Here is a 144,179-nt window from a genome sequence, read left to right as displayed (position 1 = left end):
CATGCTCAGTGGACGGTGAAAACTAGTAGGGCCAGATGTTTAAAAATGCACTATTTGAGTCATTTGTTTTGTCTAAGACTTTCTGAGTTTTTAGTTACCATCCCCTTCCCCCAACCCCCAAAGGATATTTAAAACCTGCATTTAGAATTGAACCAGGAAGGGGCATAAGCAAGCCTTTGTTTGGTTGGCCTTCTGTTCTCAGTCTTCAGAACATAACGAATCATCTGTGGAGCTTTAGGAATTGAAGCTCTCTGGGCTCCATCAGGACTTCAGGGGTGTAAGTTGTCAAAGCTGCATGGGTGATGTGATGCCCTGAGAACAACTAGCATAGACCCACATTACCCCCAGACCACTTAGTACTTCTGCAACATAAAAAGCATTGCTTATTCATATGACACTTCCCAGTTTCTGGGGTTTCTTATGGTGTGTCCCCAAGGTGGTTTCCATGTCCCACATGCCCTCTTTCCAGGGTAGAGAGCAGCAGGGCCCTTATGTCATCCACAAAGAGCGGCATGACCATTTGCTTTTGCTGTTTGGGGGTAAGTTATACTGCTGAAAACAGCACAGGAATGCTCTGATGGAGGTGGCAGAAAAGGCGGAAAGGAAGAGCATAGGGCTTTGGCCAGAGGGGCTGCCTAGGATAAGGCACACGTGGCAGTTCTCGGAGTGTCAGATGCACTGTATTCCAGAATGAGTGTATTCATTAACTAATGTGTGCTTCTTTCATTCATTGGTTGCTTACTGAATGCCTATTATGTATTAGGCACGGCAGACACCATAGTGTATGGGACAGCCAGGTCTTTGCCTCATGGAACTGATAGTCCAGAGTGAGGTAGGATGAAGAGATAGAGATAATAGGCAAATCAACACAAAGATAGGATTTGTACAGATATGGTAAGATTGACAGTCAATAGAAAAAGCCTCAAACTTCATTTCACACTGTTTTGACCCCAACCACTCCTTATACTGAGTCAGCGGACGTTAGCTAGTTAAGTCTCGTTCCTGCATAGGAACCCCCTGCCACAGGGTCTCCATCCTCCTCTTCTCTGTTACTTTCTCTGTATAATTTACATTTTAACATTTAGTAATGCCAAGTATTGTACAGATGAGGCAGCCCAAGTCTGAAGAGTTGAACTGACCTGTTCTATAGTGCACAGCCAATGATTGGGGGCAGTTGGACTGCCTGCAGGCTCTGAACCCAGCCTTGATCTTCTCCCCTAAGACTCTACCTACTCTGGCCATGCTTCAGCCTCTGGAGCAGGTTGCCTCAGTTTCCACTCTTTCTATTTTCCTTCATTAGAGTCAAGACTTCAGGTAACTTTTCTCTGCAGAATGACCGTATAAGGCAAAAGTTTGTGTGGGATCCAATAAAACATCAGATGATATTGAGCATACGTCAGGCAAAGCCTGCAGCCCAATAAGTTATTATGTGTAAATGTTACAACTTTATTTTGAGGAGAATACATGTGTACTATCAAGCTGTTTTATGGATACGCAGTGTGATTGATTACGGCATGCGGATCTGTCGCAACAAGATAAACTCCGATAGAATAATCTGTGGATATTTAGGCCTCGGCAATTTGTTATCCAAAGACGACTCCAGAAATGATAATTCTTCTCATTCCAGCGATTTCTCTATTCCACTTCCCGATAAAAAAGCCCGTATCCAGAGAGCTGACTTCTGATGCCAGGGTCCTCTTCTTGCTCGTGTCCCCTTTCAGTTGCTCAACAGTGAGCAATGGAAGGGTGTGTTTGCCATCAAAGCCATACCCACAGTGGGACTGCGCCCAGAGTAAACAGGTGTTAGGGGTTGACTGCCAGGGCTGTTACCCTAGAATAGCCTCTGCTTCTAAGCTAACAAATAAGCAAACGTGAAAATATAGCCATGATTTTTCATCGCATAGAGCTGTTTGGGTAAAAGTGGGTTGCATCAAGAAGGGGAATATTTTGTAGATCAGTCCCAAGCAACTTGTTGCTACAGAATAACTAGGTAGAATTCATCAGCAACTTTCTGAATAGCCATTTGTGAAACAAAGTTGCTTAAATGGATTAAATTAAACTCAAGTTCCCCCCTCTTCCTTGAGGCCATTGCTGGACTAACTGGGGGTACTTTGACTCTCTCTTGGCCCCATTAGGGTCTTGGACCACTCTCTTGATAACGAGTTACTAACGTACATTCCCTTGGAGCTCTGACCAGAGTTGTGAGTTCTATTTAATAGTTACACAACTTTCCATGTTTATAAAGAGGAGACATGGCTCAGTAGAAGGGAATTCTAGATTTGGATGGCAAAGCCTTGTGTCTTCTTGGCTCTGCCTCCCACTGGTTCCATGATGTTGGGCAAGGCACTTCCTTTGAGATATAATTCCATCACCTGAAAAGTAGGCACAATGACATTTATCTTACCTATTTTGCAAGGTCTTTGTGGAAAGCAAATAAGCGAGTAAAAATATTTGAAAATACTCTATAAACTGTGGAGTTCTATTTAAGAAATATTTATGAAACTGCTAAGACCATTTCACTTGCTTTAGGTGTAAATATGGTCACACTCTTTTTATTTTCCTAATCAATCACTTAAGACCTCAATTGCTCTTACAATCAGGAAGTCCAGTTTCTCATTTCTTACCCCCCACCATGCACATTTCTCCCATAAGCAGGGAGAAAGACAATTTAAAGCTTCGTCTGTCCAAGGCACTGATGCTTGAAGGGGAGGGGTGGTACTTAACTGCATTCTGGTCCACAGGGCCTGTATTGTTTGTGGGACCCTGCCGGGTAGCCTACTAATGCCTTTGTGGGTCCAGACCTGCACCCAAAGACATTTCTGGGGTTTCCTATACTTGGGTCCTCACTCTCACAGGCTGAGCTACAGTTTTCCCAAAGTGTTTCTCCAGTGTTACTGGCCCCTGTTTGCATTGTGGTCTGTGTCAGAACCACTCTGTCCCCATGATACCCACAGGCCCTAGGACCAATCCTAGGTGACCAGTTTGCATACTCCCTTTCCTTTTGGAAGATCCCAAGCATTCTTTCTTGCTATTTTGCCAGAGGACTTGGCAGAAAGCATCCCGAATATGAGCAAGGACTCTGGAGGTCACCCCGCCTTAGGTCAAATTCTGGTTTCTCCACTTCCTAGCAGTGTGACTTTGGGAGAATTACTTAGCATCTCTGTACCTCATTGTTCTCATCTGTAAAATGGGAATAAAATGGAAAATAAAATCTCATAGGCTTGCTTTGAAAATTAAATGAGATAATAGATGTAAAGCCCTTAGAAATGACTGGGAGGGAGTAAGCACTATAGAAGTATTATTAGCTGTTGTATGTTTTGACTGATCATGGTCACAGTGATTCATATATACCAGCTTACCCTAATCTGAAGCTTTTGCTATAGGGATAGGATATGGACTGTGTTTCTCTCAAAAGGCTCCTGGACTCCTAAGACTTTACCTCCATGACCCTTGCCAACAGTTCGGCCTGCTGAGTTTAACAAAAAGAGACAGAAGGGAAGTTGTGTCAGTTAGCTTTTGCTGCATAACAAATGAGCACAAAAATGCCATGGTTTAAAATGACAGCCATTCATTTAGTTCATGGTTTGTCTTTTCTGGGCTGGTTCAGCTGATGTCTGCTGGATTTTCTCACGTATCCCTGGTTACCTGCTAGGTTGGCTGGTGGCTTGATGAGATGGGATGGTTTCATTCACACGTGCAGAAGTTGGCAAGTTATTGGCCAGGTATTGGCTGACTGTTGGCTGTGGTGCCTTGCTGCCTCTCCATGGGGCTCTCAGCTTCCAGCAGGCTAGCTTGGGCTTATCCACAGGGCTGTCTCAGGGTTCCAAAGATGGCAAGAAAAGACACTACAAGACCTCCTGAGGCCTAGGGTTGGAAGACACATTCCATTGGTCAAATCCACCTCTTGACCGAAATGGTTTGTTACTCAGAATTTGTGATTATTTGCTGTTAATCACAGAAGTAAACCCTTTGCTTAGAGCATTGGTCTCCTTCTTAGTTTCCATTTGCATTATAAGAGGAATGTGATTTCACCTTTGCTAGGGTGTTTCTCTTTCTCTTTTGAATTTTTTTTTTTTTACAAATAGTTTATTGTCAAATTAGTTTCCACATAACACCCAGTGCTCATCCCCACAAGTGCCCTCCTCCATGCCCATCCCCCCTCCCCCCCACATCCATCAGTCCTCAGTTTTTGTCAGCATTCAAGAGTCTCTCATGGTTTGCCTCTCTCCCTCTCCCCCACTATTTCCCCCCTTCTTCTCCCCCTTGTTCCTCAGTTAAGTTCCTCCTAATCCTCCTATACGTGCAAACATATGATATTTGTCCTTCTCTGCCTGACTTATTTTGCTCAGCATAACACCCTCAAGGTCCATCCATGTTGCTACACATGGCCAGATTTCATTGTTTCTCATTGCCATGTAGTATTCCATGGTATAGATAAACCACATCTTCTTGATCCATTCATCTGTTGATGGACACTTAGGCTCTTTCCATGTTTTAGCTATTGTGGAGAGTGCTGCTATGAACATTGGGGTACATGTGCTCCTATGCCTCAGCATTTCTGTATCCCTTGGGTAAATTCCTAGCAGTGCTATTGCTGGGTCATAGGGGAGTTCTATTGTTAGTTTCCTGAGGAACCTCCACACTGTTTTCCAGAGGGGCTGTACCAGTTTACATTCCCACCAACAGTGTAGGAGGGTGCCCGTTTCTCCACATCCTCGCCAGCATCTAGAGTTCTCTGATTTGCTCATTTTAGCCACTCTGACTGGCGTGAGGTGGTATCTCAGTGTGGTTTTGATTTGTATTTCCCTGATGAGGAGGGATGCTGAGCATCGTTTCATGTGTCTGTTGGCCATCTGGATGTCCTCTTTGGAGAAGTGTCTGTTCATATCTTCTGCCCATTTCTTCACTGGGTTGTTTGTTTTTCGGGTGTGGAGTTTGGTGAGTTCCTTATAGATTCTGGATATTAACCCTTTATCTGATATGTCATTTGCAACTATCTTTTCCCATTCCGTTGGTTGTCTGTTAGTTTTGTGAGTTGTTTCCTTTGCTGTGCAGAAGCTTTTAATCTTGATGAGGTCTCTTTTAAATTTTAATTTATTGCATACCTCCCCTGGGCACGGCACCCTGGACTATAAGAAGATATGGTGGTCACAGAGTACTCAGGGAGAAGGGGAAGACAGGCCAGAAGTACCTGTGCTGTATTGGTGTCTGGCAAGGCCCTTTAGTATGGTTTAGGGAAAATAGGAAGACCTCTTTGAGAAAATCAAGTTAAGCCTAAAGCTTAAATTATGTCAGGAGATAGCCATATTTGGGGGTAAAGGGGAGTAGAATGGAAGGATAAATTGGAAATTAGAGAAAAAGGTCACCTGATCCTGCTCCCTTATCTACAAATGAGAACAATGAAACCTGAAGCTCTCCCAGTAGTACCCACATTAGTGGAAAAGAAGGAATCTAGGCCTCCTGACTTCCCTGTCTTGACTTGTACTCAGTATTAGTTCCCCAAATAGATACATCACAGTTAAGGCCACTGTTTTCAGTTAAAGTCTACTCACAGACTTAATCATATTTCCTCTCAGATCTCTGATTGTACCTTTCTTTATGAGAGGCTCCAAACCCCTTTCACCCCTGGCTCCCATAGTCCTGATATCTGTAAAAGTAAAGTCTACTCTATGATTGGCTGGTGAGTAACCCAAACAAATGTCTCTGCTCGGTAACAGCTGTATGGCCTTGTAGACCTGTATGGGCAGTGAGGCATCTCCATTCAGTGGGCTGTGCTGAGCAACCAACTCCAACATCCATGCTGCGTGCAACATGTCAGAAGATAAAACTGTGCAGTTTCACTGGGTATTGTTTTGTTGCAAAAAGGTACAAGAGACTATAAATTGATTGTTATACTTCTGGAACACTTGGCCCTTGGGCCTTGCCTTAATTAGAAATGCATTTTGCTGCAGAGTATCAGCTCTACTTCTGGCCATTACTCCTAGTTGAGAACCTTGGCTGTCCCCAACCAGACAGAGTCAACCATGAACTCCACTACTGGCCATTGCACAGTGTTTTGCTTTATAGGCTTCAAAGCATTCTCAAGTTTATCATTTCTTGGAGTTCTCATAAAACTCTACCAGAGAGGCAGATAGAAAAGTCCTCAGTTAGTGGATTAAGACATAGAGGCTCAGAGGAGTTAAGAAACTTGCTCAGGGGTGCCTGGGTGGCTCAGTTGGTTAAACATCTGACTTCCGCTCAGGTCATGATCTCGTGGTTTGTGAGTTTGAGCCCTGTATTGGGCTCTATGCTGACAGTTCAGAGCCTGGAGCCTGCTTCAGAGTCTGTGTCTCCCCCTCTCTCTCTCTGCCCCTCCCCTACGTGTGCTCTGTCTCTCTAAAATGAATAAATGTTAAAAATATTTTTGTGAAAGCTGTCATCCTCAAGACAGTATGGTATTGGCACAAAAACAGACCCATAGACCAATGGAACAGAATTGAGAACTCAGAAGTGGACCCAAAAGTATACAGCCAACTGATCTTTGACAAAGCAGGAAAGAATATCCAATGGAAAAAAGACAGCCTTTTTAACAGATGGTGTTGGGAGAACTGGACAGCAACATGCAGAAGAATGAAACTAGATCATTTTCTCACACCATGCACAAAAATCAACTCAAAATGGATAAAGGACCTGAACGTGAGACAGGAAACTATCAACACCCTAGAGGAGAAAGCAGGAAACAACCTCCTTGACCTCCACCGCAGCAACTTCTTACTTGACACATCCCCAAAAGCAAGGGAATCGAGAGCAAAAATAAACTGTTGGGACCTCATCAAGATTAAAAGCTTCTGCACAGCCAAGGAAACAACCCAGAAAATTAATAGGCAACCAACGGAATGGGAAAAGATAGTTGCAAATGACATATCAGATAAAGGGTTAATATCCAGAATCTATAAGGAACTCACCAAACTCCACGCCCGAAAAACAAACAACCCAGTGAAGAAATGGGCAGAAGACATGAACAGACACTTCTCCAAAGAGGACATCCAGATGGCCAACAGACACATGAAACGATGCTCAGCATCCCTCCTCATCAGGGAAATACAAATCAAAACCACACTGAGATACCACCTCACGCCAGTCAGAGTGGCTAAAATGAGCAAATCAGAGAACTCTAGATGCTGGCGAGGATGTGGAGAAACGGGCACCCTCCTGCACTGTTGGTGGGAATGTAAACTGGTACAGCCCCTCTGGAAAACAGTGTGGAGGTTCCTCAGGAAACTAACAATAGAACTCCCTTATGACCCAGCAATAGCACTGCTAGGAATTTACCCAAGGGATACAGAAATGCTGAGGCATAGGAGCACATGTACCCCAATGTTCATAGCAGCACTCTCCACAATAGCTAAAACATGGAAAGAGCCTAAGTGTCCATCAACAGACGAATGGATCAAGAAGATGTGGTTTATCTATACCATGGAATACTACATGGCAATGAGAAACAATGAAATCTGGCCATGTGTAGCAACATGGATGGACCTTGAGGGTGTTATGCTGAGCGAAATAAGTCAGGCAGAGAAGGACAAATACCATATGTTTGCACGTATAGGAGGATTAGGAGGAACTTGACGGAGGACCAAGGGGGAGAAGAAGGGCGGAAATGGTGGGGGAAAGGGAGAGAGGCAAACCATGAGAGACTCTTGAATGCTGACAAAAACTGAGGACTGATGGATGTGGGGGGGAGGGGGGGATGGGCATGAAGGAGGGCACTTTGGGGATGAGCACTGAGTGTTATGTAGAAACTAATTTGACAATAAACTATTTGTAAAAAAAAAAATAAATAAAATATACAAGATAGTACTTTAAAAAAAAAAAATATTTTTGTGAAAACGTGCTCAGAGCCTCAAATTAGTGAGGGGTTGATCCAGTACAGAAGGCTATGTCTTGGGCCGTTAAGAGCAAAACTTTCATGGAGAAATACAGAGCAAAGAGCTTCTGGCTTAGCATCAGACCACACCCTCAGAGTTTCTTGCACCCTGGTACATATTTTGCCCAAACCAACCAGGCCAGGTGTCAATACCTTCCCGAGCAATTCCTTGCACATGGCCTAGTGCCTGACTATAACACTCATGTGATGCTTCTAGTCCCACACGGTGGTCTGTGTGCCAGAGGGCTTTGTCAGTGGGGAGCAGAGGAAAAAAAGGCTGTTATTGCATGTCATAGACACTCTACAGTTTGTAGCGTACATTCTCTGGTGGGCACGCAAAGAATCCTGAAGCCACACCTTATTTAACCAGATTGTGTACACACACTGCCCAGCTGTTAGACGTGGTGGAAGGACCATGGGAGCTCTAGGGGAGAGAGGAGGCCTGGCTTAGGCTATTTGACAAGGAGATGGTGATTAGACTCTCTTTGTGTTGTTGAGAGCAGAACTAGGGCAAACCGCAGAGAATGTCAAGAAGAAAATTTTAATCCACCACCAGGAAGAACTTTCTACCCCTTTAGAGCTGTCCAGAAGGAGAAGATTTTGTCTCAAGTGATCGCTTATCTGTCATTCATGGGAGTTACCAGTCCCATTGCTGAAGAGCAAGAACTGACAGAAGAGGCTTTTTCAGTCAAACTAAAGCCCATCAATTTTTCTTTATTAGGCCCAACCATTGGTCCTAATTTTAGATTCTGGAGTGGCATCAGATAAAGCTAATCACTCTTGCACATTTTACAAGAGGGGCTTGTAAATGAGTTTCTAATTGGTGGAATTTCAGGCATGATTATAAAGTGAAATGAAGAATTTCAGGCCAGTAGGGAGATATTTTGGGGCAGTGTGGTTTTTCAGAGCCTTTAAATCATGCCACAAAGCTGACCAGCTACCATCCTGGCTTGGATGAATGTGTGAGAAATTCATTTAACTTTCAATTGCTGAAGATCCTTTTGGTGGGAACCAAGTGGCATTAGTAGGACTTTAGAAGTTTTCTCAGAGTCTTTGGTAAATGTCCCTTGCCCTTTAGACTCGGATTATGAAGTTGAGGTTTCTGATTTAGAAAATGGCTCGGCTGATGGGGCCGGGCCAGGAGGGGGGCTGCAGATGAGCCCTACACCTTGTTGCCCACTTGGTTGGAGATCTCTATGGAAAGAATGCAAACTGTTAGCATAAGCAGAACTGAGCCCGAGAAGAGTTCCAGCCATTCATCACATCTCTAGTATTGGACATGTGTCATTACCGAGGCAGCTGGCTTCTTGCTTAGTGGCCACAGATAACAGAGAAACATCCAGTGGCACACAAGAGGCATCTGAGCTTCTTGCTGGAAGTCACAAGTAGAGACAGGTGCCACTGCCAGCAAGGTGTGCCTTCAGAGCCTCTGCCTCCCTTTTTCATATCACTTCCCTCCTTTCTACCCTCATCTGTGTGTGCACAGTATTTGGACCATCTTGGGTCCCTAGCATTGTAGAAGCAATAATATAGGATTTTAGCTCCCACTCAGGTGTTAGGGGCTTCCTCTGTGCCACCAGCGTGTCTAGCCCAGGATGGCAGAATCTATTTTCCTGTATGTTTCCTGCTCTCTCAGTCTTTGTTTATTTAACCAATGAGTGGTCCTCTTGCTTTTAGGCGTACACGAATTCGTGCATGCATGTAGTTATTTGACAGACTTTTACTGGGCTTCGACATAGAGTCAGACACTGTGCTAGGGACTAGGGACACACTTAGGGGAAAATACATGACTAGCTGAGAGATTGGCCTGAAAATACACACATCTAGTACGGTATAGTGAGACCATTGTTGCGATGGCGTTTTCATAAAGGCAGGAGGACTCAGGACAGGCCTGCCGCCTGGGGGAGTCAAGGAAGGTGTGTGACAGAAGCCTTGATGACTGAGTCAGCATTTTCCACATAGACGAATGGTCCGGGAGAGCTGCGTGCAAGATCCTGAGGTAGGAGACAGCATGCCTTGTTTAAAGGGAAGCTGCAAGAGGGCAGGGACTTCATCTACTTTTGCTCCCCATTGTAGGTCTGTTCATAGTGAACTGTTGTCCTCTCTAGAATATACAGCTATGCATATGTCGTTAAGCTTATACACCTGCATTCAAGTCTTTACTATCAAACTACAACATGTACAAGATAACGGAATTCAAATTTATGACAAGACCTACGTTTCCTTACTTCTGAGTCTTCCTCCATGGAAACACCATTTCAACTTTTTAAGCTCTTGTCGCTAGCATTTTACCTTCCTATTTCTAAATAATATATTTATACTGCCATATCCCAGGATAGTTTTATTTATTTTTTTTAACTTTCATCTGTAGAAGGATAGACTTCCTCTCTTTGAGCTAACGCATCAGCCCTTCTCTTTCTTCCATCCTACCAATGTAGCTATAATGCACTTTTCTGTTAAGTTTATTTTTAGGATTTTCAAATTTTTATCTATGAAAATATTCATAAAGGGATACAGATATGATAATTCCCCTTTATACACAACCTTTTGTTTTCCAAAGAGCTAAAGATTGTCAAAATTAATTGTTTACCTAGTTTTCTATGTACCTACCATTGAATTCTTCCCCAAACTCTCTACAGAGCTACCATGATCTCCTAGACACAGTCTAACCCTCTGGCTGACTGAACAGTGTCGCTTGTTTCTTGAAACCTCTCCCTCTGGGGTCCCCAACCTCCAGCTCTGTATGATTTGGACTGGCTCCCTCCTGCCCTGCTGCACCCCTCCTGTCTCAACTTTCCTCTGTACTCGTCTCCCCTGCTGAGCGCCTTTCTTTAATCTTTTGTCTTCTTTGTTTTACTCTATTACTTTGGCGAAGATACTCATCTAGAAGTTTCTCATGAGAACCCACATGGGTACAGTGTTAGAGCACTTGCATATTTGAATATGTCTTTATTCTCTCTTCACATTTGAGTTAACCGTTTGTCTGGATATAGAATTCTGTGATGGAAATACATTGCTCCAGTGTATTCTAGGTGCTAGTGTTACTATCGAAAAGTCTGATGCTTTACTGATTTCTGCCTGTGTGTGTGATCCTTTTTTACCCTTTTCTGAAAGTGTTTATTCCCTCCTCTTTATCTTGGTGTTTTGAAATTTCAGGATGATACATCTAGATGTGCATCTTTTTTTTCATTCATTGTGTTTGACCTTTTGAAAATTCCGTTATATCTGGAGTTTCACACTCTTGTTCTGGAAATCCTCTGGGGATTTATTATTTGTACTTGTCTCTCTTGTTCTTTCTGAGCTCTCTTATTGAAATTTCTGTGAGACTATTGGATCCTCTTGATGAATGCTTTAATTTTCCTGTTATTTCTTTCCATTTCATCCCACTGTGTTTTGTCTACTTCCTAAGAGGTTTCTTATATTTATTTTCTAGAAGTCTATTTAATTTACTATAGTTATTCCACATTGAATATCCATTTACTCTTTTTTTTCCTAACTTTTCTTTTACAATAACCTTCTGTTCTTGTTGCATGGCTACCTATCTTATTTTTTCTGAAGTTATTAACAGTAGTTTTTTTAAAAGAATTCTTTAGTTTCCTGTGAGTCCCTTATGTCCAATTTCTGTTTTGTTTTGATTTTCGTTAGAGTCATAATTAAATATCTGCTGATCTTTGGCTATGTGTTCATACTTCAGAGTGAGGAATCATGTTGCTAACTGTAATTCTGTGGTTATGGGTGGGCTTTGTTGACTGATGGACTTCAGTGTGAGGTGATTGGATCCTGGAAGTTTTGTTAGCCAAATGTCAGATGATTTAAAGACAAGCCCTCTAGCTTTCCATTTGTCAGTCTTCCTGGAGCCTATCGAGTTAAGGAAGGAGAGTATTTCACCATCCAGTCTTTAGACTTCACTGTATGTAGGCTCCTGTTCTGAAGGAGACAGGCCTGAGGCCTGACCCTTAGACACCCACATTTAGGGAAGAGGAGGGAGGTGAAGTCAATGAAGAGGACAGAAGACTGGTCTCCATGTCAGAAAGAGAACCAAGAAACTATTTAGAGTTGCTAAATAGCATTGACTATAGCCCAAATGTCAAATCATTTGACTTCAGGCAGCAATTATGTCTTCACTGTGGCTGTGGAGGTGAAATTCAGCTTGTGGGAAAAAGGAAGGAGATGGAGGAAGGGAAGCTACATGACCCTATAGAGACTGAGCTGTCTGTCTCACTTGACTCTTGTCCTTCTGCGGCCACTGCTGGCTCCAGTTCATGTTCCATCCATAGGTTCTGAGTATATTCTGGGGAAATAGGTGATGTATGCACATCAGCCGTCAGAAGTGATTGACAGGAGATGAGAGGAATTCTTAAATGTATGAAAGTAAAACAAACACTTTATTTAAGGAAAAGGCAACTTGGAAAAAAAAGCCTAATAAATAACTCAGTACAGCTGGCTTAAGCACTTTAAAGCCAGTGTCTGTGATAAGCAATGAAAACATTAATATAAAATGCTTCACCATAAATGAGTACAATTCAGGCTGATGTATTGCAGCTGAGCCGGCTGTCGGATGGCATGCTTTTAAAGTGATGTTTACAATCAGTATTTTTTCCTTTGGTAACTAGAAGACAGCAGAAATGGCTGGAAGCCCTTCCAGGGTGCGGCTCTGAGCCTCAGGAGGGCGGGAGCCCTGCCAGGCGGCTGGCCTTCCTCTACATCCCTGCTCCCAGCCAGCTTGTGATAAGGCAGTTACAAAAGTATGATGCAGGGCCGAGCACAGAGCGTGGAGCCTGGGTTCAACTGGTGGGCAGCTATGAAGTCTGAAGACAGTGAGTTGGTATTTCTGAGCTCTTTATCTCCCCAGCTAGTCCTGGAGGTCACAGAGGGTGTCTCCCAAGTTCTGTGAGACCAGGGCCCTTATGTTCCTCATGACATTTCCTCCTCCTCTGCTTTGGAGCCTCTTGGCAGTGTTGCCCATTGGGCTGCTCACCTCTGAAGTCCACTAAAAACAAGCATATGTTTCACTTTGACATTTTACAATTTACTAAATGGAGGAGAGAATGTCACCTGCCCTATCATGTCAGTGTGGTTATGGAAGAATCAGATAAAATAGTCATGCAAAAGAATACAAGAATGTTAAGTCTGGATGAGGGGGGGGGGGCACAGGGAGAGAGAGAATCCCAAGCAGGCTCCACATCCAGCATGGATCTCATGACCCTGGGATCATGACCTGAGCTGAAATCCAGAGTGAGATGCTCAACTGACTGAGCCACCCAGGTACCCCAGGCCTTCTTTTTAACATATGGGTAGTCTGATAATCATCCTCAAAAGGGCATTCCTTCTTATGCAATAATAATAAGCAACTCATGTTTACTGAGTGCCATCTTCATGCCAGGCTGGAGTGGTCCCTCATGAGGACGCACCCATTGGATCCTGGCTCCATGCCTGTGTGGACAGCCTTCTCAAACCCTTCAAAAGCCCTTTCTTTCTCCCTGTCTCAACTCCATCAGGATTCTGCTTCTCCCTTCTGCCAACACTTGTTTCTCTATCTCCGGTTTCTGACAGCCCTGTTGGCTGACCAAGAAATGGGAGCTGTTTTGTTTTGGTTTCTTTATCACTGTTGTCCATGAAACACATTACAAGTGTGTTTTCCTTAAAGTGTTTTGCTGTCAATCACTGCCAAGAGAATAAACAAAACAGCATAGATGGTGAAGAGGTCAAAGAGAACGTTGGTGGTTGTCATTGGCTAGTAGCTCCTGAATTCTTTCTTAAACAATGGCTCCAAAGTTTCCCAAAAGGGGACTGAGAGCGTCTCTGGCTGTGTCTAGGGTCTCACTGACAGTCCCTGATGACTTGAGTGAAGTCAGCCTGTTCAGACTCTCCCCTATAACCGTGGCTGGCTGCACCCCGCAGGGACTGGAGGCCACCTTCCTCCTCTAAGCCCCTCATTAGGTTAAGAGTTAGGCTGCTTCTTTGGACCCTACAGAGTTTCTGTTGTTTCCTTTGCATATCCTATGGCTTCTGTCACAAATAACCACACAGTTAGTGGCTTCAAATGACAAAAAATGTATTATCTTACAATTCTGGAAGTCAGAGATCAGGTCTCAATGGGCTAAAATCACAGTGTTGGGAGGACTGTATTCATTCTGGAATCTTTTGAAATGAACCTGTCATCTTTTTGCCTTTTCCCATTTCTTGAGCCTTCCCACATTCCTTGGCTCATGGCCCCTTTTCATCTTCAAAGGCAACAATGGGTGGTTGTGTCCTCATGTACCCTCACTCTGATGCTGACACTCTTGCCTCTTCCATCTTTTCAGGACCCTTGTGATCCCACTGGGCCCACTTGAATAATCCTGGATAGTCTCTATCCCTCTCTCTCTATTGTGTGTGTGTGTGTGTGTGTGTGTGTGTGTGTGTATAAAATTATATATAACGTATATATACATATATATAACATATATATAATTATATATATATATAATTGAAAATGTTTTTACTTATTTTTGAGAGAGAGAGAGACAGAGAGAGAGAGACAGAGAGAGACAGAGCTTGAGCAGGGGAGGGGCAGAGAGAGAGAGAGAGGGAGGCAGAGAATCTGAAGCAGATTCCCGGCTCCAGGTTCCGAGCTGTCAGCACAGGGCCTGATGTGGGGCTTGAATCTACAAACCACGAGATCGTGACCTGAGCTGACATTGGACACTTGACCGACTGAGCCACCCAGACACCCCTTGTCTCCCTATTTAAGTCCAGCTGTTTAGCAAACTTATTTCATCAGAAACTTTAATTCTCTGTTGCCATGTAAGGGAACATATCCACAGGTTCTGGGGATTAGGACATTTACATCTTTGGGGAGGGGGATTGGCATTATCCCTACCACAAATATCTATAATTGACTTCTCCTTGAAATACTCCCCTTTTTCTTGACATAAGATGAGCTGCAAAGACTGCTTCCACTTTAAGGTATAACTTGCCTTGTTGCCCTGGGTCCTCAGGTTGACAAACTCACTCTAGTTTTTCATGAGTCCCTGGTGGGAGGCAGGTGCCAGCTTTCCAGGAGACTCCATTGCCAGCAACCAGAAGCCTCGTTAAGGACTACAAAGACACTCTGTGTCTATTAGGCTTCGTTCTCAACTCACACTTTTGGTCTGAGGGAGTCTTGTTCACAGCTTGGTAGTGTAGCCAAGAGGCCACGTGCCCTGAGCACCACAAAGTGTCCTGCTGCCACTCTAGTCACCTGCAGGAGTTTTATAATAGTACATTCTAGTATTCTATACTCGGGAATGGCCAAGAATGATCAATGGTCATCTAAGATAGTTTGAACAATCAGAAACATATATACAGATCTACCTCAAATATGATGGGGTTATAGCCCCATCATAAACTGAAAATATTGTAAGTTGCAAATGCATTTAATACACCTAACCAACTGAACATCATAGCCTAGCCTACCTCAGATGTGCTCATAATACTTATATTAGCCTACAATTGGGCAAAATAATCTAATACAAAGCCTATTTTATAATAGTAATTTATTGAATACTATACTGAATGTGAAAAGCAGAATGGCTGTATGGTACAGAATGTTTGTCAGTGTATTGGTTGTTTGCCTTCATGATCACATGGCTGACTGGTGCCTGGCAGTACAAGAGAGGATTGTAGGGCATATCACTTGGCTAAGAAAAGATCAGAATTCAAAGTATGGTTTCTACTGAATACATATTGCTTTCCCATTATCATAACATTGAAAAATTGTAAGTCAAACCATCATAAGCCAGGGACTGTCTGTATATAATTTCTATGCTGGAAGGAGAAGGATAATTTTGCCAAATTCCTATTATAAGGAAGGCCAGGTGCTCCCTCAGACGTGATCATGCTGCCAGTACCATCCGGTACAGTTAGACAGCTCTAGGACTCTGGTCTGGATCTACCACTGTGTCACCTTGGGCAAGTTATTTCATCTCTTAGGGCTTTGGTTTTCTTTTTCCTCAAATGGGAAGGCTTAATTTGAAGAATGAGTCAAAATGTACCAGATATATTCTTCTCTACTGCTTTCTTCCACTATTTGCCCCCCTTCTACCTCAGTTATCCACACTTGGCTCTCATTGTTCTAATCATGCTTCATGTATTTCTAAATACATTAAGGGGGATGAGATGTGCTAGTTAGGCACCCTTCCCCCATCCCTGACATGCATGTGAATGTGCCTGCACACATGAATACACACATGCACACATACACTGGATAGAGATGTGGAGATGGTATGGAGATGCCTCAGACTTTCTGCATCAAGCCTGCCTCACAAATGGAGAGGAGCTAACCCCACAGGAAGAAAGGACACAATGGGGAAGGCTCAGGCAGAGGGAACTGTGAGTGGAAGAGGGTCTAGAATCATCTAAATTAATCACCTACACAGTTTTTGATTTGAGAAGCCATTCCCCCGGCCCAGCACTGTTGTTCCCTAAACTTTCTCTTCTTCCATGGGTGCTGGTGAACAGCATCATAGGGTGGGAGGGTGGGGAGAGGGATTTATCACCAGCTGAACCAGCAATGGTTTCTAGACCAAATCATCCCAAACCACTCCCCTCTATACCAGGAAGACTACACACAAAGGGCCAAACTCAGCCCTTCACCGCTCCCAGAGTGCTACTGTGCTTCTTTCCAGACTGCAATTATAAATTTGAACTGAACAGATGTATTATATGGAAATGCTTTAAAACATTATTAGGAACAGCTTTTGTATTAGTGGTAATAAATCCATACCTGCAGTCACTTCTCATTTCTGTCTAACTCTCTGATATCTTGAAAAATGTAAATTCTCTTCCACTGTAAATTTGGGTAAGTGGATTGGTGCCCTCCTTTCTTCACTATTCTGTTCTTCTCCCTCCCAATCCACTTGTCCCACTCCCCAAGGCCTGCCTGTAGCTCCATTCAGAGGGGAGAGCTCAAACCTTCAAGCATTGACTCCACTGCATGATCTTGAAGGACTTAGGTACACTTCATGCCCCTGGTTATAGGCTGCTTCTCAAGTGGCTCTCAATGATCCCTGCTTCCTGGCGTTCATGCCTTGTGTGTGGGAATGACCTAGTGACTTGTATCTAATGACTAGAATACCATGAAAGTGATGGAAACATCACTCTTGAGGTTAGGTTATAAAAGGCTCTGACGTTCATTTTGCTGGCACTCCTTGTCTTGCCTTTTTGGCTTGCTGGCTTTGATGAAGTGAGCCACCATGGTGGTGGGACCCACATGGCAAGGACCTGAGGGTAGCCTCTGGTTAACAGCCAGGGAGGAACCGAGATCTTCAATCTGATGGCCCTCAAAGAAGCGAATCCTGCCACCGCTGGGGCATGAGCTTGGAAGCAGGTCCTGCTTCGTTGGAAGACTGTGGCTCCAGCTGGCACCTGGACTGCAGCCTGTAAGAGGTCCTGAAGCTGACCCAGCTAAGTTGTACCCAGGTTCCATATCCATAGAAAATGGAAAATAATAGAAATAATGATAAATAATAAACATGTGTTATTTGAAACCATCAAGTTTTGAGAATTTGTTACACACCAATAGATAACTAACACACCTTTTATGTCACTGATCTGTAAAATGGAAACTTTCCTGCCAGTCCCCCTAAGTATAGCAGGAAGAATAAGATTTTAAAACACATTTCAATAGTGAAGCCTCATTTTGGTTGCATCAGTAGTAGTCAGCCATTGATTTATTCCATAAATACCTACTGAGCACCAATTATGGTCAGATACTGTGCTGCGAATGTAGACTACAGAAATGAATGTGATATCCCTGTTTCCTTCGATGAGGTCATGGTCTTTGTGAGAAAGTGATATACAGTTTGGAGACAGAGTGAAACACAGTTATATTAAATGTTCTGAAATATCCTCAAAATGATTTGAGGAGGCCCAGGTGCCCAATGCAACCTCACATGACAAAATTGCCCACCAAAGTAGCAAGGATTCTTGGAAATCTCTAGGGATTTCCTCTTTTTCCTTTCCCACTGAGTATATCAACCAGAAAAAATGCTCTTAAGTAGGACAGAAGGCTTAGAATTGGATAAGACCCTAAAGTGTGTACATGATGCACTCATGTCTTGAACCCAAGTCCTAGGACATACTTTCAACAGGGACCCCCTTCAGCGTCACCTTTGCAGACACTTGGCTCTGGCCCCATGATGTGCTCTGTCTGCAGCGGGCCCTGTCTTTTAACACTATTCCTAATCTTTCCAGTGTTTTCTGTGATTTCTCCCTCTCACCTGATCTCCCAAGAGCCCCTGGAATCTGGGCCACATATTCTAGCATCAGATACTCTTTTGCTTCATAAATATTGTTTGTTCACTCATTCATTCTTTCAACAAAAAGGAAACAGAGGCTCCAGTCCTACCCAGCAGGGGAGAGGAAGTACTCGGCTTCAGAAAGCGTGGACTAAAAAGAGGATTTGTTGAAAGTCTGTTTGAGAAGTTGTTAGTCCCCTAGAGCCACTCCAGTACCCAACTTCACACCATGACAGGAGATGGGAAGTTTAGTCTCTGTATAAATTGAACCCTAGCGGCCCAAACTGCATCATTGGCCACAACAGAGGGTGGGGGTGTGGTACCTTAAGGAAAACAGTGATTAAATGAAGAACATATATAGTCTATATCATAGCTTCATCTCTTCCATGTGATGAGACTTGAATTGGTTACCTGAATCCCTGACCTTTTCCATATTCAGCAGTAGCTGCCTGCAGAACATCTCTGCTCAGAAATTCCAGAATTTCTGCAGTCACACCATACAAACCCACACATGTTCCCTTAGCAACCTTTGGTCCCCAGACATCCAAGCATAAAGTGTATCAGGGCCTTTGCACTGCTGTTCTCTCTGCCAGGAGTGCTCTCTCATTGTGCCAGAAATGGCCTACTCACTTTTCCACTTCAAGCCTTCAGTCAGATTTCACCTTCATAATGAGTCCCTCTTTTATCATCGTATTTAAAATTACAAACCTACCCCTCCCCCAGCCTTGAACAGCACTTGACATGTAATTGTCCCTTAGTACATGTTTTTAGAATGAAGTGGAGTGTTTCAGCAGAAGCTGGAAACTCATATATTTGTGTGTGTGTGTGTGTGTGTGTGTGTGTGTGTGTGTGTGGTTATATCTATCATAAAGTTTGCCATTTAAACAATTTTTAAATGTATAGTTCAGTGGTATTAAATACATTCAGAATGTTGTGCAGTCATCACCACTAAATTTCTGGAACTTTGTTCATTATCTCAAACTGAAACTCTGGACACATTAAGCAATAATTCCCTGAAGATGTTTGCAGTGGTGTATCAGACAAGAGACTAATATATAAAGTATATGAAGAACTCATACAACTCAACACCAAAAAGCCAAAAAATCCAATTAAAAAATGGGCAGAGGACCTGAATAGACATTTTTCCAAAGAAGACATATAGCCAACAGATATATGAAAAGATGCTCAACATCACTAATCATCAGAGAAATGCAAATCAAAACCACAATGAAATGTCACTTCACACCACTTGGAATGCCTAATATCAAAGATAAGAAATAACAAGTGTTGGTGAGCATATGGAGAAAACAGAACCCTTGTGCACTGTTGGTAGAAATGTAAACTGGTGCAGCCACTATAGAAAACAGTATAGAGGTTCCTCAAAAAATTAAAAATAGGAATACCATATAGTTCCAATAATTGTTGAGTATTTACCCAAAGAAAACAAAACACTAGTTTAAAAAGGTTTACACACCCCTGTATTTAGTGCAGCAATATTTACAGTGGCCCAGATATGGAAGCAACTTAAGTATTTAACAATAGATGAATGGATAAAGAAGATGTATATACACACAATGGAATATCATTCAGCCATCGAGAAAAGAATGAGATCTTGCCATTTGCAATAACATGGATTGTCATGGAGGGTATTATACTAAATGAAATAAATCAGACAGAGAAAGAAATACCATACATGTGAAATCTAAAAAACAAAACAAAGAACAAACAGGAATGGAAACAGACTCATAAATGGAGAACAAACTGGTGGTTGCCAGAAGGAAAGGGGTAAGAGGATGGGTGAAACAGGTAAAGGGGATTAAATCATGAGGATGAAAAGCATAGCATAAAAATACTGTCAACAATATTGTAGTAACTTTGTATGGTGATGGATGGTAATCACAGTTATCATGGTGAGCATTGCATAATGTATACAGTTGTCAAATCACTATGTTGTACACCTGAAACTAATATAATATTGTCTGTCAACTATACTTCAATTAAAAAAAAAGAAAAAGAAGAAACAAGAGCTCTTGATTTACTCCCTCCCCTTGGCTCCTGGAACCACGATTCTACTTTCTGTCTCTGTGAGTTTGACTACCCTAGCTACCTCATGTAAATGGAATCATACAATATTTGTTCTTTTGTATCTGGCTTATTTCACTTAGCACAATGTTTTTAAGGTTAATCCATGTTATGGTATGTGTCAGAATTTCCTTCCTTTGGGATGCCTAGGTGGCTCAGTCAGTTAAGCAGTGGACTCTTGATTTTGGCTGAGGTCATGATCTAATGCTGTCAGTCCAGAGCCTGCTTGGGATTCTCTCTCTCTGTTCCTCCCCTGCTTGTGTTCTCTCCCTCTCAAAATAAGTAAACAAACAAACAAAATAATTTCCTAACTTTTTAAAGTTGAATGTTATTCCATTGTGCTTATATATCACATTTTGTTTATCCATTCATCTATTGATGATGGAAACCTCTGTTTTTTCAGAGATGATGCCCAAAGGACTATAGTGTGGGGTGACAGGTGGTTCTTGTCACCCCTTGTGTTCCTTCTGATGAGTAAGAGCCACAGAGTTTTTTCTCCTATGGATTTGTGGTGATTGCTCACTAAGGGAGAGGCATTTCTGGACAATTATAGGAAGCCCCCAAATTTTGGGTATGAAGTTACTTTTCTTTCTCCAGCACTATAGTAGAAGCTGGAGATAGAATTTATTGAAAGCTACGAGGATGAGTTATCTACTTTATGGTTCATAAATAATGAAAAAATGGACTCCATGTCTCTAAATATTATTTATATTAATTCTTCATTGAATAGGTGACTTCAGGCTAAGTGCTAAAACCAAAAAAACAAAACCTGAGATTAAAAACAACCATAGCTGAGAACAACTGAGTAATCACCTTACTAGAGATCCCAAGGGGGTTACACTTGGTTCTGTTCTGTGGTGCCCAAGCTGCTGTGGGAGTGGGGCAGCTAGGCACTGTTTGGTGCCCCTGAGAGTGCACTCCATTCACTCTGGCATGGTACTCCTTCACCTTCTCTTATCCCACCTCGTTTTGCTTCGTTTGTTCTGGTTTTCACTTAATTATGTACCTAGGGGTGATTATAATTTTAAAGAAACATACATCAGTTTTTCTTCTATGTTGACATTGAACCCCCAAGTATAATTTGTTCATTCTTGGATGTGTTTGATGCAGTTCTGGGCACTAAGGGTGCTCCTTAAGACAATGAAGTGAGTCCTAAGCAACCCTCCTGTCTACTTTCTTGTGGCCTTTCTAGCTCTTTCTATGAGCTACCAAAGCCTGATAGAGAATATAGGGATAGCCACCTACCTTCCTCCCAGGTTAAGGCCTTTCCATAAAGCTCTCCCTCCCTGAAGGCAGGATAACCTGGTGAGAGTCTGGTTGCACTGATGTGTCATGAGAAAAAACATCATTTGACTCTTAATGGACAAGATATAGGAAAAAAAGGAGGAAACTTATATTATTCCAGAGAGGGTGTTTGGAATTTCAGATGCAGGATCCATCTCTATGAGAACTTGGGGAGATCCCTGACCACCCCCACAACCATGGAATTTGGAGGGAAGAAGGAACCCCTAGTTAGGACGCCAGATGTGCTCTCCCACAGAAACATGTTGGGGTCTAGGGTCCTATTAGGACAGGATTGCACTCCAGTTACATAGGGTTTCAACAGGCTTTCGTGGGCTGCCTGGGACTCTAACCACCACGCACAACATGGTTTCTATGGAAAAATGCATTTTGAGTACCAGAAAACTGACATATACTGAAACTTTTGGAGCGGATCCTGCTCTTAAGTTGGAGACTGCTGAATACCACATTCACAGCTGAATTATATACATAGGCCTATTTTTAAGACATATGCCTATTTCAGCTTACGTAACAATGGGAATTGGAAGAAAGAATTGATAAAAGTAGAAATCGTGTTCTTGGTGGGAAAGGGGGAAGATGTGAACATTCACTATGTAGAACACATTCAGTTCTGCATGAAAGGAGAGTGGAAAACACAGAGAGAATGCCTAAAATAGTCTCTGGGTTTGTGTGGTTCACCCATGTGGGTTTTCTTTTAAGCAGTTCCACACACATACAGTTCTTAATTTTAAGACCAGCAGTTGAATTCTACAGTAACAAAGAATATTGAATTAAATTAAGAGGTCAAGGTATGACCACAGCCTGCATTTTATAGGCTATGCGTAAATTATGAAGAGCCATTAGTCTTCTGTCTCTCCTTGGTCTGTGGGGTTCTAGAATGATGGATAATAAACTCCTTGGTGCCAGACCTAGAGTCCCTTGTCCCAAATGGGCCTAACCTGCAGGGCCCAACAATAGCTTTACATACGACCATGCCTTGGTATCGTAACTCAAGGTCAACACAGCACATCCATTGGTCACCAATCTAGTGTCTAAAACAGTGGTTACTTTCCCTCTAAAAATGAACTAACTTAAATTCACCTCATTTTACCTAACTTCAAATAACCTCATCGAACCCAGTAATTCATGAAGTTAAAGTAATTTATTTCAATTTAACTACTGTAAATCAACAACTCAAATAATCTCAGGTGAGAACTGAATTCAATACCCCAAACATTGATCAAACCATTCTAGTTGGCTGGTACTATGTTCTTAACTCTGGAAAATCACGAAGATGGTTCAGTTGGCCTTTGGGTTGGTAGAGAGCTGTGGGATGAATATTCTCCTCCTCTCCAACTGTGTGTATTTTATTCATAGACTGCCCTTGTATTCTAGACAAAAATAACTAATATAAATGCTGTGAATTTAAGGAACAGTTTTAGTTCTGATTCATACTTCGTGTTTGGAATAGCGTAGTTGGTGTCTCATAACAAAAAGAAAGATATGGAGAAAAAGAGGGCAGGACTGGTATCAGAATTCTTGGGGAATTCTTGGGGAAAGCTGGCTCTTCTCCATGGTGTGTGCACTGTGTCACCCACACCCATTCCCTGTGCTCAGTGAGGAGGTGGCTTCCCTACCCAGGGAGGAAAGACTCCTGCAGTGTGTGTAGCTTCTCCATGCCTGGCCTTTTCATTAGCACAAGACTGTTTCCCATGGGAATAGCTGCCCAAGTCTAGAAGGATAGATCTGTGAGACACCCCTATCTGTGAGAAGGGGAAGTGAGGAAAGGAGGGAGTTAGGTGTGGATGCTTTCTTATACCCTGATCATCATAATGATGAAGGAACTCCAGCAGAATGGTAAGAACACTAGGTTCTGGGTTAGGAGGCCTCCGGTCTGGTTCTTGTTCTGTTAAAAACCTGCTGGGTGATCTTGTGCAAATCACTTGCCTTTTATAGCAAGCTGATTGGTAATGTGTATTTTAACTCTATAATCGGAGTCAATGGTGGTAACTGTGGGAGGAGAGATAAGCTGCTTGTGTTCCTGGGTATAGCTTCTGCTGGCTCCAGCAATGGACAGCAGGAGCTGGTATAGTCTTTAGCCTATAGCAGTTCAGTTTCTGGACCAATCCCAAATCAGCAGGTTAGCTTTTAGGCACTTGGCCCCATGAGCCAGTTGAATCCGAAATTGATAATGTGGTTGTGCCCCTAGATGTCACTGTTAAAATTTTTTCTTCAACACCAGCAGGCTCTGCCAGTCAGAGTCATCATCATACTAGAAATATGTACCAGGCTCTGTACTCACCATTTCCCATTCATTACTTCTTTCAGTCCTCATAGCCCTTCTTTAGGGAGGCACTCTCCCCACCTTTCAAGTGAAGAACAGGCTGGACTCCAGCTGATATCCATTTGATTTTGAAACTCATTCCTTTAAGTCCTAATGATACAGTCCTCAAGATGGGTTTTCTGTTGCCGTTTTCTACCTTGTCATCCAGTTCTTTGGAAGGAACACAATGCTATCCTGAAGCCCAGACCCACCTGGGTTTGTCTTTGACTCTCTGGCAACTTTTTTCCTAGACTCTGTGAGTCTGGACCCTGTTCCTTGATTCTCAAAATAGTGAGAGCCAGTTTCTGGCTCTATGCGAACCACATTCTCATGCCAGGATGCTGCCCTCACCTGAATTTGATAACACCTGCCATCTGGCTCATCCTGCTCACCTTCTCCATCTTCTGAACTGTAGTCCTGGGGATATCAGGGCCCTGTGGAGCTAAGGCTGACTTTCTCACAACTCTTTGGGGCTCTTCATCACTGGTTTGAGGCTGGCCCTATAGTTCTCAAAATGTCCTAACCCTTCTCTGGGATCTTCCCTTTTGCCACCTGCCCACTGCTGAGAACTCACACAATTCCACCAGAGTTCACTTGACTTAGGGTATCTGGGGCCTGAGGGAAAGGACACAGGGAAATGTGGTGATCCAGGCCTAGACTGGAAGGTGACACTAGGGGTCAAGCCAGCAGTGGGTTGTTACAATGTAGGGCTTGCTCAACAGAGTTCCAGAAATAGACCTCTTGTTTTTTCCACATGTTCCTTTCTACTATCACTTATTTCTTTGCTTGTGGAGAGCTCTTGAGCATGGAGCCACAGGGGAGAGAGGCCTTTTCACTGAGGCAGCCCAGTCTTGTTCTGCCTGTGCTCTTTGCAGAATTTGGTTGTTTTCCATCTTAATTATGCTCCTTGCATCAGTGGCTGGCGGGCACACAACCTTTAAAGGAGTTTATCTTAAAAACCACTCTCTCCTGAGAGAAACCATTCTATGGGGGAAATGTGAGACTTCCAGGGATTGTGTGTGTGTGTGTGTGTGTGTGTAGACTCTAGTGGGGGTGGTGGTAGTTGCTGTCTTGCTTACCATTGTTTTGGGGAAGTCAGAGCTGGGTCCCTGGGGATACTTAGATGCCTCGAGTCTCATCAAACATGCACAGGCTTCTTGTGATACTATGATTGGATCATCTGGGGACAGTAATGACATTGTGAAGGGGAATGGGTTAAATGAGAGACAGCATTATGAGTGTAGATTACGTTTATTTTAATATAGTGACTGATTGTAACATACTTCTTTGGATTGGGACTTTGAAGACCCCTGGATGAATAGAGATGCCATCTTGCAGAAATAACGGTTTATAATTATCATCCATTCACATTTTAGTGTAAATCAACACACAACTCAATTACCAATAGTGTGGTCTTCCCAAATCTAGGAGAAATATTATATAATCCATTCATTTATATTTTGATTTGCTCACTTGATAACTTTTTAAAAATAAATCTCTAACTGTGTATTCTGTCCTATACAGGAAGACCAAGCAAAGAAAAATAACTGATCCCTTGAGGAAGTAGTTGGGGACCTAGCATTACCTACAGAAAACAACAGAGCATGACAAGGATAAATTATAGTTAGGAGCTAGACCAGGTGTTACAAACATAGCTACACGTTGATGATGAATGAAGCAGGCTTCAGTGGGGCTGAGATTACCTCTGAGGAGGAGCTAAGATCTGCACTGGGTTTTTACTCTTGGAGTTGCCCAGATGAGGTTGATATTATTAAAGTCAGGATTAATAGTATAGAGTAAATAAGGAGAAAGTGGGTGGACCACAGGAACTGGAGAAACTAGAAGGCTTGTGTTTCATGTAAGGAAACACCTGCTGAATCTGTGATGGTGATATCAAGAGAAGTCCTTACTCTTCTTTCCCAACATAATTGCCTAATTCATTCTTCCAAAAAAATTTTAATACTTATTCATTTTTGAGAGGGAGAGAGAGAGAGGGAGTGGGAGAAGGGCAGAGAGTGGGAGACACAGAGTCCAAAACAGGCTCCAAGCTGTCAGCACAGAGCCCAATGCAGGGCTCAAACCCACAAACTGAGCTCATGACCTGAACTGAAGTTGGACACTTAACCAACTGCGCCACCTAGGCGCCCCCTGATTCATTCTTTCTTAAGCAGTGTCCATCTCTGGTTTGAAATTTCTAGCTTCCAGGCTAGCAGGTCTGATGCTCTGTGTTCAACTAGTAGGTGCTCAACTAATGTATTCAATCAATGAAAAGGATGAGTCATAAATAGATAGTCTTGAGCATATCTACTAAGCTGAACTACTTTGATTCTTCTGGACTAAAGTTCATTTATCCCAAACCTGAAACTGGAAAAGAGGGATGATCTAACAACAAATGCCACATTTTAATCCCTGGTCGCACTCCTATTCTCTCTCTGTTTCTTGTGAGCATTCACGTGGCCTCAGTGAGAATCATTCAGACACAGCTTATTTTGCCATTCATGTGCTTGGATGTTGTGGAATTGCCAAGCCAAAAGGATACCACCCTTGCTCCAAAGGAATTAAAATTGGTTGTTAATTATATATGGTGGGCAATGAGGAATTTCCCTGGGAAAAAAAGATCTACTCTATAATAAAATGTCACCCAAAAATGCATACAACTCTGATTTCTTTACTAATGCTTTGATCCCTCACTAGATTATATCTTTGAGAAGGTGAACCACCTGAGAAAGAGCATTAGAGATACCTGACCTGTGTGATACTCTCTCTGGCCATGAATCCATTCACCCAGCTGAGGATGGACTCCCCAATACAGCATAAGCACCAGGGTCTCCTGGTGGAATGCAGTGACTCATTGTCCCATCGGAATTCTATGGGGCCAAATTTGTCACCAATTCCTGAAACTTCTAGATGTGACCATATATGGTCTTGTAGCTTCTACAAAGCTTATTTATGGGGCCTCAGCCTCCAGAGGACATTTTCCTATTCTAGAGACATGCCTAGCATCCAGCCATGCCCTGGATCAGGAGACCTACCTGCCCCTCAGCTCAGTTCCCAGCCCTCCATGAAGAATCTGGAATTGAAACCAATACTAAGATGTTTTCATAATCTCTTATTCTCTCTTACTGTTTCCCTCTAACCAGGAGGGCAGAATATTTAGACTTCCACCAAATTCCCAAGAAGCTGATCTTCGAATCTGCACTGTCATTGCTCAAGTCTTTTCCCACCCACCCAATGGCCATGCCAGAGGGTGGACTGGCTGTCACCACAGTGCCCAAGAGGGTGAAAGACTGCTTCCTTTGTGCCAGGATGCTGACAGCAACCATGCCAGTCCTCCAGTCTCTCTAGCTGGGTGATGATAATGCAGATAACACTGAACGTGGGATGGCTTTATAATTCAGTAAATGTTGAGCTGAACAGAATCAGTGGCATTAAAGCTCAAGTTGGAGAAACAGTGGACAAAATCAGACCGAGCCCAAGAGGTGAGGTCACACTCATGTTGGACAAAGATACTCAGGTCGAGTGGGACAATTTCTAGGAACAGAACTGCATGGAACCAAGACTGAGAGAGTCAGAGAAAAAGGGCAGCTGGACATAATTGTAATGGTTGAAATCTTGCCAGTGAGCCCTTCCCAGCCATGCTATGGGACTGATATAATGTAGGGACATTTTATTGAATCCCACTGTTGGAGCAAGAAAGCTCTCTTCTGGGCTGCACCCTATCCTCCCCTTCCTTAGAGAGAGCAGTGGTTGAAGCAGGGATAGTATGCGGGCTTAGGACCAGGACTGGGTATATTTCCTGTCCCTGGTTAGGCCTCATCTCTCTTCCAGTAAGCCCCACCCACCTGTTGCAGCTTGCCCCTCTGCCTCTGCCTAGTCCTTTCTGTATCCCCAACTCTACCCCCCTCCCCCCAATCTGGGGCAGCATCACAAGGGTTTAGGTTAATTGCTGATTATTCTGTAGGTAACTTTGGTTTCTTCATTATGCTAGTATTTGTCTCCTTTTGTATTCTTTTGAGATGGAGATCTCAGGACTGTCCACAGTAGGATCATCTGTCATGTTTGTTGATTGCTGGTTTGGTATTTCCTCCTCTTCCCACACCAATCACACACTTCTCCCCAGCCCACTAGTTTCTCTATACACTTGGTGGAGTGGGGCTAAATTTACATGTTTTCTCCTCTCCATTAAAAGTCTGCTTGGATGTTGATTTTCCAAGTTGCTTGTTTTTTGGCTAGCCTGAACTGACTCCAGTGTATCAAAAATGCCAATAGTACCTTGACCCTCCTGGGTATAGAATTGGTTTATCTGTGTATCATGTTTGTAATTTCTGTTGGGGCATTTTTCTCTTAGTAACATGAAGATCTAGCCAGGCACCGGCTGGGAACATTCAGATGAAGAAGATCTAGTGCATATAAGATCCAAAACAGCCGATGGAGAGAATGAGAACAGAGGACTGGAGGGATGGACTTACTTACCCCATGGAAAGTTCCAGAAGGAGATTCAGGCCTGTGAGTAAAATGCAGTGCCCCACTGGTACAATAATCATAGGCCACATTTGATTAATCTGGGCTAAAGCAGAACTGGGATACTGGGACAGATAACACTTAACGAATACAGATGGAGAGTGTATCTCAGGACACAGTAACAGTTAGTAGCTTGAGACCCCCTTTGGTATCTAGCAGGGGAATTCCAAGAGTCAAGAAGCATCCCATCCTAGGATGGAGTGGGCTGGCTTTATTTGTCCCTTCCTCCTTTACTTCATCAAATAATTAACAAACACTCAGTAGCTCTGCTGGGTCCTGGGGCAATCTGATTAACAAACAGACAAGACTCTTTGGAGCTCAGAGGGGAGCAGACTAAAACTAACAAACAAATGCATGAAATAACTACAAACTGTAAAAATATCTATGAAGGAAACAAATAGTGCTAAGAGAGCAAATGATGGTGGGAGGTGGTTGGAGCACAAAGTTGAGTGCGTGAGCAAGTTAAGCCAAGACTTGGGGTGTCTGGGTGGCTCATTCAGTTGAGCATCCAACTTTGGTTCAGGTCATGATCTCATGGTTTGTGAGTTAGAGCTCTGTGTTGGCTCTGAGCTGTCAGCACAGAGCCTGGAGCCTGCTTTGGATTCTGTGTCTCCTTCTTTCTCTGCCCCATCCCTGCTTGCTCTCTGTCTCTCTCAAAAATGAATAAATGTGAAAGAAAGGAAGGAAGGAAGGAAGGAAGGAAGGAAGGAAGGAAGGAAGGAAGAAAAGAAAGAAAAAGAAAGAAAGAAAGAAAGAAAGAAAGAAAGAAAGAAAGCAAGCAAGCAAGCCAGCCAGCCAAAGCTCAAAGGATGAGATGGAGCTGGCCAGGTTCAGAACATAGAAGAGAGAACTCAAAGTAAAGGAAATAGCATACAAACAGGTCCTAAGTTAGAAAATCCTTGACTTGTGGAAGGAACTAAACAGGGATCAGGATGGTGAGAGAATGGGCAAGAGGGAGAAGAACAGCTGAAGCAGACAGAGCCATGGAACTGTTATTTGTTAGCTTTTGCAAACAAATAACTTTCACATTATGTGACAAAAAAACATAATGAGATATTATTTTTGTGATTCTGTGGAGTTACTCTGGTTGGGGCATGTGGCTGGACCTGGAAGGCCTAGAATGGTCTTACTTGCATGTCTAGGGTCTCAGCTGAGATGGCAGGGATGGTGGTGGCTGGGCCTCTTTCTCCAAAGGGTCTCTTATCTTTTTACAGGAAGCCCAGGCTTCTTCACATGGTAGTTGCAGGATTCCTAGCAGCAAGAGAGGGCAAGCTCCATGGAGCAAGAACTTTCTAAGCCTCTTCTGGAGTCACAGTTGCTAATGCTCCATTGGCCAGAGCAATTCATGTAGCCAAGACCTGATTAAAAGGCCAGAAAAATAAACCTCTAAAGGGTAGGAATTAAACAATACGGCAGTTTTTCAATTTAGTCTTAGGAATGAAAGTAGAAGTTTTGTTTGTTAATTGGGTATCTGGTCTGGGCTGGGCTTCATTCAAGTATTCCTTCCTTCCTTTCTTCCCTCATTTCTTCCTTCCTTTAAAAAATTATCTACTGTGTGTCAGGTACTGTCTTAGATCTGATGTTGAGTAAATTGGACCTTATGGTCAGGTAGTTCATATTATAGTGGGGGATATACACAAACAGCCACAGGCAATTCGGGGTGTCCTGCACTGTAGCAGGGGTGGGCCCGGGTATAACGATGAAAGACAGAAGAGGGTACTTAACCTCAACAGGGTGGTGAAGGAAGGAGGGTTTCCATGCTTGAGCTGAATCATACAGAATAAGGAAGTGAAGATAAGCATTCAGGGAACAGGAGGAGAACAAGGCAGATCTCTGAGGCCAGCAATGATTAGAGGCTGAGCCTGGACATGTGGGACTGTTGCAGGCCTCATGTGGTTCTGAGCACCGAGGTCAGGGCTGGGCTTGAATGCACAATGGTGGTGATAGGACTCAAGAGACCTTAGAATTGGGGAAGGCGAGAGGCGGGGCTGGGTCTAACAGAGACTGCAGATGGTCCTGATGTCTGATTCTGCACCCTATGCTCAAGGGCCTCTGAAGCTTATGCCAGGGGTCTCCCATCAGATTGTGGACTCCTGAGTCATATAGTCAGTGCTGGAAGACTGCCTTAGCAAAGCCCCAGCACCTCCTGGCTAGAAATAGTTTTCCAAAGCCCCCATACAGATTGTGTCCTGAAGGGACTACAGATAGGAGTGTATTATTCACTCCACTTTCCATGTGCACAGGGTGAGGATGGGGAGAGAAAGAGAAAGAATCTCAAGAAATGTGTATATTTATCCTGGCCTCGCCTTAAGAAAACCCAGCCACCAATCCATCAAAAATGAATTTGAGTTTGGATAACATTAGCGTTTAAGGCAATGCTCTTCTCTTGTATTGATTCTCTGTGGGTTGAAATGGAAACAATTTTAGAAATGTAGTCTTAGGTTTCCTTAATCTGCGTGGCTCAGGGAGGAAAAGGCTGTTGTCACTCGTGCTAATAACCACAAGGAACATGGTTCTAAAGTGCTTAGCTGGAAAATGAATTCCAGAAGCCAGCCAGGGTCATGCCTCCAGGGAAGTTGTTTCCTAAAAATTCAGCCTTTTTCTTTCCTTCAAGAGAGTTGCCTCAGGTACAGAATCACTTGGGAAATAAAAACTAACATGCAGAATTAAGGATTCCTAGGAAAGGAGGAGTCAACATGGGGTGGGGTCCTCATTGTCATTGGCAGGGTAAGGGAAGGGGTTCCTTGTGCAGTTGACTTTGGAAGTGCAAGAGAGGTTCAGCCTCCACCATACAAATAAGTATCTGCTGGGGCGCCTGGGTGGCTTAGTCGGTTAAGCATCCAACTCTTGAGTTTGGTTTTGGTCATGACCTTGTGGTTCATGAGGTTGAGCCCCGCATTGTGCTCCATGCTGACATTGTGGAGCCTCCTTGGGATTCTCTCAGTCTCTCCCTCTCTCTCTGTTCTTCCCCTGTTCATGCTTGTGTTCTCTGTCTCAAAAATAAATAAACTTAAAAAAATATCTGCTTGGAGTTCCATTATGATACAATCATTCTTTATTATTTTATTAATATATATTTTTTGTGATGCACTTATTCTTTAGATTAAGGTATTGGAAGTACCTGTTCAAATGTGTGTGATGTTTGACTGTCTTAGCAGAAAGTATGTGTCAGGTTAATGGGGGAGCAGAGAAGCGAGGAAGGTTTGTAGCATGGGGTACTGCACTGGGAAGAGAAAGCATGGTGAGCCAGCAAAAGACAGTGAGAGGTCATGTAGTGTCTAGGTTTGGTGTCTAAATGCAGTGAGGCTGGCTACTTCCAGAAGGAAGCTCTGGTCCTGCTAAAGAAAGTTCCTCTGTAATTTGGGCTGAGCTTTCTAAAAATCCAACATTTGAAGCCTTGTGTCCAAACCCTTTGACTGAAATGAGAATGGAAGTCAACAGCCCTTTTTCCTAAGAACTTCCTCTTTTGCATCTTGTAACTAGTGGAGCCCTTGTGAGCATTTGCCCATATAAATATAGGCTCTATTTGCATAAAGTATTGGCACAGTTTGCAGTGTACCTCAGAGGAGCTTTCTGTCCTGTGGCCTTTTCTGTTTGTCACCTGAATTTTATCACTTTACACTTTTCTTCTCACCACACACTTATCCTAACCCAGACTTGGGGGCCAGAGCACGGAAGGAGTTTGGAAGGTGATGACACATGGACCTGTCTTTCTGGCCACTATGCAGGGTCCAAGTCCTGCCTCCTTCAGAGAGTGGCCTTTCTTTTCCTCTTCTCAGGGTCCCAGCAGCCCTCTGTAGCAGCCATGCACCTCCAGAATAACACTTTCAGTACAAGTAATTCACTCCTAATAGTTATAATCCACATCTCCATTAGCAGCCTGCATTTGGGCATAGCTTGTATGCGTGGCCCAATAGTGATGTTTCAAAGAGACACAAACCTGGGGTACAGATGGAGTGGCCTCCCTGCATCCCTGCCAGGGGGCCAGAGCTCTGGGGAGTGGGCCATGCCTGTCACATTGTCTGGGCTCTTTAAGGTAAAAGTACAGAGGCTCAGTTCACATCAAGAGTTGGTTCACAACAGGTGAGGTCCATAGGTAGAACATCCCAGAACTGCAGGAGAGCAGGGCCATGCCAAGACTGTAGTAGAGGGAGTCTTCGGGGCTTTTAGACTCTAGGCTAGATCTAGTGCCTGGGTTATCTTGGTCACTTAGAAGATCATGACCTACTGATCCTTTCATTCATGACCAACACCTTCCCTGTTATTCTGTCTGGTTTTAAATGTTCTGTTTTCTTGAAGCTTCTGCTTATTGGGGCAAACTGAAGACTTAAGGCCTTTTCAGACTAGTTGCTTTTGGTGTGATTTCTGTGGTCCCATCTACCAGAGAAAGTATGATGTATCTAGCTGATCACCACTAGGCCTATTTGGTCCCAGTTTGGGTGCCCACCCCTTCAAAAGCTGATGGCCAACATAGGGATTGGTCTTTCCTGATCCCAGATATGATCTAGCCAGCTGTGGCAGAAGGTGTGTGGGGAAAGGGGTTGTCATGCAACCATAGGGACCCAGGTAGGAAGATCTGGGCGGTGGGCCTGGTGGGCATCCCAAAATGTAACCTGACTCCTATGCCTGACAGTCCAAAGTGATGTCAACTTTGGTAGCAGCCAGTTTCAGTAGTCATCTGTGTACTTGTTATGCTGAGGAAATCCCAGATAGTTCCCTGCATCTAACACTGGTTTTCTCTTGGCTTGTTCATTTGTCCTACTGGCTGAGAGCTTTTGACGTCTAGTGCAATGTCCACCACATCCTCAATACCCAATAATGATTTGTGGAATAAATAAGTGTTTGCTGCCTAGGTTATCATGAAAATATCTCCTTTACATTCACCTAGATTATAAGGATATTGAGCATAAGAACCCTATTTTAAAAATCTGTAATACCTAAGGACCAGGTATACAATTGGGGATTACTAAATACTTATAATGCTTGTTAAATAAACAGAGAAACATAGGAGAGACGTTATAGGGTACAGCTTGCCAGCCCTTCTAATCGGGACTTTATAGAACTTTAGATCAGCTTGTTCTGTTGTAAATAATTAGACCATTGAATGAGGAAACTGAGCAGGTGGGATAAGGTGCTCAAGAAATAAAACAAGGTCTTATTCTGGGGCCTCATGGGCAGAGCCCAGACTCACTTGACTATAAGTAGAAAAACGACCTTTTTAAACCTCATTAACTCAAACTCCACTAATTTAGAGTATGCAATCACTCAGACCCACAGAGCTGAAGTTTGCCTTTGCACTTTGAAAACTGCATCCATAAAGTCAGTGAGCAGTGTCAGAAGGGAAGTGGGAGGGTAGGGTGAGAGGATGGGGGAAGTATCCAGCTGACTAATGATTGCAAAGCACAGGCTCAGTGTTAAAGCTCAGGAAGCCCTCCCTCCCTTCTTTTCTGTAGAGGCTAAGGGCCGTTCTGTGCATGCCATCTTCCATCATGTCCCTTAGCACACTGCAACAGACTGGGAACTCCTTGAGGACAATGCCCCCAGTCCCTTTTCTCTGTATTCCTAGCTCAGAGCCTGCCTAAATAAATATTTTCAGTGTAAATAAAGCATCCACAGAACAGTCTTTACATAAATATGAATACTGTGTTCATTCCAACCAAGTATTATTCTAAGAATAAGGTTTTATAGTGTTTAGCCAAGCTCTAGAGAAGCTAGTCTCTCAGACCTACTATTACCACTATAGAGTCCATGTTGAAATGACAACTTGATAATTAAGATTAAGGCCAAATAGCTTTTGAGTAATTAACCTATTGGTAATTAGATGTTTAAAGTCATGTTTCAGTTTCTTACAAAGGTGTCTACCCCCTCTTCTCAGTGAAAGAGTGAATGAATGAATGAATGAATGCTGTATAGTCTCCCTCACTGTAATTCAGGTCCTTTACCTCATGTAGTCAAATTGCCTGCTGGTGAGATTGGGTGCACAGAAGGAAGTTGTGATGGAATTTCATGGCCCAGACAGGCCTGGCTGGAGCCAGAGTCCAGTTGGGTGAAAGAACAGCCCTGGATGGGTTGCCCAGCTTTGAAGGAGACTTATTGTGAATGCTGAGGGGCAGTTAGATGGTGCTCTGGAAAATGGTTAAGGAAGTCACAGAAAGGGCAGAGAGTTCAGATGTCAGCAACTAAGGACTAGCTAGCAGGTGGCATCCCAGGAGCCTTGGCAAGCCCCAAGACCCTGGCCTTATACCTATATAGGTGCTGTAGTTTAAGGCTAGGAAGGTGTTGAAAAGGAGAGAGGTAGAACCCTGGTCCTGAAGGTGATAGAGAACAGTGCATGTCTTTAGATACCAAGAAAAAGATATAAATGTGTTTACCGTAATTGAGGTGGGTATTATTTGGTCACAAGAATAAGACAGTTGTGGGGCACCTGGGTGGCTCAGTCGGTTAAGCGTCCGGCTTCAGCTCAGGTCATGATCTCACTGTTTGTGAGTTTGAGCCCCATGTCGGGTTCTGTGCTGACAGCTCAGAGCCTGGAGCCTGCTTTGGATTCTGTGTCTTCCTCTCTCTCTGCCCTTCCCTCACTCATGCTCTGTCTCTGTCTCTGTCTCTCAAAAATAAACAAATATGAAAAAAAAAAAAAAAGAATAAGTCAGTTGTCCAGTTACTAGCAGTAGGACATGAAGTCAGGGCCAGACTTGGGCAGAGGTAACTTGAAGATGAGTCCTTAGGTAACAATCTATAAGTCTTTCAGTTCCCTTTGCTAGTAACATGTCTTTAGAGAAGGGGTAGAGGCGGGCAGAGGTATTTCCGGAATTAGAAAGCAGTATGGAATTCTTAAGTGTAAGATGGAGGCAGTGCCAGATTGATGGATTACTTAATTTAGACAAACCTTTAGCTGAGGACTAGAGAAGATGAGCAACAACAACAAAAGAGAGCAGTCTGAAGGACTGGAACCCTAACAGAGTAGTAGAGTTTCTCCATAGAAGATTAAAATCTAGAGTGACACTAGTAAATCACCCTCAACTTAGGTTGGGACTTTGAAAGTCTATACCTTAGAATACCGGTGAATTAGAAGTAAAAGAACCCTCTCCAGACTCCAGCCTTGATTTAGTCACTGGATGGCCCAGTAATTCTTAATACCTGAAACTGAATTAAGGCAATCCAAAGTTTTTATTGTTCTTAAGTGTATAGCAAAAGCAATTGAAAATCACCTCAGGATAAAGATATTATTCTATGTCCCAAATTTTTTCTATAAATAATTCTTTCAATAACATTGTCTGGCATACAATGAAAGATAACCAGACATTATAAGGATGCAAAACCAACACAAACAAGAAGTTTACCAAAGAAAAAATTGAAGAGTATCCACATATTGAAAATATTAGGTGTAGACTTTAAAATAATTATATTTATTATTTTAAACAATTAAAACAAGATGGAAAGTCCACCATAGTATAAGAAACTATAAAATAAGTATAACATTTAAAAATTGGCGATATAGAAACTGTAGAAGTCAAGATTAATACTATAAGTCATGAACTTTATGAAATGGTTTACCTGAAGATTAGATATAACTGAAGAGAGAATTAGTTAACTGGAATATAGGTCAGAAGAAATATCCAGAATGAAGCCTAGTTATGTGAAAGGTGTGTGTGTGTGAAACAGAAAAGAGGGAAAGAGACACAAAAGGAATAGTGATATGCTGAACTACATGTTTAATTCAAATCCCAGAAATAGAAGAGAAAGAATGGAGCAGAAAAAAATATGTGAAGAAATAATATCTGAGAAATTTCCAATGATGCTAAAAGACACTAAGCTAAAAATTAAACATTTAATGAACCACAGGTAAAAAAATTAAAATTTCACATAGACGGCTATTTAATTTATTTATTTAAAAATTTTTTTATGTTTATCTATCTTTGAGAGAGAGACAGAGACAGAGAGATAGAGCATGAGCAGGGGAGGGGCAGAGAGAGAGACAGACACAGAATCCAAAGCAGGCTCCAGGCTCTGAGCTGTCAGCACAGAGCCCGATGTGGGACTTGAGCCCACAAGTTATGAGATCATGAGCTGAGCCAAAGTCAGATGCTCAACTGTCTGAGCCACCCAGGGGCCCCACATAGACTGCTATTTTAAAATCGCAGAAAACCAAAGACAAAAGAAACTTTTAAAAGCAATCATAGTGAAAGATAGATTACTTCCAAGTACACTAATTAAACTGTTGGGAAACTTTACAATAGGAAAAAAAGAAAGAAAACCAAAAGACAATAGAATGCTATTATTAATGTGCTGAAAGAAAATAACTGCCAATGTAGAATTTTACCTCTAAGAAAATATCATTCAGGAATGAAGGTAAAATAAAGACTGTTTTAGACAAAAGAGAATCTGTCACCAGCAATGTTACATTAAATAAAATGCTAAGGGCATCATTCAGGTGGAAGGAAAATGAGTTCAGATGAAAGAATGACGATGCAAAAGAGTAAATGAAGAGTAAGTATATAGCTGAATAAATGATTGTTGATTGAGTAAACCATGATAATGTTGCCTTGTGGGGCTTAAATTAATATGGAATTAAAATAAATGAAAAAGCTTACAAATTAGGAGAGGGATAAATAAAATAAAAGTAGTCTGAGGTCTTTTTCCTGCCCAGGAAAAGGATAAAGGTTTCAATTAATTTTAGACTTTGAGAAGATAGAGATACAATTCATAGTTTCTAATTTCACCACTGAGAGAAAAATAAATGTATAACTAACAAGCTAATACATGAATATCCTCAGAAAAAGAAAAAAGAAAACAAAATATAATGGAGAAAGAAAGGAGAAAAAAACAGATTAAGAAAGACAAGCATGAACAAATAATAAAGTGGTTATTTTAACTCACATATAGTAATAATTACATTAAATGTAAATGGACTTCACCAAAAAGAGATTATCAGACTTAGTTTCAAAAATTTCAATTGGCTTTTGAGCTATACTACTAAAACATGAGAATAATAAAAATTAAAAGAATGGGAAAAGATATGCTATATAAAGATCAGAAAAGTGGGCTTAAAGGCAAAAAATACTGCTAGAAATTGAGATGATTCTTAATGATTAAAGGTTCAATTTATTAGGAAGCAGCAATACATCAAAATTTGAATGCACCTAGAAAAATGTGAACTTGAGAGTATATACAATAAAAGTTGACAAACCTAAAAGGAAAAATAAATCTACAACTACAAAATATATTTTAGGATACGTCTGTCACTAACTGAAAGAACAAACAGAAAAAAAAAGACCATGGCTATAAAACATTCTTTAAAGATGATGAATAAATTTGGCCTAATATATATATATGGCACAATGTACCTAAAAGTTGCAGAATGTATGTTTTTTCCAAGTACACAGAAAAACTGATAAAATTTTGTCATTTCCTGGGCCATAAAGCAAGTCTCATATTTCAAAGAATCAAAACTATCCAGAGTGGTGTTCTTTTTTCTTTTTATTTTAATGTTTGTTTATTTTTGAGAGAGAGAGTGAGCCCAAGCAGGGAGGATCAGAGAGAGGGAGACATAGAATCCAGGCAGACTCCAGATTCTCCATCAGTATGAAGCGCAACACAGGGCTTGAACTCACTAACTGCAAGATCATGACCCAAGCTGAAGTCAGACACTTAACCAACTGAGCCACCCAGGTGCCCCTAGAGTGTGTTCTTTGCAACACAAATGAGCTAAATGTCATCAGATAAATCCTCATTTGTTTGGACATAGAAAATGTACTTCTAAGTAATCTGTTGGTGAGAAAAGTCACAAAGTAAAATAGACATTATTTGGAATTGGATTATAATAAACATAAAATATATCAAGAATTGTGGGATGTGGCAAAAGAAATATTCAGAGAGAAATTTATGCCCATAAATATACATATTAGAAAAAAGAAGCTGAAAATCAACAATAAGAAGATCTATTTTATTTTATTATTTTTTTAAATGTTTTATTCATTTCTAGGAGAGAGAGAGACAGTGTGAACAGGGGAGGGTCAAAGAGAGAGGGAGACACAGAATCTGAAACAGGCTCCAGGCTCTGAACTAGCAGTCAGCACAGAGCCCGACGTGGGGCTTCAACCCACGAACCTAAGCGAAAAGATCGGAATGCTTAACCGACTAAGCCACCCAGGCGCCCCTGAAGATCTATTTTAAAAGTTAGAAACAAAACTTCAAAATAAACACATAAAATGATGAAATAAAGATAAAATATAAAGCAAAACTAGCACACAAAATAGAAGATACTGAAACTGAAAGTCAGTCTTTGAAAAGAATAAAATAATTGATAAACTCTGGGTGGAAATAATCATGAATAAACAAAAAGTACCCAAATAATGAAAAAGCAAATATTATGGATCTGCGAAACATAAAAAGAAAAAAGAGAGGGTATTATATATAATTTTATGCAGTAAACTTGAAAATTTATTTCAAATAGACAAATTTCTAGAAAAACACAACCCAGTAAGTATAACCCAAGAAGAACAGACAATCTGAACTGTCCCATAAGCAACAAAGGAAGTTAACTTGTAATTTCCCCAAAAACAAAACTTCAGAACACAGGTTTCCTCAGGATATTTACCAAACATTTAAGAAAAAATAATGCCAGTTTAAGCCAAGCACATTTATAGAAGAACAAAAAAAGGAGTATTTTCCAACTTGTTTATGAAGCCATCACATATTACTAAAACTTGTGAAAAAAGAAAGGAAAATTACACATCAATGCTTTCCTGAACATTTAGACAAAAATCTGAAACAAGATATTAGCAAACCAAATTTAGTAATATATGGGAAGACTTATTTGAACTTTTCAGTTGGGCTTATTTTGTGAATACAGATTTGATCTAAGATAAAAATAAAACTTTAGCAAACTAGGTCTAGAAATAAACTTTCTTGTAACAAAAGATGGTTTTTCTGATAAAGGATATCTATAAAACCCCTACCTTATATAATACCTTATTATACTTTGTATTGTCTTCCAGGTATATCCATGTTTTTGCAAATATTGGGATCTCCTTTATTTTTATGGCTGAATAGTATTTAATTTTGTGTGTCTATATAGCTATAGCTATATCTAATTTATATCCATATGCCACATTTCTTTATTCATTCATCCATCGATGGATTTTAGGTTGCTTCTGTATCTTGGCTACTGTGAATAATGTTGCAATGAACATTGGAGAGCAGATGTCTTTTTGAGATTCTGATTTTAATTCCTTTGGATAAATACTCAGAAGTGGGATTGATGGATCATATACTAGTTTTATTTTTAAGTTTTTGAGGAAACTCCATACTATTTTCTGTAGTGACTGCACCAGTTTACATTTCCAACAGTATACAAGGACAAAGATTCAGGTTTCTTCACATCTTTGTCAATGCTTGTTATCTTTCTTTCTTTTTTTTTTTTTTTAATGATGGCCATCCTAACAGGTGTGAAGTGATATCTCATGTAGTTCTGACTTACATTTCTCTGATAATTACTGATGATTAGCTGAGTATCCTTTCATATACCTATTGTTCATTTCCATGCCTTGCTTGGGAGAAATGTCTGTTTCCTTTGCCCATTTTTTAATTAAGTTGAAATAAACCAGATACAAAAGACAAATACTACATGATACCACATATATTGGAAATAGGAAATAGTCAAATTCATGAAAGCAGAGAGCAGAGTGGTGGTTGCCAGGAGCAGGAGGAAGGGGCAAATGGGAAGAAGTGTCAGTTATGTGTCCTGGAGCTCTGGGCGGCATAGTTAACAATACTGTATTTTATACTTAAAGATTTACTGAAAGGATAGGTCTTGTGTGAAACATTCTTATCATTAATAGTAATAGTACTATTACTATTAAATTAAGAAGGCAGGAAGAAACTTTTTTTTTAATGTTTTATTTCAGAGAGAGAGAGGGAGACAGCGTGAGCAGGGGAGGGTCAGAGAGAGAGGGAGACACAGAATCTGAGCAGGCTCCAGGCTCTGAGCTGTCAGCACAGAACCCGACGTGGGGCTCGAACCCATGAACTGTGAGATCATGACCTGAGCTAAAGTCAGAAGCCTAACTGCTTAACCGACTGAGCCACCCAGGCACCCCAGGAAGAAACTTTTGGAGGTGATGGATATGTTTGTGGATTGTGGTGATAGTTTCATGGGTGTATACTTACCTCCAAACTCATCCAGTTGTATACATTAAATGTGAACAGCTTTATGTATGTCAATCATAACTCTATAAAGTGTTTTTTTAAAAAACAATAAAATTATTATTAATATAAAAATAATACTTTATGTATGTATGTTGGCAGATTTCCTTTTGAGATCATGGGCCGAGAACAAGATGCCCACTATCATTATTTCTATTCAACATTATATTGGGTACACCAGCCAATACAGCAGGAAAAATTGAAAATAAATATTATTTGATTTGGAAAGCAAGAAATAAAATTGTCAGTATATATTAATAGGTTATATTTTTGTATATGTAAAAAACATCTAAACAAATCTACAGATAAATGATTACAATTTACAAGTGAGTTTTCCAAAGTTTCTGTAAGCAAGTCACTATTCACAACTAATTGATTTTGAAACACCAGCCAAACAATTAAAAAGTTACAATTTAATAAATGTAATAAAAATTACAATTTAAAACATAAATATAAATTTATAGTCGCATCAGAAATATAAAATGAAATTCTAAGAATAAATCTAAAAAAATATGCAAAATGTAAGTCAGCTAAGAATAGCCAAGACACTCTTGAAGGAGAATGAGTAAGAAGATTTATTCTACTGAATATTAAGATTTATTTTAAAGCTACAGTAATTAATACAGTGCATTATTGTTGCAACAATAGCCTAATAGACCAATGAGACAGAATAAATTTCCTAGAAACAGACCCATGTACATATGGGCACTTGATTTATGACAAATGTTACCCTATATCACAGGAGTCAAAGAATGGTCTTTTCTATAGATGTTTGTGGAACAAAATAGATCTCTATATGGTTACAAAAACAAACAAACAAACAGAAAAAGATTCTGACCTTTACCTAACACCATTAAAAAAAATCAGTTACAGATGAATTGTGTATATAAATGTTAAAAGCAAAATAATAAATCTTGTGGAAGACAAGATAGAGATATCTTCATAGTGTCAGATAAGGGAAAGATTTTTAAATAGGAAAAAACCACTTATATTGAAAAGACTATTTATATTCAAATTTAGAACTTTTGCCCATTAAAAGAAATCATCAAGAGAATGAAAATGCAACCCCAAGAATGAGAAAAGATATTTTCAACACCTAAAACCAGCCAAGGCTAGTTTCCAGAATAAAATAAAGAACTCCTAGAGATCAATTAAAAAAAGAAGAAAAAGATAGCCTAGTAGGGAAATGGGTGAAAGAGTTGAACAAGGATTCCACAAAAAGATAAAATATTCACATGACCATGTATCTCCCTTTATTAGTAATCAATAATAATGGAGAAAATGTAAATTAAAACTCTGATGAGATAACACTACCTAACTACAGAATGGCTTATTTAAAAAACTTTTTAGCAACAAGTTTTGGTAAGAATGTGGATCAACTGGACCTCTTATGCACTACTGGTGAGTGTGTAAGTTGACTCAACCATGCTGGAAAATGATTTTGGCTGTGTTTTCTGAAACTGAAGATATCCATATCCCAAGACCAAACAGTTTCACCCTTAAATAAACAGTCACCAGAAATTCATGCACACATATGTCAAAAGATTATTCACGGTAGGCCAATGCTGGAAACAGCCCAAATGTCCATCACCAGTAGAATGGATAAATAGAATTTAGTATATTCATATAGCAGCATACAATTTAGCAATAATAGTGAGCAACTACTGCTACATGCAGAACATCAATGAATTTCACAAGCCTAATGTTAAATGAATCCAAACACAAAAGAATACAGGTGTGATTCTTTTTATATAAGGCTTTAAACAGGCAAACTTAAGCTATAGTATTTACGAATGCAAATTAGGTTATAAGATTATAAAGAAAAGCAAACAAGTGATTATCATAACGATCATGATAGTAGTTACCTTTGGCTGGTGAGGGATAGAGAGGCAGATGGAGGGCTTTTGGGATTCTAGAAATGTTTTTATCTTGACCTAGGTTGTGGTTTTACAAGTGCTCATTTTGTAATTATTTAATAAAGTGCATATTTATATTTTAGGTACTTTTCTGTATATGTGGTATAATTTTGCTATATAAAAGAGATGGGGCAGAGTTGACAGACAAATGATAACCTGACTTCTACCTCCATTTCTTCCTCCTCCTCTTCCTTTTCTTCTTTCTTTTTTTTTCTGAGCATTATCCAGGCCTAGGAGCTCTAGAACTCTTTTATGTAAAAACGGAATAAATACCTTTTCCTAAGGATTTTTTTTTTCTTTTTACAATTTTACTCTCCAAAGAATAGTATTCTGAAGACAAGTGTTAAGATAAAAGAACTGACTGGAATCATTAGTCACCTCAGGGCTCCTCTGTTGTACTTTACACATTCCATTAGTCTTTGCAGTTGTGGGGGCGAGAGGAGTCCTACTGTTTGGGGTTTGGAGTTCTGAAAGCAGTGAATAAACTCTGGCTGAGATTTTAAAATACTCCTTGTTCATGGTGATATTAATGCTCTGAATTTTTCTTAGATTAAGGAATATTACCTACCCACTTGTAGATGTGGGCAGATCTGTTTAACATTGAGAATGCTTGGAAGGTATTTCTGACCTCTGGAGATGAAGGCAGCATTTAATTTTTCTCTCCAGACTTCCCTACAGGCAGTTGCCCTTGGGAGGGAGATGTTGGGGACATATTCAGTGTCTGACCCCTCTGTGACAATGAGTTCCTTGACATTGTCTTCCTTACCTGATCTCTGAGCACAGAGAGAGGTGAAGTAGAGGAATGTCTCTGTGGCAGAAAAAAGGGAGAGAACCAGGGAATAGTCACTTGTCCTTGGGGCGCCCAGGTGGCTCAGTTGGTTAAGTGTCTGACTTTGGCTCAGGTCATGATCTCATGGTTCTTGGGTTTGAGCCCCGCATCCGGCTCTGTGCTGACAGCTAGATCAGAGCCTGGAGCCTGTTTCAGATTGTGTATCTCACTCTCTTTCTCTGACTCTCCCCTCTTCACGCTCTCTCTCTCTCTCAGAAATAAATAAAACATTTTTAAAAATTAAAAAAAAAGAAAGAAAGAAATATAGAGGAAAGAGAAAGAAGGTCACTTATCACAAGAACACTACTTTAGTTGACTAACTAGTCTTATGCTTTCACCAGAAAAGTAATGACTTTTCTTTTTTCAAACATTTTTAGAATATAAAAAGTAAAGGGGGAGCCTGGGTGACTCAGTTACTTGATTAAGCATCCAAGTTTACTCAGGTCATGATCTTGTGGTTGTCGAGTTTGAGCCCCCTGTCGGGCTCTGTGCTGACAGCTCAGAGCCTGGAGCCTGCTTTGGATTCTATATCCCCCTTTCTCTCTGACCCTCCCCTGTTCACACTGTGTCTCTCTGTCTCTCAGAAATAAATGAAAACATTAAAAAAAAAAATAGAATAGTCACTTGTCCTTTTGCTATTGACTTGCAAGAGTTATCTATATATTTTGGATATTAACCCCTTATCAGATACATGGTTGACAAATATTTTCTCTCTCATTATGTGGGTTGCCTTTCACTCTGATTATTTTGTTGATGTTGTGTAGAGGCTTTTTGGTTTGATGTAGTCCCATTTGTCTATTTTTGCTTTTGTTGTCTCTGCTTCTGATGTCATATCTAAGAAATCATTGCCAAGATCAATGTCATAAAGCTTCCTCCCTATGTTTTCTTCTAGGAGTTTTATAGTTTCAGGTTTTATGGTTGAGTCTTTAATGTATATTGAGTTGATTTTGTGTATTGTGCAAGATAAGTATCCAGTTTCATTCTTTTGCATGTGGATATTCAGTTTTCCCAACACCATTTGTTGAAGAAACTATCCTTTCCCCACTGTGTATCTTTGGCACTCTTGTGGAAGGTCAGTTGACAACATGGGCAGAGGACTTGAGTAGATATTTATCCTAAAAAGACAAATGACCTAAAGGTATATGAAAAGATCCTCAATGTCACTAATCATCAGGGAAATGCAAATCAAAACCATAATGAGATATCACCTCTTACCTATTAGGATGGTTATTACAACTACAATAGCAACAACAATAAAAAGCCCCCAAAATACAAGTTGTTGGTGAGAATGCAGAGAAATTGGAACCTTTGTGCACTGTTGGTGGAAATGTAAAATAGTGCAGACATTATGGAAAACAGCATGGAATTTCCCCCAAAAATTAAAAATAGAACTACTATATGATCCATTAATCCTACTTCTGAGTACTTATCCAAAGGAATTAAATCAGAATCTGAAAGAGATATTTGCAATCTCAAGTTCATTACAGCAATATTTACAACAGGAAGGATGCAGAAGCAACCTAATGAATGAATAAAGAAGATGTGGTATATGTATACAATGGAATATAATTCAGCTTTAAAAAAAAAGAAAGAAATCCTATTACATGAGACAACAGGAATGAACCTTGAGGACATTATGCTACATTAAATAAGCTAACCACAGAAGGACAAATACTGCATGATTCTGTTTACTAAAAGTATCAAAAATAATCATAATCATAGAAACAGAAGGTAGAAGGGTGAAGGGGTCTGGGAGAAGGGGGTATGGGGAGTTGCTATTCAATGGGTATAAAGTTTTAGTTATGCAAGTTGAAAAGTTCTAGGGATCTTCTGTATAAACTTGTATTTATAGTTAATAATTCCCTACTTAATAATTTGTTGAGAAGGTGGATCTCATGTGTTCTTACTAAACACACACAAAAATAATCAGACCACCATCCAAGCCTGATGAAGGAGATAGGGAGAAGATTGGGTGAAAGTGTTCTAGATTAGTTTAAGGAAGGTTCTACAAAGCTGCAGGGAGCCCTTGAGCCAAAGTCTGTGAATTTAAAATCTTAGGAGTCAGAGCCTTTAATCATTTATGCTCCCTGAAAGTCCAGGTGAAAAATTCTCATGACTGGTATAGCAAGGAAGGAAAAGGAAGCTGGTATTCTGAGGACAGTTTCCAGTGCCTCCCCCAAGTGAGAACTTTGAATGCTGACTAATCTTTGCCCTTTGAAAAATCACTTTGGAGCCTGAAGTTAATCCAGTGACTAAAGCTGAAACAAGGGTCTTAACTGCCCATATCCTTCTAACCTCTGTGAGGTTCCTGTTCTTGGGGGCACTCCAAGGCATCCTAGGAGATAGATTCTGGGGGCAGGGAGAGAGGTTCTCAAAGTCAGTGTGGAAGACCTTTGCTGAGTACTGTTTCTGACAACGTTTCTACTACTGAAAGCACACGCCATGATCAGATAAGAACAACCCTCGAATTCTGCCTTTGTGAAGACTACACCTGGCTCTGTTCAGGAAGAGAAGGGAGAGGAAATCCAGGTTCTGAAATGCATGATGCAGGGATCATGCGTTTATCTTCTCTTTCTTCTCCACAGGGCAGGCCACAGGGCCTTCCCTTTGCTTCCTCCCAAAATAGCCCTCCTTCCCCTCAAGGCTCATTTGAATACTCTTCTAGGAAGCATTTGTGGCTTACTTCAACCAAAGCTCATTATCCCCAGGGCAATTGCAGTGTGAACTGAAGACACAGGGTTTACATTGTTGTCTAATTGTTTCTCTGTGTATCTTGTCCTTTTATAAGACAGGAAGCTCTCCTGGGAATCTGTTCTTTATCTCTCTCAGATCATCAGGCACACAATAGGGCCCCTTTTACATATAAGAAATTTCAAATGAACAGTCAACAGGACTCCAAGGTCAGGATCAATACTGATGATTACTCTAGGAATCTAAATGTGAGAATATTACATTGTCTCTGGAAGCAAGACAAACCTCTAGAAGCAAAGCTAGTTTTAGGGGGAGATGGTAGCATTTTCAGCATGAGGAGCTTGAAGAGCATGCTGGTGAAGAGTCCTACAGCAAAATGGGAATGGGGACTGCAGGTGTGGGAGTCATCATCATAGGGTGGAAATGTTTACTCTTGTCAGCACATGCTTAGCATAGCATTGAACCACCCTCAAAACAGTTGGGAGTGTCTATCAGGCATAAAAGCTCTTCTCAGAGAGTAGCTAATCTCTGCAGAAATGAAACACTGATGCACTAAACAATAACCTAAGATTATTTAAGTGAAAGTCCAAGATAACAGAAGTGATGTGTAGTCAGGTGTGTAGTTGACAAATGAGAGATACAGCCATGATCTCATAGTTTCTTGAGTTCATGCCCCACATTCAGTTCTGTGCTGGTAGCTCAGAGCCTGCTAGGGATTCTCTCTCTCTCTGCCTCTCCCCAAATTGCGCTGCCTCTGTCTCTCTCAAAATAAATAAATAAACTTAAAAAAAAAAAGAAAGAATTCAGAGAATGGAGAAGGCACTGTGTATATTAAAGAGGCCGAATATAATGATAATAACCAACATCCATTAACTGTTGCATTTACGGGATTTTCATAAATGTTTTCTCTGTGGCTCTTCACAAAAGCCCTTTAATATAGAACATGGGTTTCTTTTATAGGTGGGAAACAGGGACTTGGGAAGATTAACTGTCTTCAAGGTCACGCTAGTAAATGGTAAAGCAGGGTTAGAGCTCAGGGCCATGACTTCTAATCCTGGCACCTTTGCTTTATGTCACACTATTTCCTGCAAAGGTATGTTAATGTCAGACAGGTGAGGCTCCCTGGTGTAACTACAGCCTTATTCTGGAATCTCCTTATAACTGGAATCTCCTAGACATTTCTGAATATGTCCAAAGTTGACATGCACACTCCCACCTTCCCATTTTGCTAATGAATTTTCTCCTTCTCTCTCCCATTTTTTAAAGATTCAGTGTAAGTTTGTACCTTGGAATTTTCTCTTTCTTTGGAACAAATAGGACTACATCTAAGTCATGGCCCTGAGCTCTAACCCTGCTTTACCATTTACTAGCGTGACCTTGAAGACAGTTAATCTTCCCAAGTCCCTGTTTCCCACCTATAAAAGAAACCCATGTTCTATATTAAAGGGCTTTTGTGAAGAGCCACAGAGAAAACATTTATGAAAATCCCGTAAATGCAACAGTTAATGGATGTTGGTTATTATCATTATATTTGGCCTCTTTAATATACACAGTGCCTTCTCCATTCTCTGAATTCTTTCTTTTTTTTTTTTAAGTTTATTTATTTATTTTGAGAGAGACAGAGGCAGCGCAATTTGGGGAGGGCAGAGAGAGAGAAGGAGAGAGAGAGAATCCCTAGCAGGCTCTGAGCTACCAGCACAGAACCAATGTGGGGCGCAAACTCAAGAAACCATGAGATCATGACCAGAGCTGAAACCAAGAGTCAGACATTTAACCAACTGAGCCACCCAGGTGCCCCTCCCATTCTCTGAATTCTTAAAGATACCTAATGCCTATATCAATTTTGACCAACCTATACCACCTATTATCTCTTAATATCTGCTTCATGGGTTTGTAGGAGCTTCTTAGACAAAAAACTCACTGTGGGCAAGAGCCTTTTCTTAGATATTCACTAAATGCTGAGAATATTGTGAGTACATGCTAGGTACTCAGAATACTATTCTAATGATTGATTTCTATATCCATGAGGACTGAAATAATCCCCAAAATATTTCCAAAGGAAGTAGATCTTGGGGTTGACTTGGATGGATGGGTCAGTAACAATAGGTAATATTCAAGGCACAAGATACCTGGTGGGGGGAATGATGTGAGCATAGTGGCAGAGTTTTTAAAAAGGTTTTCTGGATGTCTGATTCCTCTAGAACATTCTACCAGGTTTTGAAGTCATTTATCACTCTGATGCTTTGTGAGAAAACCAAGTTAAATAAAACCAAAAGAGAAAATACCCATCCAACAGCTGGACAGCTAAGTTATTTTTAGGGAGAGGAGAAGAAGCCAGGGTTTGGAACTCAACAAAACATCCCACCCTGTTTGGGGTTGACCAGTCCCTGGAAATGTATGAGTCTAAGCATTTTCTCAGCTGTAACTCTCCAGCATGTGTGTATTTGAAGGGAAACTTAATCCATCTGTTTCTAATTCATTTACATTGAACTTATCAAAAAAGCTGTTGACACATCCTTTGCCTGGCCAAGTTCTCCATGGGTTTTCAGGAAATCCCAATATATTATTGAGTTCTTTTTGGCATCCTAGGGTTATTGGGTTTTGTCTTTACTGGCAACCCAGGGAGAGTGGTGAATGCTCTGAATTGGAGTCATTCCAAACCTCCAAAGCCCTGCTCCTTCCTCAGAGTCTCAGTGGCTCCCAGGGTCTGACCAGCTTGGAAAAAGAACAAAGTAAATGGCACCCCAAGGTTTCAGATCTCTCCTTGCTCCTAGCAGAGTCTGAAGGGTGGCCCAGGAGAGAGAGAAAACTGTTTTAGAAGCACTGTGGCTAGTAGACTAACATACAGGATGAAGAGAGTTTTAATTCTATATACTGTGTGACCTTGGGCAAAAGAAGTTCCTTTTCCATTCTTCAGTTCCCCATAGTAGGACTATGATATTGCAATTTTGGATTTGTGTTCTAGAGATAGCTTCTGTGGTTGATGTGTGGTTTGTGACTTTGGAAACAGACATCACAGTAAGATATTATTTTCCAGATACCCAGATGATAGTCCTGACCCCTTTGAGTAGAGTGTGTTCTGGGTATCCCATATCTAGCAATGGGCATGGACAACGATGAATTGTTCATCTTCACTCCTTCTTAGGCTTGGTGAAGGGTCTAACTTGAGTGTGTAGTCCAAGTCCTTAGTGATGCTGACAGATCCACAAAGGGGTTAGATTATTGATAGCTGAGTCCCCCAGCCTTTCTACTTAATACAACTACTTGGGCAGACATGCAGGGAGATTCGTGTCCTTGCCAGCATAGACATAGCTAATAACTCAATGGAAGAGATAAACATGTACATTCTCCAGAGAACTGAAAGCTGAAAAGGAACTTGGGAACTCATAACACTTCTCTTTAAATATGAAGGAAATTGGGGCTCTAAGAAGCAAGATAATGTGCCTGGCACTTAGCAGATATTGATTTTATGCCAGTCCTATGCTAACTGTGATCAGATTTAGCAGCACTAGATGGAAGATATTATTAATCTCATTTCACAGATGAAGTAACCAGGGTGCAAAAGAGGCTGATAACTGGCCAAAGTCACTCAGTGAGCAAGTTATGAACTAGAAGTTGAATTCAGCTCTGCTAATTTCAAAAGCCAATTGACATAGAGCTAGCTGGTGAGGGATCAGAATGCAGAATCCTGAATCTCTAGCCAAAGAATATTCTGAAATGTAAAAGTTGGTTTATACTTCCAGTGTTCCTGCTTTCTTCACTACAATATGTTCCACTGTCTGGGATCTACCTAGGGGTTAGCTGCCTGGGGAGAAGAGGCCAGTGGCAGAGATAGAAAGTGATAGAGGGCAAAGCAGGTAGAGGGGAAGCTGACCTCCCACCTGATCAGAGCCAGCCCCTGTGAGTGGCCTCCAAAGATTCCCATATGGTCACTATGACAGAGCAAGGTTTAGAAGCCAGCAGACAGCAGTGACCAATCAATTCAAACAAGGAGGGACAGAGCACCATACTAGTAAGACACTTGTCACTTTCCATCTTTTCTATATATCCTTTTTGCCCCAACACAAAAGGGCAAAGGATTGAGGTTGAAAGGATAGTAGGAGATGTCCTAAGAGTAGACCAAGCTCCCCTCTCTTCCTTTGGGCCAACACCTGGCCAGTGTTAAAGGAGGAAATGAAGCCATATTGGATGTCTGATGGAGTTCTGAACAAGGCTTAGCATATTTGTGGGGTTTCTTTTTTCTCTTTTAGCAATTGGAAGTGATTAGGCAGCAATGAGATATGCCTAGGTTGTTATTAAAAGTGGGAAAAGAGATTTGTCAGGCTGGTTTGAAACAGGTATTGGGGAAAAAGAAAATCATTTCATGTCTGTGCCTCATGAGTTCTAACTATTCAATGGCCGATTATCTTCTCTTTTCTCCAACTATCTATTAATGGAGGGCATATGAAAATGGAATGTGTCCTTAGATAAGATTCCTCTCTTCTTCCTGTCCCCTTGGGCATGTTTTGCTTGTGTCTGCACTCCCTGATTTTGGCCAGAAGAAAAAGACCCAGATACTGCCAGGTCGGTCGGCTATTCTTCCCAGATGAGCTACTCAGCACACACACAATGCTCAGACATGGAGAGAAAGGGAGAGAGAGAGAGAGAGAGAGAGAGAGATGGACAAACACATCAACAGACAGACAAGATGTCAGGGAGGGAAAGGGACCAGGTATAAGGGACAGAGGGGGCAAGGAAATGCAGCAAAAGAGAGAGAAAAAGGTGGAGAGAGAAAGAAGATGGGAAGGGAGTTGGTGAGGCAGGGAGAAAAGCAGAATGAAAGGGGGGAGAATGGGGTCAGGGGAGAGGCATGGGTTTTGGGGTCAGAACTGGAGCAGTTTCCTGCCAGGCCCACTGCCCAGCCGGCTGCTGGAACATCTGCATCCTGGCAGGGGTGTTTCCAAATGGAGCTACCTCTTCCTTGGACTTCTTCCTTGTGCACTGGAGTGCCTGCCCAGTTATGCCCCTCCCAGACTGCTTGCCTTTCCACTTACTAATCAGCCACTCGTGTCTAAACAGCTAAATCAGCTCTGAACATGGGTGATGGGTGAGCAGTTGAGGCAACCCTGGGGTCAGGGAATGGGAAAGAAGTGTTTGCTCTTAGATTTCAGAGTCCTAGGCACAAGAGGAGCTGACTGGCTGAAGCAGTGCTGCCCTGATATCTTGTCAAATAGTTGAATTTATGGAAGGAACACCAAAGTGGAGGGTCTTGGGACAGGGTCACTGTATGGGCTTGGTGAGCTGAGACTCTTATTGTCAGTTCCATCATCTGTAAAACAGGAAGCTGAAGTCCTTTCCTGACGACTTTGGGAACAAACATGTTCACACAGTCTTATTTGGACATTCTTTACTATCTGTTTCCTGAATTTGGATAGAGAGTGCAGATGGGAGTTGAAAGCTGTTATTTTCCCCTCAATGTCTCTCATCTTTCTGCAGCATCTCTGGCCTGTGGTGGGGTCCTGCCTTAAGGGTCCCTGCAGTGGTGCCCATCCTCGGAGGTGCCAAATGATTTCAGGTGTCAGTGCCAACCTTCAGCCCCTGAAAGAAGAAAGCTTGTTCCCTAGGCATCCCTGGCTTCTGTGGTATCCTCTTAGTCTCTTTGAGGGTCCCCCATCCCTAGGTGTCACATTCAGGCAAGCCCCTGTCCTTCTCCGGCTTTCAGCCACAGATAATTCATCTCTGCGAAGCTGCCACAGACCTGGAAGTTTCCAACAGCTAATTCTATGGAAAGAGGTTCTTGTTGAGCCCTTCCCTGGGAAATCTCACTTTTAGAGGCCATCTTGCTCTTTCCCCAGATGGCTGTTCTCCTGGCCCTTCTTTTTCCTCCTCTTTGCCTCCTTCGTTCTGATTCCCTTCCCCCTGAGGAAGACCATGGTCTGAGGAAGATGTCCTGGGAAATGGGCCAGGCTGGGCCACCATCCGTGGCCTTATTCATATGACAGTGGGAGGTGTTCTCAGGTGACCCTTTCCTCTCTGTGGTGGGGTGGTGCAGGAGGCCTGGAGCCTACTATGTGCCATTTGGTAATTCATCTACCCCTGACAGCAGCACTACTAGGCAAGCACTATCATGCCCCTTTTGCATATGAGGACATTAGGACATTAGGGCTCAGAAAGATTATGAAAATAGCCTAAAATCATACCACACCTACTGGTAGAGCTTGGATTTCAAGGAGAACTTGGCATGCTTGCATACTGACTGTCTTGGAGACAGTCAAGGGGACACTCAAGCACTGCCTATACTCTGCTCCCGGTGGGTCTCACATTATTCCCAAGTCAAATTCTTGTCACCTTTCAAAGACAGCTTCAGACTCAGTCCTGCTGGGAAAGTCCCCCAGTCCTCCTTCTCACATTCTTCCTCTCCACCCACCGTCTTCAGCTACTACACTATACATAGGAAAAAAATAATAATAATTCATTCTTCACGTGGGTCTCCTTCCTCTCTTGGGACCAAGAGCTCCTGGCTGGCCCAGATGGGGCTTTCATGGTCTCACTCCCTGACCACTCTTGTTATGTACCCTGCTGATGAAGAAACTGAGTGACCAGCGTAGCCAAGCCACAGAGACTTCTGGGCTCCCATTTGCCTGGCTCTGACCTGACTGGCTTTGTCCCTTTGGAGGGTTCCAGAGGAGGGTCCCTTTGCCTGCACGTGCTTAGCTGGATTCCCACTGAGGACAGCAGAGTGCAGAGGAATGGCTGGTTGCCCACATAGGCTTACTTTGCCACAGACAGGCCTACTCCTAGTCCAACATCCCTGACCTCAACATCAGTAAACTTGCTGGCTTTATTTCCCTTATCCTCACCTATGTACCCTGAACTTCCCTAGGATATGGTGCTGGTGGGTAATAGAGTCACATTAGCAATAGTCACCTTCTGACATTCATGAAATCTTTCTATTAAGACACTTAGCTTCCCAGATGGAATTTCATATGTTCTTTCTTGTAAATCTTGTTGTTGGCATTACCGAGCACTTCTGTCAATACTATTGGGTACTCTGCTTCTGCTGGGCACTACTACCTTCTTTGCTCTGAGCTCCAGGCCCCACTTCAGTCCTCCTGTCCCAGGCACCCCTGTCATCTGCTTGCTGGCTCTGTGGCCACCCTCTCCACAGTACAGGTGACACTGGAGATAGCAGCTATGTAGAGTCACTGTGTTAGAGGATGCCCCCCTATCCCTCTGTGTGATACACTTTTGGTGCCATCATAAGTAGAAGCCTGTCTGTAATAACTGGCAGCAGTTTTTGAGAAGTAGCTTTTACTGGATGTTTCTCATAGTCACTTTTCCCCTTAGACCTGAGACATAGCTGGATGGCGAGGTGCATACAGGGAACACAAATCATGCTGCCCTCAATGACCTTTCTCTACCAAGCACTGCAGCTGTGTTCCTGGGCCAAGCTTGGCTTCCTGATTCTTATTTATTTTAAGAGGGTTTTTTTGGGTTTTTTTGCCAAGAAGATGCTTAGCCCCTCATGAAATATACCCAGTGGATTCACCTCACCTGATTTTCAGACCTGGCTTGATCCCACCAGGAACCTACTGCCCTGACCCCATGTGCCTCTTTGTCATCTCCTCTGTGCTCTTTCTTCCTGTGCTTTCTCTGTGCCCTTGCTCCTGCCTGGAGCAAGTAGAGATGTACTTCTGTGTTGTGATGTCTGCTGGCATCTTTCTTCCACTCTAAGCAGCTAAATCTCACTTCTCCTTCAAGGCTCTCCTGAGCTTCTACTGCCTTGAGAATCTTCCCTTGATTTTTGAATTCTGTACCATAGCTCCTTCTGTTCAGCTCCTACAGCCCTGATTTGGAACCACCCATGCAATTATGTGACCATTTTACCTGTGCTATAGACAGAATGTTTGTGTCCTCTCAAGTTCCTATGTTGAAACCAAACAATATGATGGTACTTGAAAGTGGGGCCCTCAGAAGGTGATTAGGTCATGAAGGTGGAGCCGTCGTGAATGGGATTAGTGCCATTATAGGAGATCCCATAGCACTCTTGCTACATGAGGACATAGCAAGAAGATGGCTGTCTATGAACCAGAAAGACGGCTCTCACCAGACACAAATCTGCTAGCACTTTGATCTTGGACATCTAGCCTATGGGCAATAAATTTCTGTTGTTTATAAACAATCCATTTAATGGTAATTTGTTATAGCAGCCTTAATGGACTAAGACACCCCTCAAGTTGTTCTCTACCTGATGTCATCTCTCCCTGTCTAGACTGGATGTCCCTTGAGGTATTGGAGCATGTCATCTGCTTCTCTTGCTTCTCGCAAAGCAGTTACTTGCTGGTGCTCAGCAAACCTTTTAATGCCTGAGTGAGTAAAAGCAAGGACATGGTTGATGTGGGGCTGGGAGATCCTGGTAGCCCAATTGCATCTGGTGATTAGTCCCTTTCTTTGTGCTGCCTTAAAATCCCGACATGGTTAATTAAAATGCACTAAGAAGACTGGGAAGTTGCGTCTTCCATTTTGCAAACCACTCTCTGTTTGCTTCTGCCCTCTTCTCCTCAGCCACCCAGTTGGCATCCCTGAAAGTGAAAGTGCCTGCACGCCCCTTCCAGGTGTTACCTCTCCACCTCTAAGGAGGAAGATTTAGTTGTATGGGTTTTGGCAAAGGTTTAAAACCAGCAATAAGTAAGAGAAAATTCAGCATACCATTCTGCATATTTTATAACTCAGTCTAATAAAGAAATAATCCAAGATGGCACCTGCTAAGAAAACTAAGTTTATTGAAATATGACTGTAATATAGAAAAGATGGCTAATGCACTAGGCTGCAAGATATTAATGCTCTACACTTCAGCTGGTGTGTTTAAAAGAAGTCTCTCATGTATTTTATTTTATTTTATTAGGAGCCATATCATTAGCTTTTAAAGATGCTGTGAGTAAAAGAGAGAAGAAAAGAGATTTGAACTATTTAAAAAAACACACACACACCTCAGCAATGCAAGCAGCCTTTCTCTACAGACGAAACAAACAAACCAAAAAAAAAAAAAAAGTTTTTTTTCATAAACATTTTTTTCTCCGGCTGGGATATTAGGACAGTATATTAAATTCCCCCAAAAGGAGGCCCTAGAACTATTTACATAATAATGTCTCCACTGTGGTTGTGACAGATGGGCTTCACTGACGCAGACATACTGTTAGGGGCTTAGCAATAGATTAAAAAAAACCACCACAATACTGTGTAACATAATAAAAGTGTATTGTAATGTACATTATAACTTGTGGCCAAGGTTAAATTTGCAGTCGGAGTATGAAAGTCGTATTCCATTATACAAAATAGATGTTACACGGAAAGGCATTAAAGATGAGTTGACTCAACCATTTATTTTTAGTTTATATTTTATTCCATTTTCCTTGGCCCTACTTATGCAATATTTTTTAATCATATGGAATGACATCATTACGTGCCCCCTACCCCTCAGAGTGAGGGGCAGCCTGAAATCTATAGACTTTCTTAGCTTTGTGGATTCATGTTTCAGGGGGTCCTGAGATTTTACACTATGGAAAATGGTTGTTTGTATGCTTCTTTTGTTTTGTTTTGTTTCATTCAAAGCCTTTTGCTCAAGCTGAGGCCAGCAGTGACCTCTGAGGGTGGCCTTCTTTGGTTTATATGGAGTCGTTGGAGACAAGCTATAATTCCAGAGACTTTTCCCACCCTTTTGAGAGATGATGTGGACCTGAGAACAGAGACCAATGGGAACTATCCCATGGAGGATGGATTGTGAACTCCCTTCTAGGTGGCACTTTCTTGTCCAGAGCTTGACCATTGACTTCAACTTGATGGTTCTATCCCATGAAGTCACCGTGTCCACCAGCATGTGCTCCAAGGCATTGCATGAAGTGGATGCTCTCTTTGTGAGGAAGTATTTATGGGATGGAAGATCTGCTAGAGGCATTTTATCCTCATCTATTGCCTTAACTCTCCAGGTGCTTTTCAGTGTTAATAGGAAGATATGTTTTAGAATCGCAGAATTTTGGAGCCAGAACAAGACATTTGTGCAAATAATCCTTCCATGTATCTCATTTCTTTACCTATGAAATGGGAATCCTTTGGTTCCTACCTCATGGAGGTGGTTGTGAGGTTTTAATAAAATAATACAAAGTGGCTAGCATGTAGTAAGTACTCCATAAATATTAGATATTTTATATTTATGATTATAAGTATTATTGCACTGATCTTCTGGAAACTAAAAAGGGTGATGGGAGAACGATGTTTTCCCCCTTTATAACCTCTTTCTCTTTTTCTCTTCCTGCATCTCTTTTCAGGCCAGAGATTAGCCCTTCCTTTCATTCTTTACGTACTTTTTGTGTTGCACCCTCTTGCTTTCTGCATGTCTAATAGTAGCCATTTTTCAAGACTCTACTGAAATTTCCTCTTCTCCCTGAATTAGCTGTTCACTTCTCCAGCCTGACAAGCTCTGGCCTTCTCTGAAACCCAGAACAACTTGTATCTGCTCATTCACTTGGTGTCAGTTTGGAGATAGAAATTGGAGAGAGTGAAATATCAGCTCCTAGGGAGAACTCTGAAGCAACCAAAATTCTGTAAGCAGGTAAGGTTCATACTACTGAAAGACTAAAAGAGTGGCCGTATGTCTTTGTGGGGATGCTAGGGCAGATTACAGCTTTCTAAGAGGCTAGAGTTGCAAGTGCTCTGAGAGTTCAGCCAGTCCATGCCTCACCTTTAAAATATGAGGGTAGTGGAAATTGAGGCCCAGGTAGACAGGAAGCTGCTCTGCCAGGAGTCCCACAGCTCAGTAGTGGTAGAGCTGGCTCTGAGCCTCAGCTGGTCAGTCACCCTTCCACGATGCCATAGAGGCTGTACCAGAAGTAGAAATTAACTGGAAGACTTCTAAAGTCTAAGATAAAAAGCTGTCCATTGTTGTCTTGAATTTTATTTTTTTAGTTGTGATTAAGTTTTGCTTATTGGTGAATGATCTTTCTAACTATTATATATTCAATGAAGGCAGGACTGCATTAACTGCTTCTGTGTACACAGGACATGTAGTATACAGTAGGACAAATTTTACTACAAGGTGGACAATTACTATTTGTTGATCCAATTTAATTGACTTTAAACTAGTCTGAGTTAGTATCTTAAATTTAGACCTTACAATATGCAGATTGCAAGACCATGTAGAAGCTGCCAAAGGGAGGGAAGGATGAGAGAAAGAGCTAGAGGGCCTCTACCTAGGGAGAGAGCCCTGGACATACAGTAGCTGGAATCAGTGATCATGGGAGGTTGGGAATGCTGTCCAGGCCAGGAACACTTTCCGTTGTTGGGTGGGACATGTAATGTACATGTGAGAGTAGCTCATGGAGAAGAGTGAAGCTTTAGATAGGGGCCAGAACTTTGGAGACAGGCCCCAGGTGTATCTGAGGAATTGTGTATCTCTCCATTGTCCTGGGCCTTTTTCAAGGTGCTCCCAGGAGCTGGGATACCAGGTTCTGGGTGGGGAAGGTGGATGATAGTGTCCACCTAGTGGAGGCAGCCTGAGGAACTAGGAGAAAGCTCCCCTTACAGAAGGCCGCATACCTCATAGTTTTGTGTTCCTCCCACTTCCCTCCTGTTATCCTTCTATCTTTAATCAAGTCTTGTTTGGTGATCCAGGTGTGTCAGGATGTCCTGGGTGGCCAACAGGTGATTATTTCTGTCCTAAGCATATCGGGCAGAGTTTAAAGGGGAAGTGGTGTCATCTTTAGGTCATAATGCTGGTACAAATATCTATACTCCTATGGCAAAGATGAACTTTGGAGGCATACCTGGGACCTTAGGCAGAAGTTCCCGCTCATCAATGGATTCTTTTTCCAGCACAGCTCAGGAGGTTTGGGTTTTACTATTTGAGGGAGGGGCTTTTCCCTGCAAGAACCCATTGAATACAGGCTCCAGATTCCACTCTAATCAAATATATTAACCTTGCTTTAAGCAGTTTTTAATTTTGATATGTTTTGCTTTGGTCAACACCAGCAACCTCTTAGAAGACATCATAGATTGGTAGAGAGCGTAGCCTCTCAGTGCTCTTGAGCAGCTTGGGGAACTCTAAGGCATAACATTAACTAATAGTCTTCCCTTGGGGGCCAGGGCAAGATATGCAGCAAGAGAGACGGTTAGAGGGACCCCCAGCCCAGACCAAGAGCCTGGCTCAGGGAATTCAGTCTGGGCTTGCTCACCTAGGCTCCAGCAACCTTGGAGGCTGGAGAAACTGGCTGCTAGGGGCACCTTTGGGAGGGAATTTCTAGAAGGTCTGCTCTGAATTCTTACTGTTTCAGATAATGGGACCTCAAACACATTCGTGGAGTTATTTGAAGAGTACTGGAAAAGTGCTTTTGTCTGTATCAGCACTGTCCAATAGAAATGTAATGTGAGCCACAAATGCGAGCCACAAATGTAACATAAAATTTACTACTAGCCATGTTTTAAAAAGTAAAAAAGAAGCAGGTAAAATTAATTGTATTAATTTTAAAAATTAAATTCAATCTAAAGTATTCTAATTTTAACATATCATTATTATAAAAATTATCGAGGGGTTCCTGGGTGGCTCATATAGTTGAGCGTCCAACTCTTGATTTTGGCTCAGGTCATGATTTCATGTTCATGGGTTTGAGCTGCACATTGGGCTTCACACCTACAGCATGGAAACTGCTTGGAATTACCACTTTTCCTCTCTCTCTGCTCACCCCCCATGCTTTCTCTCTCTCTCTCTTAAATTAATACACTTTAAAAATAATTTAAAAGATTACTGAGATATTTTACATTATTTTTTCATAATAAGTCTTTAAAATTCCACATTTATTTACAATTAAAGTACATCTCAGTTGGGATCAACCATTTCTCAAGTGCTCAATAGCCCCATGTGGCTGGTGGCCACCATACAGGATAACACAGGTCTCAGTGATCTCTTTTCTGCTGAAATTCTGCCATTTGTGCTTGCGGAGGCAAGTGGATTAAGGGATTGTTACCTGTTCTAACTCAAATTTCCGTTTAAGCATTCATATTTGAATTCCTTATCATGTTATTGACCTTTAACCACAGTGATCAAAATTCTAAAACTCTTTTCAGTGTTGCTGTGGTAAAAAGATGATTAAGGATTTACCACCGCTGGTGGGGTTTTGGATTTCAAGGCCAAAGGCAGCTGGAGGGCCATCCTCTGGAAGGCATTGAGCTCTGAGGAGGACAAACAGTTGAGATGAGGATGGGAATGGCCTTAAGGAAGTACCCTGGCCACACGCAGGAGAGGAGTGAGGAGAGGGGTTGGTAGATTCCCTAGTCTGCCTACATGACTTCAGAGTAAATCACAAATCTCTCTGAAACTCACCTTCCTTATCTGTAATATGGGGATAATAAGCCCTTTCCTGCTTTCCTCAAAGGAACATTGTGAGCCCCCAGTTCTATGGTTCATGGAAAGTAGCTTCGTGTAAACACTAAAGTCCCTCACTAGTGTACATTGCTAGCCATCCACCTGTGAGTCTTCCAGCAGGGCTGCTGTGGCTAATGCAATGGAAACAGGTTTTTTAAAGGGCCCAGGCCTAAGCCAAGGACTGTAGAAAGGGAGTAGGTGACAAAGAGGGAGTAATTCCTGCCTCATTTGAAAAGAGGAGACTCAGATGGAAACAATTAAAAGACAATATAATTCCCATGAAGAGGGTTGCACAGAGAGTAACAGTGGAGGGAGTGGAAGAGGGCATGGTGTGAGCCATGGTATAGGAAGGGTCAGTTGTGGGATGCAGAGGCCCCCAGGCAGAGCAAGAGGGAGGAGACTGTTCCTGGTAGAAGGCACAGCACAGACAAAGGCCAGGAGGGAGAATGAAAAGTTATAGTCTGGAGGTTAGGAGAAACCTCCGGATTAGGACATAAGTGAGGAACAGAGAGGGCAGCCCACAGGGTCCCTTCCCTATTGAGCACCTTTCCCAGAGCATTAGATGTCAGGCAGAGACCATACTTCTGATGCCCATGTCTTATGTCTTGCCCTCAAAGTGGGTCACCCACTGTAGAGAAGACCAGCCCACTTGAGATAAATATGAAATACAACCACAGCCATGGTGGGGATGTTATGATAATCACAGGTTGCTCTGGGCAGCTCAGTGAAAGAGAGTCTGATCTCAGACCATCTCTCTACTGTACATGCTAATTCCAGGAATAAAACCAGATAGGAGCCCTGAAAAAACAAAATTGTCAGGCATTTCCAAAGTTTTCAGGAACTTCTGGCTTTCAAGTTAGTTCTTTATTTATCAGTTTAATATTTACTATCCATTTTTAATATCAGACTGTTTCCTATGATGAACCCATATAGTTTCACACACACATACACACACATAATTCAGACTCCACCTGCACGCATTGTAAGTGCCTCTTCATTCCCTTAACCACAGATATTCTTCCCCAACACACACGTGTACACACACACACACACACACACTCTCAAAACTACATAAGCTTGGGAACATGGAGGACAGAACTGCTCTAATTTGAGAGCAATGAATGAAGACTCTAGGTTGAGCTGATGTATGAGACTGTTAATCAGACACCCAACAGGTAGCTGTGGGAATGACACCAGGGGCACACTTGTCCCCTCTTCTTTCCTCTCCTGTCAATTCTCTATCAGCTTCAATATCCTGTAAACTTTGGGGTCCTTGCTTGCCTGTCACTTGTCTCTCTATCCTTAGGTATACTGTTTTCTAAGGTTTGGTTGGGTCTAGGAATGCGGAATTTGGAAAAGGCCAAATGTGATTTTTTAAAATCAATTTGTGTGGATGTAGAGAACTTCAAAAAAAAAAAGTCTCCTTTGCCTCAAGCCCTCTGCCCTGACCATACTATCTCCAACTCTTTCTCTGAACTGCCCCTATTCTGCCAAAAGTATCCACTCTATCTGGATTTGAATGATGTGTTATTTTTTACTGTTCTTTTATTGTTCAGGAAACTCAGGCAGGGACCAGTTTCATTTTTCTATGTATTCCTTACATTTAGCACAGAACTGGGTTCAACTTAATAAATACAGGATAGATGGATGGTTGGAAAACACAAGATCATTAGTTCACAGAATAATTCCATTTGCCAGTCAAATCTTGATTTTAAACCCTGGACCAATTATCTGAAATGAAGCCCTGTTTTTGTCCAGAGGTCTAACACCAGCCAAAGAATGGGAAACCTAATTTCAAACAAATCTTCATCCCAGCCCTGACTCCCACTGCCATGATAGGTGGACTGAGTCATAAGCACAACCATAATGAAATGACCCTTCAAAGGCAGCTGGATGCAAAAATGGTCCCAGTAGTGTTGGAAAAATAAAGATGATGGAAGATCTGATTTAGGAAAAATCGTGCCATTGTGCATTGTTCTCTGACTCTCCTGGCTGTTAGGATTCTGCCTTGCCCACTGGGCGATACATTCCTAAAAAGCAAGAATTGAAGTCTCCCAGTTTTGAAGTCAAGGTTGGGTTCCAGGGATTCCTCTGGCCTTGGAGTTAAATTTCACCTCTAGAATTAGAATCTGCTTAGTTTGCAACAAAGTAGGAGAGTATAGACCCTTGGGGTCCCACTGACGATGGCATTATGACTTCAGTCTTCAGGAAGGGGAGCTAGTGTATACTGTGTGCTGTCTACAGATTTTGTGCAGGCATTCTCAAATACACAATTTTGCCTAACTTTGATGACAACTTTATGATTGAGGATTATTTTAGATAGAATTGAAGTAAGCAGCTTGCTGAGTGTCACACAGATGCCACCCCAGACCTGACATCTCTGCCATACACCCACAGACAGACTTTGAATGGAGAAGAATGGAATGGACTGAATGATAAAGAATATAGTGGAAAGTAGAGGATGGATTAAAATGGGATTAAACTGCATTTCCGCATTTCCCCTTTTCTCCTCCCCTAGAGGGTCTGATAAATTCCTCCCGCACTGAAGTGGGACAGCTCAGTCCATAGGATTTGCATCTCAAGGGACTTAAGTGGTTTGAAAGGAAAATACCTCCCGTGCTGGGACATCAGGCACCTAACTGAGGGTGAGGGGACACTAGGGGCAGGCATGCAGAGACCCTAAGGACTTGAAAAGCTGCCCTGTATTTAAGCGTAAGGCTGCTTACATCTGGTTGTCTCCTTTCTCTGCCAGCCCACTCCCCTCTACCCTTCCCTGCCTGGCTCCTCTGCTTTCTTGCTTTCTTTTCAGGACCCTGAGTTGCTAGGCAACTCTGGTCTGGAGCTGAGGTTCTCACCGAGGTGAGCAGCCTCCACACAGGGATGGGGAGTTTGATGGAGCCTGTGATTATAGGTGTCTGTGTAGAAAGGAAGACGACAGTGGCCACCTCCCCTCATACCCCTCATGGCTTCCTGGAGAGGAAATGAGAGGGCTGGAAGGAGAAATAAAGCTTTGCTTAGGCCATTTGCCATCTCTCTTTCCTGTTGTCCTGCTCCCCTTTCTCACTAGCAGGACTTCCTTCCATGCAGGCCCCAGAATTCTGTTGCTTTTGGCCTCCTCCTGCCCCACTCAGACCCACAATGATCTGGACCAGCCAGGCCTTGAACACCTTGCCTGGAACTGCCTTCAGCTGCTGTTTCTTCAACTTAGGCAGACCTCCATGGCTTATCTTAGCAAAGGTAACTAGGCCTTGGTGTGGGGCAAGGGAACACAGGGTCCTTCTGCACTTGGAGCCTGGAGAAGTAAGAGTTACATATATGTCTGTTGCATTTGGGTGACCCAGGGGAAGGGATGTGACTGTTCATGTTTGTCCCTGGGGTCCAGAGGGGCAGCCGTAGTGCCAGACTGACGAGGGGTAGAAACTCAGAGGACAGCCTAAGGGATACTTCACTTCAGTGGTGTAAGCTACAAAGTTCACTGAATCCATACCTTGGGCCCAGTACTATCCATTCTCTGTGCTGGGAATTCTGTAAGCAAGGAAACATTCAGCCTCTGACCTCACAGAGCTAATATTTATACCAAAGAAGAAAGTCAGCAAACAATAGACAAGCAAATAAGGCTACTTTGGGTAGCATTTTTGAGAGTTCTCTTCCCGAGGAACTGTACTGCTCAGAACTGAGATGGCTCTGGGTTCTTGTTCAGCGGTTTGGACCCATACCAGGCCCATCACCCTGGAGCTTCTGAAGCCCAGAACTGTGGCATTTATGGGAATAGCATCAGGCAGTCATGGCAGAAGTATTCCTAATTGGGGGTGCTGGCCTCTAAGGACCTCCCCCACTGTGTGGCAGAGGCCCACAGAGGCAAGGGGTAGGGCTGAAGACCTTGCAGAGGCTGAACTAGCCTGAAGAATCACTGGGTGGTTGGTTCAATACAGCTGTGGGGAGAGCACATGATCTAGAGTTGGCCAATCAGAGCTTAGTGATTGGTTAATGAGGAGGCATGTGATCTGAGGTTAGCCAAGCAGAGCCCATCCCTGCACGTTGAAGGAGGAGCTGTTTTCCTGCAAGAGCTGCCAAGCAGTGGGGATGTGAGCTCAGAGCTACCATGGGCAGTCTTATCTCTGCCTGAGGAGGATGCAACCAACCTGGAGGAAATCAGAGGCAGGCAGAGGAGAAAGCCAGTGGGGCCTTAGGCCAGTACACCTTCTGACTTTTGGGTTTCATGCACCAGTATATTCCATTTTATTATTTAATTTAATTACATTTTATTAATGCTAAAGCCAGTTTGCATGAATTTTTACTACTTGGCCCGGTAGAGTTTTTCTATCTATATAACTTCATCACTTTGCTTCACCCCTCCGCTGGATCCCTTTACTGCCCAAGTACCCAGGGCTGGCCTCCAGACTAAGGATGCTTTCCTTTGTTGAAGCTCCAGGTTTCAGGCCAGGGGCCACCTGTCCCTTCTTCTTTCTGTCAAAACATGCCTGTCATATATATGTTCCACTGCTTCAGGGCCCTGCCCTTTGCCAAGGTCATTTGATGAAGTTATACAAAGTTACTGTTGACTAAAAATTACTCTGGCTGTCAGTAATCCTGTGGCAGTCTTACATTTGGACTGTAGTCCCTTGTGCCATTGCCATAATCCATGGAACTGGCTACCTAGTGGTAAAAGTTCAGGCACCGTGGCAGGCTGCTGAAGAGATGATTTCATAGAACGTTCGTCCTAGTGACTCAAGTTCGTTGGCTGGTTGTTCCGTTTCTCTGCCTGTGGCTGTGGCCAAGGGCCAACTCTCCAACTCTCCTGGCTCATAGTGAAATGCCTGGGCGTCTACCACTGTGAAGAGGTCATGTCCTTATAAAAGGAGAGAGTAAGGTACTGAGAGAAAAGCTTTGGGAAACAGGTGTTCAGTTTGCTTCCAAGTCCTGAAGTAGCCATGTGGGGCATCACTCTTCTTGCTTACAAAATGGAGATGTTTTTAAGCTTATTCTGAGTCCTCTTCTCTTCCCGCACCAACGTCTTAGGTGGGGTCTGTGACTCTGAGTGGCCTGTGGGCCTTCTGTGTTTTACAGTGAAAGTGTCCCCAGTAGGAACATGAGGCAGATTTAAATGGATACTTTTCATGATCCACTCAGGTTTCACAACTCATTCATGGTTTTCTTGCTCCTTTCCACTGGCTTCAGGCTTGTTTTGTGATTTACTCATGTTCATTCCACACAGGGCAGTGAGTGGGAAGTGTGGGGAGTCTAGCCTAGCCCTAGCAGTTAGGACATCTGGGGTCCAGTCCCAAAGTGGCTGCTTTCCAGGTAGCCAACACCTTGAAAGAGGTATCCACCACTTAGAGTCTGTTTTCTCACTGTAAAATGGGAGTAGAATCACACTGTTTTCTCACAGTTAGTTGTGGCTTACATGACACATTAAATGAAAATTCAGTGAAAGGTAGAGGCTATATAAAAATATCAGGGGAGCTCTCAGCTTTTGGCTCGAGGAGGCCACCCTGCAACTTTCTTTAGTTATACTGTATCCGGGTTTATCCTATGCCAGCTGCCTCTGCCATGCCGCCCACGTTTGACCTCAAGGAGATTAAAGTAGTGTACCTGGGGTGCACTGTGGGGAAGTCAGTGTCATGTCTGTCCTTGGTCCCCTGGGCTTGTCTCCAAAAAAGGTTGGTGATGACATTGCTAAGGCAGCAGGTGACTGGTCAGGTCTGAGGATTACAGGGACCTGATAGTTCCAAATAGACCGGCCCAGATTGAGGTGGCACCTCCTGCCTCTGCCCTGATCATCAAAGTCCTTGAGGAACCACCCCAGAGAGAGAAAGAAGCAGAAAAATATTAAGCTCAGTGGAAACACCACTTTTGATGACATTGTCAGCATTGTCTGACAGATGCAGCACTGATCTTTAGCCAGAGAACTCTCTGGAACCATTGAGGAGATCCTGAAGACTCTACAGCCTGTGGGATGCAGTGTTGATGGCTGTTGCCTTCATTACATCATAGATGACATCAGCAGTGTGAAGTGGTGGAATGCCCAGCTAGTTGGCACTACAAAGGAAATTATTTATTTATTTGTTTTTGAAAAAATAAATACCAAAGGAAAGTGTTTAATTTGGGTAATACACATAGGAAAGCAGAGTTAGTCTTCTGCCACAACCAGGGAAGCAGGGACTGCAAGGCTCTTTCTCTGACAATGTGAGATGAGATGGGGACCAGAGAGGGGAGGATATTAACTCAATCTCACACAGCAAGTCTTGGGACTGAGATTCAGTCTATGAGCCCTCTTCCTGGTGTCTTGTTGGCTTGCTCTCCCCATTTTCAGGTTAGAGATTTGAATCAGATACAAAGCAAATGCTTAGGCAAGGAAAAAATGTTTCGCCAGCTTGCTCCACAGGGAAGGAGAGTCCGTGATATGATATGAAGCCGAAAATAGAGTGCCCTAGGAAAGAAGTATCAGCTGCGGACTCTCTTGTGGTGGGTGTGGGGGCCTCCTCCAGGAAGATGGGCGTTGAAATGAGAATTCGATGTCGCTTGCTGCCTTGTACTGCTGAGTGCAGACGCTCTGGGCTGGGATTTGGAATCCGTGTCACTAGAAAGGGGTCCCGCTGGAAAGGCTCATTTAGCAGTGCTTTCCTGCTGGGGTCTGTGGAACATCCTGACACAGTCCAGGGCCTGAACAAGGGCCAAGGATTTATCCAGAAACAGCAAGCCCTGTACAAAGATGATTCTGGATTTAGAACAGATGAAAGGTACTTTGAGGGAGTTCAAAGAACGGACACATGCTCCCCGATGGCTGCTTGCTGGATATTTTGAGAGGCGACTGGGGCACGCTTTCCCTCCCAGCTTCTCCCAGGGGTCTTTTCCAACACGGTTTCTCTCCATTAGTATATTCCAGAGCTCACAGGCTTGGAAGTCTTAATGTGGAAATTCCTGTGGCGATGGGAATGGGCCTTTCTCAGTTGGGGTTTACAAAGGCCATTATTCTGATGATGTTAATGGTGATGATTAATTGGCACTAATGATGGAGATGGTGATGGTAATGAGGCCAACCTGGTTCAGTGACAGGAAAGATGGAGAATGTGGGCATATGGTGACAATGGTGATAGTAGGGAGGGTGATGACAATGTCAGGGAGCTCAGTTTTAGACATTTGCTGGTACATTTAAGGGACAGACCTTGACTTGAACTTGGTTTCTTGTGTGGCAAGTAGATTATTGGCAGAGAAAAAAAATCAATCTCTAGGAAAAGGGAAAAGAAAATCCCTTTTGTCTGTGGTCAGTTTGTTAAACCAAATACTTGGTAGATCAAATATATTGCAACATGGCACTGGCTTTGGTGGGTTAGGGAGCCCAGAGCAGTGTACATTGAGATACAAACTCAAACTAGTATTAGTAGCCACAAAAACTGCTCAGATCTTTGGTTAATACAAGAAGAAGCCAATCATCCTCTTATTCCTGTTCTAAACACTGTCTAGAGAAGAGGAATGAGAAAAGTCAGTCATTAAATTCTTCAGAATCTGAGACAATCCCATTGTACGGCTGTGCTTGCAGGAAGTCCTTCTACATCCCTATTTCTATCCTTAAATCATGGGATCCTTACCTTTCCCGGTCACTAGGTCCACCTGGTGGAATGACAGCATTAAGGTAAAGAAAATTTGAGATCCAGATGACTCCTGCTTATGGCATTGATGGCAGCCTCAACAGCAAGGCATAAGTTTGGCCTCTCTGAAGTTTAGTAAATGGGGGGGTGTGACACCCAGGTAATCCCAATTTCATTGATTATCAAAAACATAGAAAAATAAGTGATGAACCAAATTTAATCCGTTACCATCAAGTAAAGAGAACCCTTGGCAGAATCAACCAATTTTAGTGAGATTGTGAAAGGTGAGAAGCTCCATTTCGGAGCCCTTAGACTTCTCTTCTTTTGATTTTTTTTTCTTCCCTGTGGATGTCCTCATTCACAAACCTCTGCTTCATTTGTGCACAATTACCCCTCTAGTCCATGGACAAACTCTTAGGAACCATTCGTTACATAATGTTAGGGCAAAGTAGCAATAGTGCTGTCACATTGTGAATGCATGCTTCCTTCCCAGGGTAATTCTCTTTAATGAAAGAGCCTGGAGGGGAAAATGCTTACCCCATGAGGGCATCTGAAATGATGGATTAGCACAGAGAAGACACTTTGCCTTTCCAACCACACTAAATAGGTAGCACCATGTACCAGGGCTTTGGCAATGAAGGCCTATTGGACTGAAGGGGTCTGTCTGCTCTTTGGGGTTATGGTTCTATAGCTGGCATCCTACTGACTGAGGGCAGGAGGATAGCAGTATCCTTGACACATATTGGTTGCTAAAGAGGGCTCATCTTTTCACAGAAAGTGGCTTCTCCTGAGAAAAGGGAGAGCTCAGAGCCATCAATTTTTTCTTTGGTCCTCTTGCTACATTAGCTCTTCTTTTTTTTTTTTTTTTTTTTTAATGTTTATTTGCTTTTGAGGGAGAGAGAGAGAGAGAGAGAGACAGAGACAGAGACAGAGCATGAGTGGGGGAGAGGCAGAGAGAGAGAAAGAGACACAGAATTCGAAGCAGGTTCCAGGCTCCAAGCTGTCAGCCCAGAGCCTGCTGCATGATGGCTTCAGTCCATGAACCATGAGATCATGACCTGAGCCACAGTCAGATGCTTAACTGACTGATCCACCCAGTCAGTGGATCTAATTCTTCTTTTTTAGTGAGTGAAACTTTTCTGCATGCTGGAGAATTGGAGGGGTAATTGAAAGGAAGTATGCAGAAGGAAGCAAAGTTCAGAATATGCTGGTTCTCTTAGGTCAGAAGGTTCTTAAGAAGAGTCATTAGCATCCATAAGTGTGGAACTAAGGAATATATAGTGATATTTAGAACTTTCATTCATTCATTCACCCATTCATCCATCCACCATCCATCCATCCATCCATCCATTCATTTATATAACAAATATGCATGGATTTTTTTTTATAGGGCTAATGGATTTAGGATTTAAAGTGTTCCAGAGAGGGGGTCCCTGGATGGCTTAGTTAGTTAAGCACCCAACTTTTGATTTTGGCTTGGGTCATGATCCCAGGATACTGAGATTAGAAGCTCCATGTTGAGCTCCTTGTTGAGTATGGAACATGTTCAAGATTCTGTCTCTGCCACTCTCTCCTGCTTGTGTGCTTTTTCTCTCATCAAAAAAAAAAAAAAAAAAAAAAAGTGTTCCAGAGTGGTCAGTGAGGCATCAGAGGAAAAAGGAAGTATAAGTAAGTTCTGATTATCAATTGCTGTGTGACAAATCACCCTGAAACTTGATGATTTAAAATATAATATCTCAAAGTTTAGAGATTGACTAGGCTCAGCTAGGGCAGTTCTTTTTCAGGGTCTCTCATGTATTTGCAGGCAGATAATGGATGGGATTGGAGTCATCACGAAGACTTTCTCACTTGTATATTGGTGACTGTTGCTGGATGTTGACTGGAACTTCAGCTAGAGCTTTTAGCCTGATGAACACCGACTCATGGACTCTCCATGGGCTTCCTCATCAAATGGCACTAGGGTTCTAAAAAAGAACATCCCAAGAGAACTGGGTGGAAGCATTGTTGTCTTTTATGACCTGGCCTCAAAAGTCACATGGCATTATTTCTGCTGTAGTCACAGCCTTTCTCAGATTCAAGGACAGGGAAACATAGATCCTGCCTTTTCATAGGAAGAATGTCAATGCCAATGTAAGAAGAGCATGTAGGATGGGAGAAATTCTTGAGACTGTCTTGGGAAATGCAGTCTGCTGTGGGTAAGGTAGATCCAGCTATCAGTACTTCCTGAATGAACCTGTTGAAGAACTAATACTTTCAAGCCTTCGATAATTAGATAGAAGGAAACATGATCAAATGGGTGATTGTATAACATGAATAATAATTGTTGAAAGAGTGTGAAGGGTGAGTAGTTCAGTGAGGTCCAGAGTAGTCAAAATATATTTCATGGAAGATGTAGGACTTTGAACTGACTTTGAAGCCTAGGGAGGGTCCATTTGGCTATGTTTAATTTATAATTATCCCCCCCCCCAAACATCCTTCCCTCTCAGACAAAAACTGATAAAAAAATTATGATTCTTGGTAATTCCTCCTGAGATAACTGTATAACATTTCCATGGTATCTTCCCAGTTTTCTGGGAATATACTACAAATTTAGAATCCTACCTGACTTTTTTACTTACAATATTTTATGGCTATTTTTCTATTAAATATTCTTCTAAAATATAAACTTAAAAAATGTTTAATGTTTATTTATTTTTGAGAGACAAGGAGAGACAGAGCACCAGCAGGAGAGGGACAGAGAGAGAGGGAGATACAGAATCAGAAGCAGGCCCTAGGCTCTGAGCTGTCAGCACAGAGCCCGACGCAGGGCTTGAACTGACTAATCATCAGATGATGACCTGAACCAAAGTCTGACACCAACTGAGCCATCCAGGTGCCCCTAAAATATAATCTTGAGTAGCTGTACAGCATTGAGTTGTGAACATGCTCTCACTTCCTTTCAACATCTTCCTGTTGGAAATTTAAGCTGTTCCATTTTTTTTTCCATTGAAGGAAACACTGTGATAAAAATCTTTATGCAGAAATCTTGGTGCTTATCTCCCATTATTCTTGTAGGAGTGATTCCTGAAGGTAGAATTACTGGTCAGAAGTTATTCACATTTGAAACACCTTTTGTGCATCTTGTCACAGGGGCTTCCAAGGCACCGATGTCGTCCCACCAGAATGGGAGTTCCTGTTTATCTGCAGGGCTGTCAGTACTGACTGTCACTGGCTGCAAAGGGCAGTTTCCCCTTTTGGGAGACCAAAGTGGAACTGTGGGCTTTACTCTGATTTTATCTGATTATTATTGAGGTAGCATTTTCTCAATGCTTGATCTTCTGCGTTTCTTTTTCTGCGACTTGCTACTTTAAGTACATTGCCTATTTCTCTATTGACACTTTCCTCATATAGCTTAGTAACAGCTCTTTATAAACTATTAATCTTTTGTTTGGCATATATCGTGAAATCATTTTTTTTCTTATTCGATTTTTTGCTTTCTAGCATTGTTTGTGGGGTGTTTTTAGATGCAAGGATATATGGTTTTTGTTTTGTTCTGTTTTTTAGCTTTTGTGTGGTCAAATCTAGTAATCTTTTTATTTATATATTTTTCTCTTGCTCTTATGTATGAGAAGCTGTAGCCACAATAATAACAGATTAATTTTATCTTGTTTTTCCTTAGCGTTCACATACACACTCACACCCACAACAATACACCCACACACATATATAAAATACTGAATTCTTGAATCAATCTGGACTGTATCTTAAAATATGTTCTGAGTATGGAGCTCCTAAAGATTGTTTCCCAAATATTTGCCAGCTGTTGGATCAGTCGAGGGAAGAGTCCAGGTCTCTGGAGAAATGGTGTGAGCCTGGCTGAAGCAGAGGGTGGCTGGCCAGTTTGAGGTAGCAGAGCACTTACATTCTGGGGGAACAGGGATGCCAGGCAAAGGGAAGTGCCTTGTAAGCATTGAGAGTTGCAGATTAGGGAAGAGAGGTATTATTTTTTCTGTGTCTTAACATCTCTTAAAAGTTTATATGGAGGCTGGTACTCTGGGAAATCTAAATATTTCATTTAATGCTTACCACTATCTGGGAGGCAGGTACTATTATCATCATCATTTTCCAGACGAGATGATTGAGGGTTAATACATGGTAGGGCTGGGACTGAGTCCAGTCTGACTGTTTCCAAAGTTCCATGTTCAACCACTAGGCTTGTTTCTTCCTCAGTATAATTAAAGGAAGAGTTTCAGAAAGTTAATCCAGAAGCATTGTATGGGTTGGAAGGAAGAGGGGAGTGTTTGAGGTCAGGAGCATCTGAAATGCTGGTGGACACAGTGATGAGGTCTGTGCTAAGGGACAGCAGGGAATGGACCGTGATGATGAAGAGGGGTGGGAGCTGGGAGCAAGCAGTGCAGGGGTTTGGCCTTACCCATGGTGTTCATTGACTGATCAACGGATCACTTTCCTGAGACTTGAACAGACATTTTCAAGGGCCAGACATTCTTGTGTAGAAATCGAGAACAGTACTAAAATTCTTGTACTGGATTCTTGAAGGAGGCAGCAGTAGAATTAAAAGATTTTTTTTTTCAAGGGCTGGAACTGTAACTTCATCCTTTCCATAAACATTAATGAAGCATACAGTGGGCATGTGCATCTGCTGTGAGGGACCCGAAGACACGTCCAAACAGACCCTGCCTGCACAGAGATTAAAGTTGAGGAGAAGTAGTAACTTGCACATATGTAAACATCATATGAAGTGGAAAGTGCCAAATCCCTCAAAAAAAGGCATAGTTAATGGATTATAGGAGGTCTGAGAAGAGAGAATAATTCCTGTAGGGAGGGCCAGGAGCAGATAGAATCATGAACTAATAACTAGTTTCTAAGTCGGGGTCGTGCTGGGCTTGCTAGAAGGAATAGATAAGAATCTTGTGTAATGAGAACTTTTGTTCTTCGTTTGCAAGCCCTTCGACCTGACCTACAGGCACGGGTGGCTCCCTTGGCATTTATCCCTCCTCTCCCCAGCCCCTGAGGTGGTTTCCTCTTCCATCACTGTAGTGTCATGCTGTAATTACAGTAATAGAAGCAGTTCAATTGTTTTCTTTCTTTACACATCTAAGATGTTCTAAGGAAGAGGACAGACGGAGACGAATAAGAAATAAACTGCAGCTCGGTGCACAGAAACATGCATCTTTATCAAAAGAATTACGGAATGGATGTTGCTTGTGTTCTCTACCCAGCCACAAACTGAAGTCCTAACTCTATTGCAAAGTCTTCCCTAATAACTCAAACTGAGTGGATCACCCACAACACTTATATTTATAACCCCAATTTGGTCTTGTGGTTCTTGGTAACTGAGCAATCCTAGATAGGCTTAGGTCTGAAAGAGCACCCTACAAAATGTCTGCCGACGCTCCTTTGCCCCGCCAGCCAGGTCTACTAAGAAAGAGAGAAGGATCCAAGCTGGTTCACTGGTCCTGGGTTGAATCCCAGCCCAGTGGCTCCTGGCTATCAATTCCAAGCTGTTGCTGAACTTCCAAACACCAGTTCATTATTCTGTGAAAAGGGGATAAATAACAGCATTCATTTCACAGTGAGGTTATGAGGATTATGTGAGGGTGTGGAGTGAGAATTCAATACATAGGAGGGATTAATGCAGAATGAGGACAGTCAGAGGTCCCAGTGGATGCAATTCAGTGTGTTTCGCTGAGTTCTAAAAGGACAAGACTATTTATTTCCCCTTTGGCTGCAAGTCTTCATTCCAGGGGTGCTTTATTAAAAGGCTTGGAATGGGTTTTTCCCATCTTGTTACAGGGTGACTACATCCTGGTGAATATGTTCTTTGCATTATCATTTGAAACCTCTTCTGAAGTTTTGACAAGTGCCCCCAGCTTTGAGACTGTGAGTTTGAAACTGCAAACTGGTGAGTGTTCCCCTGTCTCCTGTATGTAGATCAACAAAGCACATGGCTCACTGTGCCATAGCTGCAAGTTTTACTAGTCTGCATCTCTTACTTGACCATGAGCTCCAGAAGGGAGAGCCATACATTTTATGTATCTCAGTATTCCCAGGATATTATAGAACCTGGCACACGGTAGACATTCAACGAATATTTATTGAATGGATGGCATGATGCTCTATCTGCCTAAGGATTCATGCCAAACATCTTTTTGGGCCCTTGATTTTCTAACTTAACCTAAACTTCATCACAGCTCATGAACTAGGCATTATCATTTCCAACTTAATTAATAGAGAAGCAGCAGTTCAGAAAAGTTTACCAACTCACCCAAGGTCAAAGAATATCCTGCTTTACTTCTCTATCTGTTGATTCTTCTCATCCTTAAATACTCTGTTCTCAGTTTTATTATGCCACTTATTAACCATATGGTACCAGACAAGTCACAAATCCTTATAAAGAATAGCATTTTCTTACAATGAGAACTGCCTGCCTGTCTTGGGAGTGTTTTAATATTTTCTGGATATTCACAATCCTGAAAAATAAGTGACTCATCATGATATTGTTTTGATGAAGACTGAAAATGGCTTGTCTATTTTTAACATTGAGTGGCAGTGACTAATAATACTAGGTCTCTTATCCTACTCTGAGAAGAGAGAGAGGTGAAAGGTCATGGGGGTTAAGGAGTATCTGTAAGCGGGGGGGGGGGAGGGTCGTGCTCTACACAGCACCCAGGATAGAAATTGTCCAGTTCCCTCAAGCACCTTGTCCTAAAGCTGGACGTTCCGAACCATAGCAGGGTCCACATTCTGGGAACATTTCCAGCAGCTGTCACTAGCACACTCTCATTGTTATTGTTCTCAGTTTCATTTGGGCACATCTCTCTCCAGCTACAGTCTTTGTGTGTTTTCTCCCTTTTTGATACATTCCTATTTTACATTGCTTGAGTTCTATTTCAGCATTTCCAGCACCTTTCAAGTTAATGTGATGCTCAATCAACTTTTACTTTATTGTTTTGAAGTGTGAATGAATGAATGAATGAATGAATGAATTGGTAAATATATTCGGAGAGGAATTCAGAGTATGTCCAAGTGGTGTGCGGCCCAGAAGAACAGGGAAGGCAAGAAAGGGGTTGGTGATGTTGCCTAGTGGTTAACGCACAGGCTCTAGAATCAGAAGGCCTCAGGGAGAACCTGGCTTCACTGCTCACCAGCCATGAGATCTTGGGTGGGTTATTTACCTTCGTTAAACCTCATTTTCCTCATGTCTAAAATGAGAAATGTGGGAATACTTCTATCACTTAACTATTACTGTGTGACAAACTACCCCAAAGCTCAGAGGTTTAAAAGCAACAACCATGTTTACTGGTTATGTGTCCAAGGGTCTGATCTAGTCTGGGTTTCACTCAGGTGGCTCATGTCTCTTGTATTTCTGTAATACCAGCGGGCCAGCCTAGGTGTATTCTCACTGGGATGACAGAAATGACAAGAGGAAACATGCAAGGCCAGGGCCTTTTTTAGAACCTAGATTTGGAACTTGATGCTGTCATTTTTGCTCATATATCATTGGCCAACACAAGTCACATGGCCACACTCTAAGTTTAGGGGAGAGGAAATACACCATGTTTATCAGAAGGGCTACCCAATGGTATGGGTGCTGCAGGTGGGAAGGGGGTGAAATACTGGATCCAGCTATGCATTTTATCATACTACCTTACGGAACTATTGGAAAAATGTAAAAAGATGGTCCTTGTTAAGATTCTTGCCTGGTATACTGTGAGCGTTTTACAGGTGGATAGTAGCACTGGTAAGCAGTACATAAATTGCAAGTACTATATCTTTTATAAATAAATATTTGTCAGAAATGCAGATATTTGTTATCCCAAAGAGAAAGATTCATAGAGACCTTACCTGGAAGAAGTAGGTAGAGCATGCTGTGTATGGGAAAAGGGAAGTTTACTCATTTATTGAACATCTATGTGCCAGGCACTGCCCTGGGTTCTTGTGATACATTTGAGAATGAAACAGACAAAGATTCCTGTCCATGTGGAGCTTATATTTCAGGAGAGGAAGAGATATGCATGCACAACATGAAGATAAGTACATGATACAGTATGTTGATGCTATGAAAGTATGTAGAGGAGAGCAAGAGGGTTGGGTGTGATGCTAAGGGCGGAAGGTTGCAGGGTTAAATAGCATGGCCAGGTGGGCCTTCTTGAGAAAGTGAGAGTGAAGACTTGGCAGAAAGTGATGGTTTTATGTAAGTGATGAATCACTGGGTTCTACTCCTGAAACCAATACTATACTGCATGTTAAATAACTTGAATTTAAATAAATAAATTAAAAAAAGAGAATACCTCCAAAAAGGCAGGGAGGCTGTGAGAACACTCAAGGAAGGAGGTAGTAAAGCCTCAACTTGGCTTGGGTGGTGACAGCAGAGGTGATGAATAGGAATATCTGGAATTTAGATATGTTTTGAAAGTAGAGCCAATAGAATCTGCTGGCAGATTAGATGTGGGTGTGACAGAAAAAGAGGAGTCAAGGTCAACTCCATGATTTTTTCACTTGAATAACTGGGATAGGAAAGGTTGTGGGTAGAATAGCAGTGGGGTGGGAAAAATTAAGTGTTCAGTTTGGGACATCTTGCATTTGAGGGAGTTTGTAGACATTCAAGTGAAGATTATTACAGAGGCAGTGGGAGACATGTGTCTAGAAATCAAGAGCAAAATCCAGACTGGAGTGACAAACTTGGGAGTCACTGAGCTCATAACAGTGTTGGAAGTCAGGGGCCTGGTTATATCAGCAGCAGGGTGAGTTTTGGTAAAAAGGATCAATGAGGTGCCTCAGAGCACTCAACATGTAGAGAAAATGTGCAGTCCTGGGAGGTGGGCAGTCAGGGGAGGTGGACAGATGCTGCAGATAAGGCAAGCATTGGGAATTGATGGGTGGATACAACAACGTGGAGGTCATTAGAGATCATGGCAAGAGAGTTTTGATTGAGAGGTGTTTATAGAAGGTAGACTGGAGTTTAAGAGAGAAAGTGATGAGAGGAATTTGAAAGAGAATAGAGTACAGAGTTGAACAAAGAAATGGGTCAGTACTTAGAGAAACATGGGGTCAAGAGAGTTTTAATGGCAGACATAATGACATGTTTCTGTGTGGGCGGTAATAATCCAGTAGAGACTGAAAAACTGATAATGCAGAAGACAATAGGAGAAAGGATAGTGATATGGAAACCGCCAAAGGAACTGCTCAGGCATTTCCGGCTTTTTACTCCTGGTGTTCCTTACCCCCCAGGGATGTTCATTATGTTATTAAGATTCTCTCTTGTCAGATTATTGCATCAAATCCCATTGGTGGTTTCAGTGCCACCATCAGCATTAGTATTTCCTCTCTTGTTTTCTGTTATCCCTCCACTCAGGGCACAGAAGTACCAGGGCATTTTTCATTTTCTAAATATGGAACCCTGAGCCATTTCCTGGGTTTCCTTTGTTGCATGGACAGGACCATAAGAAAAGAAAACTGGACTCCCTGACCTCAGTTCATGAGGCAGTAGGGACAAACTCTGTTTTAAAACACCGAGGTAGTATTGAGATAAGCTGGGTCCAACCATGAGAGAAAGAGTTAACGAAGCTTGACAACTTTGGAGATGTTAATGAGAAGTGGATCAGATGAACACTGTCCTGTTCAGAAGCAAGATGGAGGCGGTGTTATTGGGAGGAGTGAGCTCTCTCCCGTGTTTGCAGCTTCCCACTAAAGGATCTTACTTTTTTTTCTTTAATTTTACTTAGCTGACATCCAGATCCCATCCTCTAGCCTTCCTATGATCTCCTTGCCCTGTTTGAAATCATTCTCAATGTCCTACATGCTGTTTTTCCTCCAGACCCACATGGGTTATGAACTTTCCAAAGCCAAGGACTGTACTTCTCACATGCTCCAGGGCACTTAGCCTCTTTCAGGAGCAGGGTAGTGGATCGATTAATACTTGACAATTCTCAGATGGGGGATGACAGGGATCAGTTAGGAGTAAAGCTTATGAATTGGAAGAGGTTTCAGCCCCATCTTCAAGTAATCTGGAAAAAGGACAGTGGGTCTGAAGGGGAGATTTCATTCCAACCTTGTATATCAAATGGAGGCTGGAATGTGGTGTTCCTGATCTACCGACGTATTAGGGGTCAGTCTTTTCTCCTCTACCTAGTCAGGCTCTACCTGGTGCGTGGTAGACAGCCTCTCTGACGGGTAGTGAGCGCCCCCTTGCCGGAGACAATATATCAGAGGCTGGTGGTTACTGGTCAGGGATGCTGTGGATGGTCTTCCTACATTGCTATAGATATTCTCTAAGGACCCTATCACCTTTCTGTGATGTACCCAGCCCAGCCTGGATGGGTGAGTGATGTCTCTCATTGCTTCCTCCCTGCCTGTCTCCACCCCATAACTCTCTTGCTTTGGAATCCTAAAGCTGCTGTTTAACTGTTCCAAGTCTGCAGCTGACTTCTGCATTCTAGACTATGCACTCCCTCTACCCCCATTTGAGGCCTGGGACACAAGGGATAGATGCAGGGGGTGGTGTCGGGAAGAAGACAAACAGAAGCCATCTTTCCACCACTTCAAATGTGCAAGAGGGTGCCTACATCTCCACTATGATAACATAAGACTCTGAACATCATTAAAATGCACACATTCCAGAAAGGAATTGAGATTTTTATCTTTTAATATCTATCACTCCTGACTGTGAATAAATATATGTCAGTGTCCCGAGAGTGGTTCTGTGGAAGGGAGGATCCTGAAAGTTGTATCATCCTGCTGTAGGAGAGAAGAAGCAAGGGATGGGGGAGAACCCAGAAAGGAGTGATTTGGTATCCCAAAAGAAAGTTTTCCACCTCCATATTCTGTGGAGGTCGAGTTGTGTGCACCTGTTGCTCCCCCAGTCTCACCCCTCCTCACACAGCAACTCCCAAAAGGCCTTCAGACTCCAAATGACACCCTCATCAATAAGCTTGCATTGCAAAACCACATTTTGACAACACATTTCCCAAATTTAGTCCCCTAATCCACTCCCAGAATATATTATGCTTTGCACCCAACAGATGGATTAGAAGCTTAAATCTTCTGCTTGTTCGGAAACTAACCAGAAACCAAAAATACAAACACTCACACCCGTGCAGGTGTGAATGCAGTTGGGGGGGTGGGTGGAAACAGGGGTGTATGTAAGGAGGGGAAAGTATGCATTTTGGGGAGGAGAGAACTGCAGCAGACAGTCCAGGGAGATCAGGGCATCCTCAGGGCTCTGAGCAGGCTGGCTGAAGAGCACGCAGCTGCTTTCTATAGATCCTTCTCAGCTCCCTTGATTGAAGCCTCTGTGAACCAGGAGGATGTGTATGGTGGTATGAGGTCCAAGGCATGAGTCTGAATCCCTGAGTGTGGGGGTTGTCAGGGGCTCTCGGCCAGGCTCTCCCTTACATAAATGAGGAGACAGAGGCTGGAGCCGGGGGGCCAACTCCATAGCCCACCCCCAGTGCCAGATTCAGAACAAGATGCTGGACTCCAACCCAGATCTTGCTCTCCTCTGCCAGCTGCTATTGGAGCCTTGGGGTCCTTGAGCATTTCCCTCTCTCCATTTCCTGGAGGTCCACGTTATCATCATATAGGAGACCATATCTCATCTTCCCTCTGTGGATAAAATCTGAAATCTCTGCAAATGGAGGTTATTTTGAAGGCCTCTGGGGGAAGGGGCTGAGTGAGAAAGGGGGTGCCAAGAGTCACCAATGGGGAATGTAAGGGAACACCCCAGGAGCTGGGTCATTAGGGAAAGTAGAGAAGATCCCTGGAGTTCCCTGAGAAATTTCAGATTCCCTTCCCCATGGTCTTATTTTCTCTTCATCATTGAAAAATGGCTCAGAGTGCAATAAAAACAAGGTGTTCTAATTAAACAGATTTGTTTACATGTTGTGGCATGAAAAACTAATTCAATCTGATATACTGTACATTGCTGCTGTACTTTTTCTCCTTTCCTTTATATAAAGCTGCCCATTTTTAAATAGTATTGTACTTAAGCATCTTAAAAAGTGTCCTTGATTAAAAGAAGATGAGCAATTTTCTGCTTCCCACAGCTTTCAAAGGGTGTGTCAGCAAGATGGGAAAGAGAGCAGTTGGGGGCTCCACGATATTCTATTTGACATTTCTTCTGACAGTTCTGGCCATTTAATGTCCAGAAACATGTGTGGTATTACCAGACTGTAGATGGGCTTTCTTCTGTGACCAAAGCAGAGAGGCCAGGGGGCTGGGGGCAAGTTGTGGCCTGATCTGGGGTCCCTGCACCTGAGAAGGAATAGGAGCCATCCTCACAAGATGGTGGCCCCAGCTCTCTCGCACAGTCCCATGGTGTCCCGGGAAAAAGCCCAGAGAGAGGACTTGGCGTGGCGAAACAGAGGAATGTTCATAATATTGATGATTATGATAACAAGAGCAACATTTTGTGGGAACAAGGGGGAGGATTTAAGTTACTATACAGTAAACTTTTAAGCAATGAAAATCATCCAAGAAAGGACCCAGATGACCTTTTGTCATCTCCTACATGGGGATGTCTGAGCAGAAGGCAGCCTACCAGCTATCTAGGATTCTCTGAAAAGAATTTTTGTTTGACCTGGCCAGTTTCTTCCCACTCCTAGATTCTCAGAGCTGGAAACAACTGGGCAGCTTCTGGAGTTCACGGACTCTCTAATCTTCAATCCTGTGCCTTAGGCAGTACAGGGTGTGTATGTGTCAATATTTGTTAATATGAATTGGGAGCATATGCTCTGGACCCATGCCTTGTTTGTTCTGACCTCCTTGCTTTCATCTAAGCTGTTCCCTTTACCTGAGAAACCTTCCTGCATCCACTTATTCTACTAAAATTAAACCAACCTTTTGAGCCACCCAGACCCACACTTTTGTTACCTGTGCTTTCCATGTGTTCATCTTTTTTTTGTTTGTTTGTTTTTACATTTGTGATCGGTTCCATGTTACTCAGCCATGTTATTCAACCATTGAATGGTCCTACTTGGTTAATGCCTTATGATACAGTCTTGTCTCCCAACTGGACTGCGCCTTCTTTTCCTGTCTTTTCAACAGTACCTTGTGTTGTTCTAGAGAGACACAAGGAATAGTAAAGCTATCCTCACCGCCCCCCCGCCCCCAATTCTTTTCATCCCTACTTCCTTCCTTCCTTACTACTCTGTTTATTCTATGAGCATCTAATGGCCATATCACTGCAAGTTTTCCGTGGTGACTAAAACATGAATGAAGTAGGATTTCCCTATGTTGTTACATTGTTCCTGGAAAGTATCGGTCCTAACCGAGTGTTACTTTGGGGCTTGGAGAGTTGAAAACCCTTGGACCTGTGTTGGGAGGCAGAAGGCCTGCCATAGCAACACACCTTCATATTGTGGTCTAGAGACTATCTCTTTGCTTGGCTCCCTCCTTGCTTTTTCTGCCCTACTGAACCCTCCACCACCTAAACATCCTCCCTGCAGTAATAGAAATGTCTTAGGTTAGTGCTCAAGATAAAAGTGGGGGGAAAGGCCTAGACTCTCTTTGAAGGTAGTGTGGCTTTCTTGGGCCTCCATAGGCTATATCTGCTCAGTGGGACAGTGATTCCACATACAAAGACCAGGAAGAGGAAGAGGAAAAGGTATGAAACCTGTTCCCCCAGTTTACCTACAAGAGCTCCTCTTCACATGTAGGATCTAGAGAGGGCTTTCCTTCGTGGAATCCCAGATTCTCAAGTATTTAATGGTTGTGCTGATTTATTTCATCAAAAAGACTTACTGAGATCTTGTTGTGTGCTGAACACCATGCTGAATGTTCTGATGATCTAACCTATAATTCAGAACATTAAAATACTACTCTTCAGCCAAGCCCAAGTAGCCAAGCTAAGTTAGTATTCTTACCATCCATTGCCTTCCACTGGTCTCACACCTTTGTCCAGCCTGTAGACACTGGCTCCCTCAATGGGATGCTTCCTCTCTTGACCTACTCAGACTCCACTTAAAATTCAGAGCCTCCCATGCTGCATAGCTCCCATTGGCCTCCAGATCCACTTCTCACCTGCCTTTTGCTTGGCATGGTGTCCTGTATGGATTGCCTTAACAGGTGAGTGAGTCCTCTGGCTTCTGGTTAGTTGGGCTAATAGAGAGGGAAATATGTGGGGTCAAATTGTTTCCTCCCTCCTTTCCTTCTGTGAAGTCCTCACCTGTCACTGTAAGGTCCCTACCCTGGTCAGTGGCCTGCTGTACACAAACCTCTCCCTTTCAGTGTCAGTGACTTCTTCCTGTCCCCACCTTTTTAAACTGAAGCTGGTCACATCTTCACTCCTGTGAACCCTGGGTTCCTACAATGGACCTCTTTACCCTGCCTGCCCTATTGTAATGAACCCCCTGCAAAGAAATCCTCCTCATTTGAGTGTTCCATCTATTCCAGAGGGACCCTGACATATATCCCCTATATCTACCTCCCAGGTATTATCCTCTCTTCTTGGAACTCTTAGAGGCCTTTTTAAACTTGGCACAAACATAGCAATCTTTTTTTTGTATTCGTTTAAAAACATTACATAATGTTTATATTTTTCTTGTTGCTCCTGCTAGTCATGAACTCCTCAGAAGAAGGCCTGGCTATTTCTCTTTTTCCCTTATGTCTCTCCTAGAAGGTTAGTAGAAAGTAGATGTTCAAACAAGTGCCTGTTTATTGACAGATGAGTCATTACATTAGGAAGGTCAAGGTGACAGGGCACGGGCCTAGAGTTAAACTTCAAATTCAGAGAGAGAGTTCAAACTTTTCTCTTTTCAAGGGGCTGTGTCACCTTGGCCAAGTCACTGCTCTTAACTTTTTAACTTGCCAGACTGAGGTGATACCAGTTACTGCACTTCTCCAGATCTCATTTTCACGCTAAGGAAAGTGTAATTGTAGTAGTGATCTTGTGAGGATTCAATAAAATCTCATGTGAAAAAGTGTCTTACTTTATTCATTTGAATTAAATCTGGAGATATAATTAGGGGCCAAATACTGCAAACTTACATGTTGATTTAAAAATATAAAAACTATGTATATATACTACCACTGCTAGCAGATATCATTTATTGAGTATTATGTATAAGAGTTTCATAGATATTTTCTCGCTGAATTTTATGTAACAGCCACCAATAACCCTATTTTACAGAGGAGGAAACTACTCTTAGAAGTTAAAGAACTTGTAGCAAGTCACAGAGTGAGGAAGTAGCAGAATCTAAATTTATACTCAGGATTCTGCTCCAAGATCAGAGCTGATCCTGGCTATGTGACTTGCCTCAGTGGGGCTTAGGATGCCAGGGATGTCTCCAAGAATTCACCTGTCACCTTCCATGTGTGCTGTGTACCTACTTGTCCCATGGTATCTCCGAAAGGTAGACTTCTACTCTGGAGCTTTCTTTCCGAGCCCTCAGGGCTGGAAGGCATGGACAGCTGAGAGGAAGAGGGAGGAAGATTTCTTCCCTTTGTTACAGCCTTATCCTCCAATTAAACTCCTGTCTTGTTTGGAGCTATAGAAGGAAATCCTAATAAAATCTCAGGGATGTAGATAGCCACCAGAAGGTCAGGCCAGTGGTATATATACATGGATGAAGTGACATGGTGGTGTCCAGGGAGTTTGAAAGGAGACCCATCAAAGTAGCTAGTCCAAATGTAAGAATGGCAGGGATTTTATAACAGAAGCTTCATTTTATTAGTAACAGATTGACTCTGACAAAATGCAAATTCCTTGGTGGCAGGCTGAGGCAGTATAATGTTTTGAGTATAACCTTGCTCATGGGTCTCAGCCCCTGGTTGGCATTATTGAGGCCAGAAGACCCCAAACCCAGAATAGGCTATAAGACAAAGCTTTATTTAGGCAAGAACTCATTTTGGGGGGGTGGGGGAGGAGGTGGACCAATATAGACCAAAGGTCCAGGGATTATTCAGAATTTGGACAGCTTCATCTGAGTTTAAAGTGACACCTGCATAGATCTCAAGCAAAATTAGGTACTGGCAGAACTCAAGAGCCTAATCTGTGTGGATCTGGAGGGGCAATAGGATGTGAAGCAAAAATAGGGACCAGGGTCTAGGACTCACACCAGAGAGATATATATCTGAATGAAGCACCCGAGACAGACTCTCACAATAACCACAAAGAGGGCATGAAAATGGGTCTTAGGGACATGTACAGTTACCTTCTGTCCTGTGTTTTAATACCCATCTAATGGATGCTGGCCCACAGAAGCTGGGCATGGTTATAGCTACTCTGAAGCATGCTCACAGACCGAATACCATTCTCAGAGAACAGGAATTGGAATGAAGGGGCAGGTCTGTTTGAGATTCTCCAACTGAGGGCAGAGGGAGGGATAAGGAGGACAGACACATGCAGTTATCACACAGTGGCCTATAATACCCAACTGCTAGTCTGGCACGGAGGTTAAGCTTGTAACTCTGGCATGAGACCACTCTTATCCAAATATCACCATCTAGTTCTGGTTATCTATTGCAGAGAAACATAAGAAATAAGCCATTATCAGATTGGCTGGGCTCAACTGGGTGGCTCTCAGTAGGGGTTTCTTCTGTGGTTGTAGTCCTATATGATGGCTGGCATTGGAGTCAGCTGAGGGCTCAACTGGGCTGCATGTCCAAGATGGAGTCTTTACTCACCTGAGTGGTACCCAGGTGAGGATGGCCATAATAGCTGAGGACTATCTGAGCATCAGTCTTTTCTGACATAGCTTTTCCCTGTGGCCAGGTTGGGCTTCCTCACAGCATGTCTGTCTCAAGGTAGTTGGACTTCTTATTAGTTGCTTTCTTCCCCAAAGGAAGTATTCTAGGAGGCCTAGACAGATACTGTAAGGCTTCTTATAATCTAGCCACAGATGTCATATGGCACCTCTTCTGTAATACTCTTGTTGGTCAAAAGCAAGTTAGACCCAGCCTAGGTTCAAGAGACTAGTCCACACAGTGGTGTGCACACTGTGAGGCCATTTTGAAGACTAGTTACTACATGTTTTACCAGCTGTGTTAGTATAGACAAAATGTAGAGCATTCAGAGCATTGGTTCTTCACCTGTGGAATGGGAAAGGAAACTATAATACCTAATTTCCCAGCGTTGCTTACATATTAACATATACATGTCAAAGGATTCCGATAGTGACCAGCACAATTAAGGGGTTCAAACACACTTGGGATTTATTGCTTATGCATTGCCTTGATTGAGCATTTGATTTTCTCCCTAATATTTTAATATATCTGTGTCTTATCATCGCAGCCACGTTGTAAGCTCCTTGGGGTCAAAGATTATCCTACACTTTTTCTTGAAAATTTCTTTTAGTTGCCCTCAATAAATTACCAACTGAAAGAAACTAAGAAGAAAAAAGAGATGGGAAGGCTGGGGACCATGCAAACAAGCTTGGGCATCTTTATAATTTTCTCTGGGCTCAGCATAGCACCCAGGCTCCTGGAGCTCTGACCTTTGCCTTTTCTGGAAAAAAACTAATAAGTTATCCTAGATTGTAAAGGGGGCATTATTAATCTAGTTAATAGATTGCACTGTTTTTATGAGGACTTTAGCCCATTAATTGTTTCCATGCAAATGGAAGCCGTTAATTACAAATTAATCTTATCTTTTTGTTAAGGCAGGGCCATCAGTACCTCCACTTGGCAATACTTGTTGGCACTTGATATGAATCAATGCTTATACTTGAAAGTAATAAAACTGCATTTCTTTAAAGATAGTTAATAAATCAGATCTTCATTAATGCAGATAGGCCAGACCCCCTACTTGTCTAATTTAATGAGGTTCTAATTCATTACTGTGATTCATGTGTTCCCCTGGGGCTGGTGGCCAGCAGGGCAGGGCACATAGTAGGCAGTTAATAAATCCCGTATTTTCCAGGTTCTCCCACAGTGGGAGGCTGTCCACTAGTCTTTCACCTCATCATGAAGTATCTTGTGGTTTTCACTGGTCTTAGCACCATTTTCCACATGGTCCTATAGGACCACAAAGTGGAAACATAACGTTCTAGCAAGGGCTGGAGCTGGGATCTCAGGCTCAGGTGAGAGATTTCATAAGTACTGTTGGGGTCAGGATGATGGCTTGTTTAGTGGATGATTGGACTCTGTTTGTGGCTGAGACAGTTGGATGGAGACTGTGTGGCTTTTTGTATCATCTACCTGAGCATGATAAATGCACAAATGGCCAAGGGGACCCAGAATTTTCCCCAGGACCCATTAGCGATCCAATTCCCAGTGATATCTCTAAACCATTTCTCAGTCTGTTTCTCTTCCCAGGCAGGTTTCCGTTTACAGAAGAGCTGGTTATTTCTCATTGTATTTATTGCCAGCCTGGGACTGGGTCTCCACCCACCTCCTTCCAGCTACCGGGATCTTAGGAGCCAAGCCCTGGCATCCTTTGTTTAAGGAACAGGTGTGGGCCAGCAGGGACAGGGGACTTGCCCCTCCCTTCCCATTCCACCCACTAGCCTGGCACGCCAGGGAGGGGTCCAGATGCACAACCAAAATATGGGGTGGGGTATGCAAAAGTGGGTGGGGAAAGGGAAACATGGCTTCTGTTTTTAGACCTGGGGAGCCAGCAGTGTGATGAAACACTTCCCTCCGTGCCGCTGAATTCATTTCTTTAAAGTTCCACTGTGCACAGAACCATTTGTTTCCACATTGTTTTTATTAAACAAGAAAGGCGAGCTTTATTACTGCGCAAATGAAAGCAGCCGGCAAAGACAGATACTTCCCAGATTCTTATTAATCTCCAAGAGTTATGGGGCCTCTGAAGTCCCACAGAAATTAACATACTCCACCGAATTCTCTTAGCAAGTCACCCAGTGCTGCTCCTCTCCCCTGCAGGCAGTGATCACTGCCCAGCTCCAGCCTGCTCGAGGAGGCCTCTCAGGGCCTGTCCAGGGCTCTCACCCTCCCACCCTCTCACATGACCCCCACCACCTCTTGGGTTGCATGTGTACTAACCTCATGCTTCAATGCACAAATCTGGATTGATTTGTACACCTATTCTGGGCATTGTCTGGAAATGTGGATTTAGGTGTCGTTCAATTCACTTCCATATACAATTAAATATGTATGGATTATTTACTATTGTAGTATGAGAGAGTCTTGACATCTGTGAGATTATATCCTGAGGCCTTTGTGAATCTCAAACGCATGAAAAACACAGTCATGTATAATTCTCTCTCTCTAGAAATGCAATACAGCAATCACTCATTCATTCCACAAATATTTAGTCAGTGCCCTCCATGAGTTGGCCAGAGCACTCCTTACCCTCAGATGGGGAGGGAACGACAGGATCTATCTTATGATTTTAAGGATAGCAACCACTATGTTAAGAACAGACCATAGGGGGCAAAGACTAGAAGTAAGCCAACTAGTTAGGAGGATGTTGCAGCAGCCCAAAGGAGATGAGATAGGATAGGGTAGGCAGGTGGAGGCAAGCAGAGGAATTCAAGACATGTTAGGAATATACAGATGACTCACACAGAACCTGCCAATACTCCTTAAGATCCCGCATTATGGTGCAGGGTGCCTCACACTGGGGACACCTGCTGTGCTTGAGGACAATGGATGCTGGGCACAGCTAGGCTCCTTCATCAGGTACACAACTAACCTGGCCTCCTTGGCCCCTGAATGCAAATCAAATCCTAGCAAAGTGGCGACTTCTTGTTATATCCTGGATTTGGGGGTCTTTTGCAAGCTGTCAAAGATGGACGTGAATGCTAGGATCTACAGTGCCTAATATTTGGATAGCTTGTATTGATTTAAGCATTTTCAAGTTGGTTTTCCATTAAAGAAGTAAAGTAGCTCAAGTGTCAGTTAACAGGTGAAAAGCAAAGGCTCAGAGAATTTAGGTGAATTTTTCAAAGTCACAGGATTAGGTCCAAGGTTAAAGCCTGGTTCTCCTGCATCCAAGTGCAGCTTTTGCCATGGTTACAATGTGTGACCTTCTTTTTGCATATCCGGCCCTGCACTGGGATGGGATTTGGTGACAAAAAAAAAGCAGCAATGTCCAGGGAGATTTGGTCCTTGGCCTAGAGGAGCTAATGCTTTCTTTACAGATAAGACTAATATATACACACAAGTCTTAAGGAAGAGTGTGTTCCAGAATGGCACCATTTCAAGTTTAAAACAGTGTTTGATCAAATGTGAGGGATGGGGTTATGACTACAAGTACCTCCAGGCCTTAAACAGTTCATCCTCATGGAATGTTCCATGATAGGATGAGGGCTCCAAAGCAAAGCATATATAGGGCTAGATTGTATCCATATGGTTGCCAGTTGATCAATGTGGCTTAACAGTTTTTATTCTTCTATCTCATGTTCCATCCTTCCCACCCAAATCTTTGGACTCAAGGTAGGCCACTGGCCTGAGGTTTTTCTCACAAAGATCTGCTGTCAATGCCTTTGATTATCCTGGACCCTGGCTCCTTTTAGAGGGAGGACCTGTGTCCTCACATCCCCTTCCCTGAGAGGCACCAGCTCCACTGTCCTAAGCAGTCACCCATTGTTATGCACCAACCACTCTCCCAGAGACACAGAGGGGGAAGTGCAGAAAAATGTAGAGGGTGAGTTTGGGGGTAAGAAAAAATCTGGAAAATCTCAAGCTAGGTGTGGGACAGGAGTGTGAAAATAATATTTATTTCTGAAAAGTTAAGAATGACTTGTTTCTTAAAAACCTAGACCTGGGCATTTCTGGATGTTTGCAAGAGGCCACTGCAGGGTGAAACCACAAATCAATTTATATCACAGAGGAATGATGTATGGCACTTGTTCTCCTAAGGCAGGAGATGGAAACCAATCCAAAGCATTTTGAGGACTCCCCAGAGGGGCTCTGAGGAATCCCACATGTAAAGACTCAGAAGGGTGCCAGGGAACAGGTGAGTCAGAAAGAGCAATTCTGGCTCTTTCCAGATGGAGACGAGGAACAGAAGGGGGCTTCTCATCCTGGTGGGTGAAGCCTCCTGGTGCTATTTTTCCTTTGAAATGGCCCCCCTTGCTGAAGAGCACATCATGCCCTGAGCTCTGTGAAGTACAAATTGGAGTGAGAGTCAGGAAGTCTAGGACCCCTTTGTCCCTGTCCCTGATACTCCAAATGAAGGCTGAACCAAGGCTGAGCTTCTAATAGTTCTCGGCCCCCCTCCATATGGGGAGTGGGAGGAGATGAGGTGTGTGTCCTGCAGTCCCATTCCTTTGGACCAAGGCATGGCTCTCCATCAATACATATGTTATCCAGGACAAACACTTGGGGGCCTCTTTCTCAGCCATTGTCATGGGTATGGGAATGACATTATCGGAGTCTTTCCAGGTGGGGCATCATGGAGGAGACTGGGGCCTGGTATGAAGAGATGTTCCCAGCACAGGGTCCTGTCAGTGAGTATGAGTCTGGGTGGGATTCATGGTGTGTGTGTGTGTGTGCATGCGTGTGTGTGTGTGTGTGTGTGTGTGTGTGTGTGTGAGAGAGAGAGAGAGAGAGAGAGATGGTGTCTGAAGCAGCATCCAAGATTCCTATGGGATCCCCAAACCAAGCAAGATTCTAAAGATCACTTGAAGAGGAAGACCTCAGAGACCAGGTTCTTTCTTTTCTACCTTAAGCACATTCTCAAGCCCCCTGAATCTTGGGGTATAATCAGCCTCTAGGATAGTTGATTGGCTAAGAATGACTGTCTGGTAGTAACATTTACATATACGGCCTGACATTTTCCTCCTCAGTGATTCAATTCCTTTTCTATTCATTTTTGCTTATTGTTAAAGTCCCTCATGTGCATTTAGATCCATGAATACAGGCAACCCAGCTAACCGTGCTGGCATTGTCTCCCTCTCAGCATTGGTTGTTTCCCCAGGGCCCCCTTTTCTTTTTCCCTTTTCCTGTTCTCACACTAGGACCTCATGTCCCTGGTGCAGCATGATTCAGCATATGGGTCTCCTGAGAAGGACTCCCCTCTGCCTCAGATATACTCTACTCCCCAGTGGTGGGAGAATGTGCAAATGGAGTTCCAGCCCTGGAGCAGGAAGGAGAGGGCATTCAGGGAAAGGTCGGAGTGATGGGGACTCATTTCTCATCCAAGAGACTGGGTGGAGATACAGGCTCAGCTGGCACTCGGGAACCCCATTCTAGATGCCTGACCTACCTCTCTCACTTTATGCACAGAACTGCTGAGAGGGAGACAGAAGTGGAAATGAAGGTGGAGGTAGCCATAGCTATGAAGAGGGGGGACGAAGGAGAGAGGAAGGGGGGAGGAAAGGAAGGGGGAGGACAAAGAGAGGAGCGAAGAAGGAAGAGGAGGGGAAGAAGGAGATGGAGAAGGGGATGGGGAGGAAGAGGAAGAAGAGGAAGTGGAGGGGAAGGGAGAGGAGAGGGAAGAAGGCTTCTGGAAAATGCACTGAACTTGTGGCTTGAAATCCAAATTCCCCCTTACTAATTTGAAAAGGACTAAACAAATTGCTTCTCTCTCAGAGCTTGAATTTCTTTCTTGTGACATGAAGAATCATATCATATCCTGCCAATCCAACAGATCAGTTGTGAAGATCAAATGAGATAATATATGTGGCATAGTGTGAAAAGCTGCTAATGTAAATAAATGTGTGTGTGTGTCTATGCCCCCTACCCTCTGATCCACATGTCATTATAATTGTAGCACCATCCTCTACAGATGCCACATTGATTTCTCTTGCACCTTTGCCCTTGCAAGTTCCCACATCTGGGATAGCCTTGCTATTTCTAACCACTGCCATGTATGTTATTAATCAGAACCATTTCTCAAGCATCTGCTAACTCCTTTGGCCTTTGGGAGGTATTCCTTGATTGTTCAGCTACCACTGATACCTCCTTTCTCTGGATCGTGAATGCTGTGATGGGAGAGAACTTCTCAGGAAGGGCCGCTCCCCAGCCCTGCCCTCTCTTCCTGTCTGATCATCAGCTGGAATTGTGCATTGTTTGAAATGTGAGCACAGTGGGATGGAGTTACAGAAACATTTGAGAACTATGGTATTTTTACACAGTGCCCCATGGTGTCCTGGCTAGGTGAGTGTGCGTAGGAAGAGGGCAAAGACAGAGAGGTTTCTTGTTGGGTCAAGATAAAGGGGGCTGTGGGTTTCTGATAACGGATGGTAGACAGAATGGTGGGCAGTGCCTCCCACTTCTATCCTGGCCTCTGATGTTCAGGTTGTTGCCTTTGCTCTAGAGACAGACTGGCAGATTGGAAGCCCAAAGCTGTCGTAGCAAGTTGGGCTAAGAGGGGTTTCTTGACTGTTTAAGAAACAGTGGCTGAGAGAACAGAAGGGAACACCTCTCAATCCCTATTTTCTGCATTTCAGAGACCACAGGCCACGGTGGGATGCCTGAGTTCTTGGGGATAGCAAAGTGGTGATAGGGATGTATAGTGACATTGTTATGCATTGACTTTGCTTCCATGTTTGCCTACTGTACTAGGCAAGGAGGAAGTGAGGCAAGAGAGGAGGGCCTGAGCTCTGGGCACATGTTAGGAGCCCAACTACTCAGGACTAGTGGCTACTCCCTCTGATCTGATCCTTAAACACACCTTAGGACTTTCTCTAGTTAGTCTCTCTATGTCTTGTGTTCCCAAGCAGATTATGACAACCTTAGGGGTGGTGGCTATGAAATACTCTCTTGCAGCCCACAGCCCTAGCAAGGTCTTCTCTGGCTGCCCATTGAATTGGAATGCACACAGTAAGAACTGTAATAGAAATATATGGTACAAGTGTATGCCAGGTACTGTTCTAAGTATTTTACACACATCACTCCATTCGATTCCCATAAGAGCCTATGTGGTAAATACCATGATTAGTCCCATTTTACAAATAAGTATGCCAAGGCAGAGGGAGGTTGGGAACTTGATTAGAGTCACATAGTTAAAGAATGATAAATCCAGGTTTGAACCGAGGCAGTCTGGCTCCAACATCCATGCTGTTAACCACTGAACTAGACTTCTGGCATGTAGGTGTGTATGTGTGTACATGCATGTGCTGGGTAGAGGGCCTATATTAGTATAGTAGGTGAAGTTAGGAATGACAAGGACAGAAGCCATATGAGGGAGAAATCTTTGTGGGCTTTGAGGAAAAAAAAATCTCTTTTTCAAAGTGTATATCCTTCTAACAACTTAAATTCCCACAAATAGGAATATTCCTAAAATAGACCATTTCTTCATATGCTATGTTTGCATCAACCTTGTCCCAGTCTTAATTTTAGAACTTTAAGTAATCTTTACTTTCTATTTGTTGTCAATGTTTTAAATTGTCTCAGAAAGTTGTTTCTTGGGCACCTGGGTGGTTCAATCTGCTGAGCGTCCGACTCTTGATTCCAGCTCAGGTCATGATCCCAGGGTCATGGGATTGAGCCCTGTGGCGGGATCCACGCTGAGCATGAAGCCTGTTTAAGATTCTCCTTCTCTCTCCGTCTGCCCCTCTGCCACTCTTTCCCTCTCAGTCTCTCAAAAAATAGCAAAATAAAGTTCATTTTGAGACTGCTCCTCTTTTTCGCCCATGGAAAGCAGTTGAGCAAGCAGGCTGTGATGCTGAAGGCAGCAGGAAGGGAGCCTGAATAACATGGCTGCTGTTAAGCCATTGTTAGCTTCCTTTCCATGAGAATTAATTGTGTGTACTCAGAGCTGTGAGAAATGTGAGAGCAGATCCTATTCTCCTAACATCTCCCGTTCCTCCCAGCACAGGGGCTGGCATACGGCTGACATTATGTATGTATGTATAAATGTATCTATATCTCTGTTTTTCAAGTTAAAAAAATTTTTTTTAGTAATCTCTACACCCAATGTGGGGCTCAAACTCATGACCCCAAGATCAAAAGTCGCATACTTTACTGACTGAGCCAACCAGCTGCTCTTATGGTTGATATTTAATCCCCATTGTTTATTAATTATAAACCCACAGTAAGAAGCAATGGCCTCTGCATGGAGCCCTGTCCAAGTTTGGTTTGGTTCATGGGCAAGTCTTAGGTTTGCTCAGGGACCAGCCTTAGTGGACTCTGAAATGAACTTCTCAGCTTAAGCTTTCTGTGGACTTTTCCTCATTGAGGACTATGCCGTTTCCAGAAAACAGATGTTCTTTTGGCCTATCACATTTGTTATTAGATATTCTTTCACTTGCAACACCAAGACAAAACATGTTTTCTCAGCTGGAGGCATGTTGTCTTAGGGGAGAAGTTCCCTACAATGGAAGTTCAGGAAACCCAGGGATATGATTTAGAGGCAATTCACTAGGTCAGAGACACTGTTAAATCAGAAATGTGGCAAGGGGAAAGGAGAGAAATCTGGAACTGTTAGTTATTTTGTCTACAAATCAAGGCATGCTAAACTTTTTCACTTTTAACTTCCATTGAAACAATGACCATAAACAACATGCAATGCTAAAAACTAATTAAACAGTTATCCTAAATCAACAAAAATGGGTAAATTGAATTTTAGGCTACATTTGCTCCTGTAAAATGTGTGTGGGGCACCATGAGGGGAAGTGTGCTTCTTTTGTTCGGGGCCTGTCCCAGTGCTGACAATTCTAAGTCAGGCTTGGCTGATAGTGAGTGGATCAGCCTGACTCCATTATCTCAACTGGCTTTATATCTGACTGAGCACCCATTGAGTGTCTCATCATCATCATACCTTCCTGAAAGCCATTTGTCCAACTAAAAACTTCTCTTTTTTTTCCTGCTTAGCTAAATTCCATTCATCCTTACAATGCTCTCTGTTCTTTCATTCAGTTCACCCAGTGGTCCTTCAGTATTTGGAAACAGATACTTCAATGGGTGTACCAATTACCGGCCACTTGTCACATCCAGCTTCATGAAATCTATTCATTCTGTTCTTACCATTCTTATCAATTTCATGGTGCCCCCTACACCCAATGCTAATCAGGAAGGGAGAAGTTATCTATGCAGGAACAAAAGATTCCCCAAATGCCAGTGGCTCAGCACTACAGAATTTCATGTTTTTGTTTAAAATCTAAACTGAATGGGTTTCCTCCATCCGGTAATTGTACCCTAGAGCACAGGGTCCCTTTGGTCACTGTCATAGGGGTAGATAGTACTTTTCACTGACTCATCCTGGTTCTGATGGATGTCATTCCAACTCACATTTCATTGGCCAGTTAGTCACACAACCATATATCTGCAAGGGAGTTGATAAGCACAGTTGTCCAGGTGTCTGGATATTGGGCAACACTATGATACCAATCATATCCCCACCTACGCAATAATTTTGTGAGAGAAGATTGGACATCCTATATTTCTTAGCATCTACCATGATGTTTTAGGTAAAACAGTCTCTCAATAAATGTTTGTTGAATAAGTGACATCATTGATTACCCTTTATGAAGCATTATTTTGTGACAAGAGTTATGCTGGGAACAAATGGAGTGAAGACTTGTAATTAAGGTCTGGCACGTGGTAGATCATTTATTCATTCATTCTACAAATACCTATTTACTGCCTTCTGTGTTCCAGGCATTGTTCTAAGTGTGAACAAGGTGCTGGTCATTGTCTTTGCAGAACTTACATTATAGAGAAGGAAACAACAAAAATAATTTAACAAGGAAACTAAATAGTATGATAGAATGTTGTGTGCTGTGGAAATAAAAGAAAAGCAGAGCTCTGTAAGGGATATAGAAACTGGGGGGGTGGTTGGGAGGAAAGGCAATATTCACTAGAGCTGTCAGGGCAGCCTTCATGAGCTGAAATCAAGACTTGGACGCTTAACTGACTAAATCACCCAGGTACCCAGTGTGGTGTGTTTAAAGAATAGCGAGGAGTTTGCATGGCTGGAGTGAGACTGTGTGATCCAGGGGAAGATGGGTTTAAAAAGGGGGTGGGGACCACCTTGTAGGCCACTGTAAGACTTTGCTCTGAGTGAAATGGAAAGTGCCATTGAAGAGTTCTTGCGTGTAGTAATACATAATTATATGGGTATATATGTATATTTGAATCCAAAGAGAAAAAATTTAGTTTTATATCTTATTTGCATACAAAGATACATTTCTTAACCCTTATAATGCCTTATATTTGTCTTTCCAGAGAACTTCTTCATGTACTGTATCATAAAACCACAATTGTAATGAGAGAAGCAGCTTATACTACTAACATCTTCCCTCCCGTATATCACCTTTATGGTACAGGGTCTAGATGGAAATTGTGCCTAGAGTCCTGTCACCCAGCTACCCAAGGGATGGGGCTTTTGGGGACTGGCTTCTCTCTTATCAGCCTCCCAAGTGCTCATACCGCAGGGTCTTAAAGAAACTTAATCAACAGAGTCAAATGGGTGGTGAGATGAGTTTCACATAATTCCCACTCTCATCGAATCTAAGCATCTCTTAATAAAACTCACAGTTGTTGTGGGGAAGGGATATGGGACTCCAGTCTCTCCAGCCCGCTGAGCCACCACCTGCTCCCGGCAGGGGCTGCACCGTTAATCCCCTGCGCATCATTGCTTATTTCCCAGCCTGCTTTCCCTTCCAGGAAGAAAACAACCACTGGTTTGTGAGCTGCAGCAGTCTCTCTTTTGGCGCTGTCAGAGCCTTCATGGCCACTGCCTGCATCATGCCACCAGTGACCCCAGAGTGATGACCACTGCCTCCAGTGTTCTTAGGGGGTTTTCTTTTTAATGGATTAATTTACCACATTTGCTCATTTTCATCATCTCAGGCCTGCAGAAGTTAGGGATGCTTCCTTTCCCCAGTCCAGGATTCAATTATTTTTATTTATTTCCTTTTTTGCCAGTAATAGTGATTTTTGGATACAAGACCAAGACTGATTAAGAGGCTTTCATGATCATCCCTTAATTTGCAATTAGACATAGGATCATGAAATTCCCACATCTTACCGGCTCTGCTCCTACTCTGCCCAGATGGGCTCTACTTGGTCTTCCTAGTGTGTCCCCAACAACTATTAAGCAAACACTTATTCGGCAGTAATTATCTCCTACCAGTTAGGTGTCCAGCCTTTTCTGAGAATATTAACTCTTTTTATGATGGATATGTTGCACACATCCCCTCACTTGGCTCTTTATCTTTGCTTATTGTATAGATTACACTCCATCGGCCACCCCCAACACATCCATTTATGCCTTTACTATCCTGCTTATTGCCCTGGGATGTTGACCTCTGCAAATTACCTCCCTTGGGCTCCCATGCAGCCCTCTGTTTGAAATCAGCAATGGGAGTCACTGGCAGGATGCTGGGGTGGTGGAGAAAGCAAAGTCAGGATGATTCTACTCTGTTCTTCCCTTGCTTTGGGCAACAGCTCTGGCTGTATCTATGTCTCCACACTACCCGCCAGGCAGCCCTCCTCCAGGACTGTGGCTCCTACGAGGTTCTGGTAACATCACGTCCTTGATATTCTGTCCCCTCAGGTCCCTGAGGTTGTAATCTTTTGGTGTCTTGACATCTTTCATTGGCTGCTTTAAACCTGATCCTAGTCTAAATTCTTTTTAAAACCCCAGAATTGGTGTCTTCCATTTCCTGCTGGGCCATCACTATATACCAATGAACAATTCTCTCTGAAGGCAAGGGCAGGATTTGAATGGTGGTACTGGGGCTCCCTATTGTCATATCACTCAAGGTTTCTATCCTTACCTTTTTTTGCGTGACAGTTTGCTTAGGTGACTTCAAGCACAGTTACCCTTAGAGTTGGGGGTAAAGATCATCTACCAACTGGGGAACTACTGTGACTCTGAGGTAGTAGTAATGGGGGCATTGAAATGAGGAGGTGTGTTCATTGCTTAACGGAAGTCCACAGATTGGGTGGGGATATAAGAAAACAAATACCATCAAAACAATATCCATGGTGATCATGAAAATAGGACAGTTATTATTTATTGAGCACTTAATATGTGTCAGGCTTTGGGGCATGAGAGATTTCATTAAGAAAGCAAAATTTGACCTGCACCTTAAAGGAAAGAAATTCAGATACACTGAGGAAGAGGAAAAGAGAAATGAGAACATAAATGACAGTACTATATCCTGAAGTAATGACTGCCCAACTGATGGGAGTTAGGAACAGGCTGCCCATGCCACATGATTGTCCCTAAGACCCTGGGCTCCAGTGGGCTGGACTGCCCTGGGCTCAGATCTAGGGCTTAGCCATGGAGTTTAGGTTTCCTAGGGCACAGCTGCCCGCACTTAAAGGCTCTTCACAACTCTTCATTAGCTCATGCTTGGATTTCCTGTTTAGAAATCCAGAAGCCATGAGCTTCTGCTTTGCCTCACTCCTTGTTTTGTGTTGGTCTGGTGGGGACATGTGCTTTTGTGGCCACACCCATTTGTCTATTCATTCTACTTACTCTCTTAGATCAATGCATCTGTCTACTTTATTCTCATCCAAACTAACTGTATAGCCATACAAAACTATCCTACAAATCCTTAGTTGTAGACCTAGTTGTAGACCTATACTCAAGCAGGTAGGAACAGCTAAAGAACATGCCATCACAACCATGCCTTTGGTGGAGCCACAACCTCACTAGGTTCTCAACATTCCCCAGCAATCACTTTGTATGCCCACGATATCCTCTGATTCCTGAAGATTGTCATTGCAGACCCTTCTCATCCTTCTTTAGACATTTGTGGCCTTCTTCCAATTCTGACTCACTCACCTCCCCATACCCCTCAGATGTTCTCACTGTCTTCTCTGTCATTCCTTGACTAGCTTCTTCCATGTTTTGCTGTGTATGTATGCTCATCATGTGAATAGTTTGCCTCTCTTCCCTTATATTGCCTATACTCTGGGGATTGTCCTCTCTCATCACTTCCCTGTCACCTACACCCCTGTGATTGCCCCATACCAATTTACAGAAATACACATGAATTCTCCAATGGCCTCCAGATGGCTGAATCCAAAGGACTTTTATGGTTCTCATCTTGCTTTCTGCAGCATATGGCATTGATGTTGTTCTTCCTGTGGGGTCTTGGGAAGCATCTTTCCTCTTGTCATCTCCAGGCTCCCCTTTCTCTGATGTCTCCTCTGCTTTCTCTAACCACTGTCTATATCTCTTTTACTCTCTGCTCTTCCTTTTCTCCTTTCCAAACTCAACTCCTAAACTCAGACTCCTCTTTCTGAGTAATGGAGTAAGCGGATGCAGTGGTTAGAAGCATGGACTCTAGACCCAGTTGCTTTGGGTTTCAACATTTGAATCTTGGGGCTACTGTTTCCTAAATGGGTAATTTATCATACTTTGTTCTACCTCCACATTGAAATAGAACCTAGACTATAGCCAATGCTTAATAAACATCTATTATTATCCACCCAGTCATCCAAACACAAACCTAGAAGTCATTCCAGACTTCTCTTTCCTCACCTCCTTATTCCAGTCCAGCAGCAAGGATCTGGATATTCTGGTTGTTTCTCAGAGCTGCCTGTTTTTTTGTTTTCTTCAGAGCTGCCTCAGGTCAGAGACTCATGTGGGGTTTGATTCTTAACTGTTTTATTTGTTTCCAGGTTTACCTACCTTGATCCAATTTTACCTTGCAGCCAAAATAATTTTCCTAACAATTATGACCTTATCTAAAATGCTTAAAATCCTACTGAGGTTGCCACTGTCTTCAGGACAGAGTCCAAATGCCTTGGCATAAAATGAAGGGCCCTTACAGATCTGCTTCCTTCTCCTTTCCAGGCATACTTCTTACCTCCTGCAAGTTTCCCAGTATCCATTCCATGACCCAGCCATCTAATTTCTTATATATACTCACTAGACACTGGTCCAGAGCTTCTGGATGAGACTTATTGGAATTTAATCTTCCCAGAATCTGCATATTTGACAAATGCTTACCACCCTACATGTGTCTAATGCATTAAAAAAAACTGGAAATCATTGCTTTGGAAAATACAACAAAGCAGTGCCCTGTTCTTGCCTTTTATAAGAGGTCAAAATGAAATTAATCAATGACTAGATGATGTAATCCTGGCTATAAATGCTATAAGAAAGATGTTACAGAAAGGTGCTGTGTTTTTCTGTGTTTTTGCCTACTTTTTGCCCACTATTTCTGCAGTGCATCACTCACTATGCCTTGTCTTTCCTAGCTTGTGGAGAGGAGTGTGCCTTTCCACATGGTCTTGTGAAATGTGGGAAGAAGGACTTACCCCATTCATTCTCCATGGACACTAAGCACTTTCCTCTTTATCATGTCTTAACCAAGACCCATGTCCTCACAAAATAGACATGTTTTATTTAAATTGGGGTTTCTTTTGCATGTCTCTCAGCTGGATCAGGGTATGAGCTTTGTGGAAGAAGGAGACACAGGAACTCCATCTGAAGTCTGAGGGAAAAATGAAGTGAGATAATGATCAGTGGTGGGATCAGAGTTCCTGGGATCTAACTTAAGCAAATCAATGTATTCTCTTGGGCAAGTTATAGATCCTCTGGATATCACATTGGGCACCTTTAAGAGGGGCTGTGGAAAATGATTATCAAATTAGTAGCATCAGTGCACCTTCTTCATAGGATCCAGTGAGATATAGGCTGCGACAACACTTTTAAATCTTAAAATACCATGATGCAAAAATGGATTACTGAGGCTCAGGGATTTCATCTGAACCTCTGAGTGTTAGATTTTCTAACTGATATTTTTCTTCCAAATGTGAGGTGGATCTTAAGTGTGGGTGGCAGCAGGGTGGGGGTGGGGTTAATATCTAGGAGGGATTACAAAAGATCTACCTTTTGAAATGAATATTAAGATCAGGGGCAGCCTATTCTACCAACCACCTTATCACTGTTCTTCCTACATAAATGACCCACTACATTTCATTGCCAGCTTTTTCTTCTTTTAAAGAAAACTGAGCTTCTGCAAATCTTCGAATTAATTTTCTTTGAATACCACATTTAACATACTTGTTGAAAAATCTCCAGTAGAGATCTTTCCCACCTTTTTCCCCTGTACCTCTTAAACCTTAGTTCCCAATGGTTCCTAAAACCCATCTCCATTACAACTGGTCTGATCACTCCTGCACCCTAGTGCATTGCCTGTTGTGTTTAGGACAAACCAACATATGGTAGGAAATGATCAGTACACATTTCTTTGGAGGTGAAGCGTATTACTTTGCTAGGCTCAAAGGATTCCTTTTGAGTAAATTCTTAGTACCACTTTCAAATGTGGAGTCCAACGTGAGCAAGTTAGATACCAGTTGAGTTGCAAGCAGAGATTTGCTCCCCGTCAAAATCCATGCAAAATCAGCTAGTTTTTACTGTGTATCTTGATAATCCTTGGTTCTCTGTCTCCTCTTCTTCCTCCTTCTTTTAGGCCTCATACACCAAGCAGGGCCAGGTTTTATTCTAGCAAACTTGGGTAACAATAGATATGATTGTCAGCCTCCCTGGGGCTGGCCAGGTTTTTATGAAATTAGACATATTTGTCTTGATGTTTAGGAGCGAGCATGAAATTCAAATCTGTGTGTTGGCATTCCGCGGGCTGGGCCTTTAATATTCAATGACATAACTTCATTGCGGTTTTGACAACACTATATAGAAGTTGTGCTTACCATTGAAAATTAAAGCCACTGAAAGCGTTGACAACAGCAAAATTGTGAATGCTTCCCGGCTCCTGAAGTGATTGCTATTCCAGTTTGTCTAGAAGTGCTTATTGTGTTTGTAATGCCGTCAGTTCCACTTAAAGACGACTTGAAGTCGATGCCATACAGGTAAGTACCAAAGAAATCTCCGTCTTCTTTCCTCTCTTTACTCCTCCATTGCCTCCCACACAATTTTTCTGCTGAGGGTCTATTTGCATTTGGTTATAGAGCTCCCGAATCCCTCAACTTCTAAGCGAGTCGATTGCATTTCCTTTTCAAGTTCCCAGGATAACCAGACTTCCCTTTTTTCCTTTTGTTCATTTCTCTTTTCTTCTTTTTCTTTTTCTCCCACATGAGTATCAGGGAAGTTGAGTTTTAGTGACTTACTGAACAAATCCCCTGAGCGTGTGAGTCACCTCCTCTTGTGTGTAAAGCAAATCTTGGATGGGGTGGGAGTGAGGAGGATTTGGTATCTGAGGAAGGATTATAAGAAGCTGCCCTTTGAAAACAATTCTAAGAGTAGGGAGAGGCTACTCTTATTAACTGTGATTACAGGTTGGGTTCTTACAATGTTGAAAAATGGTAAAAGAAAAAAATAATTATTTAATAACCGTCAGCTTGGCTGTTGTTGGTGGTAGTGGTATTAAAAACAAATGAACTAGCAGAGAATTCTGACAGCCTTGTTTTTAGGTTGGTTGCTGTTTTGGTCTTTAAAGGAGATTTCCCTCCTGTGCCGTAGTTGACATAGCTTGATTTTATCAGAAAAAAATTATTCATATAAGCCTTCCCTTCCTCAAATTAGCTGAGACCCTTGGAAGGTAAAATTAGGATGTACATTAGAGAGCAGAGAACACTGTTCAGGGGCACTGAAAGCAGTGATCCTGAAGGGACCCTTTTGGCAGATGGAGGGGGCACACCTGTAGGAAGGGTCCAATGTGAGAGGGCAGCTGTGTGGGTACCGACATCAACAGATCTGGGGAGCCAGTGCGAGGGCAGCCATCAGGCTCCAACCTATATTCCTCAACACACTCCTGATGATAATTAATCTACTTTCCCATTCCTCCCTATTGGACAATTCCTGACCCTATTGGACAAAAAGAGGTTTCCTACCCTGGACCACAAGAATTCCTTTCTGTTTCTGAGCAGCCCCCTTGGAGCTTGGAAAATACAAACCCCATTGCCAGGGCAGGGCTGTTATGGGGTGATTTGAATGGTGAGGCACCAGAGCATAGTCATCTGAACTCCATCTGCTTCCTCGACATTTCATAATTCTTGAGGGCTGGTATAGTCTCTCCTGGTCTCTGACTTTCCCAGAGGACCATGTCATTAAGGAGAGATATCCTGTCCTCAAATACCTTTGAGGAGGCCCTGGAACTCAGAGATACCATGTTTGTAACTCTTTGAAGCCCATTGAAGCCTTTTTTTTTTTTTTTTAACAAATAGTTTATTGTCAAGTTGGTTTCCATATAACACCCAGTGCTCATCCCCACAAGTGCCCCCCTCCATGCCCATCTCCCCCCTCCCCCCCCACACCCATCAGTCCTCAGTTTGTTCTCAGCATTCAAGAGTCTCTCATGGTTTGCCTCTCTCCCTCTCCCCAACTATTTCCCCCCTTCTTCTCCCCCACGGTCCTCTATTAAGTTCCTCCTAATCCTCCTATATGTGCAAACATATGGTATTTGTCCTTCTCTGCCTGACTTATTTTGCTCAGCATAACACCCTCAAGGTCCATCCATGTTGCTACACATGGCCAGATTTCATTGTTTCTCATTGCCATGTAGTATTCCATCCTATAGATAAACCCCATCTTCTTGATCCATTCATCAGTTGATGGAAACTTAGGCTCTTTCCATGTTTTGGCTATTGTTGAGAGTGCTGCTATGAACATTGGGGTACATGTGCTCCTGTACCCCTTGGGTAAATTCCTAGCAGTGCTATTGCTGGGTCATAGGGGAGTTCTATTGTTAGTTTCCTGAGGAACCTCCACACTGTTTTCCAGAGGGGCTGCACCAGTTTACATTCCCACCAACAGTGTAGAGGATGCCTGTTTCTCCACATCCTCGCCAGCAGGAAGCCCATTGTAGCCTTGTTCAAGTTGTTGTTGTTAAAAGAATTCAGATTGAAGAATATGACTGGATTTTATAATTTTTTAAATTCATTTATACTAGAGAGTTTATTTGTTTGTTTGGCTTTTGTTAGCTTTCCTAATTAACCCACATCCTGGCTTGTTGTTCATCTCCCCAGTGATCCACTTGAATTTTGGTCTCATTTGCCATATATGCCACCCTTTTGTGACTGTCCATGCAATAGGTGTTGTGGTCTCTTGAGTAGATTGGAGGCTTAGGGTGAGCCCTGGTGACCATCCCCTGAGCTTTCACTATCAATTTTTAATTTGGTCCCTGACTTCCATTACTTTTTAAAAAGCTGGACTTTTGTCCAGAACTGTGAAACATGAAATGGTTCCATGGCATTTTGAATATGAATGATTTAGATGTTACCAAAATTGACCTTTATTTTTGTTTCCTGACATTGATTTAAACTTTTTAAATTGGAGTAATTTCCCCTGTGGTCAATGAGAACTGTGGCATGTCTTAAGGCTTTTCTGCTTCTGATGACTTGATAGACCTATGACCACTGTTGCAGGCCACAAACACAGGCTAGAGCATATAAATAGTGTATCTAGTCTCATGTGATGGTTGAAACTCTGAACTGGACTTTGTATTCTATACTCTTCCTTGCTCTGACTTGGCTGCTTTAGGATGGAAGCCTGGTATGGAAACAAGGCACCATTCTATGGGACTCTCCCCCTACTATTCTCCTCTCCCACTTGGTCATTAGCTGCTCTGTTGGATCTCATAAGGTTGGAGGCACAGAAGGGAGGAGTGGTGAATGGATGAGATAGTAGATAGTATCTGCCTGGCTAGGGTCATTATGGTCTCTGGTATTGGCCAATGGATAGGAGTAATTATTTCTTTTGAGAGTGCTTTCTTGGGATCTTTATGAGTTGGTTTTTTTTTAAGTTTTTTTTTTTTTTTTTGAGAAAGAGAGAGAGAGAAAGAGAAATAAACAGGGGAGGGGTAGAGAGAGAGGAAGACACAGAATTTGAAGCAGGCTCCCGGCTCTGAGCTGTCAGCACAGAGCCCAATGCGGGGCTCAAATACATGAACTGTGAGATCATGACCTGAGCCAGAGTTTGACACTCAACTGACTGAGCCATCCAGGTGCCCCTCTTTGGATCTTTAGGGGTTCCTTGCTGGTTTCTTCTATCCTGAGGTTGCTGTGACCTGTATGTGACTCCCATCTAATCCAGTTGGACACTTATGACATCTTTCATTGTCATGGGCATCCAGTGGTATGCCTCAAACCTCTTTCTGCTCAAGACCCTTCTTCCTTCAGGCAGCTCTACTGACTAGAACCAAGAAGGCCTGAAGTAGCTTCTCTCTACCTGGCCCACATCTGATCCATGAGAAATACTTGTGCATCTCTTATTTTTTCTAGGAGTAAAGTCCAGGCCTGGTGAAGCAGCCTTCACCATTGGAGTAGTTGGTAAACTCTGCCTTCACCCAGTGGATTTCCAGGTGGGGATCAGACTTTTGGCTTCAGTCACCTTAGTTTTCTCAGGTGTGAGTCAGGTGGCAGTCCTCTGTGTCTTCTGAGGGTACCTGGGTGTTCAGTCGGTTGAATCATGACTTTTGATTTTGGCTCAGGTCATGATCCCAGGGTTGTGGTATCAAGGCCCATGTCAGGCTCCATGCTGAGCATGGAACCTGCTTGGGATTCTCTCCACCCCCTCTCTCTTCTCCCTCCCTCTGCTCCTCTCCCCTGTTCATGCAAGTTCTCTCTCTGTCTTAAAAAAAAAAAAAAGAAAGAACTACATTTCAGATTCCTGTAAGAGGTCCTATTAGAGGACCTCCCCAATAGGCCTGGGGAGAAAAGGTGGCATTTATTCTCCCTAAATCCTTGACTGAGCTGAGTGGTCTGCAAGTTGTGAAACCATGTTCAACTTCTTTCCTTTGTAAATTCTGCAAAAGGGTCATATTGAAAAATGAAGCAGGAAGTATCTATTCTATCTTGTTGCACATGCTTTGCTCTCACAAGTGCCTTAGAGTCTAGATAAAGAGCCAAAATTAAATTAGGAAAAAGTTAAAAAGCAATGAAGGAGATGTTACAAGTCAAAGAGCCCCAAGTTACAATTGTACAGTATGGACAATTAATACTATGATTCAGGTTAGGGTTGGGTGGGTGGTGGAAAGGGGGAAACAGAGTGGACTCATAAATGTGTGTATTCAAAAGCATTCTGTTTTAGCCTTGTTGCAATCTTACTGTTTTTCTACTTGTAATTCAAGATTCAAACACTCTGAGATGATGAGCCAAGCTTCAAGGATTCTTCTGGCTGGGAATGATTGGCTGAGAAAATGCATCCAGGTCCAGGAAGATCCTGCAGGGAGGCACTGAGGATGATGAAATACATTACTTATATTAAGCACCATATGCATATAAATCTTGGCCTATTAACTTACATGTATTTTTGGCCAATTCCAGAGGCCTCCTGAGATACTCAGTACATGTAGAAGAAATAAACTTGGATCAACAACATCCACTTTGTAGAAGCATTTAGACACCTGATTGTTCATTCAACATATAAATATAGTCAATATATGATTATATATACTATGCACCATATCACTTAAGACTCTATTCTAGGCATTGTGAGAGAAAGTAAAGTCTCTTCAGTGGCTCAAGAGACTAGAGGCACATATCCAAGAACTATATTCACTACTTGGAATGGTGCAGTATAATGACACATGAGTGTGAGGACAGTGAGTATGTGGTCAGTTTAGCAGGAGAGATGCCTTTTTGCTGCCATAGTCTGGGAAAACTTCACCAGAAAATGGGAATCAATAATATCTCATCCAAAATTTCATCAGCTCACCAAGCTTTGGCATCCTGACTGTGCTGGGTCATGGCCTCTGGGCTCCTTGAATGCACAGTATTAACTTTATTCAATGCTGGCAAAGACTTTGACAGGGCCTCTGGCTCACCATTCTATATATCTGAGGGATCCAGCACTTCCAGAATTTTATGGTGTGCTTAATAAGTACCTAGTGCATTTCCTGGCATGGATTAGCTCCTCCTTAAGTATTTGTGGGTTTATTGAATGAGAGCCTAAGAGAGAGGAAACCTCTAGGTTCAAGCTGATGCAAGGTACCTCTGGCTTTCACCCTGACCTGGATAGGGCCCCAGAGGCTCTGTTGGAAAAGACAAGGTCAAGCCTCCGGGGGTAGTCCCAATAGAACAGAGATGTTCCTCAAGAACTTTCGTCCTTTGGGAATTTCTCTCAGTTTTCCTTTTTTTTTTTTTTTTTTTTAAGGTATTGGTTTGGTGTCTCTCAAGGAATTTGTTAGACAGCCTTTCTCCCTCAGGAGGATGACTGTATTTGTTTTAAAACTTCCAGGAAGCAACCACTAGGGGCGCTTTGAATTGAGTTAGTTGGCTTAGAGGATAGAGTGACAGAATTCCAGGCTTCCCACAGCTTCTGTTCTCTATTGCAACAAGTTTCACTCTATGTATATACCAACTTTCTCTACTTGGGACTGAGGGTCATTTGTTCCATTTCTGCTTTTTCTGGGAAATCTTCCCACTGATCTTTTTCTCTGGCATAGTTTGCCTCCCCAAGGGCATGTTCTGGGGTGACCTGGGAAGTTCTTCATCAGCATTTGGGATTTTCCCCTCACTATGATCTTCTTCATGAGGGCACTTGTGTCCTCCCCCTCTTCAAACCAACAAGGGAAATTCTGGGGTACATGGAGACTGCTTCCCACAGGGCATCTGCCTTCACCACTGTTTGTGCAAGGAACTGAATTGTTATCATCCAAGATTGGGGGCCCCATGTGAGCAGCTGGGGCACCCTGAGGTCCCTGCAGTTATGCAGTCACACCATTGAGTGACTTCCTACACACTCACACTCTAGAGCGGCAGAAATAGAACCTCTGTACTGGGCAGACTTGGCTCTTCTCCTCCCTCCACCAGTCTGGAGGTTTCTGAGGTTACAGACTGAAACTACTGTATAATTTCTAACCTCCCATGGCTCTCAATTTAGGGCTCGCCTATGGGGTCCAAGCACTCAATTAGGGCAGGCATTAAAGGCCAAGGCTGCTTTCGCAGTGTGGGGGGAGGCAGCAGCTTATCCCCAGTGCAGGAGACTTTTATTGTCCATGACAGTCTCCTTCAAGGTTTCTTTATTGGGTAGCAACTTGGTTATGGGGTAAAGCCATGGCAAAAATTGGGTAACATTCCTGAAAGCCACATGGATTAAGCCTTGAAAAAATGAGGCAGTCAGGGAAGAAGGGCCCAAGATGGAGGAAAGGGAAGCTAATAGTGGATTGAACACAACAAAGAAAGTCTTTCCTAGTTTTGACATATTTGTCAAAGGTGAACCCCATGGTCCATCACTGATCCTACTGCAGGGTTTTAAACCACCTGCTCTAATTTTCTAAAAATATGAGTACCTACACTTTATGGAGCACCTGCCTCTTGAGGCATATTATTTTTATTCCTCCTTTAGAAATGAATGGAGACTCAGTAAAGTTAATAATCTTCCCAAGGTGGCACAGCCAGTGGGTGGTGGAGATGGTATTAAGTCCAAGTGTGTTCTCAAAGTTGTGGTTCTATGCCACAGTCTTTCAATCACTACTGAATGCTTATTCTTCTCTTTCTCTATCTGGTCTGAGCTTGGTGCTAACAGGAACTTTAAGCTAGTTTGGGGATACTGATTTTTTTTCTTTTTTACTTTTTTTTTTTAAATGTTTTATTTATTTCTAGTAGAGAGAGAGAGAGACAACATGAGCAGGGGAGGGTCAGAGAGAGAGGGAGTCACAGACTGAAACAGGCTCCAGGCTCTGAGCTGGCAGTCAGCACAGAGCCCGACGCGAGGCTTGAACCCACAAACCGCGAGATCATGACCTAAGCGAAAGTCGGACGCTTAACTGACTAAGCCACCCAGGCGCCCCTGGGTGCCTGATTTGACTGGACCGTTCATTTGCTTCAGGCAAGAGTCAAGAGGGAAGAGCACAAGAGGACCAGGAAATTGTCCGGCACACATCCTATGAAAGACCCACAAGGACCGTAGACTCTCAGTCTGTTCATTTTTGTCTCTCTCCTGTTCTTGGCAACTGTCCCTTAAGCCCGTCTGTTCTCTGCCTCTAATATATTATGCTGATATTTTATTACCAAACAATTATATTCACTAATTTGAAAAGGAAACGAGCAGGAAATTGCAATTATAAGAGTAAAAGCAATGCTCTTTTATTTCTCCCCTTTATGCATATGAAATATGGTTTGTCGTTGCTGCAAAACAGACTTTCCTCTTTTTCCATAGCTCTTCACTGCCTTGTCTTTAATAATTGAGCAGAAACGAGAGTAATAATTAGATTCCTGATAACAGAGGAGATATCCATGGCTTTGCAGATGTGGAAGCTCAGCTTGGAGCCACGGGACCGACACCATGTCTCCATGGGTGAAGGCATACTTCATGCTGTTTCACTTGAGTACCTTCCAAAGCATTCTTTACATCCATGGTCTTCTATGTAGATTAATTATTTGTTCACAATTACTGTTTCCTCTCTGCCCTTGCTATGTTTCCCACCCCATTGACTTTGGGTTTGGTCAGAACTTGCTTTGCTTAATGGAATATGGATAGTTGTGATGTTCACCTCATTTAATTGAGCAGAAACTTTCAATGTGCTTGCATGATTTGGCCCTGCTTCCCTTGAGTGATACTCAGGATGGCGGCCACTCCATCTAGGTCCCTAAATGATTATGGTGCACAGAAATGCCCTGCTGACTCCTGATGGATGTACAGTGAGAGCAAGAAATAAACGTTTTCTGTTTTAAGCCACTGCGATTTGGAGCTGTTTCTTAATCACAGCATAGCCCACCCCACCCTACTGATATATCTGTGATCTCATTTGGTTCTCATTATATCCATGGGACAGAGAAAAGGTTGATCACACTGGGTGGTGTGGGAGAAGAGTGTGTGATATAGTATCAAAGAGATCTGGCTAAGAATACTTTTTCCATCATTGCTGGCTGTGCAGGCTTAGCTGGGCAACCCAGAGTCTCTGAAATCCCATTTCTTTATCTGTAACAAAGGAACAATTATTCTTACCTTGAAGGTTCCTGAAAATCAAAGGCGGTATAAGCCAGAGGCCCTAGCATAGTGCCCATCACAGAATAAACAGCTAATAAAAGATAGCTGTTTTTAAAAATATTATTAAAAAATCCCCTTTTGACATAATCCCCATTGGGTAGATTAGAATGCTGAGGCTAAATCCACTGCAGGTAGCTGGCCACGTGAATTTCCTAAGAGCTGAAATGCAAGTTTCAGCTCAGAGCTCTCTACCTGAACTAACATGCATTCATGGTGTACCACACCTGGAGAAGTGCTAAGGGTCAGGGGTGGGGAAGGTGTCAAGAAGTGAAAACACTGCTCCTGCAGAGAATGCCGTCCACACAGTGAGATGAGCTAGCTAACACAGCTAGCTCCAAAGTAGACTCTCCTTTCTTTGAGGCACACAGTAGTCTAAAGTTCTAACTTTGCATTCATAAGAACCACCTGACGAGCTTCTTAAAATGCAGATTCCCCGGTCCTATCCCTAGACTTTCTACTTTAATGCTATCCTACATGATTAAGGGAAGAAGAGATAGTGGGCTCTCGCATTAGGTTCCTTGGGTTCACATCCCTCCTCTGGCACCTACAAATTAATTACATGATCCTGGGCAAGTTACCCAACCTTTCTGTACCTCAGTTTCTTCATCTGCCAGATGGGACTAAAATTAATAGTTATCTCATATATTTCCTTGAGGATTAAATTAGGTAATACATGCAAATAACACGGCACTCAGCAAGCACTCAATGTGTGCTACCCATTAGTATTCTGATGCGGAGGGTTATGAGCATCACTGATCTGGAAGCTTCTCTAAGGAATGGCCCAGGGCAACTCCTTCCTCTGATGTTCTAGCTGGGTATTCTCTCATGGAGATTCATGAGACATTGGCTGCCACCTTTATGGGGTCTATTAGCATAGTGCTAATTTCCGATTATGGAAGCCTTGAGTGTGGAGGCATATTTGGGTCAAGCAGTGCTTCTTGGTGGTTCTTAAATTGCATGTGTACTGCGTTCTTCTGCTCATTCCTGCAGAGGTTTGCTTCTGGGGAAAGACCCTCATTAACGAACTTTGTTTGGGAACCATCTCTGGCTGGCACAGGGGCAGCGATTGCGGAGACATTCCTGGCCCTTGGTGGCCTGAGGCTGGAGCGAGGGCTGGATTTGTCCCAGTTGAATTCTGTCACTTGCTGCTCGAGCTCTGTGGCCAAATGCCTCACTTTGCCTCTTGCTTATCATCAGATATTAGAGTATATAAGATCACATTTACTACAAGAAAGGTTTTCTTCTTCTTTTCCTTCTTTAACTTCTTTGAATAATTCATGTCCAATTTAGAAGGATTAAATATGGTATGACCTCCTACTCTAGCAAGAGCCACAGGTGGAAATCTTGGTTCCTCGGGGGAGGCAGAGGCCAGGCTGTGGGGAGGTTTCCCAGCCTCCTGCCTCTCTCTGCTGCCATGAACTGGTTGCTGCAGGTCCTTTGGGCTGTCCCCTACTTCTGTCCTGTTTACCTGTACTGGCTTTCCAGTTTTACTGACTCTTTAAAGTTCACCCATCAGCAAGCCATTCTGTGGCATGGAGTACCTGGGTCATGAGAAGGCAGAGGGTTTCTTTTGGGGACATTCGGGCCCTGAGTTGGGAAGGGCTTCTCATTCCCTGGGCCCAGGATGCTAGTGCCATAGATGTTCTGGCATGAGGCAGGAGGAAGCTATCTGGCAGGTAGAGGAGGGCTCCCTTCATTAGACTGACTGCTAGCCTTCTAATTCCAGCTCTACAACTACTTGGGGGTGGCGACCACAGGCAGTTCTTAACCTCACTATTGCATTAGCATGCCCACCTACAGGAAAGATGTTGTCCTGAGGATAAAAGTGAAAAGAGAAAATATAGAAACATATAAACATAGGAAACATGCATAGAATTCGCTTAGAACAGGGTCTGGCATTTGATAATCTCTCAATTAACATTCACTGTTAGCATTATATATTCCTAGATTCAGATTTGAAGTTTATGATGGGATACAGGTTTTATTGTATTTTATTTGTTCAGTAAAAATTTAATTTTAATTACATAAGGAATTTATGAATATATTCTCATGGTAAAAAAATTAAAACATTACAGCAAAAACTATAATTCATTTTACTGGCCCTATTCCTGGTTCCTCGCCAGCATTTACTGGTTTTCAGTTTGGTTTGCAGACTTCTAGGATTTTATAAAAGGCCTCTATATACATGTATGTACTTGTAGAAAACAACATAGTATATATAAGTATCTATCTATTTGCCTTCTTTATCTAGTCTAAATGATGTCAGACCTATCTGTCTTTTTCATTCAGCATTGTGTTTTAGAGATTATTTTATTTCAGAACATAGAGTGTACCATATCTAAAAGCAACTTCAGCCTGTTTCATATAATGGGGATATCACATTTAATTCAGTTGTTGTTTAAAATTTCCCCTTACTATAGACAGTACTAGAATAAACATCCCTGTAGATGTCTCTATGTATGTGTACATCTTAAAATTTCCTCAGAGTTTATCAATCTGTTCTCCAAACTGGTTGTGAAAACTTATACTTCTAGCAATTGTGTACAAATTACATGGTTTCACACCACCTCATCATCCTTTTATATTACCTAACTATGATCTTGTCATTCTAGGCGGTGTAAAAGGATACAGAATTTTATTGATGTTTTAATGAGAACTTTCTTTGTTCCTAATGAAGTTGAGCCACTTTTTATATTTATCGGCTGATGGTATTTCCTCTTTTGTGGATTACTTGTTATGTTCACTGCCTACTGTTTTATTGAGTTTCTTTTCTTTTTTTTTAATTATCTTTTGCAGATCTTCTTAGAAACATCTTTTGGATAATAATCCTTTCTGTGTTATACTTGGTGACAGTATTTTCTCCCATCCATTGTTTTCTGTCCTATACATATGCTTAATTTTGACTTAATCCATTTATATCACTCTGTTCTTTAATGGCTTTCTATTGTGTCCTATATATAAGTAGACTCTCTTCATGTTCCACATCATAAACACATTTTTCAATATTTGTTTTCTGTTTTTTAAAAATATCAAGTCTTTCATCCATCTGGGCTTTATTTGTAAATGATGTAAAGTAAGATCTGATTATATGCAGTAGACATTGAGCTAAGATCTTTATATGAATGATCCAAGCCATTCAAACTACCTGAAAAGTTAGGTATTCTGACATACGTCTTGCAGAAGAGGAAAAAAGCTGAAGAGATACAGCTTTTGCCCAAGGTCCCAAAGGCCAATGCAGAGCAGCCATTTGGACAACATCTATCTGTGGGATTATACAGGTCTTTGCAAGTCCAAATGCCCCTCCCAGCACTCCCTGCAGGCTGAACACTGGCTGATCACACTAACAGAAGGGATTTGGCCAGGTAAGGGAAGAGCCTCTCTTGTGTCGGAACTGAAATTACAGAACATCCCTGAAGGCCAGGAAGACAGGCACTAAAGGGGAAGCCGACTTCTGAAATGGAGGAAGAATCCCACAGTCTCAGCAACATTGCTTACCTGGCCCAGCTGTGGGCAGCACTGCTCCCTAAGGTTTGGGAAGGTCTTGCTGGGCATCCAGCACAAACAGGTCCTCCTCCTCACTGGTAGAACACAGGTCCAGGCTTTGTTCCTCTCTCTTTGTAGCAGGAGGGGTCCAGGAAGCTGGGAACACAACCTTTACTTTGTTACCCATTTCTAATTGTACCTCTGACCAGAGAAGCTCAGTTTGGGGTGGGGGCTGTGAGAGGGGCAATGTAAAGGGGAGAGGAAAAGCTTTTTCTGGCATTACCCTGCAAATCTCACAGTGCCAGCCCCACCCACTCACCTGTATGGGCTGGGAGCCTGGCTCAACTGTTCCATCTCTCCCCAAAGAGCTGTGAACCACACACTTAGCAATGCAGAGAGATGGCTCCAGGCACCCTCGGCATTTATTGTAAATCACTGACACAGGAAAGATATGAGTCCCCACCTGCAGAATCACTGAAGCAGCAACTGCGGGCATATCTTACCTGAAAACAATTTCTCTGCTTTCACCACAGCACATAGGGCTTAGGGGGCCAAACCCAGAGGAGCCATTCCCTGGGGCAGCATTCTCAAACCTAGGGAATGTTTTCTTGAAATGATTCTTATGTCAGGACTCTCTTAAGTGCTGGCATTTTCTGACATCCCTTGAAAGTATCCTCTCCCTGTCCTTCCTTATGAACTATGGCACTCTCCTGCTCAGGCCCGCATTATGATTCAATTTTGTTATCTTCTACTCACTAGTAGATTAACTTTGATCTGATCACCAGTTACAGTGTTTCCTCTACCACCAAGCAACTCAGTTCTGACAGTGTCTGCCTGGAGACACTGACAGTTTCCATGGGTTAAGGGCTCAGTCTCACAAGCCTGCTTTTCTACCTTCAGACCCCAGGTTGTCACCAGTGCTTCTGACCTGGTGGCTGTAAATCAAAGATTCCCAGAACCCTTTCCTTGGGTTCAATTAATTTGTTAGAGTGGCTCACAGGACCCAGGAAATCAGTTTACTCATTGGACTGGTGTTTGGTTTTGTCTTGTTTTGTTTTGTTTTGTTTTTAATAAAAGGATATAACTTAGGAACAGCCAGATGGAAGAGATGCCTAGGGCAAGGTTGTGGGGGGAAGGTCCAGAGCCCTCATGTTCCCTGAAAGCTCCAGTCTCCCCAAACCTCCACATGTTCATTAACTCGGAAGCTCTCTAAAGCTTATCCTTTTGGTTTTTTATGGAGGCCTCATTACCTAGACATGGCTGATTACATCATTGGTTATTGGTGATAGATTCAACTTTCAGCTGCCCCCACCCTCCCCTGGGGAAATCAGGAGGTGGGCCTGGAAGTTCCAACCTGCTATTCCCAGTTGGTTCTCCCTGGCAGGCAGCCCCCAACCTTTAAATCTTCTTCATAAGTCATCTCATTAACATATACCCATCTGTGGTTGAAAGGTACTAGTTATGAATAACAAAACACCCATTTCACCTTGATGGCTCGGTAACTATTTTAGGAACTGAGGACAGGAGGCCAAATATTATAATGAAAGATGCTCCCACTGCTCTTTTGCTCAGGGAATTCCAAGACTTTTGGGGAGCTGTGAGCCAGGAACTGTGGACTAGGACCTAATGAATAAGAGAAATATATCTTGACTGTCTGATAACCAAATATATATTTCTTATTAGTCACACTATCACAGGCTCCTTAAGGGAAGGAATGGCCTTCTTTGTGGGAGATCAATAAAGAGTATTTAATTTATATTTAAAAAGGCACAAGAAAAACAATTCAGTCTTTTCTTTCCTAATGAAAAAAAAGCTGATATCCAAATCAACTGATTTCTTCTCTTTTCCAGAACACAATGCAATCATTGCCCCCTTCAAACCTTTGTTCCTTCAGTTCTCACATCTGTGATGCCCTCTCTTCTGTGTCTGAGTGGATATTTAGATTCTCAGTGGTATTAATCAAGCTGTCCTTGGTATGTGCATTTTAACCACGTGGCCCATGCTGTAAAATGAGGGGAGAAGTGGCCCTGCCTGTGTGGTTTGCCCCTGGCCTCCCCCTTGGCCTTGGAGCTGGCCCTGTGTGTTCTTCTGCGGGGGAGGCGGTACAGAGTCATCCACCAGGCAGGCCTGGCCTATAGTTTGATCAGCCGGTGATGCCCTTTGCTTTTCAGATCAAATTCCATCATCATCAGGCAGGGACATCCTCCAGATGGCCCCACACATGCACAGATGCTGCTGGGAAGGAATGGGGGAGGCTGCTTGGGCTTGGCCCATTGCACATCACCCTGAATCAGTTTACCAGACTAACAAGTTCATCTCATCAGCTCTGTCACTTCTCGGTAGGCAGTTTCCTACTCAGATCCCTCGACTTCCTTTTCCCAAATCCAAATTCATAAGGGGAGCTTGTTACCAGGTAACTTGGACTTAACATCTATCTCTCTTGGTGAAATAGTGGGAGCAAGAGCAATATCCCCTTTCCTGAAAGTTGTTGAATTAAGAAAAGATTCTAATATGCCATCCCCCACCTGCCTCAATGAAGGTGTCTTTCTCTTAGATAAATGTTGGGCTTGTTGATCAACAAACAGATCTTCCTTAACTTACAATGGGGTTATGTCTTAATAAACCTGTCATAAACTGAAAATATTGCAAGTCAAAAATGCATTTAATACAGCTAACCTACTGAACATCATAGCTTAGCCTGCTCTATCTTAACCTGCTCAGAACACTTCTATTAGCCTACAGTTGGGAAAAATTACCTAACACAAAGCTTACCTTATAATAAAGTGTTGAATATATCATGCAATTTATTGAATACTGTACTGAAAATGAAAAACAGAACAGTTGTGTGGGTACAGAATGGATGTAAGTGTATCTGTTGTTTACCCTCATGATCGCATAGCTGACTGGGAGCCATGGCTTGCTGCTTCCACCCAACATCACAAGAGAGGATCATACCACGTATTGCTAGCTTAGGAAAAGATGCAAATTCAAAATTAGAGTATAGTTTAGACTATATATATATCACATTTCCACCACTGTAAAGTCAAAAAATGGTTAAGTTGAGGACCATCTGCATTGTATATGGTGGTCCACTGAGGTCATATAGCAAAGGATCTGGATGATCTTTTCAGGACACAATAATTTCCAGAATTAATTGTGGAAAAGTGAATCCTCTGCAGGAAACCAGAACTTTGGTGAGAGTCCAGTGGGTCCTTATTCACTTGGGTGTGGTGCATGTAAGGGTCTCAGTGCACTTGAATTTGCCCCTGTGTGGAAGGAGTTATAGGCAGCCTCCTGGTCCTAGGCTCTGATGGTTCTCACCATCACCATCCTGGTTTCCTACACTATCCAGGCACATGACCTCTTAGTATATTTCTGTTATGTAACCTGAGTCTTGTTCTCCCAGCGCGGCAGAATAGAGTAGGGCTTGTGTGTGCCTGGCCAGGCTGTGGGTGGAGGTGGTGATTATAGTGAGTCTCTTGAGGACCAGCTGACTCCATGGTGGGTGCTGGTATATAAGAGCCAGTTTCTTCCTGTGCCCTGTGGAAGAATCTCTGACTTTGTCAACCCTGGGAGATGGAGTTTGTGTCAGAGGAAGAAGGTGACTTCCTTATCAGTGTCCTATAGAACTGCTTTAGGCAGAGGTCTCACTTGCTACAATTAGATTTCATTTATTCCTGTATTAATGATCCTGTGGGATCATGTGGGACAATGTAGCATAGAATGACATTTTGGAACAGAGCAGGGAGAGAAACTGTGCTGGGGAAATCAAGGGAAACTTCAGGTATTTGAGAGGTTTGATAATGAGTCAGAATTTGCTAAGGAGAGAACAGAAGAAGCCTTTGCCCTTTGGAAGTAGGGAGTTGGAGATCCCATATGCTGTCCCCCAAAGAGGGCCTAGCTGGGCTAAGAGTGGGGCAGGTTGGGGAGGGCTCGGCTGTCTTGGAAGCAGATAAGAATTGAGGGAAACGAGGGGCCAAGAGGCTCCTGTGGCAGACACAGCCTTGAGTGTGACCAGGAATTTGAATTTCTGTCTGTCTGGAGAAGGGAGAATACTTCTGAAACACTATAGGCTGGTTTGATTTAGAGAAGCCCATAACATCTGGCATTTGGGCAACAGAATTATGGCATAAAGACAAGTCCAGCTGCACAGTGATGACTTCTGCAGTTGTCTTTGGTTCACACTGAGTCCCTTGCTGAGGGAGGTTCTATGGTGGTCAAGGGTCAAGGGTTATTGCCCTCAGATTTCAGAAGTGGTCTCAGTGAAGGGGCCTCTGGGAAGTAAAATGCAGCTATGATTCAAGTCAGGCCAGGAGAGGTTTTCAGGGTTCATCCTGAGTCGAGAAAACCTTTTTTTCCTAGAGGAGGAATAGAGGCTGTGTGTCTACTCTGAGGATCTTTCCTCTGTGTAAAGGAGACATCCCCCAATACTCAGCACTATAATAATCACAGTGGCAGGGTGTGGCTTCTCAGATTCACTGGCAGTGCTGTGGGAGGGTAAAAAATGGGAGAAAAGGGTGGTATGGCCTCTGGGTGGGGGCAATGGGCTGGGACAGGGGTGAGTAAGACTTGGAAATGAAAAAGGACAAAATTCAGTTACCCATCAAAATAAAACAATCCAAGTGGCTTTTGCAGTTGCAATTAGCCAATAGATGAGTGAGCATCTTCATGTGCAGAACCATGTAAAGAGTGAAGGTCAGGTCAAGACCAAAGTGAAATAAATGGAGCCCTTGCTTTCTTGACTCACCTGCCACAGAAGACACATTCACTTATTCACTCATTTATTCATCCTACAAGTACTGAACTCCTAGTATGTGCCAATTCTGTTCTAGAGCTGGGGATGTGGCCCTAATGGGGAAAGAGAGGCAGTGAGCTAACTCATGAAAGGGCTAAGCCATGCCTACAAGCTCTAGAGAGCTGGAGTGATGAGACTGGATTCTATCTGGCCAGAAAGAAGACCTCCTTGAGAAGAAGGGAGATTGAAGGAAACAAGCAGTTGATATTTATTGAGCATCTATACTTGCCAGCCTGTGTGGCTCTCAGAGTTGAGGCAGCCTGTAGGGGGAGCTACTAAGTAAGCAGATGCCTATAATGCAGTTGCTGAGGGTTCCTGTCAAGTATGTAAGAGAGCTGAACAAGAAAGGAGGAAGGAGGGGAGGGAGAGAGAACAAGGGAGGAAGGATCTAAGAGGCTATTAGAAGAGGTCAGTGGGGTGTGTGTGTGTGTGTGTGTGTGTGTGCGTGCGTGTGTGTGTGTGAGTGTGTATTTGGGAAGGGTGGCCTCAGGCACCTGGAACAGTTCCTGTGCTTCTGTTGGTCTCAGTGATGGCTGATCCTGATGCCATGAAAATCATAGAAAGGAAGGGGAAGAGCTTCAGCTCTCATCCCTGTGAGTTACTATGTGTCCCAGAAAAGGCATTAGGGAGGTGAGAAAATGGCTTGCTGATGCTGATACTGCATAAACAGGTTTCCCGGGACACATGTTCTCAATGCAATGTTAACAGATGAAGAGGGGCAGGATGAAGCTCTGAAGTCTCCAATCCTCTGATGCCTCCCCAAAACCCATCCTGTAGAAGGAGACCCAGGCAGGGATCCCACCTGATGGCAGCCCCTGAAGGCAGAGAGGGGCAGGTTGGAGGAAGGGAGAGTTGCTTTCTGAGGCCTGGGAAACCAGCTTCGTGAGGGACACCCAATATCTAAGGTTCTGATTTTCCATGCAGTTTATATAGCTGCTCACAGGGCTATCTTAAATATCCCTGGAGTTCAGTCACCTGGTAGCAAGACTCCCTATCATTCTATGTGGCTGCTTGAAAGTCTGCCTGAGGCACTTCTCTCACTCAGTTTAAACATTATATCATTTGGATTAAACATCATCATCTTGGGATCCTCTTTGAGTCTAATATACTCATTTTGGTTTTTTTTTCTGGAAGACTCTCTACACCCTGCCTCAGGAGTCTTGGGCTGATTTATGAGGAACGTGAGCACACTGGCCTGTGAGCACTTTGAAGGGAGGCAGCGACCCCCTGTAATCCTCAGTTTGTGCTGGCTGAAAGCCCCCCATCTTCACAGAGTGATTAAGTCCATTGCAACACTTTTAATTCCCTGATAGGAAAGATAAAAAATAATCATGAATACCTGTGAGCATTCTGGGTTCCTAAGGATTGGTTGAGGGAGACAGTGATTGTCTTAGATCTGCCATAACACAGTCCCATGGGCTGGGTGTCTTATAACAATAGACATTTATTGCTCACAGTTATGGAGCCTGGAAAGTCCAAGATCATGGCACTGGCAGATTCAGTGTCTGGTGAAGACATACTTCCTGGTTCACAGACGGCTGTCTTCTAGTTGTGAATTCACATGGTGGATGAGACTAAGGAACTCTCTGGATCATTTTTACAAGGGCATTAATCCCATGCATTAATGGGATTAATTAATTCACGCTGGTTCCCATTCATTAATGGGATTAATTAATTAATTCATGCTGGTTCCTCTCCTGTGATTTGATCACTTCCCAAAGCCCCCCCCCTCCAAATACCATCACATTGGGGATTAGGTTTCAACTTGAATTTTGGGGGGAACACATTCTGTCCATACTAGTGATGAAACAAATCAGAGAAGTGGCAGGTACTACCAATTTCACTAGTTTTCCAGTTTTATCACATGATTCTGTTTCCCAGTATAGGAACCATAAACACAATCTCTTGTTTTCAACAAGGGCTTTAGATCTAAGAACTGGAGAACTCCCAAAGGACTCTTCTTCGGGGTCCCTTCCCTGCAGATCCATTTGCCCCACAACCCAGAGAAAATCAGTCTTCAAATGGGATGCTGGATAGGTGACCCAGTTTCCCCCATCTCAGTTGACCCAGAGAACCCAGCATTGAAAACTGTGGACATCTGACTGAGACAGAGCAGGGAGCGGACACAGGCCCCCTCAACCCCAACTGCCAAATCAGTGTTCCTTGTTGGTGGAAACTCTGTGCCCCTGGAATAGTATATCTTCCAGGATAGCTAAAACCTTAACGCCCTTGGGTAGCATATCTTGCAGAAATGCAGAGGCAGCATGCTTATTGAATGGACGGACTCAACTATGAAAATTGTCCAAGCCTGGACCAAACCAGTCTGCGCCAAGATGGACCCCAGTGCTGAACCTTCATCGACTTTTCCCCTCATTATAATACTAAAAATCATGCCCAGGGGTGGAGATTTAGTATATTAATTAGACATGTGATGCATGAAGAAACATGACCTTTAAGCGAGCAAGTGCTAATAAATCTCTGCCTCTACATACTTAGACATCACCCTTCTCCCACCTAAGAATTTCTAAATCTCTCCCTCACCTTTACTTGGGGAGTCAGCCTGAGGATTCTTTCCTTTGTGCTATCTCCCTTGTGATGGAGCACAAGCCCCAATAAAGCCTTGCCTGAAACTTCCATTTGGCCTCTTGTCAATTTCTATTGCTTCAAGAACCCAAGGGCCTGGTTCGGTATCATTAACTTTGGGGAGAATCAAAATGTATGCAGTGGTTCCATTTCAGGGGGAAGCAAGGATTCTTTTTGCAATAAACTTCCATTGTGATTTTAGAGACATTCTATAAATATATTAGACAACAAGCTCCTTGAGAAGAAAAGACAATATAAGTTTTTTGTTGTGTATCTCCAAATCCAGTATGGTGCTTGGCACATAAGCAAATGTGTTCAAAAAATAAGTAAGTGTTCAAAAAATAATTTTTTGGATGAAAAGTTTCATGTTCAGTGCTGTTTAATCTATAGTATCTTAGAGGAGGCTGTGGCTAGGCCTTGGGAAGGAGTAGGCTCTGGAATTAGATTGGTCCAATTGCATGGGACTGAGGCAGGGGTGAGTCAGTCCAGTAGACAGAAAAGTCACTACTCAGTAAGCATGGCTGAGCAGCATGGATTGTCCCCATGGGCAAGCAGTGCAAGGTAGAGAATAGCCTGTGAGGAAGAAAACAGTCAGAGAGTGCATCTGTGTGTCAGGCGCTCTATGTGTGTTAACTCCTTTCCTCCCCTTAGCCAATGGTGAGGCTAGTAATATGGCTTTTCCTTTTACAGATGAGGAAGTTGAGTCAGAGTGAAGCAATGGCATTCTCAGGTAACCCAGCTGGTAAATGGTACCAGGACATCGTCTTAGGCTCCCTCACTGGAGTTTTCACCCTCTTTACACCTTTTGTCACCTGCCTCTCTGAACAATGGGGCCTTAAGGGTGGACAGCATGAAACTGAGGAACCCAGCAGTCAGCTGATTTAGGCAAACTCAGCAAGCTAGCATGGGGGTTCAATGGCAGGACTGTCCTCATGGGTGGCAGCTGGGGTCTAGAGCAGCATGAAACCACATCCTACAGCGACTGGATATTGGTTGATGATGGAGACAGGAATTCACACACAGGAGCAGTGACAAGAATCCAATAAGAAAGTTCCCTGGCTCAAGGGCTGGTTCACACTAACTAAAGCTAACAATGCTGAGTCCCAGGATATTATGAAGAGCCTCTGAAAGACTCCCTCTCCAGGGTTGGTGTTGGCCAAATACTAGGGCAAGGCCAAAAGTCAGTCTCATTTTTTTTTTTAAGTGGGAACTACCTCAATAAGGGAATGGAAGAGAGCAGAAACCATCCAGCCTTATCTAATGCACGACTCGCTCGATTTCTTTATGGTGAATTCGTTTCCTTTAGGCCGATCCTGTTTTTTCAGGCCATACAATTGGAGCTGATGTTTATTTCCAAGGTTGTGTTATATGATGGGGAAAAGTCCTCTGGAGAAAAATTCTGGGGCTCATTAAACAGTGGGTAGAAGAGGAGGAGAAAGTGAAGGAGGGAAGTAAAGAGAAAATTATAGCAAGATGATGTTTTCTTTTCCTGTAGAAAGGACCTAAATAATTACATCTCCTTTCTGGAACATTTTTGCTTTTTCACACTTCATTCCTGTTTATGCGAACCAATGGGTTAGGGAGAATACATTCATGGGGGAAATTCTCCCTAGGAAATACACTGCTGTGCACACAGGACTTTCCAGGTCATTGAGAGTATTGGTTAGAAACCAGAATTACAGTGCAAGATTGGCCAGAAGTCTCTTCTCTCTCCCTTTGCTTTTTAAACACTTTGTACTTATGATTTTTATTTGTACAAATCAATTGGCCTCCCTTTGAGTGTAATTGGAGAAACTTAGTTCCTGTTCAAGGTTGTTTAGAACAAGGCCAGGCTGGACAACTCTCCCTGTTTATTTGTTGGAGGGCTTTTTGTGAAATAAAAAAAGGCAATGGTGACCACTACATTTGAGAAGTCAGCCTTTGTAGGCAGCAGGCCTTCTACAAGTCTATTTTTTTTAATAAGTGGTCAATGCCTTAATTCTCTCCCAAAAATCATTAATCAACCCAGCTCATAGGACTAAACTTCATTGCCAATTGACCTTAAAGTATAAACAGCACATACTGGCTTTGTTTTCCTATCTGCTTGGCATTGACGTGGTAACAGAGGCCTTAACTAATATAACAAGAAATTCCTAGATGATTGAATTTCAGGCACTGGCCACAGGCTGGTAGGGCAGATTGTTTTGGGCAGGCTGGCTTTCCTCAAGCTCTTTGAATGCACCACAACTCCACATAAAAAATAGCTTCCCTTATAAATGTCCCATCTCCCTCCATGATTTTGCTAAGAATGAGCCCAAGGGGATGGCTATTTTGGAAGAACTTTGATCAACTCTGTTTTCATTGATGGACTGGAGAGAAAGGGTAGGAGCATGACGGGGAATAGTTCTGCACGGTAGATTTCACTAATTTTTCACAGAGATGGAAGTTCCCTAAGTTCTGTCCTGTGATATCAGTATTTAAGCCTGGAGGGGGAGAGGAAGCCTTTGAGAGTGTTTATGAACTCTGGTCTCTGGAGGAAATGGGGAAATGAACTGGAAAGAGAAATTGAGAGAAGGCAGAGGGGTTTAGGGTTGAGAGAGGGCCTAAACAACAGAGATTTATTTCCTCACAGTTCTTGAGGCTAGAAGTCCAAGGTGCAGGTGTCAGAAGGGTTGGTTTCTCCTGAGGCCTCTCATCTTGGTTTACAGTTGGCTGTCTTCTTGTGCGTCATGGTCTTCCTTCTCTCTGTGTCCTAATCTTAGCTTCTTATAAGGACACCAGAATACTGGATTAGGGTCCACCTAAATGACCTCATTTTAACTTAATTATGTCTTTAAAGGCCCTGTCTCCAAATATAGTCACGTTCTGAGGTACTGGGAGTTAGACTTCAAAATATGAATTTTGGAGGGGACACAATTTAGTCCATGAAAAGGGATGAATTTGGAGGGCCTTCTGCAACTACTACCCACTTTGGTCCTTTTATACACAGAGGGGACCTGTTTTTGGCTACAGAGAATAGACAGTAGAAATCTAGTAAATAGGCATAAGAAATCAATTTAGAAGGGGCCCTAAGGACCATGCATTGTCCATTGGTTCTCCAATTTAGCCAGTCATTAAAATCACCATGAAGTTTTAAAAAACACTGATGTCTGTCTGCCACACACTTTGAGATCCTAATTGAGTTGGTATGAGGTGGGGACTAGAGTTGGGTAATTTTTTTAAAAAAATTATCAGGAAAATTTAATGTACAGCCAGTAATCATAATCACTGATGTAATCCACCACCTGGTATTACAGATTAAAAAGTAATCACTGAGGAGCTATTTTAATGAGTTGTCCAAGATCAGATAACACATGTGGAGTCTGCCACACAAGGCTTCCAGTTTGGGCCCTATACTCTTTTGCTAGTGCATTTCTTTCCATTCCCTAAATACTAATTCTTCACCAGGGTTTCCATGTCAGGTATTGTAGATCCCTTGTTGGGCATTGACCTACTCCTTCTTCTGGCTGCAGGGGGTGTTGATGGGCCAGTTCTCATGCAGAGATGGGTGGAGGATAGTGTATACAGATGGGCTAACTTTGAAGGCCTGTCAACTCCAGAACTCCCGGCAGTGATGGTATTGCAGTTCACTTCCTTTCTCTGCTTCATCCTTCCTTGTCCCTAGCTCACAGGTTGGGTCCCAGGAACATACCAATAAATCTCCTTCCTGTAAGTCTTCTTCATCTCAGAGTCTGCTTTCTGTGGAAGCCAACCTATGATAAGGCCTTCCTGTGTTCATAGTTTTTTCATTAGTGCTAACTGAGTGCTCACCATGTTGATCTCTGTGTTAAGTACCTGGAATATAAAGAGGAATAAGACCTACTTCCTACCCAAGCTGCTCACCATCTACCAGAGGTGGCAGTGGTCAACAGCTAACTCCAGAGACCTCTCTGAGCTACTGAAAAAGTGTTAGAGCATCTCAGCAGGGGATGCTGATGTTCTTAGCTAGAGGAGTCAGCCCAAGTGCCTCTAGTTTACATTTCCTTACCCTTCTGAGCAGTCTATTGAAGAGACTGAGCACCTTCTTGAAGCAGTGGATGCTCTTGCTTGCTTCAACAATCCTACCCCTTCTAGATACTCTTTATTACACAGTGGATAGTTAGTAGGGGGAAAGGTTGTGAGTAGATGAGATGACAAAAAGGAAAGTGCCAGAACTAGGGCAGGTAGAACACAGTGTGAGGGTGCAGTTTGAGTCTCCCATCTGTTACCCAGTTTTCTTTTTTTTTAAGTTTATTTATTCATTTGGGGAGGGAGAGAGAGAGAGAGAGAGAGAGAGAGAACACATAAGCGGGTGAGGGGCAAAGAGAAGAAGAGAAAGAATCCCAACCAGGCTCCATGCCATGAATGCAGAGCCCATTGTGGGGCTCAAACTCACAAACTGTGAGATCATGACTTGAGCCGAGATCAAGAGTCAGACACTTAACCTACTGTGCCACCCAGGTGCTCCCATTACCCAGTTTTCCTTCTCTGGAGGTCATTCCCCCTGGACCATCATCAAGATTGGCCCTTAGAGTGCTCAACCGCTCCATCAAAGAGGCACCAGAACCAGGCACTCACCTCTTAGAGGGAATAATGTCTGAGTCAGTATGCTATCTTCCAAGGGATATTTGCCTTCTATGTTTAGAATCCAATGATGGAAAAGAAAATGGACATCATCCAGCAGGTGGGCAAGGTTTAGGAGATCTGAGGGTTCTTCCTGGTGTTTCTGAAACTGGACCCATGCAGACAGATGGTCAAGTAGGCATGTGTCCTGAGACACTCTCATGCCTCCCATAGAACATCTTCTGTGTGCCCAGCCCTGAAATGGGGGCCAGACAGACCACTTTGGCAAAATAGAGGTGAAGACCCCAGCCCCGAGCAGCTTCCAGCTTAAGTGGTTTGACAGGCACACCATCACGAGGTGTCTCAAGTCTGGTGGGAGACAAACAGTCCATACTCTTGGGGAGCTCCAGATCTCCTGGCCTAATTTGAAAGATGTGGTTTCTGCCACAGGCCAGTATTTAGGACATACATGCATATTTAAAAGGCCCAAGAACAGACACCAATAAGACGTTAACATGTGCAAATGGTTACAGCTGACTACTTAGAGCCAGGGGACAGAACAGAGAGGCAGGGCTGAGAGCAGGATGTCTTGAACACATGGGATTCGTCCATCAGCTGACAGTCGAATCAGGAGGCAAGAGGGACAGAGAGAGCCCTAGGCAGAACCAGGTACTTTGTAGATAGCAGTTGGCAGGAAACTCAGTGTCCTCCATTACTGAAGGAAGGCCAGGCTGGAAGTGAATACTGCACAGTTGTGTGTATATGTAGGTGAAAACATGAACATTGTTAAGGAGATATATCTAAGGGGACTCTAGTAGCATCTCCTGGGTGGTTTGTAAACAAAGGTTTATGTGTGTGTGTGTGTGTATGTGTGTGTGTAAGTTGTACACATTTGCATGTGTGTATGCACATAGTTGTGGGGGTTTCCTTTACATTGGAGTGTGGTTGAAGATACCAATACACAGATCATACAACCCATTCTCTCATTCTCTTTCTTCTTCCAGGAAATTTTCTCTCTTAACCAGGTGGCCACCTTCCTGGCTCCATCCCATGGGCTTTCCATTTGGGAATGAGTCCCTCTTCTGAGGAGCCATATCTGAGAACCAGCTCTAGAAGCTTTCTTGCTTTTAGGCTTGAATATGAGAAACAAATCACAAGTTTCTGGGTATTAGGGGGCACTGAAGATGGAGTGTGATTTGCCCAGGTTGGAATGCAGATTCTTCAATTAGAATGGAAATTTCCTACAAAATAAGCAGAATCTGGAAACTGGGTTTATTGAGCAAACCTCTGGAAGCAGATAAGGAGTAAGGTTGGAAACACAAGGCATCTTCACTTACTGAAAGACTGAGAGATGACCTTAATTAAGAAGCCACCTTAATTTGGGGCAGAGAAGGGCTTATAGAAGGTAAACCTCTTCAGTTGGCTGAAGAGAATAGCACTAAAAGTGGAGCTAATTTCTTAACTTCTTGGGTTAAAGCTGCACTGTGGCCTCCCTCCATAAAGTATACAGCAGTTAAAGGAAGGGTTTGATGCAGGGCAGCCTGTGTCTGGTTACACAGTGGGCAAGGTCACCTGGGTCCTGGGCCATCCTCTCAGTGGCCCTTTGCTGATGGGGTGGCAGAGGGGGGAAGCAGTAGCCCTGGATGCTCAGGCCTGACTCCCAGCGCGTTTAAGGTATCCACACCCCAGGTGAGATGGCAGGCTGTGGGAGACACCATCAAACCCTGGCTGGTGGCCCCAACACATGGGTAGTGATCCTAGTCATGCACCACCCACCCCTCCCTCTTCCTGCCACTACAGTCACCACAGATTCTCACTCCCCCAGCACTACTCCAGGTCCTTACTTACACTTACATCCACCAGGAATACTCTTCATTGCTGTATACTGATGTAAATTGCATACTGTCTCCAAGGCTTGACTTGATACCACCTACTCCAAGAAGCCTTTCATGATTACTTTAGCCCACAGTGCTAGCTCTGTGCTCTTCTGTGCTTCCACTTGCTTTAGTATCCACATCTGCTTGCTCATCTTTGTTGGCTCTTTGGACACACCTTAATGAAGAAGTGTAGAGGGTATCATCCTGAGTGCTCTTTTCTTCTTTGATTACACTTTCCCTTTTCTGGGAAATTTCTTCACCTAATGACTAAACCTTATGTTGATGATTCCAAAATTCAAATGTATGGCCTTTTCTCTGACCTTGAGACTCACCGTATACAACGGTCTTCTCTTCATCTCCACCGGGGTATCTCATAGGAATCTCAGACCTCAACCACCCAAGAAGGAAGCTCTTGATTTCCTCCTTGGACTTCTCTTTCCCCAGGCTCAGTACATGGTACCACCATGCATCTAGTTGATTAAGCCAAGCAGAAACCCAATCATCGTATTCCTCTATTTCCTGGCCATCTTTCATTGGTGAATCCCACTGACTTTGCAATCATATCGTACATCCTTCTGAACTTCTCTCTTTGTCCGAGACAGGTCACAGTCTTTGCACCAGGGATAGTGCAAGAGCCATCTTCTAGCTTGTCTCTTTGCTTCTGCCTCTTACTCAAACAAGTCTTCACAAAGCTAAATGGCAGTTCTGGAGAACAGATCAAATCACTTACCCCTCTGTGTGAACCCTCCAATGTCTTTCTGTCACACTGAGTCAAGGACCCAAACTCTTTGTCCTCACCCAGCTCTCAGATGTCCTTATTCTGTTCTCCTTTATGTACATCCAACTTTCCCTTCACTGGTCTTTCTGTTTCTCAGAAACCCCAAGGTTGTACTTACCTCTGGTCCTTGGCACTGGCCATTGCCTCTGCCTGGATGCTCTCCCTTGCACCTTCATGAGGTAGCTTCCTTCCTCATGTCAGGCAGGTCTTCAGTTAAATGTCACCTCCTCCAAAGGGGCCTCCCTGACACCCACTTTATTTTTTTTATTTTTTTTTCTGTTATATGTCTTTTTATTCACCTTTTTGGTTTAATAAAAGAAAGAAAACAAAACCATACCAAATGCTTCCTGTAGATTGACAGTAGATTATCAAAACTTAGTCATTTGATTATGACAATCATAAATACAATTACAAAATGGTTACTCTCTACTACAACAAAACAACACAAGGTGTGGCACCTGGTATGCAGGTATTGATCTGATATTTTCCTTCCCTTTCCAATCAAGATGGTTAACCCTTGTTCCAGGGTTATGTTAACCCACCTATTCTCTATCATACTAGAGTCTCTAGAGAATGTGATCAATTTAAAATCCTATAGAACATCATGCTGGTCCAATTCACTGATGGCATTACATTAATTGTACCTTATTAGCATGAAGTGTCATGTTCCTTTGATGCCTTAGGAAGGCATAGGTATTCCAGATGGTGAGAAAGAAACTTTGCCGAAATTCAACAGCCTACCACATTGGAGTTTATAGAGGTCCAGCAGTAGGAGTCTTGGCAGGATATCCCTTCTAAAGTGAGAGACAAATTTCTGCACCTTGCACCACTTATTATAAAGAGAGAGTCACAGTACTTGGGAGACTTGTTTGGATTTTGAAGGTAATATGTAACACATCTGGGTTTGGTGCCTTGAATCATTTACTTGATAACTCACAGGACCCTGACACCCACTTTAAAGTGGCTCCTCTGTTGCCTTTTGTCATACTATCCTGTTTTATTTTCTTCAATGCACTCATCACAGTCTGATGCTGTGCTGCCTGTTTATTTGTTTTATTTTGTTTTATTTAGCTCCCCCCACTAGAACATAGGCTCTGTGAGAGCAGAAAGCCTTTCTCACTCCTCTACTATAACCCAGTTCCCAAAGCCATGCCTGACACACAGTGGGCACACAGTGAGGTTTTTAACAACTCAATAAATGAACATGTTCCAAGTAGGTACTTGGATTTGAGATGCTTGCATTTCCTTGAGAAAGCATTCTAGCTTTGAGAATGAATTTTCTCTGACAATGTTTTTTATTTGAAAGGATTCAGTCTGTGTATTTTACCCAAATAGCACACACTGAAGTTCCTATCCTTTCCCTAATATATTTTTAATAATTTATTGTCAAGTTGGTTTCCATATAACACCCAGTGCTCATCCCCACAAACGCCCTCCTCCATGCCCATCAACCCCCTTAGCCTCCCCCCACCCCCATCAGTCCTCAGTTTGTTCTCAGCATTCAAGAGTCTCTCATGGTTTGCCTCCCTCCCTCCCCCCCACTATTTTTCCCCTTCTTCTTCCCCACAGTCCTCCGTTAAGTTCCTCCTAATCCTCCTATACGTGCAAACATATGGTATCTGTCCTTCTCTGCCTGACTTAGTTCACTCAGCATAACACCCTCAAGGTCCATCCATGTTGCTACACATGGCCAGATTTCATTCTTTCTCATTGCCATGTAGTATTCCATCGTATAGATAAACTCCATCTTCTTGATCCATTCGTCCGTTGATGGACACTTAGGCTCTTTCATGTTTTGGCTATTGTTGAGAGTGCTGCTGTGAACATTGGGGCACATGTGCCCCTATGCATCAGTACTCCTATATCTTTCCCTAATATTTTGATATGGCTATTACTACCAATCATTTATTTACTATTGAAGAAATGGAACACATGTAGTCTCCATGCTTTTGGAGACTTGTGCCCAGTAAGCCCTTCAAGCCTCAGTAAACTGGTGAAGAGGCAGTGCTTATGTGGGGCAGGAACACTGAGGCAGGCAGGACTCTGGGGTGGGGAAGCACTGAGCTGCCTTTGCCACAAACAAGTTTTAGCCCATTGGGGAAGCAACAGATCCAAATCTTGTCTTGTAGCTTATAAAATGAGCTTAATAACTGCAGCCCTTCTGGCCTTATGAGCCTATTGAAAGATGGAGGAGATAGTAAACATGTATATTTAAAGGGAAGGTGGCTGTCATTCCTCATTTATTTTCTTGCTCATTCATCCATCAAATATTTCAGAGCAAAGCACTGGACTAGCAACTGTGTGGTGAAAAGGAGGTGGGGTGTGTCCTGCATACCCCCGTCATGCATCTGGTAGGGTTGATGCGCACAGATGGCAATGGCTGGAAGGGACTAGGTTGTGGAAGAGAGGTGCAGCAGCATGCTATGGGGTTCAGAGAAGGCTCCTGAGACTGGGAAGGCAGTATTCTGCAGAAACTGGATCTTAGCAAAACTAATCCCTCAGGGGTCTGCCAGAGTACCCAGCCTGGGGTGCCCACTGCTCTGGCAGGCTGGGGACAGCGAGGTGACAGCTCCAGGCCAAGGCCACCCTTGATGGCCTTTTTAGAGTCTCTCTGGTTGTGAAGCATGAATCAGACTGACCAGCAGGTCCTGAGGCTCTGGAGCAAATAGTCCTCTTCTTTTTTTTTTTTTTTTTTTTTTAATTTTTTTAATTTTTTTTAAATTTTTTTTTTTTAATGTTTTATTTATTTCTAGGAGAGAAAGAGAGACAGCGTGAGCAGGGGAGGGTCAGAGAGAGAGGGAGTCACAGACTGAAACAGGCTCCAGGCTCTGAGCTGGCTGTCAGCACAGGGCCCGATGCGGGGCTCGAACCCACAAACCGCGAGATCATGACCTAAGCGAAAGTCGGACGCTTAACCGACTAAGCCACCAAGGCGCCCCGCAAATAGTCCTCTTCTTATAAAGACTGTAAAATTCACAAAGAGACAGGAGAACTATACAAACATTACTTCCTTCTATTTGCCGTTAGTTGATTCATTGTTATTATCAAAGCTTTTTCTGCCTTGCCTCAATGGGGGTTTAGTCTTGTCTTCCCTGGGGGAGCAAGGGTAGAGACAGGCTTGGAGTTTCACAGGGTTCCTTGGGTCTGAGCTCGCCTCGAGCTACTATTTCCAGTTGGCAAAATCTTTTGCTCCAATTAGCACCACCTCTATGCAGCCCAGTTCCCTCTGCCCTTGTTTCTCTGAGTAAAGCTTCCCGGGCTTAGAGCAGGCAAGAGCCCTGAGCCCGGGGCCCTTCTGGGATTTGCTGGGGGACGACCAATAGGCCAGAGGTGGCTAAGGGTGTATCTGCCAGTGACTCAGTTCTGTCTTCATGCAATGCCTGCAGAGAGGGAGGGCATCCCTGCATACCCTGCATTACAGGTTGGAAGCGCCTATGACAAACAGGAAAAGGGCCAGCATACTATGAGGGAAGAAAAAGAAAAAGATGTGTGGATAAGCTTGCTTTTGCTTTTTTAATTTTTTAAAGAAAACTGCAAATTGTGCTTATTTGGCAAATGGGATGAATGTCATATGAAAAAATTCTGCTTTTTTTTTTCTTCACATAAACAAATTTTCATGACACAAGTAAGGGGCAGACAGGAATACCTGCCCCCTCACCCCAGCATTGCGATATTTAGGAAATAAAAATACAGGATGTTTGGTTAAATTTGAATTTCAGATATATAATAGTTTTTACCATACTATTTAGGACATACCACTTATGTTACAAAATTTTCATTCTTTAACTGCAATTCAAATTTACTGGGCACCCTGTGTCTTGTCTGGTGACCTTTCCTTCCATAAGCATCAAGTCGACTGTGAACTCACCCAGAGCTCTTGTTCCAGGATTCTCCATGGCTCAGTCCTCTAAGGAACCTGGTGGTGCTTCCCCTCCAGATTCCTAATCCAGGGCAACCTGCACAACCATCTCTGGGAGAAGAGTCTCCTCTGTCAGTACTTAGGCCAGGGTCCCTGGCTACTTGGGTCACCCTGGGGGAAGATTCTTGGTGGGACTTAGTAACACATGCAGGTGTGGTCTTCCTTCCAGACACTGGGAAAACAGTAGTTCTCTATGTTGGTTGCACTTTGGAAATAACTGGGAAGCTTAAAAATACTAATGCCTGGGTCTTATCCCCAGAGACTCTGAATTAATTGGACTGGGGTGTGGTCTACGAATTGGAATTTACAAAAAAATCTTGGTGATTGTAATGAGCTGCTAAAGTTGAGGACTAAGGCCTTAGAGCCACCAATGCAGAAAACTGTAGGTCTGGCCAGGGTCTCAGGTGACAGGGACTTAAAGAGAGCCACCCATTTATTGACTGTGCCATAGTTTCAAGAGGGAAGAAAATTCAAGTATTTATCAGTTGCACTGATATCTGATAGTCATTTTTGATGGTCCTGGTCCTCAGACTGGTGTGGGGATTACAAGAAAGTGAGATCTGAGACCCCTGCTGTCCAGGTGTTCACAGTGCCTCTGGAGAGAGATGCTTCCTCCTCCCTTCCCATCAACTCTGCTACATTACCTGATAGGGAACCCAGGACTGGGGCCATCAGCATCCTGCTGTGTGTTTGTGTGTGTGCGTGTACGCACACACACACAAAAGAGAGGTGAGCATGTGTTACCATAGCCAAGAAAACTTTGTTCAGGAACAAGATCAGGGTGGCTTCCGTGACCCAGGCACTCTTTCCACTGAGAGGTTATGAGAAGCTTCAATCCCTCCGAATGTGGGGAAAGTGCAAAGATGAAGTCAGTCTCTCAGGGGGAGAGGAAGAAGGGCAGCGTGTGAACCCACCACCATGGCACACACTTAGACGAATGCACTAATGAGGCAAGGCATATGGATGTAATGGTAATAACAAGAGCTGTTATTTCATTATAATCTAATCATATTATAATAGTTATTATTACCCATATGTTCTTATTTTTGTTATAGAAACTGCAGATATTAATAGTTATACTGGTCTACAATTCCTTGTCCAAATCCTTGGGGCCATTTGTTTAAAAACTCAAGGTTTTTCTTTTTTTTTTAGATTTCAGAAAAATAAAGTGATAAATGGTAGCAACTGAGGCAGCATTCTAGCCAAACACACTAAGTTCTGCTGCAGAACATGTGAATACTGTCAAGTGAGGTGAATAAGCATCCTAAAACCTCATGTCAATCAGGTCAGGCTGTGAAAAATCTTTTGGTTTCCAAATCTTTTTTTGAATTCTGTGAATAGGAGACTGTGGGCCTAAAGCCTATCTCCCTCATTTATGGAACATGAAGTATTTGATAGGCAGTGGGCTGAGTATTTTATATTACCCCCATTGGAACCTCATGGCAGCCCTATGAGGTGGAAACCATTGTTGCCATCATTTTGCAGATGAGGAAATGGAGGCGTAGGAGGTTGAATGACCTGCCCAAGGTCCGTGGCTCTTGAGTGGAAGGAATTAGAACAGGAATTCAAGTTCCATTCTGTCTGGCTGGTGGTCTGTACTGCACTGCCACAGGAGCTTCAGGGGGACATGGGTGTACAGACTACCTGGGCAGGCACGGATGTACAAGGCATGTCACACAGCAGGCTTTCTGCAAAGGTGTGCATGTAAGTACACACTGAGTGTGGATGTTCTATGTGTGTGATAATTTGTGTGTTTGTCTGTTTTCCTGTGTGTGAGGGGGGTAGGGGTGGGTGTTTGGAATGGGAAGACTCTGGGTGTGTCACTGTGTGCCTCTCTCTGTGTCTGCCACCTCTCATCTCTGTATCAGCAGGTCTGGAACAGGGAGAGTCACCTCTGTCATATCTTTGCTTTCATGCAGACTGCACTCAGGAGGAGGAAGCCTTCCAAGGGGGACCTGGTGGTGAAGACTGTCTTCATGTAGACCCTAAGTGGATGAGTTAGTCAAGGTCAGCACACAGTCATCCAGGGTCCCAGAGAGCCCCAAGAGCACCTTGGCAAGGTCAGTAAACTTCATCTTGGTTCAATTATTTTTAAGGGGACAGTTTGCTGGATAAATGAAAGAAATGCAGATTTTCCCAAAGGTTCCTAGGATATGTTACCTTTTTCTTAGAGGAAGAGGTAGAGATGGAAACCTCTTTGAGGCTTTGGTTTTGTGTGGTTGGTCTGTGTATTGGCAGCCAGTGGCACCACATTCAGTAAGTGGGAAGGCTGATTTTCTATTTTCCTGGGATGCGCTTCAGAGAATGAGCCTTGGGGGTGTGACTGAGACACCCCACATCCGGGCAAGCAGGGTCAGGCAAGTGATGACCTTGACGGCTGGGATTCACAGCTTGAGTCTTGAGGCAGCCATGTACAAGGGATGGCAACTCTCCACCTGCCAAGTCAGGGAAGAAAGAAAACATCCAAACTGCTGGGGGTTCTTCTCTAGTCTGGTTTCTCTGTGAACCTCTGATTGTCTGCTCCAGGAAGAAGACAGAAAAGAGAGGGAGCTAGCATATGTCTAATGAAGCTGGTGCTTTGTTTATTATTGTTTTATTCCTGAGAGCTACATCTAAGGAAGGTATTTTGTCTCCTTTTTATTTAATTTCTTTTTTAAATTTTTAAAAAATATTTATTTTTCTGAGAGTGCAACCATGGGAGGGGCAGAGAAGGGGGACAGAGGATCCAAAGCAGTCTCTGCACTGACAGGCTGACAGCACAGAGCCCAGCATGGGGCTCGAACCCATGAACCAGAATATCATGATCTGGGCTAAAGTCAGATGCTCAACCAACTGAGCCACCCAGGCACCCCTGTCTCCTTTATTAAGAAACTTGTGGAGGTTAGGTGACTTATTTCACGTCATCCTGCTAGAAGATGGCAGAGTGGGGATTGGAATCCATGCCTCTTAGAATACCATACCGTCTGTTTTGACACATTGTCTTTGAGATTCCTGTGCTCTGTGAACACCATTTCCAATACAGCATAAACCACAAACCATGAACATAATGGTTTTCACTGCTTTAAATATTTCTTGTGTTTCCTCTGCTGCAATTATGCAAATTTCTGGTACAGAAGAGATCGGATGCTATCGTTTAAAGTTCACTAAGCTGGGATTCAGGAAAATTGAGTTCTAGATTTAGTTCTTTATCTCTCAGGGACTCAATTTCCTCATTTGGAAAACAAAGCAGTTGGTATAGATATGGCCTAAACCTTGCTTTGTTAGGTTAGGCTCCAACCATGAGGGGGGATTTGACTTATTTGTGAGTTTCCTTAGAGTCTTTGGCATGTAGCTGGGCACAGCTAAATCCTTAATATGGTTGGTGTTGTTAATTGATGGCAATTTCTTACCAAAAATGAGAAAACACTGGTACGCGAACTGCAGATTTATAAATAGTTGTTAATATTCCCTGAGCTTACTAGGTTCAGGCACTGTTTTATAAGAATGGGTCAGACAATGGGATAACTGATGTGCACAGTGACTTACTAACTTAACGTCTGTGGTAAAAAGGGAGCCAGTGCGCCCTGCAACCCTGATGAAAGTCACCACAAACACACTGTAGTCAATATCAATTTTCCAATGTATTATTGATTCTGAGAAGCATTAATTTCAAAACAAACAATGGTTTTCTTTGGTAATTTCCATGTTGTGGATACAACTGTCATTTTTGCTGACCTGTCTGTTGTCAGATATTATTGACTTCCTATAGAATGAACGAGAATATTTTATGGGTGTCTTTATTGAACTAGGAGAAGGGGGACAGGGAATTATAAATGAGAGAATTGTTAATGACTGTTCCCACCTCACCTCCCCATCACTCTACCCAAATTCAATGTAAAACTTCTGTACCTATGGACTCTGTTCCCCTCCAATTATTAAAATGCCTTAAATTTCTCCCCTCATTTTGCCAACACACACAAACACACACACACACACACACACACACACAAACACACCCCAATTACATTCAACTGTGGTTTCTGTTTCATTTTTGTTTGACATCGCAAAAGCCTATCAATGCTGTTATGACAGGATTTATATGTGAGGCATTCATTCTTTCATCAAATATGTGCAAGGAAATTGGGTGAATGGGAAAAGCTGAGGTCGAAATCAAGATAGTAAATTAGGGAAGGGACTGGCCCTTCCTGGGATGAGCCTCACCTCCCTGGGTGAGATGATCCCCAGGGCAAAGTCTGGCTCCATGGAGATCTAGGGCCCAGGAAGTCTATCCTGCCAGGGTCCTGGGATGGAATTTGGTCGTCCACCACATGGGCTCCTTCTGTTCTTCCCGCAGCTCTCTTCTTTTGATTTTGTCTTTTTTTCCCCAGCAATCCCCTTTCTTCCCAGCCTCTAGTTATCATCACCGTACTGACAGTTCCTGAGTATATGTTCTATCTTGGTTGTCCTTCTGAGTTTCACCTGGGTATCCTGCCTGTCAGGCAACTCAAACTCAATTTCTCCAAACCAACCCCTTTTCTCCCCTTCCTTTCTCCCCCAAACCCTCTATTATGTCCTCTGTGTCCTTGTGCACACCCACCTGCTAATGCCCAAAAGAACCTTGGAGGTCACTCTGTAGTCTTATTTTCTCTCACCATCACATCTAACCAGTGAAGGGCTAAAAAAGAAAAAAAAATCTTTTTGTAGTATTAAACAATATTTTAAATTGGTAAATTTTTATTAAAATATACATGCAAAAGACTTCCATAAAAGTGTGTAACTTAATAGACTTTTAGATAAGTGAATATATTTCTGCACTTCCTATCCAGATCAAAAGAAAGAACTTGACCATCAGAAGCACCCCACCTGCCACCTGCTAGCCACTGCTTCCCAAAGGGTGACCATTCCCCTGACTTTTAACATCAGTGACTTATTTTGTCTGATTCTGAACTTTATGCAGATGGACTTACACAGTGTGTATTTTTTGTGTGTCTGGCTTGTTTTACTCAGCATTATGCTCATGGGATGTATCTAGGCTGTTAGGTGTTTTTAGTTCTCTATTTCTGTGCCATGTAGGATTCTTACTTCATAGCAAGGGATTTTTACTATAAAATTCATATGTTCCTGAGACCATTTGAAGATATCCTGAACAGAGTCGTCAGTTGCCTCTGATAGCATATGCCTTTAAAAGCAGAACATACCTGTTTGTGATATTCCAAGTACACCAGTAAGGAAAACAAGTTTCACCAAAAAGGTTCAGACAGTCAAGGAGCTAGGAAAAGTAAAAGTGAAACTTCTTCCATTTTCCAGAGTTTGTTCTCTTTGTTGTAGTTTTGAAAGAAAAGTCATGCTTCAATTAATAACAGACAATGCAGTCAATATGATGGGAGTGGAGACAATGATGTGATCAAATGCCAAGAAATGACTGACGGCTGAAAAAATATCATGTGAGCCAAAGCAATTTCTCTTGACTTCTAACTTTATTCATCCAACAAATAATATTTCATCACAGTTTTATCAATGGAATGCAATTCCACCCAGATCATTCTGTCAACGACAAGAAACAACATCAAATCATTTTGTCCACACAGATAAATCAATCATTGATTATTATTTTCTCCCATTTGGGACCCAAGTAGGAGGACTAAATATCTTGAGTAAAACAAAGGGAAGAAAGAAATAATGGCTTCTATCTTGAAAAATCCAGTTGGGTAAATGTAGCTTATGCTTTTTTTTTTTTTTTGACACATTCTGATGTGAAGAGGGATAAACAGTTTTTAAATTTAGAGCACAGACAAACTGTAATAATAAACACATGGAAAGAGAATTCAGGCACTTACTGCTTCTTCCAGCTATGATAGCATTTCCAGTCCTTCACTTTTGCTTATGTAGTTCTCCTTACTGGGATTCTCCTGTCTTTAAATGTGTAATCAAGTTTTGAGAAAAATTAGATTGCAAAGGCTTATAAATCCAAATGAAAGAGGCGTCATCTTTAAAGGACAAACTTGTGTGGTAAGTGCCCTGATTATGGATTGGGCTGCTCTTGCTGGTCTTGCTGCTGCTGCTTGCTGCCACATCTTGATGCTGTTGAAAGCCCTTTCTCTAGAGTCCTCACTAGTTGGTCCACTACTGGATGAGAGGAGATTTAAGCTCGTCTTCATGCTGTACATGATACAGTTATGCATCAGGGTTTTTCACTTAATACATTGCAATGGACTGAATGTTTGTGTTCTCCCTAATTCATATGTTGATATCCTAAGCACCAATGTGACAGTATTAGGAGGTGATGGCCCCTGGGGAGTGATTTGTTCATGAAGGCAAACCCTTCTTGAATAGGATTGGTGCCCTTATAAAAGAGACCCCAGAGAGCTCTTTCACCCTATTTCTGCCACGTGAGGATACAGTGAGAAGCCGGTTGTCAGCAACTATAAAGAATGCTATCTCTAGAACATGATCATGCTGGCACGCTGATCTCTCACACTGCTTCCAGACTCCAGAACTGTGAGCAGTAAATTTCCGTTGTTTATAAACTACCCAGTCTGTGGTATTTTGTGATAGCAGCCAAAGCTGACCAAGATATATATTCTGAGTATCTTTTTCAGATTTGTCCTGAGAGGGGGGAAGACCCTCAGCAGGATCTTGTGTGGGGAATGGTTTGCTCCCAGAGGCCAGTAAAGTTAAGTTTGCTCTTTGCTGTAATTCCCTGGGCCATAGTTCTTGTACTACACTGGCTCGTCCTATTTATGACTTTCCCCCAAGACCTCAGCTATATTGTCAGAAGGGGCTCTACTGTCTGAAAAACCATGGGGCAAGGGACCTTCTTTTTGTCGGAGCACAGAAGCAAATGGTAAGCAAAATACTTACCGCCCTCTCCCTGATGATGTGCTCTTATATCTGCTGCAAGGCAGAGTTTGTATCTCGATGGTGATTTATCCTCATAAGGAAAACTAAGGTATTTCTAGCCTAGAGAAAGAAAAATAAATTAAATAAATACAAGACAAGTTAAATCTTCAGTGGTGCATCAATTCTCACATAAAAGGCCAAATTGGACTGCAAATTTCTTGAGGTTGGTGAATTTATTACATATCTGTGTTTCTAGCACATACCACCTGCCTTAAATGAAGAGGGGCTTAACACAGGTTTCTATGAGAATAAAGATGGTGATGATTATTTGGATACAACATTTAAAGCAAAGTTTAAGAAGATTTGACTTTAATCCAAATACTTCCACCTAAATAAAGACTCTGATGCAAACAATGACTATTTTTAAAATGACATCTTTTTATCTTATTAAAAGTGATGCTTATTCATTAAATTAAAAAAAAAAAAACAAAGACCTAGGAAGATAGAAGAAGAAGACAGATCCCATCTTTATTCCCACTTCTTAGCTAACATTTGGTATGTTTACTTTCTCTCTTTTTCTTCCCCCCTTTCCTTCTTTTTCATCTGTTTTTGTTTTACCAATTTACATTTGTATTTATAAAGTTAAGCATTAGACTTTGTCACTTAAAACATGAATACATTTGTTAGATTTTTGGAAACTTATTTTACCAAAGCCCTACTTGAAGGTATGAAGGTTGTTCTTTATTAATTTTTAAAATAAAAAGTATAGTATTTTGGGCATATTTATACACATATCTTGGGGCTAACCTCAACTTACTTCCCTAGGAAATATTGCTAAAAGTAGATTTTTAACAAATGAAAATGTCTTGATACTTATTGCTATATTATCCTCTTGAAAGGCTGAACCAGTTTAGACTCTCATTAACAGTATTTGAATGTACATATTTCCAATGCAACCTTGTCAGCATTGAAAAATATAATTGTGAAAAAATGGAAACTATTATTTTGATAAATAGGTGAAGAACAAACTGTATTATTGTTTTAATTTGCATGAAATACTAAATTCTTCTAATTGCTTATTTTTGTTTTCCTTTTGTGAATTAATTCTTTGCTGCTCAAATTTTTGCTGATTTTCCATTGATCTTATTTTCTTTGTAGAGCTCTGATATATGGTAAAAATATAAAAAAAAACCCAGAGATTTGCTTTTGTTTAATAACTAAATAGTGATTTCCCCAGTCCAAAGTTTCTGATACTTAGGTATTAACATTTAGCTATCCAGCCTCTCAGGATGTCTTTGTTTTTAGGTATAGATCACATTTTAAAACAGCATGCATTTTCTTTTGTTTTATCTTCCATCTCTCTCTGCCTCCTTACCTCCCTCCCTTCCTTCCATTTTTATAATTAATGGGTCAGTGCCTTTGGGGTATGGTATAGGGCAGAAATCTAACATTTTCTTTTCAAATATGTAATCAGTTATCTATCAGCCATTTATTAAATATTCTTTTCTTTCCCCTTTCATTTAAAATGTGATCCTGGTCAAATGCTAAACTTTAATTTGTATTAGAGTCTATTTCTGGAACTGCTTCCCTGTGCCATTGATTCATTTGACAATTCTTGCTCTGGCACCACGTTGCTTTAATTATCGAGTTTTATACTATAGTAAGTATTATTGTCTGGCAGTCTCCTTTCGTTACTCTCTTTTTAGGGGGCTTCTTTGCTTATTCTTCTAGATGAATTTTTACATTACCTTTTCAAACAATTTCAGTGTTTTGATTTAAAGAAAACTGAAACACATGAATTATCTTGGGAGAAATGAGACACAATATTATTTTGAAAAAAATATTTCTTCTTATTCAGGAATACTATTTCTTTCTTCATTTCTTCAAGACATTTTTATGCCCCTCAGTAAAATATAATAGTTTTCTTTGTCAAATGCTACTTAGCCTCCGACATTTATTGCTAGGCATTTCAGATATTTGCTGTTTAAAAAAATTTTTTTTTATGGAAAGCCACTGTGAGGTATGTGTGTGTGTATGCATATTTTGTATATGTTCACAAATATTTTGGTTACTTCTCTTATGTATTCCTTTTGCACCCTTTATTTAAATGTGTAAATCTCATTTATTTTTCTTGTTTTGTTGCATTGGCTACATCTGCCAAAGCACTATATAAAAACAGTGACATTTATTATCCTTTGTATTGCTGCTCACTCTGATGTAGAATCCATTGGTATTTCATCATTTAACAAATGTTCATTACTATGTTTTATTTTATTTTATTTTGTTTTCCACTGCTATTTTAAGATAGATTTTTTTAAAGGAAGAAACCTTTATTTGAAGTATCAGGAATATTTTTATTCTTTAAAATTGATATGATATTGGTGGATTTCTGAAATCATAGCAATCTTTAAATTTCAGAAGTCATGTTTACCAGATCATGTATATCTTTGGATTGGTTATGATTTTAATTTATGTTGCTATTTTATTTGGGATTTTTACATTTGTATTGTCAGTAAGTAGAATCTGTAGGTGTGTGTGTCTGGTTCTGTGTGTATGTGTGTGGGGCACGTGGGTATACAAGTGTGAATTCTCTCTGTCAAATTTGGGCATCAGGGTTGTGGAGAACAAACTGGAAATGTCATTACAAATAAACTCTGGGGGTGCCTGGGTGGCTTAGTTGGTTAAGCATCTGACTTTGGCTCAGGTCAGATCTTACAGTTTGTGGGTTCAAGCCCCGCATCAGGCTCTGTGCTGACAGCTCAGAGCCCGGAGCCTGTTTCGGATTCTGTGTCTCCCTCTCTCTCTGCCCCTCCCCCACTCATGCTCTGTCTCTCACTGTCTCAAAAATAAATAAACTATAGGGGCGCCTGGGTGGCTTAGTCGGTTAAGCGTCCGACTTTCGCTTAGGTCATGATCTCGCGGTTCGTGGGTTCGAGCCCCGCGTCGGGCTCTGTGCTGACTGCCAGCTCAGAGCCCGGAGCCTGTTTCAGAGTCTGTGACTCCCTCTCTCTCTGACCCTCCCCTGCTCACGCTGTCTCTCTCTCTCTCTCCTAGAAATAATAAAAATATAAAAATAAATAAATAAATAAATAAACTATAAAAAAAATTTAAAAAATAAACTCTGAAATATTTAACATAGCATGGAAATTTTTTCTTGAGAATTAAAAAAAAATTCAGATACTTTCTTGTGCCATTTAGGAGGTAATAAATATTTACATTGTGAGATATTTTCATTATATTTCATCAGTTCATATACTGTTACTCTTCATGGTTAAGTTTTGATTCACTTATATTTTAATAGAAAATTACTCATTTCATCATTGTTGTGTGTTTAAGTTTATGGATATGTTTACTTTCTCATTTCTAAATTTTTGCTTATGTATCTTTAAAAATTTAAAAAAAATTTTTTTACATTTATTTATTTTTGAGAGACAGAGAGAGCATATAAGCCAGGGAAGGACAGAGAGAGAGGGAAGACACAGAATCCGAAGCAGGCTCCAGGCTTTGAGCTGTCAGCACAGAGCCCAGTGCAGGGCCTGAACCCACGAACCGTGAGATCATGACCTGAGCCGAAGTTGGATGCCTAACTGACTGATCCACCCAGGCACCCCTAAAAATTTTTTTTAAAAAATGTTTACTGATTTTTGAGAGAGAGAGAGAAAGAGAGAGAGAGAGAGGACACAAGCAGGGGAGGGGCAAAGAAAGGGAGACTCAGAATTCAAAACAGGTTCCAGGTTCTGAACTGTCAGCACAGACAGACCCCAAAGTGGGGCTCGAACCCATGGCCTGTGAGATCATTAACTGAGCCAAAGTTGGATGCTTAACCAACTGAGCCACCCAGGCACCCTGCTTTTGTGTCTTCTTTATTTGAACTTGAATATACTTGCTCAATTTTAAGCTATTCGGCTTTTCCTTTCAGTTCTAGTTCTGGGATTTATTGATTTTTATCATTTTTAATTCATTATTTTTAAATGAATTTTTAAATTTCTACTTTCCTTGAGTTTATCTTAATTTTCTTCTGATAACTAAGCTGTATGTGTTCATTTATTTTCACAATTCATTTTTAATTTTGTAGGAATTTAGTTTAATTAATTTTATAAGCCTCATAATTATCACTGAAAAAAATTTGGGTATAACACAAAAGTTTTTCTGTTTGTTACAGTTTTCTTTTTTTTTTACAAATAGTTTATTGTCAAATTAGTTTCCACATAACACCCAGTGCTCATCCCCACAAGTGCCCTCCTCCATGCCCATCACCCCTTCCTCCCACATCCATCAGTTCTCAGTTTGTTTCTTAGCATTCAAGAGTCTCTCATGGTTTGCCTCTCTCCCTTTCCCCCACCATTTCCCCCCTTCTTCTCCCCCTTGTTCCTCAGTTATTGTTACAGTTTTCTAAATAGCAATTTAAAAAATTTAGGAATTCTGTTTCATTTTCCAAGTGGTTGTATTTTGTTGTTTCTGCTCTTTGAAATTTATTTGCAAAATTTTTCTTCTTTGCAATTTATTTAGATTTTACTATGATTAATATGCATTTTCATAGTGCTTCATGTACATTTGAAAAGATACAGAGTTCCCTGTTGGTGATATATAGAGTTAGATACATGTCTGTATACGACACCTAAGATGCAATTTAGTCCTAAGAGTTTTGAAAATATAATAGATAGAAGGTACATGTTGTCTGGTATCACTGATGGGCCCAGAGCATACACAACTATTGGAGAAGAGAATGATTCCATCTAAATCCAGCTGACCTTCCCATGGTCCACCAGTGCCTAGAACAAGAGTCAGGCCTGGGGAAGAGAAGCCTGGAGAGGCAGAACTTAGCCTGAGAGGACACATTGGACCACAGCTGCACAGGAAGGTGAATCTCAGAGAGAGAGTAAGACTAGAGCAGGGAGATACAAATCAAAACCACAGATATACCACCTCACGCTGGTCAGAGTGGCTAAAATGAACAAATCAGGAGACTTTAGATGCTGGCGAGGATGTGGAGAAACGGGCACCCTCCTACACGGTTGGTGGGAATGTAAACTGGCGCAGCCCCTCTGGAAAACAGTGTGGAGGTTCCTCAAAAATTTAACGATAGAACTCCCCTATGACCTAGCAATAGCACTGCTAGGAATTTACCCAAGGGGTACAAGAGCACTGATGCATAGGGGCACATGTACCCCAATGTTCATAGCAGCACTCTCAACAATAGCTAAAACATGGAAAGAGCCTAAGTGTCCATCAATGGACTAATGGATCAAGAAGATGGGGTTTATCTATACCATGGAATACTACATGGCAATGAGAAAGAATGAAATCTGGCCATGTGTAGCAACATGTATGGACCTTGAGGGTGTTATGCTGAGCGAAATAAGTCAGGCAGAGAAGGACAGATACCATATGTTTGCACGTATAGGTGGATTAGGAGGAACTTAACGGACGACCGTGGGGGAGGAGAAGGGGAGAAATAGTTGGGGAAAGGGAGGGAGGCAAACCATGAGAGACTTGAAAGCTGAGAACAAACTGAAGGCTGCTGGGGGTGGGGGAGAGGGGAAGGCGGGTGATGGGCATGGAGGAGGGCGTTTGTGGGGATGAGCACTGGGTATTATATGGAAACCAACTTGACAATAAACTGTTTAAGGAAAAAACAAAAAAACTAGAGCAGGGAGAGCAGCTGGGGAGGGAGGGAGACCCTGGGGACAGGCCTGGGGCTGGCACCTCCAGAAGTGGGTGTATCTGTTGGCAGGGACAGTTCGTTCTCTCTTTCCGTCTTTATAAATTCTCAGTACATCCTTGCTGAAGACTACATAGTCTGTTCTCAACTATAGGAGACTGTGCAGTGAGGGAAGGGGAAACGAAGCCCTCTGCAAGGTGGGTGGGCAGCCAAACTGACCGTCACCAGGCCCAGCTACAGTAAGACAGGGGCGGGCAGCTGGAGGAGACAGCCAGAGCAGAGGAACATATGAGAATGGTCTTTGGTATTGATGAAGCAGCTCAGCTCTGGGGTGAGGAGCCCCGAGACGAGCTGTAAGAAACAAGGAAATGCTTCAAGGTGTTACTGTCTCCCTGGTCAGATGGGTGCTTACGGTGGTCATAGCTGGAGCTGTCAAATGAATTTTATTTTCCGGGGGACTAATGCAGTTAAAAGACATTTAAATTAGAAACACTTTAAATAAACATTAATTATACTATTTGGAGCCCTCCACTCTTTTCTGACGGTATGATCAGCCTGCACGGTGGAAAAACATGTCCAACTTTTCTGTGATTACTATATGGTTTCTCAGTGTTCTTGTTTGTCAGAGACTCTGCTTTACATTTCATGATGTTATAATACAGTGTGAGATGAAGACATGCATTTGTTGTATCCTAATTGTAGATTATACCCACAATCAATTTAAAATGCCCCTCTTGGCCTATTTAATGCTTTGTTTGCAGTTTCTATCCCTGTTTCCTTTTTGTGTACATATATCTTGGTTAAGCATTTAACCTTTATTTCTGACCTTGTTTGAGTTGTATCTTGTGTATATTGTATTTTGACCAAAGAGGAAAAAAAAGACTTTATTTATTAATGAGGGTAATAATTAGATTGATAGTTATTTTTAAAACTGATACACATAGTGGACATTGCTGTCCCCTGACTAGCATCTTTTTTCTCCTGCTTTGTCCTAAAGGAGCCTGCATCATGCCAGATTCTCCTTCAACTCCAGGAGAACCTGAGTTTACTTCAGTTCTGAGGTGGGCCTGATTGGTCCAAATACAATCCCACCTTGTGCCAGTGACTGGTCCAGGAATGAGCCGATAACTCAAATCCTGGCAAGACACTGAGAAAGGAAATGGGTTTGGAGGCTTTTCTGGATAACTGTCTTTGCTCCTAAGAAAGCCCCAGGAACTGGAAGTCTCTCTTCCTCTGCCAGGCCTCCTCAGGTCTGGATCCTGCACCTGGACCTGTCATGGAGCGCAGAGGGCCGTCTCTCTGACTGCCTGAGGCTGATGTTTTCATGAGAACGGCAGACCAAAGAGATGGGAAACCTCGGTTCTTGAAGATACCCCCGAGCTTCTGAGTCAATGGCCCTGTGGCTGTCCTACATCTTGCATTCCTGCCACATAAAATTAGGCAAATTTTTATTGTTCTTTGAGCCAATATAAATCCAGGTTTCTGCTAATTGTAGCCAAGAGCAATTAAATGATACAATATGTTCATTTTTTCATTTTGTTTGCATTTATTTCATGCTTTTAATTTATTTCTTTTGTTTTGGTTATGTGTCACTTGAAAATAGATTATATTTTATTTACTCTTGTTTTCTCTTCTGAATTAAGTATGAGTCTGGTTTTTAATTCTACTAAAAATTGAGTAGCTTAACATATACTTACTCCTATATTTTTAGAAGTATCAAAGTCAATATAATAATGATAATTATAATATTAGTATTACAGCTTATGTTTATTGAGCCCTTAATATATACCATGTGATATGCTAAACAATGTATGTATATTTATTCATTACGTCCTCACTGCAGGAAACAGAAACACAGAAAGTTTAAGTAACTTGCCCAAATGAAGCAGAAAAAGGCAATTGCCTCCTCTGCAGATGGGGAAATTAGTCCCCTTTTTCTTCATGCCATGCTTTTAGCTTTCCATTCACTTCCTGTTTTTGTTTTGTTTTTTTGTGGGCACTAGG

At 42.6% G+C, this 144,179-nt stretch overlaps 1 long non-coding RNA gene across 1 annotated transcript; it reads left to right on the top strand.

Moving 5' to 3' along the window:
• The first annotated feature begins 69,038 nt into the window (after positions 1 to 69,038).
• On the top strand, positions 69,039 to 143,671 carry LOC120236266. Its single transcript, XR_005529621.1, has 4 exons — positions 69,039 to 69,189; positions 72,788 to 72,896; positions 131,614 to 131,754; positions 143,416 to 143,671. It is a non-coding gene; the product is annotated as an uncharacterized LOC120236266 (long non-coding RNA).
• Positions 143,672 to 144,179: the final 508 nt, after the last annotated feature.

The sequence above is a fragment of the Hyaena hyaena genome, unplaced genomic scaffold (genome assembly GCF_003009895.1).
Source record: "Hyaena hyaena isolate Hyena2069 unplaced genomic scaffold, ASM300989v1 scaffold_150, whole genome shotgun sequence".
In the NCBI taxonomy this organism is placed as follows: Eukaryota; Metazoa; Chordata; class Mammalia; order Carnivora; family Hyaenidae; genus Hyaena; species Hyaena hyaena.
This window is presented reverse-complemented; position numbering and strand designations above follow the sequence as displayed.